At 38.7% G+C, this 144,179-nt stretch overlaps 1 protein-coding gene across 4 annotated transcripts; it reads right to left on the bottom strand.

Annotated features, from left to right (window-relative positions):
- Positions 1 to 12,275: 12,275 nt before the first annotated feature.
- Positions 12,276 to 110,837, bottom strand: APC (APC regulator of WNT signaling pathway). 4 transcript variants are annotated; one of them, XM_066181819.1, is made up of 16 exons: positions 110,508 to 110,837; positions 73,462 to 73,614; positions 57,561 to 57,645; positions 56,427 to 56,628; positions 50,622 to 50,730; positions 48,977 to 49,090; positions 43,104 to 43,187; positions 35,665 to 35,769; positions 31,878 to 32,000; positions 29,023 to 29,401; positions 27,808 to 27,903; positions 27,108 to 27,247; positions 25,985 to 26,062; positions 22,227 to 22,343; positions 21,375 to 21,589; positions 12,276 to 20,964 (listed from the first exon to the last, which is right to left on the bottom strand). In XM_066181819.1, the coding sequence occupies exons 2-16, from the start codon at positions 73,594 to 73,596 to the stop codon at positions 14,406 to 14,408; spliced, it is 8,541 nt and encodes a 2,846-aa protein (XP_066037916.1). In that variant the 5' UTR covers positions 73,597 to 73,614; positions 110,508 to 110,837; the 3' UTR covers positions 12,276 to 14,405. The 4 variants fall into 4 exon arrangements, with proteins under 4 accessions (XP_066037916.1, XP_066037917.1, XP_066037915.1 ...); XM_066181820.1 differs by lacking the exon at positions 110,508 to 110,837 and adding an exon at positions 83,952 to 83,994 and having other exon boundaries at positions 31,902 to 32,000; XM_066181818.1 differs by lacking the exon at positions 110,508 to 110,837 and adding an exon at positions 83,952 to 83,994.
- Positions 110,838 to 144,179: the final 33,342 nt, after the last annotated feature.

The raw sequence follows: 144,179 nt of genomic DNA on the forward strand, positions 1-144,179 counted from the left end.
TCACTGTGCACTAACACCTCTCTCCTCTCCAACAGCCCACATCTGTCTTGCTAAAAGCGAGTGACAGCAGTTGACAGAAGAAGCTTCTGCCCATGTTGGCCAACACACAGATTTAAGCAGTGAAAACCTGAACAGGACAACTCCCAAGGTAATGGTAGTGGTCTTTTGACACTTTCTAAGTGTTAGGGATGTCAATAAAAAGTCAAGTAGAAAGACAAGTGTGTGCAGTAATGGAGATTTAAAACAAAAACACAGTGCAAATAAAGAAAAAACACAGAAATTCCATTATCCAGCTACTGCTAAGAAGAACATTTTGTTGCTAACCAACAAAATATCTACATAATTATTTGTAGTGGACTACCGACGCACACTTTAATTCACCTGTGTCCCAGCTAGCTCCAGGTGGCACACCAGTGCTGCGCCAGGAGTGGGGAACTGCCTCAGAGTTAGTTCTACTGAAGGTAGACCGTAAAGAGCCACCAGCTCGAGGACACAGTGTTAGGCGCCATTGTGGACCCGGTAAAGGAGGAGAAGGAGGCCCTCACTCTGAGGTTCCAGCAGGATAGGTTTATCGCTGAAAGGTTCAGCAGCCAGAGAGACCCTGAACACAGGGGGAACATGAATTTTAAGTGGGGGTGGAACAAGGGGTGGATGTAACAGTATAGCCAATCAGAACTCAACAGGGGAGGAGCGTAAGGAGGGTTTTACAAAACCTTGACCAATGGAGGAGCACAAGGGGAGGATACAACTTGAGAGGACTGCGTGTCGAAGAACATGGAATTTGCTAGAACAGAGGGAAGGAGTAAGCATTGACTGATAATCAAATAGGTGGGGTAACAGGGGAGGGGCTGGGGCAACCAGGGATTTACTTAGAGGGATCTAGAAGAAGGGGCAGGGTTAACTTGATAGATGGAGAAGGGGAGGGAACAACTAAAGAGCTAAACTAATTGCATGGGAAATGTGGGAACTCAGGTTTTAACTATGGGGGGAAACATTCATTGCAACGGATTACCTCTTAGAAAGCTGCATTTGCCTCTATCAGTCAGTTTCGTGGTAATCTGAGAAAACCCTCAAAAAAACCTGTCTTTAGCACTGGACAAGTGTGGCATCAAAAACGTCCTTCATAACTGGCACACCTCATTTACATAACCTTGTTTTTCAGCTGAGGAGCTTGTTGAGTCATGTTTGTGAGGACCTGCCAAGTCTCTGAGCTGGTCCCAGACAGCTGCAGTCACACTTCCAAAAGCTGTTTTCTCCTGCTGATGACACACAGTTATGCTGTTCATGTTTTCTGCAGTACTTTGTGCAGTGCATTCATTCTAACAAAATGAAAGCAAAAACAGAAGACAACAAAACTGCTTGTCATTCAAAAGTCTGAATAGACAATAACCTTTTAATCTGTGCCACCCTGATTCTTTCTGAAGCTTCTCCATAACTCTTAACTCTTCCAAGTTTCATGAACAGTACTTGCAGTTGCCCCTGGGGAAACCACTATGTGCACTGAGTCTCAGCATCCCCTCTTTGGTATTTCATTGCCAGCTGGATGTGTTGGTGGAGCAGAAAAATAAAACACCACCAGCACAGATAAATATTGAATAAATACCTTCAGTTCTTTGTCCTGGTACATTGCTGGTGTATGAAGAGTGTAACAGTGCACAAAATATGACCTGTGAAATTCACAGGGTGACTGAATGGTTGTGGCTGGCAGGGACTTCTGGATGTCATCTGGTCCAACCACTGCTTCAGCAGGGCCACCAAGAGCTGGTAGTCCAAGATCACTCTCATACAGCTTTTCAGTATCTCCAAGGATGGAGACACCACCACCTCTCTGGGCAACCTGTGGCAGTGCTTAGTCATCCTCAAAGGGAAAATGAGTTTCCTGATGTTCAGAGGGAACCTCCTGTGTTTCAGTGTGTGCCCATCGCCTCTGGTGCTGTCACTGGGCACCCCTGGAAAGAGCCTGGATCCATCCTCCTTGCACCCTCCCTACAGGTGTTTATGTACGTTGGTGAGATCCTCCGAACCGTCTCTTCTCCTGGATGAACTGCTCCAGTCCCTCTATGGCATTGGTGACCATTCACTGGACTCTCTTCATTGTGTCCATGTCTGCCTTGTCCTGGGGAGCCCAGTGCTGGGCCTTGCAGTCCTGGTGGGGCCTCCCCAGTGCTGAGGGGCAGGATCACCTCCCCTGCCCTGATGGCAACACTTCTCATGGCGCGGCCCAGACACCACTGGCCTTGTCACAGAGACACATCCCTGGTTCATGTTCAGTTCGGGGTCCAGCAGGAGCCCCAGGGCCTTTCCTGACAAACTGCTTCCCAGCTGGGCATTCCCAGCCCATTCTGGTGCCTGGGGTTGTTCCTCCCCAGCTACAGGACTTGTTTTTTCCTATGCTGAACTGCTTGAGGTTCCTGTCAGCCCCTCTCTCCAGCTTGTCTGGGTCCCTCTGGACGGCACCATGACCCTTTGGTCTATCAGTGGTGGTTTCAGGTTTGCCAGTTTCTGTTTCCCAAAATTAATGGAGTGGTTTGAGTGCCTATTAGAATTACTTACTCTTTTTCTGCTGTGGGATAGGATTAGGAGAAGAGCAAAGCAGGCTCAAAACTTAAAAGGGTATGAAGACAGGTTTATTAACAAAACTACAAGAGAGAAAAAAAATTAAGAATCAGAATGAAACTGTCAAAACACTTCCCTCCTCCCACAAATTCCTTTTTTTCTGACAACATCTAGAGACAATACTTGGACAAAATCTGGTCAGTTTACCACTTATAAAATAGTCTTTCATCTTTCTTTTAGAGAGAGAAGTCTCTTTTGATATGTTATGGTAACTTCCCCACAAGAAAGAACAGTCCTCTTGTGGCTTTTAATTCTCAAAAAAACAGCCACCCAGGAATCTGCATTTGTGACGTCCCTTGTAGGATCATCCGTGGATGGCAGGGAGAAGGAATTCTGCTGACCTGAGATATTCTAGAATACGTGGTTTTATTGCAGGGGTCATGGGTAAAAAGGGCCTTGCCTTCAGCCACCAGCCTCGGCTGAAGGAAAGTCCCAGAGAGAGCCAGAGGAAGAGCAAGGGGGTACGAGTTAAGAGAGAAGGGAGTGAGGGAGCCAGATGGCAGGGGTCAGAGAGCAGGTGAAAGAAGTAAGAGCCAAGAGAGGTAGAAGTAAGAGCTAAGAGAGGTAGAAGAGCCAGGAATAGAGCGAGGTCCTTGTTACAATGCATTATATCTCCTTTTGTGATGAATATTCTAATTTACAGTGACCAACCAATACAAGACACAAAATCCTATACAATCTACATATAGCCTATAAGAACTACTACATTACCGTACTATGTTATATTTTAAACTCTAAAAACTACTCTTTAGACTTTTCTGTTTTGCTACATTGACCTTTGGTTCCTTAGCTAGCAGAAGGGTATCATTCTATCAAAAGGGATTCTTCTTCAACTAGCTAGGCTATTGGTTTCAGGTTATATAGTAACTAAGACTCAGTAGCCTACAACTCAAAGTAAACTTCTATTTCTATTTCAATTATAGGTTTCATATTTTCAGAATCTTTTGCTAAACAATCATTTTTATAAGGTTTCCCTGATTCATCTTCCCCAACAGTCCCTCCCATATTACACAGCCTCCCACAGCTGCATTATGGGCCATGAAACTCATGGAGGTATCATTTTAAAGATGGATGTTTCCAAAAGCAACGGTTTTTGTTCATCTCTAGGAATAGAGATCTTTTCTCTTTCAAGGGGCAGATCTTCATCTCATCTCTTTCTCCCTCTGTGTTCAAACTTCTCATAAGATCACAGCTACTTCAGTATTTACTTAGTCCACCACAAATGCCTTTGCTTATATCTGCAATCTGAATACTCTCATCTCCCCAATGCATATATCCACGATTTAAAGGGATATTCAGGTATATGACAGTCCACTATCTTGGCTTACAAAAGAATTTCAGCCCAAAACTAAGGCATCTTCTCGTTCTCTTTGCTTTAAGATTCAACTCTTCCTTTGCTGACTTTAATGGCTTCATATTGTCTCTTTACGTGTCTTCACTCTCTTTTTTCTGTCACGCAGGATTTAATATTTTGCAAGTTTCATCTGTACAAGGAAAGAGTTCAGAGCCTGCAGAGGGCATGATAGTTCTTCCATGGGCAGTGACCAAAGGTGGTGCATTCAGGCCATGCCGGGGCTGCGCCAGGATCCCAGGTGCCTCAGCTGCACCGGAACTCCAGCTGCAGGTCCACTCTGCAGACTGGGCCCCCTCTCCCAGTCAGATGACTTAGCAGTGGTAGCCAGAGCTGTCTGCAGTGAAGGATTTTTCAGAAAGTCACTCCGGGGTGGCAGAGAGGGGCCTGGCTCCTGGCAAGGGTCACCTGGCCCGGCTAGGCCTCCCGGATGCTGTGATGGAGGGGCGGCTTAGCAGCACAATGTCAGCCCAATGCTTGGGCCCGAACCGACTGGGATGAAGAATACTCTCCTCTCCTCCCCTCCCCCTGCCCAACCCTCACCAGGCCCCACCCTGACCCAGGGACCAGCAGGCTCCCTGGGAAGGGGCCTAGCCCTGGGCAGGGCCCAGCCAGCCTGGCCCCCGCAGCAAGGAGGGAGCTGGGCTCCCTTGTTACCTGTTCCCAGGCCAGAAGGAAAAGAGTTTCTCAGGAATTTCTCCCATTTTTAACCTGTGTTTTCACAGAGGCATGTCGTCTTTCTAGTGACTTTACCAGATGTCAAAATTCAAACCTCGTCATGAACTGGTTTTGCTATAACTTTCTTGAAAAAGTCACTTCTGTGCAAAACCAGCACAAGCACTCAACACCTGACAACCTTTTAACAATTTAAAGCAATATGAAGATACAATTGGTGGTGAGAATAGGACTTGTACACATCTGCAGCAAAACATCAAGATTGCAGATAATACCTTTGGAGAGTAGTAGCAGGGATACTGGTCGTGGAAAGCTGTGTATAACTTGCTGAAGTTATTGAATTTTTGGCCGCTGCAGTAGAAGGGAAGGGGCAGGCCATGAGAATTACGCTACAAAACCCTAAAGCAGAGAATTCTGTCTCTGTATACACTGTCACTACCAAGTCAGGTGTCCTGACTGCAACTCTATTTTTACAGTTAATGGTGTTTGGAGAATTAAAAAAAAAAAATAAATCAAAAAATCAAAAACCAAACAAAAAACCCACCTCAAACCTCAAAGAAAACCCATTCTCAAACCAAACAACCCAGCAACAAGAGCCCGGTACAAATATGAAACAGCAATTCAAAGTGGTTGTGATAGATTCCTGCAATTCACCTGGGGTAAATGCAAATCTCCTAATTGGAAGTGGGAGCCCAAGAAATAGAGATGATTTAAGGTGACACAGTTTGTGACATAGTGTTTTACTGGAAGTGTCACATACACCTGCTTGAGACCTTGCATCCATGTTCAGTTTCGTCTCACCTGAGGCTATACTCCATAGTCCAAACATGCTAAAAATACCTTTATAATAATAGGACTAGTGAAGGTATTCAGGAGAGGGCAGATTTTCAGCTGGATTGGTGGAACAGTTCTGTAGTGGACTGCAGATAAAATGCAGGGATGTGGAGGGAAATCTTGATTTGTTCAGTCATCACTGAAGGGAAGGGGGCAACATGGGAAGGATTTTGTTCAGAATTTTTGTAAATGAGAATTCCAGAAGAATATTTTTAGGTAAAATATAAAGGCTGGGAAAAAAACCCCACAAACTTTCACTATGAAAAATGCTTCATTAATTATGACTCAAGTTGGAAGTAACAGGCAGGTCTGTCCATCAGCATAGAGAGAAAATTATGCTTTCATTTAGTTTCATTTTGCTGGTATTTACTTACCATGAAACTTCAACATGCAGAATTAACCACACTAATTGCCATGGGGAGGGACACCACTGGCTTTGGGAAAATGGCACATACAGTCTTGTAAAAGTGGCAGAGTTTCAACCCAGAACTGGATGACTTCTAAGGTCCCTTTCCTACTCAAGCCATTCTGTGATTCTTTGATTTTAAATCCATAAACCACCTTTTGGTTTTAACGATCCAGAATCTTGTCTGCTACATAAGTGTTTTCAGAAGGGGCACTACCTCATGCCCATACAGAGAACACCGACACAGCATGCTTTATGAATCAGCAGAAGCACCACTTCTGTTCATCTCAACAGCAGAGAACGTCAACATATAAATGTCAACAGCTTATTTAAGGAGCACGGGACGTTCTAAAGCTACTTGAGGCTTAAATGTTTCAATCTGTGTCAGTGCTGCACCACCAAGAGCAGCTGACAAGTGGCCTTGGAACAACCAGCCTGACATGTACAGAATTTGGAGCCAAAAGTCTTTTGGATTATGTCACCCAGACCCAAGCCTTGACTTGCATGAGTTAATGTAGGAAGTACAGCAAACAACGGAGGAGAATGCTGGGCACCACATTGCCGAGATTCTATCCAAATCCCTATCAGCTGGCCACAATGGAACTGGCAAAGTGGAAAACCATGTATTTCTACCCATCTCTCATTCCTTCTGATCGCAAAGACTGTATCTCTTACGTACAGAGCTCAGTTTTACACCCATTCTCTGTCCTTCAGTTTTAGCCTCGTACAGCTGACATCTGCGTAAATTCACAGAAGTGTACAGCCAGCTTCCAAGATCAAAAGAAACCATCAGTCATCCGTGTGTGACAGTAATACAGTAGTTGCACTGAATTCACAGCTTAACTTCAGCTAGACTTTCACTTCTGACAAGTCCAAATAGTTTATGTTCTGGTTTTGGCTGGGATAGCTAATTTTCTTTCTATTAATAGTATAGTACTGTTTTGAATTTAGTATGAAAATGTTGAAAATGCACTGATGTTTTTGTTGCTGAAGTAAGTTTCTCATGCCCTGCCAGGAAGAGAGCTGAGGGGCACAAGTAGTTGAGGGGGAACACATGAACCGGCCAAATGGATATTCCAGACCTTGTGGCATCATGCTGAGGATATAACTGTGGAGAAAGTTGGCTGGAGGCTCATGCCTAAGAATCAGTCAGCAAGTGGTGAGCAACTGTATTGTGAGTCACTTGTTTTGTGTATTCTCTTACTATTATTATAATCGCTATTTTCTTCCTTTTCTGTTTACTCAACTGTCTTTATCTGAACCTACAAGTTTTCTCATTTTTTAAAAAATCACAAAATACTACCATTACTTAAAAAAAAAAAGAAAAAAAAAAGAAAAAAAGAAAAAAAAAGGGAGCTTTCTTGTAACTCATATTATGGCTTAGTTTTTACATCTATTTTTGTATTCTTCCAGTTACTTCCAATGTGAATGTGTGCTATCCCAGACCTTAGCAACGGTCAGATAAGATGCACAAGCCTTCCCCTGCTACCGATGTGTTTTTCTGCATAGAGGATTGTTAGAGAAAAAAGGGCCGAATTAGGCTTAGCCTACCTTCATTTGTATTTAGTATAATCATCACTCAAAGTCTCCTTGTTTCCATGATCCCTACTGACTTTAAATTGCAGATGATAGTTATAATGCTTTTAAAAATTATTATTCTTTATAAAACATTTATATTTCTAGCAAGGCAATTTCTTTTTCTACATATAGACCAAGACTTAAGTGAATCTTTTTCTAGAACGACCTGAAAATCAGATACCAGCTATTCAGTCCTCAAATTAGAGCTCAATATGAAAAAGTGATACAACTATTAGAAAACAAGGGATTTTAGTAATCGGCAACAATGCCCTTTTTAAAGTAAATATGTTTGTCAAAGTCTAAAGTGAATAGGGGAGTATAAAATATGTATGCAAATATAAGGATATATGTGTATGTGTGTTCATCAACTTAGGTCCCTTAGTAGTCTAATCAGGGACTAAAGAATTCATTCATTACAGGAAAGAAAGACTTTGTAATTAATTGTCTCTGCTGTGCTTATAAGTCTTTATGAAATAAGCCTTTGAAATTTCTTTAGGTAATAGAGCGATTATGGAATTACATTGTGTCATAATTAGATTCTGTTTTGTGCAGTTCCTTCTAAGGTGAAACATGGAAGAGAACAGAGAACTCTACTAGTGAACCAGATTTTCAAGCTTCTTTTTTCCACTTATTTATCTGAAATGAAAGTATAACTAAAATGAATATGCATGGGTTTTTTTAGAGCATTTTTTCTAATATACTGAATTACTGAAGTGTCTTAACAACAAACTCCTTTTAAAATGAAATCATATTTCTAATACAGTGGACAGACACCTAACTTTCAGTAGTAGCCAAGAAAACAATTCCACTCTGACAAGGTGCAATCAGGAGGAAATTTTATATAACACTGCAAGTAATAAATAAATTATGCATAGCAAGACTAAATTCAGAATAAGTATACTGTGAAACAAAATACATAAGAATAATTGAAGAAAGAATTAATTACAGAGTTAGAATATAAACAGTAATGCATCTCAGGCAGAAGCAAACAACAGAATTGAAGGAAAGATAATTGTGGGCCGAGTTTGTTCAAGAGAAACAACATTTACAGGTGGGCAAATTAATCTGATCTCAAAGGATGACAGTTGCAGAGAACCAGCACAAGCTTTATTCATGTTAGATCCCACCAGAAAGGATGGCATTAGTTATACTGTTTTTATGTATGGCTTAAGCTCTGGACAGAAGTGCATTTTACTGAGTGAACCAGCACCCCCTAAATCTTCCTGATATCCTAATTGCAATTCTACAGCCACTCAAGCAAACAGTGTTTTCACAAACAGCAAAATTCAAATAATTTAAATCTTGAAGTGGCAGAAATTCACTAATACATAAGCCTGTAACTGTGTGGGAATTTTAAGAAAGGTAATTTGCAAAACTATGCTAGGGAGGTGCTCTGCAATCCTACATTAAGTAAACAGCACATCTGGTAGACTGAAACTTGACAGCAGAAAATTCATCTTGGCATCACAATTTGACACCTGCATTAATTATGTTGTGAACTCTTAAAGCTCTTCTGCACCACATCAAATTCCCTTCCACTTCCAATACGTAACCAAACACAACACATAAGCAGTTAACCTACCATTCTGACTAAAATCTCAACCTTAGCTACGTAACATTCTCCATAAACACATTTACAGATACAAACTGTTATTCTGCATACAGGAAATTATGATGCAGGAATCTTATTTCTACATGTGATCTGAAATGAAATTAAAAGTGGGCATCTCTTCTGGTTAAATGTCAAAGTGCAAAGGGAGATGGCTGTGGAACCAGAGAGTGAATACACTTGGGTAATTTGGTATCAAGAAGGTCCTTGGAGTTTAAATGTGTGGAGAAAGTCATGCTTTACATTAACTGACACTTCGCTTCTGATTCATAGCTTCATCCAAATCACACATCTCATCAAGAACAAAGCTGACGCACAGGTGGATCCAACATTGCAAGGCATTACAGTAGATGTAGGAAGTTATGTTTAGGTCAAGTCTACATGTCATTTTTAGTGATGCTCATATGGCTCTTCATACTATTTCATGAAAGCTACATGGGAAAGACATTTGGGAGGCATCTAGTAACTTTAGAAGTGCTTGTAAGAAGAGTCCACCTAAACATTTTCCAGGTCATCCCTACAATACTAACCTCATTAAGAAAGGGAGATGTTACCTCCCTCTTCAAGCCTCTTCTGGGAAAGAAATAGTTGCAATAAGTCTTTTTACTGGAAGGATTTACTGCATTGAATTTAATATTGGAAATCTAAAAACTGTCACCCAAAAGTTTGCATTTGGTAGACTTTTTTTAGGGGGGTATATTTGATGAAGAAATATATATTTTCCACATCCATATACTGATGTAATACTTCTGGAGTTAGTTGTCAGAATTTCCAGGATTAAGGACTTACCTGAACATAAAAGTATTTAAATGCAAAGCACTAGACGCCGTTAGGCAAAAATTCAGTTTAAAAAAAAAAAAATTCCAACCTTAATTTGCTTTTGCTGTGTCAAAACAGGTGAAGGTCAGAAACTTGGCATATAGGCATAAAATTGCCTGTATTGGCTTGATCCAATGGCCTCCTGTAAAGGAAACTATCCCAACCAGCCCTAGCTGTTTTCTTTTTTGCTGGCTCAGGTGGCACTTGTCCAACTATGCACTGAGGAAATTCAGCATATCCATGCAGCACTAATCCTACTCCCCCATCAGGGGTGCAGGTAAGAGGTGAGCAAGTGCACTGAAAGGTTACATAAGAGCCAGGATTAATAGCCAGTAACATGGAATGGAGAAGAAAACTTCTTTGAACAGCATATGCCATTTCTTCAGTTCTAGAGATAACATGGATCATTATCCTTAAGAAGAAAGAGGAGCCTAACAGAGTTAGCTTTCTTGGTAATATCAACTTCTGTTAAGGGGATCAAGGGGATGGACTGCTATGAAGTACTCCAAAGCAGACATCAAATATTTCAATTTTCAGATTATCAGGCAAAGGTTCTGCAGTTTTGTAGTCTACTGGTATACTTCAAAATAATGCCTCATTAATTTGTGCACAAGCTGTTCTCTCTGTGGTGCAGCATATGTAATTTACTGAGGAAAAAAGTAAAGTACATCCCTAGGACAACATGACTCTCTCTGAAACTGTCTCTTTTCTATTTCTCCTCCTCCTTTACCAAAGACAGTGCAGCTCACTTCCCAAAGCCATCAAAGGTACTATGTTGAAGAATACTGCAGGTTACTGACATTTATAGCATAAACTATACTTGTATTCTGAAGCCCAATCCTGCTTGAAACAATATTCCAGTCTCATCTGGACACTGTGGCAAGGCTTTCAATTTTCAAGCAGTCATACCTGACAGAGCTGTGAGCATTATCAGGGGAAAATACTCTTAATAGAGAACTGCACATGAAAAATAGAAATAGATTAGTTCCCCTTTAAAGATTGCAATATTTAGTCAGAAGAGCTTACACAGAAACTGAGCAGTAAACTCAACTGTGGCACACTGCAAGCAACTAAAATGGAAGGACATTTTAAAAAGTGAACTAACTAAATTTTGGGGAGATCAGATCTCCGCTTTTCACATTGAGAGGACAAAGCTAGAAAACAGTCTGTAATGAGCTTTATGAGTTACTTTTCAGTATAAACTGATTTTTAAGTATACGTTTGGTATGCACTAGATATGATAAGCTAATTCAAGGACAAATAAAGGTCCGAGTACAAGTCACAAAAAATTCTACCAAAACTGGTAGAAAGAAAGGCAGTGCATCCCAGAAGAACAGTAAATTGAGTCTTGGTTTCCTTAGCTCCTTGCTATTCTTTGTTTTCCCTTGACATGAATAATGTCCTCTTACCTGCTTTGGCAACTTCATACAAATGAAACCAAGAACAAGAGGTTATCTTTAGCAGCATAAATCAAATTTGACTATCGTGACTCTGACATCATTAACAAAATCCAAGACCAAATATACTTATTGTAACCATTTTTCATGTAATTGATTTTATATTTCTGGGACCTGTTTTTTAGTTAAGCTTATAGAATATAACTTCATATCCCCATCATAAATCAAACATCATGGATGTCTTTAAATATTCTGAAAGGCTCTTAGTGGATACTAAGTATTTTAGATAAAGAATCAGAGAAATGTAGATCTGGAAGAGATTTCAAAAGATCATCCATCTCTGCACAGGCAATACGAAATATACTACAGTCCATCCCTATGAGATGTTTCATAAACCTCTTCTTAAAACTTCTATAATGGAAATTTAAAAACTCCCATGGGAAGCATATTTTAGTGTATCACTACCCTTATACTTGGAAAGTTTCTCTAGCCTGTCTTTGCTACAAATATAGGTTTACTTAAGTGGATACTAAGAGAAATTTTCCAATTATAATGATCATGAAGTATCCCCAAGTCTATGTCAAGAAGCCACTGTAATTTTCAAAGACATTCTGGTGTTTGATATGCATACAATTATTTATAGTTTCATGTTATCTTCTGATTAAAAAACTGATTTCAGTAATTTTTCAGTAACTGAAACCAGAATTTCTTTTCTGAGACTGAGTTTACCTTTAATTCTTAAATCGACAGAACAAATATGTAATGCTGTTGTTAAAAAACTATTCTGGATTATGTTGTATATTTTTGTATTAGTTGTTAAAAGCCCAGCACAAAATAATGATTAAAAAAAACCCTCAAAACATTTACAACAAAAGTGGTCTTTCATTTAAAACTCAAGGATGGGGTTCTGTATTCTACTCCAGCAGGAAGTCCTGACTTTAAACACATGACATCATCTGTTTCTATCTCATCTTTAAGAGGACACTCATATTCATTCATATTAGAAGTTTAATGAAGATACTGTATGCAAAATATTTCAAATGCTAACACGAGGAGTGCTGCTTCTTAACAGGTTCATGAGGTGATACAGGAAAATGTCTGTAAATCTGACAGGAAGCAAAGAACAAAAGAGCAAGTAAGATACCACTTCTGTCAAACACGTATTTTTGGTACTGGCTTTTATATAAATTTACTTCTCTCTGCTGATAGTGTCTTGATTGTGTTCCTAAATCAATGCATGACTTAAAATGAATTCAATTGATTCATTTCAGTATCAGAAGTACAAAAGCCACAGAAGTGATATACTCTGCAACTGTGTTAAAGCTACCATAAAGGTATATTGCTCTATTTCAGGGCTTCCTGAAATCAGGGCATTCTAACATACCAGTTACTTAGAAAGCTACCTTTAGAACAGTCCAGCTGAGATACAATGAAACTGTTACACCATTTCTTTTCATGGTTTGTTCAAACACGCACAGAATAGTCCATGTTCTGTACTCTCATGTTTCTACTTTGAAGTAATTCTTATCTAAATTCAGACTATATTTATATTTTTAAAGCACAAATCTGTTTTTCTTCAGCATTGTTCTAGCACAATCCATATTTGCATCAAAAAGGCTCAAGGCAGAAAATGTCATGTTTTGCATAAAATCCTTTTTCTACTATGGTAATAAATTTCTTGGTGCCATGGGATTCTTGCAATATTTTCCCTTCATAATTTTTAAAAAATAAATTAAAAAAAATACAGAGAGCACAAATAGAAGCAGAATTTCATCTTATAGTCACTATCTCACATTTTACATTATATCCCCAATCAGAAAATTATTTGTTTTACAAATATTATTTGTATAGATACAATATTGTTTTAGGCTTGCAGTCATGAGAACAATTATACTGCATGGCTACTGGAAATACCCTGCCTTTAGCCTTGTTATGCACCTGAGATGTGTGAAACTGTCTCATTACAAATATATTACAGAAGACCTAGGGCCTGATTCTGCAAATGTTAAAAACATCCTACAACAGCCATTTGCCAGTGATAAGGAAGAACAGATATTGGAGGTGTAGGATTATCCCAATTCAGGCCTTAAGTGTTAAGTGCATATAACCACATTATATGGTGACATCTCAAAGTAAAAATCCTGTATTTTTATGTAATGCAGAAGTAACACACACAACTTACATACAGTAATAATTTATTCTGAAATGATCATTTTAGTCTCTGTTGAGACATCACCCACGTCTCATTAATAAAAGAGCAGCCATCTCACCTCAAATACCAGAATATACAACAAGTTACAGCATAGCAAAAAAAATCTACCTACTTTAAGATAAAATCTAATTCAGGTAAAATAATTTTGTTCAAGGTTTGACAGTTACACAGGTTTTTTTGTTGTTTTTTTTTTTCTTTTTCAGAGCACAAAGAAAGTGTAAATTGTTACACTGTAACTATCTATGCACATTATGTGACCACAGAAATGTTAATTATTACTTCATAAAATGAACCATCAGTTCCATTCATGCAAAAAAGCAGGCTAGGAAAGCTTGTTCAGCGGAAACCATATTACTGTGAATTTCACAGTCACATGATTAATTATTGGGTTAGATGAACTCACAAATACTAAAAATTAGTGTATTTTTTGCATAAATAATACCAATTCTTCCCTGATGTAGTTTAGTTCGTCTGTAGTCTAGAAATTATTGGTAAAGCAATACAACTGTATCATTTCTATCTCTGCTACTCCATGACAAGCAATATTCAAAGGATAATGGGATGGGATGCATGTCAAACATACTGTACAAATGCACTTGCGTTAGCAATTTTATTCCTAACTGTCAATCAGGTATTCCTGCAAAATATCACCAGTGGAGACAAAGTATACTATCAAATATGGCTTCCAGAACAAGGACCATCTAACAAGAATCAAAGCTATTTACAACAAATAAAAATGACCAAAACAAACAAACAAACAAAAAAAAACACAAACAAAAAAACCCACCAAAACAACAACAAAAAAAATCCCCATTTTTTTTTGTTTCATTTGAAACAAAGTTTCTAAGTAGCTGCTGTATATAATGTATCAGGTGTTTTTTTCTGGTTTTTTTTTTTTTTTGTTGCACTTAAACAGAAGTTACCAGGTAAGAGCCAGAGTGACGTTTAGGGCTTTGTGTTCCAGTGGAGTCAGTGTTTTCAGACTTGGTGTCACGCTTCTTGGTACTGTTATTCACCGGGGTTGGTATCTGTGAGGGCCGAGCAGAACTATTGTCCACGCTGCTCTTCCTGCGGCTTGGGTTGTAGTTGAAAGGAGTCACCCTTGCTGCCACAGCACTGATGGGGGAGCTGTGCTTGCTTGAGCTACTGGAACTGAATGGAGTACGCTCGCTTACAGTACTTTCGTTAATTTCTGGTGCAGGAGTGGGATTATTCTGCAGAGGCTTTGTTTCAGTGCCTTTCTTGTCTGGACTGTCTATCTGAAAGAAAGAGTTCAGACGGTTTTCTAAGCCAACGGTACGAACAGGAACACTTCCATTCCCTGGGGTATGCTTTTCTTGAATCTCTTTAGGATCTTTAGCATTCACACCCCCTTTCTCTGAAACACTGTCAATAACAGGGGGAGTATTTCCAGTTGGGGACCTTCCAGATCGAGGGTTGTTTATTGGGCAGTCCTCTATCCTCACCCACACGTCCTCTGTCTTAGAGACAGCTGGAGCCATCTGATAGATGAGGGTTTTGGAATCAGAGCCATTTATGGCACCTGAAGAAGAATGCTGAGGATCATTCAATATCTGAGGAATTTCATTTTCTTTTATTTTTCTCCAAGTACCTTTTGCTGGTGCTTGGCTTTCTTTACTTTGCTTGTGTCCAGGAAGAGAACCTCCATGCTGCTTTTCATCTTCACTTTTTGCCTTTTCACTGGATTCTGAAGAAGCTGACAGGATTGAGGAGGAACTTCCAGTTCTTCGCCAAGTGCTTACACGAGGAAGTGATGAGGAATGCTTACTGTGCTCACGCTTCCACGTTCCTGATCTGTTGATAAGCAGCCTAGATGGACTCTCAGAATGGGAACGAGCTATGTCATGACGCTTTGCTGGTCTCCCATCATATTCTATAGTAGGGCTCTGATTAGGGGCTAATTTTCGCCAACCACTACTCTGGGCAGGTGAATGAGTGGATAAAGACATATCAGGAAGAGAAGGACTTAAAACTGGGGTCTGCAGTTGGGACCTCGTGGGAGAATCTGGCCTGGAAGGTGACAGAGATTCAAATGAAGCTGACTCTTCTAATTTCCGTCTCAGAGTCGGGCTTGGAGCCTCTTTAATAAAAGTTGACTGACGAACAAGAACAGGTCTCTCAGATCTGTCAGATTCACTTCCACTAGACTTTGCAGATGACATTCTGGACAGGTCAGTCTTTTTGTTTGATCCACCAGTGCTGAGAGTTTGGTTTAACCCCTTTGAAGCAGATTCACTTCGTGGAATGCTACTGGTACTCTTCGGTAAGGCAGTTTGCTTTGAAAGGTTTTGTTGGCTCATCTGCCTGCCCGGCGGTGTGTATGACATTCTACCTGAACTTGAGGATTTAGTTGAAGCTGTGCTAGGAGATGATGTTCTTGGCAACTGTGACAGTTTGTTGGGAGGACTGATACCATTTCTTCCTGGGGAAATGGAGTTTCTTCCAGGAGATTGCAGAGGCCTACTTAATGGCTGCTGTTGAGGTCTAGAAGGAGTGGAGTCTCTAGATCCTGATCTAGAAGGTCCTTTACTTGATCCACTGTGGTTCAATGCTGAAGGCTGCCTAGTCAAAGGAGCTGGCTCAGGTTTCACTGATTTGGCTCCTCTTGGAGAACTAGTCAAACTTTGGCCTTCACTGGGACTCTTGGAGTTCATGTTTTTGATTGGGGGTCCTTTTTTAGAAACAGGACTAGTACTTGAAGAACTATTTCGAACTCCTGGAATATGGATCATTGTTCTACCACGTGAAATTGAAGGCACAGTTGTCTGTTGTGGTTGCTTCAAACTTGAAACTTCTGAATTGGAGCGGGCTTTTCCTGTAATTATACTTTTATACACTTTCTTCCCTCCTTTGATTCCCCTACTTTCTGATTCTACTTTTTTAGACTCCAGTGTACTCTTCTCTCCTGGCTTAATAATTCTTGGACCTTTATTACTAGTGAAAGGTTTTTCTTCTTGGTCTGGAGTAAGATGAAACGGTGACCCTAGAGAAATACCAGATTTTAATGAAAGGATAGAGTCAGAGTCTGATGAGGCTTGTCTAGACAGTGATGCAGCAGCTGCAGCTTGATGCAAGCTACTAACTATAGAATTTGCACCTTCTTGTATAGCTTTCCAGTCAAAGTTCTCCGAATCAGGTGAAAAACCATGTTCTGAATCTGGCCTCTGTATCTCTCTCAAATCCAGTGTTAAATCTTCTGCTAGTATATCCCCTGTGTTTCTGGAACTATTTTTTTCACTGTCACTCTTCATTCTTGAGGGCTTTTTCTTTTTAGGCATAGCAGAACTAATGCACTCCTGCAGAAGATCATCTTCTGAGTCAATGCTAAGAGAACTCAGAGAGCTGTTTCTAGAGAAGCACACGGGGGTATCTTCAACATGAAATGATTTAGGTGCATAACCAGAAGTCTGTGGTCTGTTGGATTCCACCTGTGGCTCGGGAGCCTTGGGACATTTTGCAGGTTCCCCTTCTTTGTTGTTATTGTTTTCTTGATCGATATCACTGAGGGAGCTAAGAGACGAATTGCGAGAAAAACAAACAGGTGTGTTTTCAATAGCATAATTCTGCATTTTCTCATCTGTAGCTGCTCCTCTGTCTGGAATATTTTTAGCTGACTGAGAGATAATTTTTGTCTGGCTTCTGCCCACTGGATGTTTTTGACAAACTTGTGTCCTGTTACTTGGTTGCGGATTTGAAGACTGTTCTGCATTAGAGCAATCTTTACTTTCAGTTTCCTCTCCTTCTTTTCCTTTTCTTAATTCTGCCTTCTCCCTTGAAAGGTCAACATCATCATCATCAAAATCTAAAGAACTCAGGGAATCATTCCGTGAAAAACAATAAGGAGTTCCCTCAATAGGTGTGTAATGATGAGGGGAATCAAATGCAAAGCTTGCTCTTACTCGCTCTTCATTATTTGGCAATTTGTCATGAAAATCTCTTGAATTATTTTTAAGGTACTGTTTCTTTGCATCTCTGTTCTCCGGATAGCCTCTTTCATTACTAGCATTGCTTTTAGGCTCTGTGCTTTTTCGGACACGTGCTCTGTATTCATTGTTTTGGGTAACAGGCTTTACTGGTGATGTTGGTTTCTTTTTCTCACCTTCTGGTTGGTTTTTATTACTTGGGGATGAAGATGCTTGTTGAATTTGATCCATTATCTTCTTCACTCTGAAAGGTTTGTGACTTTTTCCTTTTGGCATAGCTGAGTTAATGCACTCAGCCAAAATATCACCCTCTTCTGTTTTGTCGTCATCCAGGCCAAGGGGACTCACAGCTGAGCTTTTTGGTCTCTGAGAATCGTCAGTACTTCTGCCTTCTGTAGGAATGGTGTCCCGCTTTTCAAACTCGCCTGACGCTGCTCCCACACCCACATTGTCTGCATTAGCCAACTCACTTGGGGGGGATTCTATTGTCAGGTCACTCAGAGATGTGGCTGTTGAAAAATTTATTGGTGTACCCTCGACACAATATACCCGTGGCATATCATCTCCTGGTGTAAAAGTCACATGCCTTTGTGATTGCAATCTACTTTGTGAAGGCAAAAGTTTGTAAACTGGCAACTGGCTGGGCTTTCTGGCTACAGGAGGAGGTATTTTTGGAGCAGATGCTTGAGAGGGCTTTTTGGCTTTACGTGAAGACTTTGTTGGCATTGCAGAAATAATACACGCTTCCAGTATTTCAATATCATCATCAGAATCATCCAGAATGTCTTTTTCTGCTTCAGCTGGCTTCTCTGCTTTCTTCTCCTGGTTATCCTTTGTATCATCTGACTGTTCAGGTTCTGCTTCGTTTCCATGCTCGTTTTCATGAACTGGAGGCATAATTCTTAACTCCGCATCTTTCTGTATAAATGGCTCATCAAGGCTTAGAGCACTCAAGCTAGAAGAGCAAGAAAACCCATCTGGTGTGCTTTCTGTGGCAAAATGTAATAGTGTATCAGCATCTGGCAGTACCTGAACTCTTTGAACAGCTGCATTTACAGCTGCCTGTCTAGGACCAGGCTCTCTCTTCTCTGTAGTGGCTGCTTTTCCTTTAGGTATCTCTCTTTTTACTTGAACTCCCTGAGCAGGTGGTGGTGTTTTACTTCTGCTTGGAGGCATTGTTTGTCCAGGGCTGTCTGGAAGGTCACTGGGACTTATAATACCACTTACTATTCCACTGCAAGGCTCACTTTGAACTGAACTAGCAATTGAACGGCTTTCAAAACTATCCAGGGAACTTACAGAAGTACATCTGCTGAACATGAGTGGTGTTTCCTGTACATAATGTTCTGGTGGACTTTTAGGAGTTTGGGCACCACTCTTTGAGGGCGATTTGGCACCTGAAGAAAATTCAACAGCTTTATGTCTGGAGGAATCAGAAGGAGACAAACTAGAAGTCTGAAGTCTGGTGGATTTTGTTCTGATGTGTTGAGCTGTTGATGTGATTTCACTGGTTGCACCTTCCGTAGGTAGAGCTCCACTGTTCTCCTTCAGTTCTGCAATCTGTAGTGTGGTATTGGCATCTGTGCCACGTGTGGATTGATCACGTCCTATTTCATCTTCAGCTGATGACAAGGATGACAAAGAGCTACACCTTGAAAAACATATTGGCGTATCTTCCACGCAGTAAGTTTGTATAGTTTCCTGATTAATAGAGGGAGTCTTACAGGAGGCACTCTTCTGTGCATGACCACTTCTGCTCTGTGCAGGGCCTGGGTGAAGCTGGTTTTGCCTCTTTGGACCAGCTGAGGGGGCTGATGTGCTCCCACTGCTTGGGGGAATATGGTCAGTTTTACTGAGTTGCACTGAAGAAGTCTTTGAAAAAGTAAAAGATGGCTTCTGAGAAGATGCTGGAACTTCTGTTGAATATTTTAAACTATAATCAATAGGCTGATCAACATTATGTTCCTCTTCGTTGTACTTTATGCTGTAATTAGTCGGTCTGTCTTCCTCTTCATGTTGTTCCTCCTCAGAATAACGTTCACTATAGTTGGTTGGCTTATCATCATCATAATCATCAACCTGGCACAAGGACTGGTTTACTTTCTGATTCATTCCAAGAGTTGGGCCTACTCTGTTCTGATCTGAGCCACTGGATCCTCTTGATCTAAAGGAAGAAACACACTCCTGCTGTCCAAAAGGTGTCTGGTATTTCATGTGTTTATCATCTCCACTTTCAGTGTACACAGAGTATGCTGCATTTTGGTTCCTTGACTGTCTTTGCTCATTTTGTTTCATTTCCTCATTTATTAAATGCTTAGGCCTTGTCCATCTTTCATTCTGGGATGGACTTTGCCTTCCAGAATTCAACTGCTCATCTGAGTATTTAAGGCTATAATTAATAGGAGTGTCTAGTTCTCCATCATTGTCATCCATGTGATTTGCACTATGAATCTTGTGTGCCAAGTCAGCTGGATACTGGCCATAACTGCAGAATTTACTTTCATCATCTTCGGAGTAAGACTCAATGGAAGGTTTCATTTGGCCTCTTTTACCATAGCCATCACTGCTGCTGACACTATTTAAACTATCATTTGAAGCTCTTTTGTATTCCATTTTTGTATAAGGCACAGGACATGTCCTGTTTGAGTTCTCAGACTTCGCAAAGTACGTATTTGAGTGAGTATGGGCAGAGGCTGATCTCCTCTGGGCATTTCGGTCTTCTGTCAAACAGTGTATTTCAGAAGAGGAACCAGAACTTCTGTCTTCCTGTGGAATGTGCATGCTTGTTACTTCTTCCATAACTTTGGCAATCTGAGCTGCAGCAGTAGAAATCTGCATTCCTATTCTCTTAGAGGAATTCCCAGTATTCTCTGCAGCTTGATGATAGGTATTTAAACCTACTGTTCGATCCCTTTCAACACTCCTATCTTTCTCAGATCGAGAATTTTCTGTGTTTCCTCTACTAGAAGAGGAGGAGCCAGGCAATACTGTAGTATTTACATATGGTGAGAGCACAGTCATATTGCCAGCATTAAAGTTCTCTGACCTGCACACCCCGTCATCATGGCGGCTGGCATCCAGGACATACTCACTGTATATATTTTGCTTATGTCTCTGCTTATTGCGGTGAGATGCTTTTGGGCTTAAATTATCAATGTTGTCAAAAGTCTCTGATAAATGCTGAGCATCTAATTCTGCTTCCAGTGCCTTTTGCTTTCTGACATGAAGGGATGGGAGGCTTGATCCTGGAGACATAATGTTGGCATCCTTGTACTTTGCTGGCCTGTTTGCCATGAGGTTCCGTAGAGCTGCAGCACTACCCATGGCTATCATTTTGTGTTTTGAGTGAATCAGGTTTTTCAGCATGCTCACGGCTCCCATGTCCCACAGTGCCTCCTGATCCTTTGCATTTCGAGCAGAGAGATTCCACAGGGTCCCACATGCGTTACTAACTATTGTCAAACTGTGTGACTTCAAGTGTTGTAACAAGGTTTGTAAGCAGCTGTTCTCTCGCAAGATTTGCCTGGTGTTGAGTAATTGAAAAGAAATATCTGTAAGTGGCATTTCAAAAGAGTAAGAGACGAAGCAAAACAGAACCCTATTACTCTAGGAACAAGTTTTGCCCTTATAAAGGATAATTAAGAATTCTCCAGTGCAAATAACTTGTATTTCCATTAGTTTTTGCCTGAATGCTAACCAAATCCTATTACAAATATGCATAGTTAGCTTTTAGTACAGTTCATCATTACCAAGCAGCAGCTCTTAATCTATTTGCATATTCCAGTGATGTAAGTGAAATCACCACTTTATCAAATGTACAACAAATTAGCTGGCTTTAGTTACTACAATTAATACATATATTAAGGCTTGGTCATAGAAACTGTCTATTAAATACACATGTGGAACCGCTAAAAATTGTCAGAATGTACCTACCTATGATCCTCATTAGTAGCAATTAGGCTAGAAACATTTCTTAGTATTCCTCCTCCACTTTCTATGATGGCTAAAGTGTTTGTTTGGCTCCGGTATGTCAGTGTGCCGACCAGAAATGCAAGAGCACCATCAACAGCACATATGTCAGCTTTGTTTCCAGTGCAGTGCGCTGACAAATTCCATAAGGCACTCAGAACGCTTTTCAGGGTGGATTCCTAGGAAGACAGCAACATGACAGGAGAAGTTTTCAGCTATTGAACTGAAGCTCTCAGAAACACATTAAGTTAGCTTCAAGGAGCGGTGTACATTCCAATTCTGCGCTGTGGGCGGGGTAAGCTAGGTGCGGACAGCAGTGCACATGTATTTTCTTCACTTTGCTCCTTTCTTCAGACATGGATTTGGTACTGCCTGCCCCAGAGATGGCAGAAATATGAGCCTCAATACTTGTTTGTTGCCACAATGATAGAAGGAGCTTGAAGACAATCTGGCAGGAGGCTCCGGGATGGAATATACTCCTATCTACACACCAAAGAAGTGGTATATACCTAGTAACTAACTGAAAAGAGCTTTTATTAAATGACAGAATTATAAAAAAGACTATTTTAACAGCACAGCTCATGCAATTGAAAAGCAGAAGAGGTCAACCCTCAAAAATAAAATCATATCAACACTAGTTTTGAGGTGCCATTGCTCCACTGTGGTCTGCTGCTATGTTAAATCAAACTTTTCTTCAAAGCAAATTACCTGAACCACATCAACTGCTGTTATCAAAAATGGTCAAACAATATTAGTGTTTCGTGTAAAATAAATTCAGTCTCTCAAAAATTCAATTTAATCACTTATAGAAGATACCTTCTTAACTTCTAAAGCACATTCCATCAATGCTTTCACACTTCCAACTTCTCTTAGAGTCTTTTTACTGTTTACATCTGCTCGCCAGGACAAGTTTCTCAACACACTTGCAATGACCTGCAAAATGTGAAAGAAAAATAACGTATTTCAAGATACATACTTTTTTAGCAAGTTAAAAGACTTTCCTCCTGGACTTTTCAAATGCTATGATTAATTAACGGTGGTCATTTTCAGTTACTGAACTAAAATTTGCTGATATCTGTTTTTTGTTGTATTGTCTGCTAGACTGGTCTAACATTTCAGCATCAACTTTGATCAAAGTTACTGGCTTTTGTGTGCTGCTACTCAAAACAGAGATTTGAAATCAGGTTTCCTGCTTCCCACACCAATAGAACATTTGTAGATAGATTTTTTTCTCTACTCTTATGTCTGTTCTAGAGTTATGTCATCTCAGGGGAGACATTTATATAATATTTTTCTCAGCTTTTCCACTTGGAAAATAGAACAATATCACTTGCCTGTCTCTCGGATGATTATTCTGGTGTTTATAAAGCCCTTAAAGTCCTTTGAAAATACACTATGCTTTTACCAAGCAAAATAGTTGCCTCCAGAAGATGTCCTTGTACTTGGCAGCAGTTTAATTGAGACAGGTTGTCACTGTAGCGGGCAGTCATTACACATTAAACTCCATCCATTCATGAACAGCTGTAAGTATGCATATCCCTCATGAAATGAATTTGATAGAAAATTTTTGCTTATGGATCTTCCCATTGTTACAGAAGTGCATAAACTTTACATCTTATGGTATGCTCCCTTGCTCACCCCCCCAGTGGAGTGTAGGGAGCCAGTGGCTCATGAAGGACCTGGGAACACCCTGCCCTGGCTGCCCCCAAGGAGCCACCAGCCCATTAGAGCCCACCTCAACACAGCCAGAGGAACACAGGAGCCCAAACCCAGGTGGGAACTGTGCCCTGTCCAGGCTCTTCCCAGGACTCTCCCAGGGGACCCACTTATCCCATGGCCCAGCTGTGATGCTCAGAGGAGTCTAAGGGAGCAGCTCTCTGTCCCTTTTGGACTGGGGATGTGGTACACTTTGTGGGATCCAGGGGAAGAGCATTCTGGAACTGTAGAACACTTATTGCGGGATGGCAGGAAACCCAAAGGTTTCAAAGGCAGGAAAACAGATGGATTGAAGTGATCTTTCAGCACAGGAAACCACAGGGGAAAAAAAGGCACAGTGACATCTGAACAGCTGACTGGCTGATACAGCTGTGGGGACATGTCTTTTATGTACACTCAGTCCCATATTCTTCCTAAATCCCATTTATAACTTTTCCTGAGTGGAGGGCTTCCTGCTCTGTTTGTGTATGTGTGTGGTGTCTAGGTGCCAGTGACTGGAGACATCCTGGAGGTCACAGGGCCCATGCAACTGTGACTCTCATTTCAAAAACAGTCAATACCTGTCCTAATACCACATGACAGAGTTTATCCAATAACCTCTATTGTAATTCTAATATTGTCCTCAATTGTAACTAGTAAGCTCCTCCTGTTAGGAAGAGAGTATTTCATTAACAACATGTCCTGGTTTAGAGCAAATTTGGGAGGAAACCTGTTAAGTATAATTGTAGCAAAATATCTAGGGGTGGAATAGTTTATTGTTTAAGTAGATAAGAGTTGTACGTTGTATGTTGAATGTAATTTTGATAATGATTTTGAGCCTGTGGTCTCCAGAGTTGAGGGGTGGAAAGAAGTGGTGGTTTAGCATAAATGTGAGGGGTTTTTTTTCCTAAAGAAGTTATAGCATGGACTGACAGCTTGGCTGCCAAATAAGAGTGTTGTCCATGCCTCTGGAGAGCACAGACTTAAATTAAAGATCCCAGGTGGCTCAGCCCTTTTGTCATTTCCGGCTGGAGAAGGTAACAGAGCTCTAAGGAGCAGCCCAAGCTGGTCAGGGCCTGCTGCTCTCCCGCTGTAAGGGGGAGCTGGTCCTGAGGCTGGCCATGTCTCTGGGCCCCCCATCGGCTGCTGGGGGTGGGGATGGAGGCTGCAGCTGAGATCCCTGACTGCCTGAGCTGCTACAATCAGTGTAAAATTCTTTCCCGCCACCTTACCCCAACGGCCCAGCTGGCATGGTCTTGAAGTCAGCCGCTGCCCAGAGAATAGAAGACTTGGGCAAATTTAATTCTTTCTTGCCACAGATGAAATTTCTAAAGCCCTAACTCTCAGTGAGAGAGACAGCCAAATTAAAAATATGTAAAAGGACAATATAAAGATATCTAAGTCAGTAAACAAAGAGTGACTTCTTAAGTGAGAGAAGATGACAAGTTGCCTGAGTCCTAGGCTGAAATCTCCTGGGAGTTTTGGTGACAGACTGTAATATGAATATGATGGAATAATCCTTTAAATCGTAGACAATATGAATTAGAAAGACAATTTGTAGATTCTTTGAGCAAGAATATCAGTGATTTACTAAATGAATATTGAATTAGAAGTTGGGATTTAGTAGTCCCATGAGAGATTAAAACAGAGAGGGATAAGAAGCCCCCTGTGCCAGTGGAAGAAATAAGAAGAAGACATCTCTGTTCCCTGAGTTGAAGAATCCTTGGCCTTTGAAGTAGTTTATCTTTAAAAGTACCACCCCAATACATATAGGAGTCTACGGCCCATATGTAGTCATGGGAAAGGCTACGTGGTGTGAGAAGTTCCACAACTGCAGAAGTTTCCTGGGCAGGCTGCATTTGTGTGAGTTGGAAGCCACAAGCAGACTGTTTCTCCTGTAGAAAGTTACCAAACAATAAGAGAGACTTCTCTCTCTCAAAGACTGAATAAAAGACTGTTTTATAAGTGGTACTGACCTGGAATTCTGAGTTTTGCCTCTTTATATTATTTGTAAAAACCAGTTTGTAGTAAAAGAAAGAGTTGGTTTAGAAATTCATTTGTAGGTTTTTTTGCTTTTCCTTTGCTTCTCTTAGTATGTATTAATAAAACCTATCTGTTTATCTTAAGTTGAGGCCTGTTTTGCCTTTTCCTCCCAAAATCCTATCTCCCAGTTGGCAAAGAAAATTCAGCAAATGTAAACCCAGCACATAAAGGGTGCCATAACTCTGATAGTGAACCAAAACCACAACAAAGCATTTTAAGAGATAAGGTCAATTTTATTTAAAATTGTTATTTTATCTGGTATTCACTCAAGACCACAAGGAAAACGGGTTTTCTTTTAAAGAGCTGTTCCACTTTGTATGCAATAAGCATTAATTAAAGTTGACTATAATTTAATAGTAACTGATTTTACACAAGTTCCAACTGTTCTGCTCTCTCAACTCTGAAGATTACCCTAAGCACTTCCTAAAGGCTTTATTTTCAGGCTGTTTTCCTTACACAGCAGAACCCATTAGAACAGACACTAACAGATCAGCGTCATAAAAATAAGATTTACAGCCCATGCATTGTGATTATTAAAAAAACAAACACCAAAACCCCCCCTCAAAACCCCCCAACCCCCCCATAACAACAACAAAACCCAAACAAACAAACCAAAAATCCCAACTCCCCCCCAAAAAAAACCCAACAAACCCAAACCAACCAAATCCAAACCAAAAAAACACCACCAAAAATCCTAGAACATGAGCCCACGGACAACAATGTTTTACAAGAAGAATGCACTTCCTAATTAATGAAATGAGTATGAGAGAAGTTTCACATCAAAGTTAAGGCAGACAAAACAACAAAAGAAATATTTTACCTCAAAAGAGCATTACCTGCTGTAAGTCTTCACTTTCAGATTTTAGCTGGGCTACAAGAGCTCTCATGCAGCCCTTCATGGAACATAATGTAGCCTGGAAGGAATCAGGAGAAAAAAGAAAGTGAGCAGTATTAAACAGCAGTTAAGATGGCTGCTTCTGCACAATGTTTTGATACTTCAAGCAAATCATAAATAAGTTAACAGAAACTTAGTAAATATGTTGTCAACAATAAATTCTTGGTTTACAACTACTAAAAATTTCAGCATAGCTATCAGTTTCAATACATAAGTGGTAAAATTGTACTAAAATGTTTCTCTTTTTTATAGCAGTTCTAGGACATGATCCGGACCTTTACTACCTTAGAAGCCTTCTTCCCTGTGCACCAGATAAAACCAGATAGAAAACCCTGTGAGGCAGTAGCAACGTGTTGTTACCTACTGCTTAGTGAGAGAACAAATCCTGTGTTCTCTGAAGCCTGTTATTTCCATTTACTGCTGAAATATTTTCCCTCTAGAGCAGAAAGGTACGTCTCCATACTCCAAAGTATGGAATTATTTTAAGATTCACTGGCAAACTTTGGGGCAAAAATCTATTGGAAGTTTCTAGTCTTTGAAAGAAATATCCTTGTCAGAAATTAGGGGAACCAATTTTCTCTTATAATGATTGAACTAATGCCCAGTTTGATCCAGATAAGCTCCAGATATTTAAATGCAAGCTCTAGCCTGAAGACGCTTGAAAAATTCCATTAGACAGTAAGAGTATTGTTTAATAACTAAAAACTTCAGAAAACTTGACCCCATTACAAATTATAGTTCAACATTCTCAGAAACAATCAGCTACTATAAAATCACTGTGTGCCATACTAACCTAGTTCTCATTAACAAATCAGGCCAATAGATAAAATCCTTGCTTTCAGGGACAAAAGTGATATGAGGGTCAATACCATTCATGTATCATGCAACACCCAGTTTGTAGTGCTCTCTGTCAGCAGCAGGATGGAATGAGAGAGGTATTTGGAACTCCTGCCTTGAGTTTAAACTCAGTATTCTATCCTGAAGATTTCAATCACCTGTCTTGAGAGCTGTAATTCAAACAGCTATGAACTGAAGTTACTACAAGTTTACAGTTCTGCTCTCACCTTGTTTGCCACATCTCCAAAAGTCAGGTTTGTCAGAGCCATACCAGCATACCTCCTTAGGGTAACACTATAGTGATCATTTGTGAGTCCATACATTTCACAATCCACTTGCAACAGTTCAGCAATGGCCTGCAAACCTCCTTTAAAAAGATTCAGGTAGGAAAAAAAAAAAATCTGTACTCTAATATTTTAAGTATAGGACATATATTGCAAGGAACAAATTGCATTTCTATGTACAGAACAAACCTCAAGCATCTGAAAACCACAATGCTTAGAAAGACATACAAATTGCTAAAATTGCATGCATGGAATTTACTGGGAACTAAAAAAATTCAGGCTGTCAAAGAAGAACAAATGCAGAATGACAATCCCCACTAAAACACCAACTAAAAAACGACCCATCCCAGGAAGCAGTCTCCATTTAAGTCCAATACTTGCAAAACTGCAAGGGTTTCCACAATATTACTACTCTTGCAAAATTCACAATTTATGCCAGAAAAGACAGTAACTGACATCATAATTTATCCACTAGGAAATGGTGTGGTTAATTTCAACTGCTTTCCGCACTTAGGGGGCAACAACTGACACAAGTAAATTGTTGTTAATAGCTTAAACTGTTAGTAAAAAAAAAAAAAAAGCCATATATGCAGTGACATGCACAATGTCATGTTTCTAGCAAGCTTCTCAAGTGTGATCTTACCAAGCTCATTCATTGCATGTCTGTGTTCTTCATCAAATGAAAGTTTCATCAAAACACACACTGCAGGACAAATCTGATGATCCACTGGAGCAGGCACTGATCCAGAAACAGGTAACAATTAGTAGCTCCCAGGTGATTTTGTCTAAATCATAAATTTTCCAGAGCAAATCTAATCTTAAAAATAAATCAGCTGCAATTTGGTCAGGTGTGTATCTTCCCAGTAATCCATGAACAGACAATTAGTTAAGATTACTACTAAAGAAAATGTGTAGTGTAAATATATTTGATGCTTGAAAACAAATTAGGGAGAATCCTGAACGTATGTGCTGAGTCAGAAACGTGACTTGCAGTGCAAAAATATTACCTTATTATTCTCAGAAATTAAAAACCTTTGTAAAACAAATCAATATGGTCAAATATTCTGGTGGCATTAAATAATATTCTGTTTCTTTGGGTGCTATATCCTTACGAATGGTTAATTAAATCCTTTGCTTCATAAACTAGAAGTTTCTACGTTCATACTTTTGTGAGCTAGGTTCTGGATAATGCAGAAGTGGTACTGATACAGCTTGTGCAGAGCCCACTCCTGCTAGACTCCACCAGGCACAAGGCAGTCCTGATTTCAGTCACACACCTGCCACGGACACCTACGGGGTGCACCCATGGGATGCCCTCAATTCAGAGAAGCAACTACGTTAACTCTAAGGTTAAATCTATTTTTCTAACCGTTCCCTGAGAAAAATCCTATTAATTTACATTTCTCACATACAACATTATAAACAGTGGTTCATTTTGATAGATGGAGATTATTTAATTTGTGCTCTCTGCCCGTCTCCCAAATGGAATGTGCTATCTCCTAAACATCTGCATGAAAAGCAATTGGAGATTGTTCGTCCATAAGAATGTAAAACAGAATGAGTATTTATTCAATATTATTTTACAAATTACAAATATACACCACCAGAATTACTATCTGGAAAGCACACCAAAGTCTAAGATTTAAATAAGAAGCCTGTAAGTAGGGTATCGTATCTGTGACACATACTATTTCCCAACAGTAGCTGAACTTGAATAAAGAAGGAACCATGCACACACATATGTATATAAGAAAACTTGTACGCATTCAACAAGAAGTCAGATTAAAACTGTACTTTCTGTAAATTCATTCTTTTCAATATATCCTCGAAATGTTTTTATATGGCTTGCAGAACCTACTTGGGTTTTTGTCTTGGTCCATGCCTTGTTCATGTGCCTCCTGCCATTCCCAACATGTTTCACAGTAGGCACGGATCTGCTCCAAGAGATGGAGCACACGGATTTCCCGTCTGCCTCGCTTATCATCAGGCTGGGAGTGAATGATGTTGTGCAGTGCTGCGCTGGCTCTGGCACGGGCCTCTTTACTACCACGGGAGTTTCCTAACAACACAGAGTCCTTATCGTTGCCATGTAAAAGCTGGATGAGGAGAGGAAGACATCCAGACTGACGCATGGCTATGCAGCTGTCCTGGGAGCTGGACATTGCTAGCAATGTTCTTGACATGTCATCTTTATCATGAGTACCAAGCATTGATAACAATGAATACACCATTTCCACCTGCAGGTCAAATGATTTTAAAAATACAGTTACGTTTTAAAAACACACATCAAACTGAAACAAAATCTGAATGGTACATATGAGCAAAAACCCCCTTATTTCATGGTGACAAAAACTGTGCTATTTAGAAGTAATGAAATACTATTACTACTTCAGCATGCATACTCTTAATAAATTCCACTTAGTGGTTAAATGGCTGGAAGTGGGGGATAGCTGTGTGTAACTGTATTAATCTACAAAACTGACAGGAAAGACTTTCAGATTTCAATTGTACAAAAAGTTTAAAGAAACATATAAAGTGTGTCATTTTGGGAAACCAAAATACCTTCAAAATGAAATGTCTTTAAAAAGCTATGTTCTGTGTGAATTAATGACATTTTATAGTCTACATCATGCTGAAAAAACACTGACATCCATGTATTTTAAAGTTTTCCCTTAAAATACCTCAAATTATTCAATAATTTTTCTGTTATGATGACTGACTTTTATATGGACAAGATTATTTAGAGCAAATGCAAAACTAAGGAGTTAAATTAATACTTTTTCGAGTTTACAGGGATAAAAACAGTAAAGCAAACAAATGTTTATTTAGTATGTATAAAATACTGAGCATTTGTCAAATTAACTCACACCATGAAAACCCAGCACTACACATTTAACTTGGAGTAACCCATTTTTTTATTATTACAATAGTGATTTTTGAGTGATTCCCTTGGCTTTTGTGTAGCATTGTGGTCAAGGCACTATTTGGTTTGTACTCCCTCTCTTCAGTAACAGCTTTCAATCAAGAAATGCATTTGATTTTCCTAGTCAACTTTTAGCAGAGTAACAGGATGTAGAGAATGATCTTAGATACTATCTAAAAACTCCAAACTCCTAAAGCCAAGATAAACAGGAACATCCAAAGTCAAAGCACAACATAAATAAACTATCAAAGGGAATTAGAAAGTAGCAGCATGTGTGTTTCTCTAGAATATAGTATTTAAGGAAGAAATGAGACTTTGGACCATTAGACAAATTTTCCTACTAATAATTAGATATTTGCACTGGTTACCCTATCAATGAATGATTTTATTTGGCGTCTTCAATGACAATTCCAATATGCCAGAAGATTAAAACATATACTGAGTTTTTTAAAAAATTAACAAGAGCAGGCAGACTAAACAGCGAGTCTGGTAACACAGACTTCTCTAAACACTACAGGATTGCTGAGGCAATACAAATTTTAGAGTCTGTGAGACTGTATGGTCACATGGCAAAACTCACTGAAAAAGGAGCCACTTCTGTGACAGTCAAGCATCCCAGTTTGGAGATCCTGTTTTCCTGGTCTGGAAAACCCCAAATGTAGCACTTAAACAAACCCTTTGATTCTTAAAGGAGAGTGAATTTAATTTGCTTTATGCATATCTCCTTGCAGATGTTTCAACTGACAGCTATAACCCAGTGTAACTTGGATTTGGAAGGTAAAGTTTTTGCCAGGAAATAAAGCTGAAGAAGCCACCAAATCAGGCCTCCCAGTTGCAGTTCATGTATTATAGGAAAAACAAACAAAAAAATCTATTTTTTCTCTTTTTTTTACACACACTGCCCACAGACTTCTTTCTTTTTGCACCTGTAAATGCATTCTTCCATTTAGAATCTTTACCATTTCCCCTTTTTGGGCATTATTATTGATAATTTCCTACCCCAGAGCACACTCAGTTTAACCTGTGTCTTTGCCTGTATCATTCCACACTCACTCCTGTTCCTGCCTTCAAGGCTTTCCCACTGTTTGTAACTTTGTGGAATTCTACAGTTTGCAGTGAAAGCTAGCAGACAGACAGCTGATGTTACCTCCATTTAGGATGTGCATACAGCGTGGGACTGAAATTACAACATTTTAACACTGTTTTAAGGCCCAAAATAACACAATGCAAAATTAATAGGTCCAGCTTCCCAGAGGACTGTGTTCAACACAGCACCCAGTATCCATACTGCTGCTGATTCCAGTGGCAGTATAAGATCCAGTGGCTAATCAATTTGCCCTTTTTACCCCCTCTTTTTTCATGCTGCAAATGTATTTTTGAGTGCCGTCTTCTATTTGCAGATGCTGTGAAGGGCTTACATAATTTTTTTTGTCTGTTTAATTTCTTAGCAACTGTGTCTGTTTTGTGGATTTGTATTCTGCAAAAGTATTCAAATAAGCGCTCCTAAAAGGGTTAATTTTCATCCTTGATTATAAAGCAACAGCACAAAGTTTTTAGATATTCCAGTAACTTTTAGGAATTGCTTGTTCCTTACTGTAGCAACTCTTAACTCATCATCAACAAGTTAAAACAGAAAGATTTTTGTGGATATATTTTCAAAGTTGAAAAAATATACTAAAATTTTAACTTAATAAAAAATACTACGTATGGACAAGACTGTTCAGATAATATTAGTATTACTGGCAGAAACAATGAGGTTATTGTATTAGTAAAAATGTAGCATTAGCGACCTGTGGTTTGTAATCTTCGGTTACCTTGGTACCCAGATGACTTGTCAGTCTGCGAGGAACAGAATAGTTACTACTACAGCTCATAACACTGGCTGTCTCATGGTCCACTCGAGCAGCAGAACCCTACAGATTTAAACAACAACTCATATAAAACAAAGTCTGAGGGAAAGAACAACATTGGCTAATTCAGTTCCAGCACTGGATGATGCAGTTGTGCCGACAGCAATGAACTGTCAACCTATTTCTGTTAGGTCCTCTCTGCCCTGACACAACTTATAGGTCACTTTTAAACCTGTTTTTATTAACTGCTTTTCCTGAGATTCAGTCCCAATAGAACTGTATTTTCAATTGAATAGATTTATAGTTACTATTTTCACCAAGAAGAAGTGGATTTTGGAACAAACTGAATAATAATTTCGACAGAGTGAAAGAAAAAGGCTCCACTTTAATGTCAGATTTTGTAGTGCACTGGAATAGGTATCCAAGAGCCCACCAGTAACAGGAGACTGATCTGGGCAATGAATAACTCTACTTGAATTTGTCGGTTTCAAAGGCAAATTATAAGTGATTGTGTAGATTTTTTAGTGGAAACTATAAAATAATGTTGACACTACTTGATGTAATTTTCCTAGAATCTAGGTATGGTCCTGCCTGTATTAGCAAGACTCAGTTATTAGCATCCTTGTCCGCTCTTAATTAATTTCATATATTTATATTTTTCCTTCTCCTGCCACTTTTTATCTCCTCACATTCTTTACTTTTTTTTATTTGCTGTTGGTTTCTTTCATGAAGTCTCCCTTACTATCACTCTATCACTCCCTTCCCATTTGCTTTGGGAAATTAAAAAATATATTTGTTGAGAACACTTAGTATCAACAACTGTTTTCCTGAGGTAGTCACCAGTTTTTCTTTGATCCTCTAAAAAGATAAAATCTATAAATGGATTTATTAGCCTAATTTGCAAAATGTTTTCAAACTATCTACAGATCTCAAACTATCTCTGGATTTCAAACAAACTATGGATCAACGAATTTTTTCAGTAAAAGTAGGTAACACATTGAAGAAAACTCCATGGAAGACACTTTGAAATAATGTCTGTTTCTTCTCTGTGCTCCATCACGAAAGAGGAATTTTTCAGTTCATACAGCTCAACATCTTAAATGTGAAGTTGAAAGAGACTGTAAGTACAAGGTAGGAGTAACTTAATGAAGTGTTTGTACAGACAGAAAATAATCTAGTTATACTGGAATATTTAAACACATTAACCTTATACTCATTTCACTCTTGCATTTGAATCCAGAAGGTTTATACATGTTCCAGCAGAAGTACTCTATGTTACAAGAGTGTAACTGGAGTTATTGATATTAGCACCATTTGTTCCAATCTATATTTCCTATGTAAACAAACCCTTGTTTTCTCTATTGATTACAGGGAAAAAAACCCTAAAAGTTTAGGAAGAAAATCACACTACACTGTCTCCATTATTCACTTAAATAATGTTCACTGCTAGGAACATGGGAATGAATTCCCAGATTTTTATACCATGCAATTCCTTCATATTTCTTCAAACTACATTCAGAGGATTACAGATTCAACATAATGTATGTACCAGAATTATTCATTATGAAGCTCAGTGTCATTGTTTCATCCAAGAAGGTAAAAATTACCTAGGTCTGGGGCACTATCTACAAAAATTCACCACAGTGTAGATGGAAATAGCAAAATTTTCCTATTGTTTCCCCCAAACACTATCAACCTCAGTTCAGGCAACCAATTCCTTCAGAGCCATCCCATGGTTCTGCTACCTGGGGGACATCAGGCTGCTCAGCTGAAGTGTAACTACATTTCTCATGGGCTTGTAAAGATGGAACTAACGTCCGGTGAGCAACCATTCATCCAAGAAAATGGGAAATGACAAGGAAATGTTACGTGGACTCTTCCTGGCTAGGACCTCCTCCTTCAAAATCTTTTCCTGTCTACTTCATCTTGGTTCTACCTTTTATGCTTTTATACTGTCTGTCACTGTTTTACCCTGCTGTTTACCATGCCAGTTGAGTCATTTTTCCTGTTTTGTGACATATTTTCTTTACAAGAAATGTTGACATATTGTCCATCTCAACAAATTCCTTTATAGAACTTGCAAAACAAAGTTATAAAGAAAATTTTACTTCAGTGGGAGAATAGTGAGTGCAATGGAAAAGACAGATGAAAGATGGTGCTGGAAAGAACACACATAAATAGTGAAAAATTATGGATTCAATTAACACTGACTACAAAACCAAGTAGAACCAAATAATTTGGTGCAAACTTTTTCATTTTTTTCACTCCAGTGAATGGTGATTACTCTAAGTATACTGAGCTGGTTTTTCAGAAATAAACATTGCGCCCAATCCATTAAACCTTTTCTGTCTGGACTTGCACTGAAAGCAAATAATGCCCAGATGATTGTTTTAACACAGATACAGTGCCCTGGCTCTATCCCCCACCAGGAGGAAGGAATATTCATTTTTTATACATTTTTACAAAGCAAAGGTCAAATTTGCACAAATCCTCAATGTTAAGGCCTCAACTGAATTATGAGTGGATCTTCCATTGCGTAGGTCTGCCAAGACATGACAATCCCTTCTTCCTTCCTTCCCCGTAAAATACATTGTGTAGGAAAAACTCCTAATTCATTCTGTGAACATGGATGATAGAGCAACAATGCATCAATTATTTAAATACATTAAGCTTTAAGCCCCAAAGCAGCAGTGAACTATTTTCTTTCCCAACAATAAAGTTGTCATAAGAATTAAGAGTCAGAATCTCAGTAAGATATGATGATAGAATTTAATTCCAAATGGTGATCAAATGTATTTCAAGAGCAAAATGATGGGCTATGCTTAATATGTAATCAAGTAAAATATTCTAGCCAAACCACAATTCTTTCTGATAAATCTTCTACAAGACACTTTCAGAAATATTTAAAAAATTCTACTTCCCTGGAGTAGCAAAAGTATCCTGCAGATGAATTCAGCTATTAAACCAGTAGTGTGAAGTTTTAAAAACCCAATTACTAGTGGGAATGTCTAAGCTACAGTTGGAAATCATGAAGGAAATAAACATGGTAAATAAATAAAAGTACTTTTAGCCAAAGAGAGAAGTAATAAATACTGATAAATGTTGGTTTTAAAAGACAAGTGGATTGAAGACAAAGAATTGAATGTATACCTCAAAATATTCCACTAACATATTTCAGTAATAAAAGGAGGAACAGCCATGAAAGATTATTTAGAAGCATTTAAATAACGCTTCAGCCAGTTTTCAGGAGATTACCTCACTGATACTTCAGTTTCAAACCTTTAGATAATACAGTATTAAAGAAACATTAGTGATAATCCTGTCATTTACTTTTTTTTTAAAAAAATCACCAATATCTTATTGATTGGTTGATTTCTAAAATGAAAATTTGAACAATTTTCCATAATTTACTAACACTTCTTATATTACAATTCACCTACAATGAAATACATTTTCTGTAGTCACTCTTGCTATCTTTCACACCATTAGGCTCATTAATCATTTAAGCAAAAGAAAAATGCACCCTGAATTACTGAATATTTATACTTCCCTTTTCTGAAATGCTTCCTTCCAGTAAATAAATTTCTCAGATATAGATAGGAAGATGAAAAACGTACATTTTTTAAAACAAATGGGCATGCAAACACAGTAAGTTAAATACAAACATGGAAGCATCATATGCCTCAAATATTTAATTATATTAAAACAAGCAAAATACTCCATTTACCTGACCAGTGCTGCTGGCTGCCATGCTGATTTCTGTTGCTCCCTGACCTTCATTCTGCCTCTCTGTATCATGGGAATCTGCCTCATGCTTGCTTTGAGGTGCTCTCTGTTAATACAAAAGTTTATGAAATTACAAACAGAAATGAGGTACAATTTACCATTCAAAGCTTTCTTGGCTGTGAGCGCATCAATACTGCATCCTCAGGAAGCCACTGAGCAGCACTTTGTATTTCATAACCCTGAGCCTCAAAAATTAACAGCCATGACCGAGTGCCTTCAAAAAACTGCAAGATGAAAGAGAAGCATTTCCTCTGAGGATTACAGCTGTGCAAGACAAAGGATCTGCTGTGACACACAGCAGCATAATTTTCCACCAGCTGTGCTCATATCCCTATCAGAAATGTAACAGAATTGGAGCAAACAACTGTCTGCTCTGCTCGGCCACGTGATCCCTGCTTTTACTGGGGACCATGGCCAGCTCTGTTCAGTTAAGCTTTGCATTCAAAGATGAATAATTTCTGCTTGAACAGAAGGATATCTGTACTATAAGAATCCTTCTAAATGTCAAGGCCAAATAGTGCAGGAATTACCATTTTAACAGAAAAAAATTTATATAGCCTGACACTGATCCATCTAAAATTTTGTCAAAATAAATTTAACCGATGTGGCAAGCTGGTACAGACAGGTTTCAGTTCCTTTAAGAAAATAGATTTTTATACATCTACATAAAAAATTAAACTGGTCTCCCTGCTGCTTACAGGCATTTAAATGAGCAGCTATGAAATATGTGAAATATCAAATGTCATCTATTAATGTGTTTAAAATGTTTCAGATTCTCAGAAAGACATGAATAACCCATGGAAATGGCTGAAGTCCAGAGTTCAAAGTAAGATTATTTTTAAAGTATTGTTTTTGTTGCCAAGCTTCATTTCACAGACTGAGAGGCTACTACCTAACAATCTAAATTAATTTGCTTAGCCACATATGGTGTATGTCATGCAGTTTCTATGTGGCTCTGCAATGTTCTTGAGATGCAGACCTAGGATAGCAGAGTCTGCCTCATCTTGATTTAAGGATATTTATCTCTGACTTTTTCAATACCCCTCTTCAATGTACACACCCTGAAACATATTTGGATACTCTCAGTGTTTAAATTCACACAGTATCACTGGCATAAATAACTCTGGTCTGTTCATCTAAGACATAAGAATCTCACTTAACATTGAGCAGAATTTCAGAAACCATTAATCAGCATGTGAAGTGATAATTTAGGGATAAATTAAAGTGTAAATATAATTTAACTAAAGGAATAAGGTATGTCAAAAATGCAGGATATTACACAAACTAGTAATATGAGAAAATTGGAAACAACTATTGGAAACAAATTCCTTGACACTGTATCTTCATCTATGGAAAATGAGTAAGCCACAAAGCAAATCTCAAAGTATTTTAGGACACACAGTGTTACTACTTCTTAAAATCTGATCTCAAATTTTCATCCTGTCACTGTGTATGAAACTGCTATTGATACTCATACAGTAACTGAAGAAACTCCGGTTCCCAGTATAAAAGTGGGGCACCCATTCAAGATCAGGCCTTGCTGTACATGAGGTGAATTCAGTATAATGCTGAATTCCTGCTTCACAACACATTCAATCTTGAACAAACTGTAATTATGAGTTTGACAAAATCTACATCCAGGCCTCCAGTGTAATTCAAGATAGAATTTTCCAGCCACTAAATGACTTTTTGAATCCCATGAAGAAAGCAGTACTGAACATGCCTAGAGGTAAAAATCTGAATGGTCCATTAGCAGGGGTCTGACCCAGTGGTTCACCTGAGGGGGAACAGTCCTCCTCTTCCAAGAATACTCCTGGGGTTGGGGCAAGATGGTGAAAATGGGGTGTACCTATTAAATAGTTCTGCTGCATCCAGAGCACAGAAACAAAGATATTTCATTCCCTAACAAGAAGAGTTTCTCCTTTAACACTCTCTGCTCTTATTAACATGTATTTGTTTGCTACATGCTATTTATGAGATGAGATACCTTCCCATTCCTCCTAAGCACTCTCAAGAATATGCCAATACAAAAAGTAGTCAACACACAAATTAATTTGCAAGGCAGTTTTTAACAGTTACTAGCAGGGTTTATCTAACTTGAAATGCAGAATGTGCTCTCAGTGTGCAAACCCATTACTGTCACATGAGTTATCAGCTGGACTTGAACATGAAATCTGCGAGTTCTCAGTGAAGACTCCCTGCCACTTCAATCACTGAAGAAATTTGAAGTGAGCTGTCCTCTTCATACAGACTGGCAAAAAGGAGTTAATGACAACACAGGCAGCAGAAAGCAGGTTATTAGTTGAAAACTCTGTATTTATATAAATATGTATTATATATATACATGATTAAACATATTTATTATATATGAAAATAGCACATATCCATGCACATGGATAATGCATTTTTTTAAAGAGATACAGTACTACTGTAAATAAATATTCATCTGACAGACTGCAGATTAATGGTTAAAAAGGCAATGTAACCACTGAAAGGATGTCCCCTCTTCATGGTGCCTTTCAACACTGAGCACAGCACCTGTGAAAGAAAATACAGACGCTACCAACCACAACAGCAAAGAACCAGAACATGTGAACAGCAGCAGGCTCTGTAAGCCCTACATGAGGCACAGCTGCCAGAAAACGGCACTCATGTCCCCTGGGTTAAACTGCACCACCTGTTTTGAGGCACTACTTTTGAAGAGGTCTAAGATGGGTTTGTAATCTCTGTCATTGCTGAATTTTGGCATCAGACCATGAAAGTCAGTTTGACAGAGTTCACTTGTTTGCTCTTGCAGCAAAATTATGGGAGACTGCATGTGCCAATTACAGGGATGTGGACCTGCTCCTTCCATGGCATTTGCCACCATTTTTAAGAGCTTCTGAAGTCAGCAAGAACTATCATTATCAATTATTAATTTCCATGTATTCATCAGCAGAAAATAATAAACTCTAGCTAGCATAGAAGACCTTAACTATTTCTGCTAAGAAAGCCGATTACAAATAATTTTACCTTATATATTGTCAATACCTGAGTTCCAAAGCAGACACTCACATATTCATTAGGAATTGCCACTACTCCATATTAAATGCAATACACATATATGTATATGTAAGACATATATAAGAAAATTAAAAATGCAACAAATGAAACTAAGAAACTGTAAGAAATAATTTTGCTACAGTTGGTTCGAAGACAAAAGAAAATCTCATGAGTAAAATCCTTGAGAACGCTCCTCTCCATTACAGTTTAAAACCTGCTAAGCATAACCTCAGGAAGAAAAAAATCCTTCCCATTTTATCTACAGCAACACTGCCTAATGGAAATATTTCACATATTTCAAGTTACAGATATTATGAAAGAAAGGCCTGTACCACTACTGCAAAAATTTTCCTTTTTCCTTTAAAATAATTTCGTATTGTACACCACAACTGAAAATTCTTTTTGGAGATGTCTAACCCTACTGTGGATGAAGATATCACCATTTGCAGGTAAATGACTTCAATTTTTTCCAGAATCATTCATGAGACTTAGCAATTTGCCAAACCTTAAAAATGCGAAAAAATGTGTGTGAGAATTTTCTCTGCTCACTGATTTCCAAAAGCTGATTTTAAGTTGCAGCATTTTATTTGGTCTTACTCTTCAAGATATATTGCACTAGGATTCCACGGTGACTGGCATCACCACAGGGCCAACTGTATCAGCAGACAAGCTGTGATATTTATTATTTTTACCAGATCTTTATAACATAAGGAGCACATTCAATTTGGTTACTGGCACCAAAAACCAGAAAATAAACTTTCCAACCAATTTACCAGATTAGAAAGCCAATTTTTTTTTATTACCAATGCTGAATGCATGGGGAATTCTCCTCAAAGCAAGATCAGGAACATGTTAACAGACCAGGCTATATTCCTGAAAGGAATACATATTTATCACATTTCCTGAACACATGAATATATGCTAATTATTTCCATGGACTTATCTGGATATGGTTCAGATCTTCTGATGAATCTTTTCTCCTTGAGAGTATCTCAAATATGTGATCAGGCCATTCTCTTATCATTCTTTGTTGTCACGCACAGTCCTTGTTCTCAAAACTAAGATATCAGCTAGTACATATTAATTACTGACATAAGTAAATAAGGAAGCCTTAGTTGAACACAGCTTATTAGTCACAAATGTAGGGATTTAACACAAGGCCAGGCTAAGCTCTGACATTTGTACTAAACACTGTATGGTACAAAACTAAGCATTAACCACAAATATAGGGATCAAACGCTATTGTGCTAAGGTTAAAAGAATTTCCCAGCATTTTCCCACTGCTGCAGAGACTTCTTCTTAAAGAAATACACTTGTTCAGTAACAGTTATCAGGCACAGGATAAAAACATAAAAAATGTGTCATGTTTGTATTTTTCAGTTATTTGGACTTTGCAATGTGACTGCACCACCAGACAATTTCAGAATTAGATCTAGCTGTTCCCTGCAGGAGATGGTCATCACTTGGAAATTATTAAAACACACTATAAAATATAGTGAATTACTGAAACACACATCAGAAGCAGCTGTGGGAAAAGCACCAGAAGCATAAACGTTTTAGTAGAGTTGGAAAGCTACAAATTTAAGCTATAAATCTGATTTGATTTTGTAAAGCAAATTATTAGAAAACACATAAAAGCTTCACTATAGACGCAAATAGATAATTTATCCTATCCTTTGCTCCTGGTTCAAGAAATTTTTAAATGTTAGAAAGATAATAAAAAAAAATTCTGGGAATATCCATGCATTGGTGACATGACGCATGACTGACAAAATATGTCTCTCATTGTCATTAAGAATTATTTGAATTTTATAGAATTATAGAATAGTCTGGGTTGGAAGGCACCTTGGAAGGTCATCTATTCCAAACTCCCTGCCAAGGGCAGGAACATCTTCAAGTAAACCAGGTTGCTGAAAGCCCTGTGTGATCTTGAATGTTTCCAGGGATGGGGCCCCTGCTGCCTCTTAGCAACCTCTTCCATTGTTTTACCTCTCCCAAGGCAGAACATTTCTATCTTGTACCTATTCTGAATCCACTCTCCATGAATTTAAAGCCATTACCTCTTCTCCTATGACTATTCCCTGCTAAAAAGTTTCTTACCAGTCCCCTTTAAGCACTCAAAAGATGCAGGTCTCCCCAGAAACTGAGTTTCTTTCTGTGTAACTAGCAATGTATCCAATGAAGGGCATCAATAAAGTCTGAGTATCTTTATATATGCTTTAACACAAGAAAAAATTTTGTGCAGATGAATTAGGGTGTGTGTAGTGACTGCCTCCTTTACCACTATTAGCACCCTGGTAACTCTGTCCTAAAACATGTAACTATGCAACCAGATATCCAAACATATTCCAGATAAGACACATCACATGAAAATTTCAATATATCAGACCTTCAGTGTATGAGACAGCTAAAAAATTTGGTAAAAGGAGTGAAAAACTACCACAAAACTTCTTTTTCTGTAGTTGCAACTCAATACTGCTTGAGTCCCTGAGCTCCAGTAAGTTCAAAATACTGGTTTTTGGGGATTTTTCTACCAGAGTAAAAGATAAACACTCTGGGGACAGGATCTATCTGACTATCTGGGGCAAAAGTATTTGTTGAGAGGCTGGTCAACCAGGCTTTACACCAGAAATGACAAGGGACAGAGTGTAGGGCTCACAAGGCAGGAGCCCTAGCTGGCGGGAACACAAGGGCAATGCACACAACTGAGATAAGAGGAATGTCCTTGGGCATAGGCACACAAGGAAGAACAAGGTGCAGCAGAGCTGCCTTGCTGGGAAAGCTCCGAAGCCTGTGCTGGGCAATGGCCACAGCTGGGTGCCGTTCTTTTGTACATCCCTGCACCGCTGCTTGGGGAGCAAGCAGGAGCTGAGGATACAGGGATGTGGACTGAAAACTGCTGGAATAGTTGGGAATCAGGGGTTGCAATCAGTAGCACAAAGTACAGCTAGAGGCAAGCCAGAGTTAATACTGAGACCAATACTGTCCAACAGCTGCATGCTGGGACACAGTGCACCCTCCCCAAGTTGGAAAAGCTGATACAGCACAGGGTTCAGCTGCCTTCCAGAGGGACCTGGATGGGTGGGAAGAATGGACTGAGGGGAACCTAAAGCTATCCAAGGAAGGGAGTGCAAAGTCCTGGACCTGTGACAGAACAACCTCAGGCTGGAACTGTCCAGCTGGGAAGCACCTGGAGGTCCTAGTGGGCCATCCTTTCAAAGGCCTTGTGGCAGAAAGTCCAATAGCGTCCTGTGCTGCAGTGAGGGGCATTTTGCCAGCAGGGCCAGGGAGGTGGCCCTTCCTCTCCACTCAGCATCCAAAGTCCCGTTCAAGCCTGCCCAGCACAGTAAAGTTGGATTTAGAATGGATTCACTGAAATAACACCTGCGCAGGCTACAGCAGTCCTTAAGGGTCCTGAGCCTCTCTCCCACACAGAGAGGCTGAGAGAACAGAGACTGTTCAGGTGGAGAAAGAGAATGTTCAGGGAGATCTTGTCAATATCTGTAACAACTGGACTGACTCATGTCAACAGACCAAGCAACTTTAATTTCACTCACTACAGTCTGCATCACTTGCGAGAATTGATTTTCCCCCAAATCCTGGAACTATGAAACCAATATTTCACAAAATGGAAAAATATACATCCTTTAGTGATCCAAATGATGTTTGGAGCTTTTTCTGTAGTCGTTTTGGGTGAAGACAAGTCATAAAATATTAATGTCAAACACACAATTTAATTTACCAGTACAAGAAATGGAGTTGACATTCTAAGTGAATTTCCATGAGAGCAGTTTTTTCCTAATGGCAGGTACTGCTATGGACTTTGTAATTTACAGGAAACATCCTGCATTTCTTAATATAGAACCCTGTACTTAAACACTAAAAATATAACAGGCTTCTATAATGAAGTCTGACAGAAGCTCTATTCATCCTTTTTTTACATCTTATCTCTTTCAAAAGACAAGCAAATCATGAAGATGCTTATCAGAGATTCATAATTAGAAAGGCTTGTACAACTGATCATTTAAATTATTTCTAAAACCAGGACTCAGCCTTCATAAGCACATTGACATTTTTACTGAAATTTCAAGCTAAACTTTCAACTTATATATGATTACTGATTGAAGCTCCACAGAAGTATGAGGACTAATCCAAGTATTCCATCCTCAGTTCATTAGAAACAGGGCAAGTAACAGTGGAAGAATATTGACTATCTGATTAATTGTGACATCAATAGCTGATAGAAGTAATCCTGTCTACCACTTTATTCAAATATTTTGGGTTTTTTAGAGAAAATATACATACCATTGAAAAAAAGGCAAGTTATTGCTCACTAACCTCTGCTTCAGCTGCTTGTGATTGCAGGAGCTGTCGTATACGAAGAAGGTCCTTCTCTATTTGTTGAATTCTGGCCACTCTTGCCTGAAATGAATGGATTTTCATGTTTGATTTTGTTCAAAAACTCCTTTTACTTACTGTACAGAATGACAGCAAGAAGAGTTCTTCGCAAATACTGCTGACTACAAAACCTACTTCAGTAGGTACATGCAGCAGGTACTATATGCATTAGTAAGTAATTCAAGTGTTCTTCATAACGAAAGGAATGATTGCAAGCATTCAAAACATAAGTGAATGGTTGGGGTTTTAATAACATTGAATACTGGATGTATTAAGTTGTCACACAGCACAGATTTGGGTACTAAAAAATGCTCTCCTTTACTTGCACCATACTCCTGTTTCTGAAACTGATTTTCTATGCAGATCTTTAGCAAATTATTTGACTTTTATCTCAAATATAAAAATTTTACTTGCATTACAGAGATCTGAGAGATATTTTTATTTGTAGAGTCTTTGAAGGTATGAGACCCTGACAGATTTCTATTACATTCAGTTGCTATATTGATTTGGGAATTTTGCTTATGTCCAACCTCTGAGATTACTGCTCCTATAAATCTCAAAGCATTTAACAAGCTAAGTATAAAAAGAAAATCTACATATTGCTTCTTTGGTTTATCTGGGATTTTACAGACATCTCTGAATCAGCCTTTTACAGGCATATTGCTACTCATTTCCCACTGCAACCATTCTGTGGTTAGAACAGGGAATGTTAAGAGACTCCAAATGTAACAGAATACACGTACTCCACACAAATTGTACAGTGAAGCACAGGATGCAGTATCAGTATTTGAAACAGTAAGTGCAGGAGCTTGGCAATTTAATAAATTCACATTATTATCCCTTTTAAATGTGGGCAGAAGACCAATCTGATTAAACAATATCTTTTTTTTTTTTTTTTTGGCCATGGAGAGATTAAAAAACATTAACATATTGTTGAAAAAAGTTCTGATGCCTTTATTTGATTAACATTTACAGTGCTATACTAGAAAAGCAATCTAGTGGACACTGTAAAGATCAGAATTACAACCAACCTTACTTGACACATTTATAATCTGAAAATGGAAATAAGATGAACTTTCAAAATGTGCTAATGCCAAAAGATGCACATGAAATAGAAACACATTATCTAGAAAATTTAGAAATACAAAAAACCCCCATAACCACAAAATATGAACTACTGAAACACACATCAGAAGCAGCTGTGGGAAAAGCACCAGAAGCATAAACGTTTTAGTAGAGTTGGAAAGCTACAAATTTAAGCTATAAATCTGATTTGATTTTGTAAAGCAAATTATTAGAAAACACATAAAAGCTTCACTATAGACGCAAATAGATAATTTATCCTATCCTTTGCTCCTGGTTCAAGAAATTTTTAAATGTTAGAAAGATAATAAAAAAAAATTCTGGGAATATCCATGCATTGGTGACATGACGCATGACTGACAAAATATGTCTCTCATTGTCATTAAGAATTATTTGAATTTTATAGAATTATAGAATAGTCTGGGTTGGAAGGCACCTTGGAAGGTCATCTATTCCAAACTCCCTGCCAAGGGCAGGAACATCTTCAAGTAAACCAGGTTGCTGAAAGCCCTGTGTGATCTTGAATGTTTCCAGGGATGGGGCCCCTGCTGCCTCTTGGCAACCTCTTCCATTGTTTTACCACTCCCAAGGCAGAACATTTCTATCTTGTACCTATTCTGAATCCACTCTCCATGAATTTAAAGCCATTACCTCTTCTCCTATGACTATTCCCTGCTAAAAAGTTTCTTACCAGTCCCCTTTAAGCACTCAAAAGATGCAGGTCTCCCCGGAAACTGAGTTTCTTTCTGTATAACTAGCAATGTATCCAATGAAGGGCATCAATAAAGTCTGAGTATCTTTATGCCTAAATGTAAGAAAAATTTTTGTGCAATGAAAAGAATTAAATACTGCATGATATGTCAAGTATTACTGCCTGAGTCCTCTGAAGGGACAGGAATTCTACCTGCCTTTTCCAATTCTAGTCCAGAGATCTAAACATCAGATCATTCTTCTAAATAATTTTTTTTATTACATGGAAACTGGGGAGTTCCTTTAACCAGGAGTGTATTTTATGCCAAACACTGTAGAAGCAGAACAAAGGAATGCATTTCTTGCCACAAAGGGTTAGAGCCTAATGGCAAATGGGCAAAAGTCTGAGTTACACAATGGAACAAGCAATGAGAAATATCATGTTTGATTTCTATTTGTTCATACTACATTCCCATTTATTGTTCTATTTACTTGTAACTTTTATTAACATAAAATAGTTGTATAAAGTAACTTTACATTTGAAGTTACATATTATTTGGCTCTCACTGCCCCAGTAAGGTGTCTAACAGAGCAAATTGTCACTTCACAATCACAGTGACAGAAAAATAACCACTATATAGAAAGTAAAAACAAGGCATAACATGTTGTTTTAAAAATGTTGTCTGCGGTTTTTGTTTGGTTGGGTTTTTTTCCTAAATAAAAATATATAACAGACAAAGTGCATTAATGGCTTGATAAACATACAAGACCACTGTATAAATATAACAGTGCTGAAATGTTTATCTGCATGAAACTACAAGATCTAAATTTTCTTTTATCTTTAGTGGTCTACTGTTTTAGCAAACTTTTAGAGGTCTTGGGATAAATTCTTGTAAGAATGGTAATTCCATGTAAGATTTTAAAGAACTCTTAACCTCCAAAATATTATTTTTGTTCCTACTTGAAGGAAAAATAAATTCTACGTGAACATGAATTCAATCTTAGAACTGAAGTATTTTTCAATGTAAATTACAGAAACTAAGTTTGCCTCTACTTATCACTAAATTTATTGGCTACAACCTTTGAACAGTAAAAAATAAAACATACCTAAGAATGCTTCTTTCCTTTTTTTACAAGTAAGCTCCATGTGAAATTACCAGGTTCAGAGAATAGTTACAAGTTTACAAGTTAGCATAAATCATTAAGATAGCTGAAACAAATTGCCAACAGGCTTCTTATCTGTCTGAACAACTGCTGGGCACGTGCTTGTGAACAGTCTTCACAGAAGACATCAACAGTGAGTTTCTGTGAGTTAAGTTGCTTCAGAAGGAAACAAAGCCTAATAATGCCACACAAAAAATGGGAGAAAGTCATTGTTTCAAGGCCCACGAGAAAGGGTAGCTACAGAAAAGGGCAACAACTACTTAGCCAGCTGCAGGTTACCAGCTCTCTCACAGAATAATTTCCAGGACTCTTAATTCAGAAATGTCTGCAATGCCAGCCTTTAGTAGCTGAAACGTTCCCTCCCTTCAGCCTACATTTTGCCTAGTATTGTGTATCCCAATCAGTTTGGGTGGAAAGAAAATACTGAGCAGAAAGAAAATGGTAAAACTACCAAGTTCAATATCCTTGCCAAATAGAAATGTTTAATTTTGCACATTTAAACATCACAGTGAAATAATGCAGAAATTTGTCTTATGTATTTGTAAATCAATGAGATTCTACACATTTTTTGGCACTGGTCCTTGGCAGAATGAAACCAAGGGGAATTGCCAGTTAAATTCACAAGAAGCACATGCATTAGTAATTACTTTGTATTCAATAATCTTTATATCATCACAATAGGAACTGTAATTTCTGAAAATATGTAAGTGTTACAGAGATACAGAGAGAGAATGAAACAGCTTTGACAAACCCCATGTCAAACATTAAGTCAGGAACCCATAAGATGTTTCAATATCATCTTGGCAGCCTTCTACCTCCCACCCAAATTTAAAATACCCCAAACAATCAGGGAAGGAGCAAATTCAGGGTCAGCTTCATTACTTCCATACAGTGATATAACTACAGCCAAGTTGTATGTCTGAATAATTTCTTTTGATGCCTGAGTGCATTTAATATCTGCCACCAGCTTAGCTGGCCTATTTAGCTGAATTCACCTGTCTTAAGTTGCAATGCAAGATGTGACCAAAAGTATTCTACTACCATCTGTCAAAACCAGGTGGGGCAGTGTTCTTTATCTCTTCCAAACCCATCCTCTGCCCAGGGAGATATCTTCTGTTAATGGGCCACTGAGTCTCACTGCATGACTGATAGAATTACATCATCCCATTGTGAGATGCTCAACCCAGGGGGAAGAGCCAAGCGTTCCTGCCTGGATAAAATCTGAAAGTCAGGACACCAAGGCAGCTGGTTTTCCACAGGATTCCCAGAGGAAAACTGGACCCATCTCACCACCACTGGACCTTCAGAAGAAAACTACACCCTTCTACAGGATCACTGCTTCAACAGAACCACATCTGTCACTACAGGAGGACTTATATTGCTACCAACACCCTTACCAACAGGGTGTCAGGTTGTATTCTGACTCTGTCAGTGGTTTTTTTGTTTGTTTGCTTTTTTTGTACTTCTACATTTTTATTTTAATTTTCCTCATAAAGAACTGTTATTCCTATTCCCATATCTTTGCCTGAGAGCCCCTTAATTTCAAAATTATGATAATTCAGAGGGAGGGGAGTTACATTCTCCATTTCAAGGGAGACTCCTACCTTCCTTAGCAGACACCTGTCTTTCCAAACAGGACATCACATTCCTCTAACTTAAGCCTGTAACAGCAGCAGAACTTTCCCAGGAGTTTTTGGTGTTAAGGACCTTCTCTTGGGACAGGCTGACACAAACTGCACAGCTTAATCTCTGGAGGGCATCACCCCTGCTGATAAACCTCAATAACAGCCTCACAACTCCCAGATCAGGACCAGTGACTCTCCAAGCAGACTGGACTTGGGTCTGTCTGAGAACAACAGCACAGACAAATCCCTGCACAGCCCTGCACATATAACCTGACAGCTGCAGGGTATCACTTTGGCCAGGTACTTTTAATGGAAGAAGTTCTGGATTTTCTGAAAAATCCTACTAGATTACTCACTTTGAAGTTTAAAGCAGCTATTCTGATTACCTCTTGTAAACAGAACAGCTGTTTTAACTTAAATGTAAAACCAAATTAGAAATGTTTCTCATATAGCAAAATTTTGTGTTAAGTCAACCTAGCAAGAGAGACAGAGCCTAAAAAGACTATGTGTTGAAAATACTGATTATTGTCACATTCACCATAAACCCCCCAAATCTTACTAAGCTGGTTATTTAATACAGAAGTAAATGGTAACAAATAATTCAAATTGTTGCTTTTTTACTATGGGGGATTATTTCTTATAACCAGCAACCAAATGATTATTGAATTTATGCTTTGCACATGATTACATTCTGATTTATACTTCCAAATGGGTATGCCACGTTAGATATGTACATATCCTCATCAAGAATGCAAAACAACTGTTGGTGAGAGCAAACAACCTCCAGATATGCATGTGAATTACATTTTACTTAAATACCTTGTTTGAGAAGATTATACCCTGATACATCTTTTCTAGCTAAGGAAACTTAAGAACAGTAGCTGGATTTTATTCTAAATTTACAAGCATGAAGAAACCCAGAAAAAATATGCAAAATTAAGTAGTTGCAAATACACTGGCTTTTCTGAAGCTAAAATTGTAGAAAACTGTAAGGAAATTATCATTAAAAAGTATTTTCTCTTGCATAAATTATATACATCTGCTGAAACAGAAGGCTTATTTACAAGAGGCAGATGAGGGTACTTTCTGCTGAGCAATTGTTTCCTATGTCCTGATTCCTATTTTTTTATTCAAAAGGCTAACTAAGTGCTGTGTTTGCAGTGTAAAGATACAGTTACCAATAATTTAATAAATAGGCAGGAAAAGGAAAACCTTTTTCCCTTGCTTCTAACGGTGAGAGACAAACTCTACCTGTGCTCGCTTCTCCATGTCCTGACAAGTACCCAGTTGTTCTTCCATTGCAGCTCTGATTTGCCTGGCCTCATACTCCAGCTGCCTTCTGGTCATATCTGTTTGCAAGGAGAACTGAAACCAGAGTACAGGGAAGGCATTTTAGCAAATAACATTTATGTAAACCATGTATTTCTCAGAACAAAAAGCAGAACAATTACTTTTATACAACAAACTTCATAAACAATCAAACATAGTAATACATTCTTAAAACATGACTGTGTTATGAAGAACAAGAACACAATGATGTTCAACCAGCACACTACACCTGAGTTTTGTAAAAGGATTAAATATAATAAATAAGCACTGAGAAAGTATCATTCCTTACAGGAACATCTGGCTGCTACCAACAAAATTGTGATGTGTGCCATCTGAATTGGCATTTTCAAAAATACTCAGAAGTATCAAGCTACTCCACACAGTGATGGTATTCATACTGCTGGTATTTATCTTATTTCTAACTACCCTGTGAAAATAGCACAAATGTTAAACTCAGGAACAGCAATACAGCCTAAGGGAAATCTTTTGAACTAAATGAAATTTCAAGGCAGGAGCAAAGCTCTTCACTGGTTTTGGACAATTTCTCAGACTGTAAATAAGCAAGTCTCCAAGAGCAGTCCTTCCAGAAGACTTCACCAAGGTCAATTCAGAAAGTCAAAACAGGACAATCATCTGCAAGCACCAAATGGGACCTGTCATTTTGCTGTGTCTGGACTAAGTAGTAATGGATCTAAATTGCCACAAAAGGCCTTTAGTGTAGACGTTAAGTAATGCATCCTAATCCTAAGAGCAGCTAAGTGAATCTTTATCTGTGAAACAGGGGAGACAACCTTAAAACCTGTAAGTGACACAGGTACAGCTGACAGTGCTTTGAGAAAGGATTGCACTTCCTCCAAATCTTTTTCAGGCCTTGGTTCTGGTGCTCTGCTGAGCCCAGCTGTGACTCAGTATTACTTCTGCCCACTGAAGAAGTGTTTCTGTTGTCTGTTTCCATTTCCAGAAGGCTGACTGATCCTTCATCAGGTGTAACTCACTCAACCACAGCATCCCAACTCTTATGTGTGCAGGAATGTACTGCAAATTCATCTATGTTACTGACATCTAACAGGAAACCCTATATTATGTGGGATATCAGACATCTTCACTATCCCAGATAACAGTGACTTGACTATAGTTTGGAGGTGCCAAGGTAAAAGCTTACAGCAACACTTCCATAGGCTATAGAATCACTTTACTGATTGTTACAGCAGCTCTTGTGTATATTGTCATATGCTAGTATTACTCTCAAAACTAGAAAATCCACTGAACAAAAAAACTGAGGGGAACAGAGTTAACGAAGTGTACTGACATGCAATTAATTTGCCATAATGGCTTCTCAATGCTCCTCTGATTTCACTGACACTTAAACTAATATTTATGAATTTTTCTGTGTAAAATTCTATGTGAAAAATGCATTACTTAGGCTAAGTTATCATTACATACTGAATTAAAAAAATTTTGAACAAAAGTGATAGTAGAGAATACCACCACATTAATAAAATACACCCAGTATCTAAACAGAGACTGTAGCACCAGAGACCTCACCAAGCACTCAGAAGGTACTTACATTTTCAGTAAGGGGGAGACTATCAATCCTTTTAGTCAGGTTCTGAAGCTGGGCATAATACCAGTCCTTTTCTTTCTCTTCCTTCTCAAGCTCCGCAAGCATCAGAGATCTATCAAAAGCAGAAGGAGGAAGTTAACATTAACACCTCATTTCCATCTGGAGGTTTGAAGAAGGCACTAAAGAGACATTTGAGTTCAATTCCCTGGCCCTGGCTTATCAGCCTATCCACTCCTCTGTGCTAAGCATTTCAGGTCCTCATCTATGAGAAAGAAAAATATACATATTTCTCTAAAAAACCCACTTCAAAATCCAAAGCTAAGAGATATTTTGTGAAAACAAAACCAATTGTTAGTCATGTGTTAACTTGTACCCTGCTTCTTTCAAAAATATACTTTGTATAGTGCAAACAGCATTTAAGAAAAAGTCTGTCACAGAAGCAAGCACAACCCTCAATCCTGTTACCGAATTGAGAATCTTCACCTTTGCACTGTCCTTTTACTCATTTTGTCACCCATAGCAAAACTATGGGTAAAGCACACAAAATAAGCCATTTCTGTGAGCATCTAAATACTTCAAATTGATATTTTCCACCAAATGTTATAGACAAGATACGTTTGCAGCTGTTAAAAACATTTTAAATGGGTATCAGATGCATACTGCATACCTCAGTAATAACTGAGAAAGAAAAAATGAATAATATATGCAGAGTATCAAGGGGAAAAAACTCTCTTTTCACATACTATTTTATCAATCCTGCATGAACTGAATTTTATATAATTCTAAATCTTATGAATATAGTGAAATAATGCTCATGGCTACCATATTCCTAAAAATATATACTAAAATTTTCCAGCAAAATCTGGCTAGTAGGAATAAACAGAAAAGTCTTTCTTTTTTTTTTTAAGTTTATTATTTTATTTCTAATTTTATTCAGCTTTCTGTGAGTACTGTTCTTCCTTCTGATGTTTTAATATTTCTCATTAACAGAAAAAATGACAAAGTCAACACTTAGCCAGAAGACAGAAAGCTGCATACAAGTCGGCCCAGTATTATTTCCCATCCCCTAACTTTTGCATCCCTCTTTGGCTGTGGCCTTTCTGAGCAAGAGCATATGAACCTTTATAAAGCACATGAACACATTATGGATAATTACTGTAAGTCATTAAGAAACAATTACACAGCATACAACAGAAGTACAAGTTTCCCCAGACTATTTTGATTTTGCATCACAGACATGATTTGAGAGGGTAATCCACCTTTCACACAAAACAAAGAAGAAATAATTTTAACCTTTGTATTTTAAAGAATGTTTCACTTATTTCCTGGTTTAAAAATGTTTCAGGCTAATCTTGATGATTTAACATTTATTCCATATCCAATATAAGTGGGTTGGCTTGCGTGCAAATGGAAAATTAAAAGAGAGAATCCTGCCCTTCAACATGAGACTGGACAACTACACATCTAAGAGTGCTAAATGTTTGTAAACATTAACAAAATGACATAATTTCCAGATTAGATCCAACAGTCGTGTTGAAACAGTTGTGTTGAGATTTGTTTTAATGATGCCAAGGTTTACAATAAAAATGATTGAAAAGAAGTAACAACAAGCAATTACCATAATTTGACAGGTAACTGGAACAGTATCACAGGACAGCAGTAATTCTTCAGTCACATGGATGTGGCTAGCAGAAATTCCTAATGTCCTTTGGACAGACTGAAGCTAAAACTAATAGATGGTGTTTGGGAAAAGCTTTTTGATTAAGTTTATTTTTTCCCTCCCACCTGCCCATTCTCTTGCCATACAGCCCTGGTGCCTAATACCTGGACAGAGTGGAATTCTGCACAGCTTCCCTTTTTACCACCTTGAGTGCCCAGGCACTAGTTGTGTCTAGGATGTAAAACAAAATTTGCAAAAGCACAATAATGCAATCCTTATAAAAAGTATTTTTACTTTTGAGGACTTGCAAATGTGAAAGGACTAACTAATTCTGCCTCTGGATGTCAAAGAACTGGTAGAAGAAACTGGAGGGATTACTTTCAACTAAGTAAATATGTGATTAAGTTCCTCTTATGAAATGTAGGGTATTCAGTATGTGAGACAGTGTGACATTCTGTCTGTCATTCAAACCATTCTGAAATGCACAATGGATACTAGAAGCAAGAAAATAACTTAGGAACCAGTAATGCTGCATAAACAATGTAATGTATGACCTGAGGGTGACTTGTTTAATTTAATATTATCATTTGGTCTTCTGAAGTGATGCTTCATTTGGGATTACTAGTTTGGTATCACTGCTCTGTGAGAATTCAGGTTTTAATAGTCTTTAAGTTCTCTCAGCACAAAACAGGAAGGGTGACTACAACTACAGCAGGCTGCACTTCAGTTTCCTTGAAAATAAGTAGCAATAAGTAGTTTTCTGTAGATGAGTCTGGTAAGCTGCTCCCCACATTAAGCATTACTCTCTGATACTATTCCAACAAGAAGTACAGCTGCTTCTCAGTTTCCTGGAGCTTCTTGGGGTTAGAAGACGATTTAAAGTGGAAGAGCTGCTACTGGTCACGAAAAACAAGATGGAAAAAAACAGTGAAGTTATTCCATCTTTTTAATACCCGCAAGATGTTTACATTAGGACTTTCACAGCAACAGACGAAATTCTGTTCTCTGTCATGCCCTGTCAAGTTCACTGAGAATTCAGCAAAGCAAGTGGAGAAAGCTTTTGGAACTTTATACTATTTTTATGAATTAACATAAAATTTTCAATTTGAACTGTTCTTCTGAAGGGTGGGTTTTTCAAAGACTTCTCATGTGGTACTTTAGAAGCTCCCAACAACAGAGGAAGCTGAATGAATGCAGAAAACTCTTCACTTCTTTTGGAGTATTTTCTGCATAATTATGTCAGTATTATTCCTGGCTAAAAGGGAGAAGGGAAACAAATCATATGCTACTCTACTTGCATTATGTAAATTACAACTATAATTAATACTTTCACTTCAATTGGTGGGAGATAAAATCTTGAAAAGCAGTGCTGATGCTGTAAAGTCTGAGGTAAATTTTACCAGCCAGCCAAAAGGAGATAAGCATAATAGAAGAAAGAAGCCATGAGAGAGGGAATGCTCCAATTCAACATTAAAGAAATAAAAAAGGAATGGCATAAAAAAGAAGGAATAAAGAAGGCCTACAAACATTTTAATATATAAAATTTCTCAGAAGACTGTCATCTTTAGTGGCAAATTATAGAATTTAAAAAGGTGAGATTATTAAATTTGCTAAATTGCCAAGCGCAAACAAACACAAAAATTAACCTGCAGTGTACTCTGAAAGATTTTGTTGATATAATGCTCTTACCAAGTATACTTGGAAATAGCCAGAGAAAGCAAGAGATACGTAATGATTAGAGAATTCTAAACTGCCAATTTAAAAGCATAGCGCTGTCACTGTCCATTTTTCTCTTTTTTTCTTTCATTTGTTTTTTTAAACTTCGGAATTAGAGGAGAGCCAAGCAAATGAGGTATGCACCAATAATTTCATCTTTATTCTGGCGGGCGAAATCAATTCAAAAATTTTCTTCCCCTCACAAGTTCACTTTCAGTCAAGTGTGGTGGGTTGACCCTGACTGGATGCCAGGTGCCCAACAAATTGCTCTAAATATTTAAAGACATCATTTAGTCCTCACACAAACACTGTTGCCCATAAGCAGCATATATTGTGCTAGTGTGTTAAAATACTGAGGGAAATAGTCTCCTGCTGCATATTTCTGAAAAGTGTTACTTTATTCTAAATTATTTTAGGCTTATCAAGTTCCACAAGTTCTTGAAAGTCTGTTTGAAGTACAAAAATCCAAAATCGATTAGCAAATGTATACATTTAGATACACAGAAATTTAGCAAATATACCAAACAAGTTTAGACACAAAACACAGGAAAACAAGTGGTTAATTTTCTTTTAGAAATGGTAGTGATTTTAGATGCACAGTCCTATACCACCCTCCCCCGCCATGTTTTGATTCATATGGCTACCAAGGGTTCTCACCAATGCCCTACATGCTTCCACATGTAGCCTGAAACAGCTTAAAGAACAAAGCAGTTTTGGATTATGTGTCATTTCACTAACAATGAAGCCAGATGTGATCTGCCCATTCATCCATATATCCATCCTCTCCACAGCACAAATATTTACCCCATCAGCTATGACAGGTACAGTGCCTAAGCTACTCTGAAATTAAAACATCCTCATCCCTCTTCTCCAGCGTTATTTGGAACACAGACTGGTTCACTGCCTAAGCTGTCTTCGCTGCTGTCCAAAGAACTATCACCTCAGAATCCACAAGGGTGGGAAAGGATGACAGATCATAAATCAGAGCTGCTAACCATATTACAGAACTCTGACTGCTATAAATGCTGCTTATTCTAAATGAGCAGGAGTTCACTGGCACCACACTGAAAGTTCCAACTGTGTTTGAAGATTTTGGTATCATCTGTAGTAAAACACAGCACTGGAAGAATACAAACAAATGCACAGTTTGTTAAGACAGTAAATAACACATATATCAGACTCTCGAAGACTGAGCTGAGCAAGTAGATCGGTTCCCAAATTCCTAAATATTCTTATACAGCTCCTCAGGAGTCTACATTTTATGCAACAGAACAAATATCATTAGTGGTCCTGGCTAGGAGAAAGAAAAAATAGAGTGGCTGCTAGAACAGGCTCAGTATGGACCCATGGGAAGTTACTTGCATTCTGCTGACAGGACCAAAAAAAGGGGACCTAGACATAGTATCTTGGAAGAAAAGCATACCTCTTTCAGGTCTTGGGCTGCAAAAATTTTTCTGAACTCCAGAGTAAATCCTTTAGAGGGCTGTCCACAACCCACTCATTACCTACAAAGCTTTTCTATTACAACTTCAAAATGAATTTTGCTTGTTAATGTCTACTAGGCATAAAAACTGTGTTGCAGTTTATTTAGTTTTGCAGCCCACAGCTTGATATCCCATCCATTAAGCAGGACTAAATCTTTAGGAAACTGTGTCTTGCAGATGGGCGTCTGAAAACCTCTAGTATTTCAGTTGGGTTCATTTTAAGAAATAAAGATGGCTTCAGTGAAAACAGCTGCATGTCTCTTACTTTGCATTTCCTTTGTAAGTGACTGATAAAGTGCAACGATTCTGTATTATGACCTGAAAGTATGTTCTTCCTATAAATGGATACCACTGCTTATCAAGAAAAGAAATTCCAGGATATTGTCAATAAAAAACATCTGATGAGAACAACATCTTGAAGATAAGAACATGCATTTTGTTTAGCTGATACATTTGCTGAGAGAGTAGAGTCACTAGGTAAATGTCTGCTAATAGTAAATAATTGATAAACTAGTTATGGTACTTAATAACCACCTGCAAAAGAGAGAAAGCAATTTCACCATCACATTGTTACAGCTTCAGCATTTACCAACAGTAGTGAGGAGATATGAAGGTGGTTAGGATGCTCCACCCTTGCTGTTTAAATGCATTTCAGACAGTGACCTGCTTGCCAAAATAAAAAAACCCTTCAGCCAACAGAGTAAAAATGAAATGCATATATGAAGAAGCAGTAGAAACTGAATGATACTTCATTTTAATACATATATTTTTCTGCATGTTCATCTAAATAAAATGTAGATTCCTGGTTTCCTACCTGTCAAGGTAAATGACAGGTAAATACACCACTTTTCAAAACTATATTCATGATATGAATACTAGGTGTGTCATAAACTTCCACATTAAAATTAGAAGTCAATCCATACTGGAGGAATAAACAAACAAATTTACCTCTCTTTTTCTAGCTCTTCTAAGTAACCAGTGCTTTCTCTGCTTCCATTCATAAAGCCTCTTCTTGGAAATGACCCCATGGGGACTGGACTGCACTCCCCTGAGCGGCTCGACACGGACCCTTCCCGGCTCCCATACGAGCGCACGGACACCTTTGGCCTTAACTTCACCCCAGTGAAGCTGGTGCTTTCCAAATTCAGTTCTGGATAATAAACAGCAAACATTTTTCAGAGCTAAACATTCCACATCACAAAGTTAAAAGATCATTTCTATTTTAATTTCTTACTCCCTGAATAAATCTATGGGGTTTTTTAATGAAAATATTTTGCACAGAAATGCAGAAAAAAATACTCTGAACAAAAACAATGGATATGGTGGGCTTGGATAACAGCAGTTACCTGAGCAGATGGCCAAATTGCAATCCTGGCAATCAGAACAGTATCCCCACAAAAGCCTACCTGCCTCCTTCCCAGAGGACTTAAGAAATGGGCAGAGTTTTGCATAAACATCATGGGAATTATTTTGTGGCCCTCTTCCTAACGATTTCTTTTCCAGAGATCCTGCAAATGCTTCACTATCATGTAAGAGATGACTCTGTTCATCACAGGGCTCTTAAATGTAGACATCCCTATGAAATTTCTGGGTCAGTGGAGGGGATAATGGATGTATACAGGGAGTTAGTGGTCTGGGCTTGCTGGCACTTCCCAAATAATGGGATGATACAGATTCCAGCACGTACTATAGGGAAGGGGCCATCAATTTTCAGCATGACAGAAACAATTCCAGTAATATGACATGGAGAGGGCAGGACATGCAAACAAGTTTAGAAAATTGGTGGAGCTACACCAATATTAACTTGCACCGATTATTTTTCTGAAGAAAGAAATATGAGTTATATCAAAAGCAGTTCATATGAAATCCTAGAGTAACAGCAGCAAAAGTATAAATGGAGAAGATTTCTTTTTCTTTATTTTTTTGGAGAACATGTCTTAAAATGTTTAGCGAAAATGTTTTGGCACAGAGACTATGCCTAATCATTAAGGTCAACACTGGAAAAAAGACAGAAACAACTTCAAAAATTTGATCCTAAATCAAAAAGAAATTAATCTATTTAAAACATAACTCTAGATTTACCTTTAAGTCGTTCCAGTAAGTCAATTTGTCCAGCAGATGCTATTGCTTCATCTTCAATACTTCCTTGTAGCTGTTTCAGTACCTCCTATAAGAAATCAATCCTAATTAAGAAATCATTACAATAATACCCACAACGTAAATACATCCTATGTTATCCTAAAGTACACACTCATGGAACAGCTGCTGAGATACTGTTGTAAATTGTATTTCATATGAGCAGAGATCAAGTGTCATAATTTTAACTGCCATCAGATACATTCTACAATGTTTCCTCCAGCAGTGTCATGATGTAAAGTGTATCCTGCATAAACCTATCTGGCCGTTCAATCCACTGGATTATCTGGAAGTTCTCAAAGTGAATACAAGTTATTTTGAATTAAGAGATGGAGAAATGTAAGCACAGAGAAATCAGTCAGTCTTGTAAAAATAAATTTTGGTTATGTAACTAACAGAAAACTATCTTGACTAGAAGTAATCCCTGGGATTTGTTTTCTTTGAGGCCTTAGCACGACTGTAGACTAGCAAGAAGAACCATGTTATTCTTACTACAAATGCTACCATTACCATGCCTGTGAGCAGAAGATTTAGGTTTCCTTCACGGCATCTATTATTTGTATTATTACTACTTCTATTCAACCACCACCAGGCCCACCAGAAAGAGATGCAGTCTCCTTTATGCACCAGAAGCTTCAAACCCAAGAATACTGCCCTGTGCTATTGAAACTATGAATGATAAAATTATACAGCTGAAGGAAGATAGTGCTGATGCACAAAAAAAAATCATAGCAAACAATGATTATTACATTAAAGAGGCCTATAAGCCCCCAGGTCCCAAATGCTCATTGGCCTAAATGCAGGCAGAAAACTAAACGCAAGTTAGCGGAAGTCTTTTAAATATCATCATGACAGATGCATCAATAGAAAGAACAAATAAAAAAGACTAGCTACAAGGCAAAAGGCATTTACGGGAATTTAAAGTATCATGTTTCATACTGTGCCACAGAAAATATTTTTAGAAACAGCAACAGTCAGGAGCTGAAAGCAATTCTGAATAATGGAAGATATTCTGTAATTTTCCTACATAGACTCTGCACACAGGGTTGCACTTCTGTTCAGATCTGAAAGCTAATGAATTGTAATTTAAAAAGATGTCCATACCAAAGCTTTGCTCATTTATCAGTCTGGCATACCTTACTGTCAATATTCATGAGTTTTGCAACTTACACAAGAAGGTCCGAAGGTACCTTTTAAATACATTTTTCGCTTTTCAAGAGAAAAAAACCCTGACATCTATGAAAAGTCAAGATTTTCTTTAACAAGTGCAGTAATGAGCTTTTCTGTATTCAAAGTGGTGTTACTTGTAACAGAAAAACAAACAAACAAAAAACCCCCCCACAAACAAAACCAAACAACAACAACAACAGTAAAAGGATGAGTACAGAAATGTGCAGAGTTCTGGGGAAATAATCTCAAGCCCTAGACTCAGACCAAATGGTCAGCCCAGTTGCTGCAGCCTCTGCCGTGCTGCTCTGGGAAGAATAATTCTGAGGTACAGACACCCAAATTTCCACTTTACTGATGGAGTTAGAGTGTTTGTCCACACTCATCTCTTTGTTGGGGCCAGTTTGATGCCAGACTTCCCACCCCCCACACCAGCTATACCTGGATTCCCACCGCAGGTATCTCAGAGCATGAACCAAATTCCTTCTGGATCAAGCCAAGCCAGCAGTTATACCCTGGACTCATAATGGGCATTCACTCCACGGGACCAGGCTGAAGCTAGTCCAAAGACAAAATGCCCTGAATTATACATTGTATGTGTGCTGGATCCTCAACACAATTCACCTACAGACCTGCTCTTACTGTATTGCCTGTTAATGTCAGCTTTGCGTTTACGATCAAGCCTGAGGTGATAAAATCCGTACTCTTGCAGAGACGTCTTCTCTGTGCTGGTACTTTTAGGTATGTTCAAGGGCACTCTCATCAGCCACATGGCCCAGCCATCTCTACATATAACATCTGCCCTGTCACCAAAGGCAGACATACAATTGATGTGGTGTTTTTCAAAGAAGGGCTCTTTGCACTTATGCAAGGGCAGATCTGCAGACAGCAGCTTTAGCTTAAAGTCTAAAAGGGCAGTGTGGATATGTGCAGTGGTCTTGAGAGTTTTGCAGTCTTAATGGAAACATGTCAACTCAGATAAATACAGAAGTAACTAATGAATCATTTTTCTCTGAAAACAGCACTGTTTAACAAGGAAAAAAAACCAAAATCCCACCTTTCCTTCTACTCCCTCTTTAGAAGCCTCTCGCTCACATGTATGGCACATCTGCTGTTTCAGCATGTTCAGGATACTTCCCTATGTGGTGAGTCTTCCTGCTCTAAGAGCCAATGTGAGAAACTAAATGGAACTACCATCAGCTTTTCCTGCCCTACCAAATTCCATGATTGAGGTGTCCAGGCAGCAAGGGCCTGCTCTTTCTAAATACTGGCAACATTTAAACATTAGCACACTGGACCACCTTGCTCAGATTTTCTGTTTCAATTAATTACTTCAAGTTATAACTTTTAGTTTTTGTATCATCCCCTTTTTCCTCTAACAGCGCATGCATTTTTCTTGTTAGCTTTTCTATATTTTTCTACATTTCTTTTCTACAGTGCCTTTGCATTCAACAATGCCATTACAAGGCTATGACATCAACTTCAAACTCCACCACAGTACACTTCAAAATCTAAGCTGACAATTCAATAGGCAGTTAAACAAAGGAGACAAAGGTCAGAGAAGGAGATGCAGCCCCTGAGCCAGGCACTAGTGGAAAATGAGGACGTGTGCCAGAATGCTAAGTTAGGGAATTTGCAATTTTTTTTGAATGAGGAACAGAGACATTTTCTGCAATAACCCTTCTGAAGGAAACATGGCAAGTTATCTGTTACTGTGCTAATGAAAATTTTTATTTACTCTCTATTTGTAATCTAGGACTTGACACCAATGCTGTTTACATGCACACAATGCTTTAAATTAGTACTTTTCCATGATAATTTTATATTAAATTTGGTATCGTTTGCTAAAGCATAAAATAGTCTCCAAGGGTTAGTATTTGTTTAGTTATACAAATTTCAGTAAGTATTTTAGTTGTGGTTTACAGCATTATTCTAAGTAAATTCTTTACTGACTTAGGAGTGACTTACTGAAAAAATACCCAAATATAAGTCTGTAAGAAAAGGCTGCAAGATTTTTTCTGTTCTTTTAAAGGATGCAAATCAAATTATTTTAATGGTCACTTAAGTATAACCTAGTTTATTTTATCCTGTGCAAAAGTACAAAAGAATCTTTTTAGAAATGGAGCAGGCCTTATGACTCATCATCATTTAAAAGGGTTTCTGTCTTCACAGTATCTGGACTGTGAAGTACTGAAACATTGTCTATTTTTTGTCTGGTTGGTTGGGCTTTTTTGTTTGGACTCAGTGAATACAATCCTGACATAAAACCTACTTTATGAATAGCTAAAAATAAGAGATCAGAGCTGTCAACATGTAACTGCACAATTATGGTAAATAAAAGCAACTTAAGTAACAGTAGATGCACCCGGCTAAGTGGTTAAGGCTTCTTATAAATAAAATGGTTTAAGGGTTGTGAATTTACTCAAGCCCTTATTTACTTAATAAGGAAAGGAATCACAGAGCAATAATGCTTACAACAGCAGATTTAAAATACCAAGGGGTTAAGACTTAAAGTGTATTCAATTTTTGGGAACTGTATGTATAAATATTAATGCTTAGGAACATTTCAAAATATGGTATACGTAAAAAGACATTTTGACGACAATTCAGGCATGTTTGGTCTTCTGTAAACATTATTCTTCCCCCCCCCCCCCATTTTAAACATTAAGCTTTATCACTTGTATTCGATTGTGTCATAGTTATGTGTATTCAGTGAAGGCCAAAATATATGAAAATCATAATGAAAATTAAATGTATGAAATTCCTGGACACAGCACACCAGATATACTCACAGAGCAGTTATGTTGGTCACCACTGTATTTACAACATTTGAGTAAAAAATCAGGTTTAATTGCACAAATACAGAAAGAGTTCACAATTTCAGAGAGCAATCCAACATCTATTAGAAGCATACAGGATGGGAATATGCATATTGAATGAATAAGAAATCATTATTAACCAAATCAGAATTATTTTAAAATTAGAGTATTTCTGTCAGCATTGGTAGTCATGTTTTTAACCTGGTATGCTGAAAATGTAACATAAAATTTCTAAATGTAATTTTTGACCTCCAATGAACCTGAATGTTGTTTCAACTACTGTTTAGAAACACAGAAAAAAAGGTAACATACACTAAAAGAACTTAATTCAAATTCCATAAAACCATTAAATGTCAGAACTCTGGGGGGAGGGGGGGGGGAGACATCAGAATAGTATTTGTTTTAGAGATGCTAGAAACTTAAGTTCAAGGTTTTACATGGCCTGTCATAACTAGATGAACTTGACAGTGCATTAATTCTGTCATACATGGTACAACACTTACAGGGGCTGAGGTGCTGAGATACCTTGAGAGCTTACCTAGAACAGAGGTTAGACAGTATTAGAGGAATAAAGTAGGTATTTATTAAAAGGCCTTCCAAGGGCTGCACAAAAGCCTGGCCATGGCTCCACCCAAGATGGACGATGGGTCACGAGTTTTCACACTTTTATAAGTTTTGGTCCATTTGCATAGTGGGGTTAATTGTCCCATTACAGCTTCAGGTTATAAAGTCCCATCCTCCTGGTTTGCTCTCTTCAATTCGCCGTTTTTTATGCTTTTTGGGCCTGAGGCTGTCACAGCTGTCCTTGGCTCTCCTGGAAAAGGATTGTTTTGTCTAACTAAGCTGTGAAGAGAACTTCCTAACACTTTATATGAAGTTATATACTAATGCAGTAAATCTGGAAAATATGAAAACTAAAACTTAAGGCATTACTTGGAAGGAGCTCTTTGCTCCTACACATTTTGTTGAATTATGCTGCTGCTTAATCGAGCCTGGTGGGAACCCTCCTAATTGCCCCAAGTGCCAAGCACTGTTCTGGCTGCTCAACCCTGTAACCAGGTCAAAATGATAACACTATCAAGGACAGCACTGTTGACTGAGGTGGAACACTGGGGCAAGTCAACTTTCAACCTTGCAGAAAGAGAACAGCATCTCTTATGTGAAATGATGTTGTTCAGTTTAATTTCCAACAATGTCATCTTCTAAAAGGAAAATATTCACCCAGTGCCACCATACTCAGGAGCTGTCACTTGCTGTAACCACTTACAGAAGATAGCACCAAGTTTTTAGCGCAAGCACACTGTCAGGTCAACTAAAGTTACTAGATTTTATTGCCAGAAAGAGGGTTGTCTAAAGTAATGGCATTAACTATATATATCATCACCTCATTTTCACCTAAATTCTAAAACGAAAAGCAAACAATTTTTTTTTTTCAATTTTCCAGCCAATTTAGATCCTGGTAGAAACTTTAGAATTGCAAAGATCTAAAAATATTACTTATTGTAAAATCATAAAAATACACAGATCCCCACCAATATAATGCCACTGCTGCTTCTTTGCAGATTAAATAAATTCACTGATATTTTAAATATCTGTGTTTTGTAGGTTGTTAAATGACTTTTATAACCACATTCTTAGTTCATGTGAGCTCAAAAAGATGCCTGACTGCATTAGTTCATAGTCACTGAATTCCCAGAAGTTCCCAGAATTCATCACTTGATACAATTTGTAAGAATCAGTTCAGCTTATGACAGTTTCTTCCATTAACACATTAGAATTTATCAAATGATCAATATACATCATTATTTTCAAAATTACTTGTATTTTGGAGTATCTAATCATTGTGCTATCTCCTGCAATATCTACCATGCTATCAGTGTTTTAATTCCCTGTGTCAGTATCCTGATGTGACAGTCTACTTCATGTGCCTTCAGAACAACATTACGTCTGCCCTCCTGAAAGGCTGGAGTGCATGGGGCACAAAAAAGCCACTAAAAGCATTCTGCAGGTGCAAAATCCAACTATGAGCAATTGAAATAATTTGAGAATGAAGATGCAGGTCACATTAGGGGGAAAAACCAAAAGAACATATGTTTCCTGTGATTACTGTTTTCTCTTGCAAGACTTCAAAAGTTCATGTGTTTACATGCTGGGTAAGGATGTGCTGAAATTAAATAAAAACCAGGCAGATATTAAAAGGAAAATACTGGGTCAATTCACACAGCACAAGTTACAAAAGCTGTGAATTTAGCACCTATTTCACAAATATTAACACAGGCAAGGAATGCTACTGCTGAATCAATCCCTTTTCTCCCTATTTGTTCATTGCAAACAATGTTATCATGTACAGTAAGGCAGCTCATACAGGCAGTTGCATAGAGCTAATGAAGAAATCAGAAAGCCAGCATGGCTATGTAAAGAACAAAACTAGGTTATACCATATTCTGTCCACTTTTATTACACTTGCTGTGCAGAATGGGATGAATCCAAAGCTAAAAGAAGCACCTGCTGAGAGCAGGGGCATACGTGCACCTGCTGTGCAAGTGCCTGTGTAGCCAACCCTTTGGAAGGGACCTGACTTTCAGTGCCAGATACTCTGCTACTCTTATGTTTCCAGTGCTCTCCCTTAATAAGCAGGTAAAATGTTAAATTTCTATATCTAGCTGATTCACAGCTAACATATTATTTTTTAAAATCTGTCTTATTTCAGAATACAAAACATGATTTGGTTACCCTGAAAGCAAAATATTTTGTTAGCTTGTACAGAATGCAATTGGATTTTCAGCACTGTCTGTTCAGCGCTGTCTGAGGTGTGTATCTCACAATTCTCACTTAATTTTCCCCTACTAGCTTGGCAGTCCAAAGACAGTGTTTCTGATGGGGACTGTAGTGGTGCAATTTCCAGAAGGTATGTGACCCACTCATAATGAGACTAGAGTCATTCAAAGAGACAGTTTAGGTAAGAAATCCAGCAGACAGAAGAAGATAGTTTATTTTTAATAATGTGAAAAAAATAGTATTTTGTAGTAAAAAATGTTCAATTCATCCTGAAGACTCGATTTTTATAAAGGAGTAACTTTCAAAAGAAATATTTCACTCATTACACAACACTATATGCCTGAAAATACGGATTTAAAAACCTCCTTTGCAGAAGTAAATTTTAAAAAACCACTATGTTATACAAGTATATATTTTCATCCATCCTGGGAGCATTGAGCATGGTGACTTCGGAAAGTTTTTTTGCAGAATAAGTAAAATTGTATTATAGGATGAAGGACCAACTGGCAAATCAGGATGGCATTATCTGCCTAAAACCTGTCATTTCCTTAATATTTCCATCTGCAAACCTAAATAAAATGCCTTTGTTTGTTTTTTGGGGGGTTCTTGTTTGTTCTGGTTTTTTGAAGTCTGAAAATGAGAAAGAGTAAAAATACACTCAGTTGTGCAAATTATGAAACTACAATTTTTTGTTGCTTACCTCAAACAAGAAGTTTGTTATTGTTACAAGCAAATAACAGATCTGGTGGTCAAATTCACTGCAACTGATACAAACATGAATTGCACAAAAATTTTATTAATTTATGCTTTTAATTTATTGATTCCCTCACAGAGCTTCCTTCTCAAAAGCAGGAAACTTACTACACAAACTCCTCACTTGTTACTGCATCTTTAGCTTCTCTTCAAAACACTTCCAAATCCTTCTACATTTCCCTTTATTGATGGCTGGAATTTATGTTTCTTCTTAATGCTCTTCAAAAGCGAACAACAAAATCCATTTTGAAATATCTGTGTGCCAGACAGTGCAGACAGTGTATGGATCAAAACATGCTTTAAAAGAACTGTAAGTTCAGAGAAGAAAAACAAGCTCTGTTAAGACAGCAGAGCCTGCAGTACCACATAAACAACTCCTAAGAGCCAGGAGTACAATAGTGTTAAAAAAACCCAAACCCCTTAACTTCAGCCACATCAGCCAGAATGCTGAAAAATCAGTCAGACAAAATGAAGTTGACTCATTAGAATTGGCTGGAAGCTGCAAGGAAACAATGCCAGGATAGGGGCAGATTCAACACAGGCACCACTTTCTGAGGTATGCTCCTTGCATAGCAATGAGAAAATGAAGAGCATTCTAGAAGGTTCTCATCATTTGGTGACACAAAGTCTAATTAAGGAGGGAAAATATATGTCCAACTGCTTTGAGTAGGAAGCAAGAAAAAGTTTCTTTCACTACAGTCTGTATCCAGGTAAATAGGATTCTTCTCTGAAGAGCTGTAAGCCAGGCATGCACAGACAAACTTATGATGATAGGAAACAAATGCCACAACTGAAGGATGCAGTAGAAGCAGCAATGTGTCTTCAACCTCACAGCAGCGTAGTACTGACATTACAGGATGACCACAGAATCACTGAATCACTTAGGCTGGGAAAAATCTTCAAGATCAGCCATTAAACCCACCACTGGGTTATTCCTACACGAAACCATGTCCTCAGTGCCACACCTACGTGTCCTTTAAATACATCCAGAGATGGTGACTCCACCACTGCCTTCGGCAGCCTGCTCCTGGGCTTGACAACTCCTTCAGTGAAGAAATTTTCCATAAAATCCAATCTAAACATGCCTGGTACAACTTGAGGCCCTTTCCTCGTAGCCTGTTGCTTTTTACCTGGGAGAAGGGACCTACCCCCTGACCTACTATCAGAAAGTTGTATGGAGTGAGAAGGTCCCCCATGAGCCTCATTTTCTCCAGGATGAGCCTCCCCAGTTTCCTCAGCTGCTCCTCATATGACCTGTCCTCTGGACAAGAATCAAGAACAGAATCAAGAGCAAACATCATCCTTGACACTGAGATAGACCAAACATCTTTCCAAACTAACCTCCTTCCTCTCCAACAGCAGGAACCTAGTGAGGATACATGAACAAAACCTACTGTTAATTTCTCTTGTATGTCCTCTCCCCAGATTCCCTCTGGCCTTGACTTGCAGATTTCCTGAAACCACATCTCCAGTGGTTCTACCTCTCATGGCAATACAAAACAAACTTTGTTTTGTTTGTTTTCTACTTACTATCTCACAATGTTATTTGATGCCCTTAGATCCAGTATTCAGGAAAACTACCAATCCCTGAATAACTCTCCTCACGACACAATCTTTTATTAGAGCTCAACAATCTTCTTCCTATCCTGCCCCCCTCCTTTTCCTGTGTCTTCACCTGAAAAGTCACATTTTATTCAATCATGTCACTTAAGGAAGATTTTCAGATCACCTGATTTTTTGGGCACCTAATACATTGAGTTCTACTAGGTCCTTTCTGAGGAGGTGCATCAGAACAGAACACAACACTCATCTTCTGGGTCAGCATGTATTCATCCTGACACAACTATAACAGTTCTGTTTCCCTATTAATGCCCAGAATCAGACCAACTCTGTGGATCCAAACAAAGCACTAACCTGACACTACATGGAAAAAAGCCCTTTTATTTTTCAGGTACTTAGAGTATCTCTAATACCTCTTTCTAGGCTGTTGCAGTATTAATTCAGTCCTCATGGTATACATAAAGTTAAGACCCTTTTCTAGAAGCCATGATTCTTCTACGCTTTTGACCATGGAATTGTATTTGCCAAATATTCAATTCACTCACTTAATACCATATCCTTTTGCTACTGTTCACACTCATGTTCATTCTTACCACCATGAAAATCGTCAAACTCTTCTATCTCACTCTTTTTTCTAGATGACTTGAGACTATGTTGAAAAGAAATACAGGTAATGGCAGAAATCCCACTGAGATACAACTGGTTTTCTACAGTTAAAAAAAAAAAAAAAAGACTATTTATTCTGCAGTTCATTTTCTACCTTTAAATTGAATAATCATTAAAGAATGAGGAATCTTAAAATTCCAGGCAGGGCCACTAAGATATTCTCAAGCACAGTAGGGAAGTATCTTCAAGTTCTCTCTGACCAGTTGCTGTGGAGATACCACAGTACTGGTTTTGGTCCACAAAGCAACCATAACCCACTGTGTTATGTCTGACTTGACCTCTTAGCAGAAATAACAACATACCAGATAAGTCAGATCAGTCAGAAATCAGATTCTGGAATCAAGATCTGGAAATAATGCTAATATTCTAACGTGCAACAGAATACACTAAGAAATGTGTATTGCATTACATTCAGGATTCAAATAAAACATCTCAGGTTATACTGCAGTTTAGTTACTACAAGTAGCCTACTAACTAACAGCAGTTCCAGATCAAATACACATATTTTAACATTCTCTTCTGACTGGTTTGCTTTCATAGTTTAATGTAATTTTTCAGTTGTGTTTTTCTATATGTGCCTTAGCAAAACATTTCACTGTATGCAATGTCAACCAAATTCTTTTCTCTGAAGCTTAAACAAAAAAAGGAAAAGACAGGATGCAGCTAAAAACACTCTCCCTTTGCACGTAGATGAAAAAGAGATTTTATTGGACACAGTAAGTATCCCCAGCAAAATGTGTAATTTCTGGTACCTTAGAAGAAAAACTGTAGTTAGATTTCTGAATATACTATTGCAAACCTGGGTATCTGTCAAACATATTCATCTACCACCTACCTGAGGAAAAACACACACAGACAGACACGACATGGACACAGCATGTGCATATAGCACATATGAATAAGCAGTGTGTATCAGACATCTCTGTAAGTATGTTGTGATTCAAATTCTAATTTGCAAGCACATGGCTTACCACAACACATTGAACCGAAATTGCTCTGCCAATTAGAATAATATTTCCAACACCACCTATGCTTTACAAGGAGGATCAATAAACACTGATGATCAGAGACAGCTGATCAGAACAAAACAGGTTTTTAAGGCTATATATCTAGAAGTGGTGGCTAAGCAGACTGTAAAGCCATAAAGTGTGGTATGTAAATTTAAAAGAAAATGGAATCACCTGCTTAAGTAATCAGTGAGACATCTGATAAGAGCAGTTACTCATCCCTAAAGAGAGAACTGCCCAGCAGACATTTAAAGGGAAACCTTAAATTTAGTCAAGGGGCATAATGGGTACAAATAGTATCTGAAATCTTACTCCTAAAAAGGGTGTGATTAAGCCATGAGTATACCTGATGTAAAGGATCAGCACTTCTGAATTTTTTTTTAACCCTTATAACTTACAGATCACAAAGTGCATCTTCCATGTAGAAACAGTGCAAGACAGCTAAGTTAGTTTCTGAAATATTCTCAACATCCATCTTCTCTTTTTTATCGACACACATAGGCTAACAAGGTTCAATCTGCAATAAGCACATTTTCCAGAGTCCCTCTTCTTAAAATGAGACAAACAAGCTACTGTAGCTGCTAAATTGCTAACTTGCTAGTCAGTCTGGTATTTCTGATAAGGATTTGTATAGTCATTCTTTCCAATAGTCATAAAAGATATATGTTGAATTTGAAACTGAAATTGCAAATAAAATAAAATGCAACTAGATCATACTTAGACATAACAGTACACTGTAGTTCTAATATGATTTAAGCTTTCTCACAATTTTTTCAAAACCATCATGACAGAAGATAAAAACTAGACACCACAGCATCTTCTTTAGCATTGTTTTAACCTTTAATTCTGCTAATTTGAGTATTAATTCATCAACATCCCAAAGTTTGCACAAGACTGAAATTAATCTGGGATATTATATGCTAGAGACTTAATGTTCCTTTTGCTACCACATTTAATCACCATAGCTTAATATTTTATAAATGTATTCAAAATAAAAATCCTCAAAATAAAGCATCTTCTTATTTTTTAAATTTAGTGAAATCCTATTTTAATCCAACATAACAGCATCACAAGTTTTATTGCCTGGCTGTCTAATTAGCAGAAGAAACTCATAAACACCATCAATGTCAAAAATAAATCCCTCTCTGGATCTGCAATGGACATGATCGTAATGAGTTCTCTAGGACTTTGTCCTTTAAACATTAATTGCTTCAAACACACAAACTAAATAAAAACAAACTCCACAGAAAATTATTAAAACTAAAATGTTAATATGAAGAAAATGATCTGCCTAAACACCATGCTCCACAACACATGAATGAACAGCTCATGATTTTCTAAAAAGAGTTTAACCACTACTATGTTTCTTTATATTCTATATCTGGTTAGAACACTTCTCAAAAAAATCAACAAATTTGAATCACTTCTAGCAACAGTCTTCCTATTTTATTTTTGAAACATATGGACACAGTATAGAAGACACTGAACAAACTGAAAAGCCATATGTAGAATAAAATTTTAATTGTGCTCTATAAATTAGACAATGTCTTGCTCACAGAGCATGACACACACTAAAAATGGCTTTTTTACACATGATATCATGAATTACTGATTTACTGTAAAATTAAAACATTCAAACAGTGAGTGTGGAAATCAAGCATGATGTCACTCTTAAGCTACTTCTAGAGTTCTGGAGATTAAGGTACATACACCATTCTTCCCCCAGATGTTATATGGGGAGAAATGCTGATATTAATTAGCTAGGACATTAGAAACAAACAAACAAAAGCTGTCTTTAAAGAGAAAATGCTTATCTTCTACAAGAACCAGGCAGGAAAGTCTCACAAAAAGTCTTCTACAAATGTGGGAGACACGCAGGTATATGCAAGAAGTAGTATAGGTGACATTGGATTACTTCTTGCCTCTCCATGAATTTTACAGGTTTTGAATTCAGATAAAACTGTTCATATTTTTCTAAATTTGTCCACAGTCTGTGTTTTATGCAGTGACTTTTACATCTAGACACTGACACAATTTTTCTTTATTTATAGGCCAACATTGTTATTTCATTCACCATCAAACAGTGTATTTATTGATTTAGAGTGACCATTTTATCATAGCAAATGGCTGTATTTCATCTGACACTAAGCCAATAAAAACAACTGAATTTCCCAAGTTAGTCATAATACTCTGAGGGATTTCTTTTGTTTGAACAGCTAGTCCCTAGGACAACACAAATTAAAAAACAAAGTGGAGATTGTTTTACTGATCATTTTGGCACCTCCAACATTATCACATTTCTCTTTGTTTACCCATCATGTTGTTTTCTGGTCAGCAAATGGAGTTTGCACTTTTAAATAAGACATTTAGTTTTAAACAGGAAGCATTCAGACATAGTTCTTATTTAGGCCAGTAGTAGTTTATAATATATACATGTGCAAAATGAGGTCATGTTAAGCCTTTAATTCCCGTATGATTACCTTACAATTCTGAAATGAAGGGATTATAAAGACGGGGCACACTTACACAACGTTTTAATACTCTTACTTCCAAAATCAAATTATTTAAAATGACCCTCCTAACTACCGCCCTTCACAGCTGATTTAAAGAATATAAGAAAATGAGGAGACAAACAGAGCATCAGTCCCAAGAATCACTGTGAGATATCCCTGCACTGGGCCACAGACCAAAATTCACACTGCAAGAAAAGGGATGTTTGCCATGGAACCACAGCTTGTTTTCTCCACTGCTGCTCCCCTTCTTCCGCTAGTATCTGGGATTTCATTTGGCGGGACGGGTTACAAGGGGCTCTGTGACACTTCTGTGCTCCCAAAGGGTCATGTCATGTTTTCCAAGACATTTGGGAAATTTTTTGACGGCATATATGGTAGCCAAAGGGTTTTCAAGCCTGACTGCTCTGGTTCTGCTAATGACTTTGCTTGTAATTATCCCTAATTATAGCACTGGAACCATGCAAACCATGCAGTTTTTTAGTGCAAAAAAACCCCAACACATACTTTCTCCAAAAGCCTGCAAAACTAAAATTATCTTCCAATTCTAGAGAATCCTGCAATGATCTCCATTAAACTTCACCCACAGACTACAGGCTGACCCTAAGATCATTCCGACATCATCCTTCAGGTTGGAGTCAAATTAAAACTATGTTGTGAACCTTTCCAAAGAAAAGGGTCTGAAATAAACAAGGGAAAGACAGGACTTCTTGGTTCAGGTGCAGGAGCAAATACATCTTAGGAATGAACCCATGATTTCCTAATAGAACATGATGAAAAAAAAACCAAAAAACAAAAAACAAACAAACAAACACACAAAAACAAAAAACACAAAAAAACCCCCAAAAACACCCCACCAAAAAATAATTCTGAACAATATCTTTTCCACCCATCTCCCAAAGTGAAAATAAACATACTGTGTTTGATATTTGAGTTGGAGGGGTTTTAGTGTTACATTCCTTAGATCTAGAATGGAATTTTGGGACAGAAAAAAAATGAGACCTCTACTCTGGGTATGTTCATAAGCACAGAGAAGTGCAATAGAGCCACTTTCAGTTTGGTGGTCTGCCAGATATAAAGTAAGATCATAAAGCCATTCCACATTCCAAATTAATGCCCTAGAGAACAGCTTGTACAGCTGGACTGTCTTTAGGTCACTGGAAATTTAATTATCTGCACAAAAGCCAGAAAAACATTAAACAACCAAAACCCAAAACACCGGTATGTGGATGAAGAAGCGAGAAAAAACCCATTTTTACTCTTCTTTTGTAAAACTAGCAGGAAAATCATCTGTCCTGTTCTTCCCTTCCTTATTTTAGACTGCAATGGCAGGGAGTAGAAGGGAGTTACTGACAAATTTGTTGTAATAGTATCTTAAGAAAAATAATATAAATGACAGATCTAGTTTTTAAATATGTAACTCAGCAACAACCATTTTTTTCTTCAGCTGCTAATGAAATCCATTTCAAGTAGCTGGTGTAAAAGACTGTAATTTCCTTTTAATTTAGGTAGCAAAACCATTTTTATTTTACACTGCAGTGCAAGGATTAAGTGTATCTGAAATATCTCTGCTTTTTTCGAGTGTCGGAACCAGTGTTTCAGAAAGCAGAATTTTTCTTCTTACAGTGAATATACAGTCTACATGCTGGAGGAGAAAAAAATTGAGTTCAAATATTTTTAATTGCTATATTAATCAAATTACCATATTTTAAAAATTAAAGATTGATTATAAAGGAACAGTAAGTCTGTCATAAGAAGACTAGGAAGCAAGGAAATAGAGAAAAAAATGTTGTTTAATATTTAGAATATGCCTACTCTATATAGGAGTATACACAGAAATACCAACAATTTTTGAGCCCTTCTAACTGAGCTACCAAAAGCAGACTGGTTTTGCTGGCTGCTAGCAAAAAGCAGCAGGATTTGTCAGCTTAGAAAAAGCACTGCATTAATGCTGCTCTAAGGCTTGCAAAATTCTGCCTTGTTCAGTATCATGGATCGCACAGATGCAGCTGATGGTGTATCTTCCTACTGATTAAAATATGTCTAAATTCCACTTGAGCCTAGTGTTTGCTCTTGGATGGGTAGCCCTGAAGGCCTACACTTAGCCAACAAACACCAGCAGGAATAGATTTGAGTGAATTTTTTAAAAATTAATTTAGGCTTTGGGAGAGATTGGAGAATTTGTGGTTTTATGTTAAAAGGAACTTCTCCTGTTGAGACCTTAAATATTGTTATTATAGTAAACCCCCAAATTTTTAGCATTACCTGAAAACCTCCAGTGTTTTCTGGATTTTCAAGAGCTGAACAATACTTGCTTTGTCAACCATGGTCAGCACTCTGGACTTCCTCTTGGGAAGCACAGCTGTGCTGAAAGGGTAGTGCTTATCAAAGCATGCTGGAAGCTGTTTCTAAAGAACAGTTTTGAAATTTAATAATGATGAAATGTAGCTTTGATAGTTTTTCCTTTACACAGCCTGGGAAAGGACTTCAAAAGGAATCTAAAAGCACACAAAACTCTGAGCGATTCCCAGTCCATGACACAAAGGGCAGTGACAGAAACCCCACATAGGCAAAGAGCTTGCAATACCTTCATAGTGGATGCCTCGGTTTCCAGTTTTGTGAGGTGATTTGAGTTATCCTCTAGCTCTTGACGAAGGTTGGAGTTCTCCATCTTTAAAGCCTCAACTTGCTTTAACAATTGATCATATGAAGCTGCGGCCATCCTGGGCTACCGCCAGCCCTTAAAAATGTCAAAGAAAATATTAAATTTAAGCATTTTAGAAAAAAAACCCTTCACTACCTCAATGTATCTAATCACAAAATCATCTCTCCCTCCCATTTACCACATGACTTTCCAAACATTTAATTTAAATCCATTACACCAAACTGTTAATGACCAGAACTAGTGCCAGATCAAGACGTGTGTCCCCCCCCCCCCCCGTGGGCTTCCATTTCGTATGCATGATTAAGCAAATGAAAAAAGTTAATTGTCAACTGCATCAGATATTAGGGGAAGCTAGAATACATGAAAGAAAATCACTGCATCACACAAAAGCATCTTTACTACTGGCACTTCAGTTTCAACATGGAGAAATTGCAGATAATAGACCATATATAGTAATTTTTGGATGGATAACAAGCATCTTCACACAGATCTAAAAGATGCTGACTGCCTACTTATTTTAGGAAACGAATGGTAGTCACAGATGTTCAGCATTCCTAGGAATAGCACACATTCTGAGGGAGATGTTATATGAAAGGAAAACAGTAAATACTGGGGAATTTTAACTGAAAAAAACCTCCACACCAGCAAGTGTAGTATATATGTAGGTATTTTGTAAAAATATCCTTCAAGGCACAAGACTAAAACAAGTTTCTTTCACATCATAGTGCACTGTTTAATTTAAAGATGAAAGGCTACTCTTGATATCACGGCACACCATACTGTTTTCATTAAAAATGTAACACAGTCCCAGAACACCAGCACAACCATTCACCCATTATAAAGGAGAAAGAAACAAATACTTCAATTTCAATTAGAAATTAGAAAATGTTCTCCACTTTCCAAACCAAAAGCTGCTAGAGTTGTTAATCTAACAATGTAAGTTAACTAAGATGTCGTTAATGAATGTTTCCAGCTCTTTAGAATTAATGCTATCAGTTTCTTATTCATCAGTCATTCCAGAGGAAAAAAGGAAGACTTCACAAAACACAAGTTACCCATCCAATGTCACTGCAGACATTTCCTAAGTATGGCCTGTAACTCAGGGGAAAAAATATAAAAAAAACTCACAGGGCAACATTCCCTTTTATCATTACTGCAGTACTTTGGAAAGGATGAAACAATTAAAAGCTGTTGTTATTTATTATTTAACATAGTTACTTATTTATATTATTATCTTGTTATTTATTTATTATTTAGCACTTTCATTGTAACCTCTGACCAAACTTCGACTTTACTGCTTGTAAGTCAAAAAACTTATAAAGCCAAGTTTCCTCTTCCCAGTGAAACTCAATTGAATTATCTAGTCTACTAAAAATTAGGTAAAATTATTCAAAAACGTTTTAGTTCCTCAGTACAAATTTTGAAAATTGTGTTTAACTTTTCTTAATTTAAACTGAACAAAATGTAAAGAAGACTCCGCACCACTGAAAACAGGAACAAAAACAAAAGCTGTAGTGCATTTGATATGACTGGTTTATTTCCTTTCCAAGCACCTGCCACTATCAAAGACAGGAGAAGTAAGACACCTGACACTTATGAAATTGTGAATTCCATAAATGAAAAGAATCTGTAACATTTATTTTTCAAAATTTGGTCATGCTTTACTGAAGACCTCGTTTTTTGAGAAATAAAGGCAAACTGAAATAACTACTCTACAATGCAAATTCTGGGATTTTACCATCAGGCTGTTTCACCTAAAAGGTTGAGTCATGTCAAGGAGAGTTGTAGTAAAAACAAAACAAACACACAGACACCAAAAAATCAGTAAGGGCAGACTACTTCTGTTACACTTCATGTATGCTTTTATCTATTAAATAACAGTTTCCATTATTATTAAGAAAATTAATAGCTATATTTCACGTTTCATAACACAGCATGAACAAGCCCAAGGAAAGGGAGACAGAAGTGAAGAATGGAAACTTTTTCCCATTATTTGTCATGAATTAGCACTATATTGCAATACTGATAGAAAGTTTTTACTGAAGTATATTAGTAAAATACATCACATTTATTCATCTACATGAATTTACAGAAGCTGCTCTGTGCCACACAGGACATGCATTTTGTTTCTAGATAGAGTATCTTTTACTTCCATTTCTATAATTCATTACTAATATGAAAGTCATGTAATAAAATATCCAGTTTTTCCATTTCCTGTCTGTTTTTAGGAATTCTAACTTACAGATTTGAAATTTAGAACCATCAGCCCCATTAACAAGATGTACACACAACAAATGGAGAAAAATGGATGAGGGGAGGAGCATGGCAGAAATACATAAATTGCATAGCTCTGGTATTTTATACACATAACAAACTCAGGTATATTTTTGCGAAATGAGTAAGGATCCTGAAGGGGAGATTTGGTTTGGCTTTCCACCCTGCTGATATAAGTTCTTAAGATTCTTTTATTCTCATAACATGAAAGTAGGACACCACCAACAAGAAACAGCATCCTACCTCATACTAGGAGTCACTTCCTGATTTATTCAAATGTCAAGCTTTGTGGGTTTTCAGATAAAAAAAAGAAATGAGTTAGCTAATTACCACAACCTGGATAACCCAAAACACTTTTTTTTTTTTCTGCTAAACAGATACCCAAAGGAAGCAACACTGTTACCACAACTGCAACAGAGATGAACAGAAAAACCATACATAGGTAAGAAGCAGTTCTAAGACATCTAGACAACACAGGGCAGTGCTGAAAGCTAAATTACTGGGCTGGAGGCAGGCTGTCAGCAAAGCTCCCCCAAAACTAGACTGTGATAGGCATTTTTAAATGTTTTGTTATTGAGTTTGGCACAAGAAGTAGCATCAAGACTTGCTTCCATAAATTCAAGAGGCTACACAAGGTCAGAGGACTCCACATGATACAAAATGAATTTGATGAACTGAGAAATAAAGCAGTAGAAACAGGGTGGAATTGCAGAGCATAACAACACAGGGTCACTGACAAAGGAATCTGAACCCGAAGCAGTGAAGCTTCTCAGCAGCCAGCCTGCAGGGCACTGTGTGCTGCCAATGAGAATGGCAGAAGGAGAGCAAACACGATCCCCAGAGTTATCAAATCATTTTACAAAGAGGTGGATAAGAAAAGTGAATTTAAGTGAGTGCAGAGGAAGACATGATCAGGGGATGAGAGAGTATCTCAGAAGAGATAACCAAGCAAACCTTGGCTGCCTCAGCACACCAAAGGCTGAAATGACACAGGCATACTTTGTTATTATGGAGTGGAAAACACTGAAGAGGGAGAACAATATTTGTGTTAAAGCACAATACCGACATAGAACAAACGGGTGTAAACTGGTCATTTATCAACCTAGACTGGCAACATCAATTAGAACTTGTAGTTCAGTGGGATCCTTGCCAAGCATACTACACAAGAAGGAGCCAGAACTCATGACTCAAGAAATCCAATCTTGTATTCCTAAGCTTTACAATACAGGCAAATGCTGTACTTATTTATAATATTTCCAGGACATTTGCTTCTCCTTCTTCTGAAATAATGCAGTGCCAAAGTATTACACAAAAGACACCATTATTTAATCTTAAAACAGAGGAAACTGACAAAGGTAATAAATGACAACAAAGCAGCTTAGGCCTTCTGATCCTAAACACTGTCATCTCCCAGGCATGTGATTTGTAGAGTGAAATCACAGGGCTCCATTACACATAAGCTGTTCCATGTATGAGATAAACCCCTCAAAATTAAAATCAGCCTCTCTTCGGAAAACACGTTTTTACCAACTGCATCAAACTTGACACATCAGATAAGAATTCAGGTCCCAAAACAATTCTTGGACTTATACTCTGAGTTTAAAAAAAAAAAAATTACTCATAAATTAGAATAATTCATAAATTATATATTACAGCTTTTTTCAACACAGGACTGTCAGCATAAATGAAACTGCCTGTACCACTTCATCCCCTTCTTGAAGTTTCTCAGTGGGTAAACGACTTGCCCTGAGGAAAGAGTTAAACTCCATACCCTCTTGGCCCGGCAGACTTCCCAGCCACATCCCACCTCATTCAGAGCAGAATTAACCAGCCCAAGGGAAACAAGGAATACCTTAGACATGGCCCACTAGTCTGAAGCTCTACCACTACATATGCAAACATGTTCAACACCACTAGCGTCAGAATCAGCTGGATCAAGAATAAACAGCTCTTCTTTCCCCCTGTAGGAAATCACTACAGTGAGGGAGAATGGAAGGGAAGAACTCAGACCTCCAGAATCCATTTCATATTTCATCCAGCCCAAGGAAAAACATATGCAACACAACTCACATTTATGAAATTTACTATTACGGTTCAAGTCAAGATCCCTTTTACACTCTTAACTGCATTGTTTCTTCATTAAGTGGTCATCAAAGGCAAGAACCTGAGTTCTCTAGATTTACTCCAAAAAATAACCATCTTGGAATACAGAAACTTTGAAATTCAATACCCTCATGTAAAAGACACCCAAAATCTAGCTGTGCTACTTCCCTGAGCCATATTTCTCATCATTAAGAAGCTTCTTCTCCATCTCCTATCAAAGTAAGGTGAAATTGTGACAAGAAATTTCATGCTTTATTGAATCAGCACTTTGCATGAATATACACATCAAAGAGGAACTTCAAGCTGCATAGAACTCCTCTATGCACTAAAATCAAAATTAATGAGAAACCTAAATTTATGCAAACATAATGTTAAGGTTTAGATTTGCATTTTCCTATATTAAGAATTTTCTATATTGAGAAAACTGTCACCAGTAGCCACTGCCCAGACATGAATTTACATGCACCCATTCTGATCTCAGTTCCCATGAGATCGGAAAAAATGTAATGTTGCCTGAAAACTTAGAATTTCTTAATTGATCAGAGGTGCCTTTTTTGAAACCAGCAGTATATCCTCAATATGCCCCGAGGAGGTTCTACTTAAGAATCCCAACAATTTGTCATATATTAAATCTCCTTATGAAAATACTTCAGACTCCCATTATTGCTTTTATCCATAAAATCCATCAACACTACCATCACACTGTACTACCACCAGTAAAGAGATTTATTCCTATGCTCCGCAACTCAGATTTTTCACAATGTGGTTTATCTTGGTAATGTAACAAATTTAACTATACATATAGATACAATGTATTTACATTCTTATAAATGTTGATATCTTCAATATTTGTATCCAAATTTTGAACTTTTTTTGTATCTACATTTAAATATTGATTCTGTTCAAAGTTCATGAATATCTAAAATACAATTTAGTAAGGCTGGAAAAGACCATCAACTCTGATTTCTTTCTACATCCACAAATTCTACACAACTCTTCAGTCCGGAGCCCAGAATCTCATCCTTGTTATTCTTCACCATTCTGTGCCAATTTCTGTCATTCATTTATGGGAATGTGTCTAATGGGGAATTCTTTCTTCAAGAGCACACTATGCTGAATTCACGGAGGAAATGCTGACACTGTCATGACATTTTTCCAATTCGTTTCTCTACACTACCTTTAAAAACAGGTTATTTTTAAGCACTAGACCGAGGGGTCCTCACTTGCAGTGGTTGTGGCTAGTGGTCAGGTGGCCGGGAGGGCTGTGCTGGTGCCTCCCCAGCTGTCTGCCTCACCCACCTCCGCAGGGTTCCCACTCAGGGAAGAGGGGAAGGGTTCAGCTGCTCAAGTGGCAACTGCTAAACCACTGCAGATTACTGCCCGACTGCCAAGGTAATCTGAAATAGGTGTAAATTTAAGCTCACTGTGCTGGGTCATTAGTCAGGATGCTTCAGCAGCTGTTGCACAGCTATCTCCAAAAGAGGGGCAAGGCTGACAGGCAGGGCCAAAAAATCCAGCACAGCTGTTCCAGGTTAAGTGAGCTCCTTAAGTGGACCATTTTCATGCAGCTTCCTCATCTATACACTCATAAGAAAGAAGTGTGGGGGGATTTTGCTGGGGATATGTTCAAAATAAGTTTGAACATATCAAACCACATCAAATTGCATTCAGTTTCTCTGTAGACTGAATCTTGTACTGAATTTCCCAGTATTTTATCTAAAGCTTGCCTTCAGGTTTTCAGCTCTGGTAAAACACCAGCACTACAAGTGCTGTGTTCAAGAACTCATAAAAAATGAGTATCACTGGGTCAGGGATTGTCTTATCCGTTTCAGTTTGGGCAAGCTTTCAAGGTTTGCCAATCTAAAAATGCTTATCCTTCACTGGCATTGTCTAATTCTCTCCTTCGCAACTCACTGAAAAACACTTCACTGGACTCAAATCATAAAAGCCCATTATCCAGATTCTCTCCAAACAGCAGAAATGATATTCCTGCTTTCTCCAACATCACACTGAAAAACTACATTATTTCCATCTGGTGATAAGTCCATCCTTTACTAAAATGGCCTTTGTTGCCAGCATATCCTCCTATCCCCCATCATATTTAAGAACAATCCCCAAAACTTTGAGCCAGGAGCAGCTGAAAGGGGAGCCATTTTGTTTGGGCTCTTTTCAACTGGGAAATGAAGGCACAAAAACATAATGAGATGTCTGGAAGCAGCTTTGAGTGTGGTTAGAGACAACTAAGAAAATACTCAGCTCAGAATGAGAATTGCCCATAAGTAGAGCAGCAGATCTGTTCATGTTCTCATTTGCTCTGCCTTAGCACACTTAGGTGATCTCACTCAGATGAAGGAAGGAGTATGAAAATCATCACAGAAAACTGTTGTTCATCCAGTTTCTTTTAGCAACAAGGGCTCTGATAACAGAAAACTAATTGCCAATTAGATAACACTACTCTTTTTAACATATTTGAAAAGGGTGACATTGGAAAAAACCTGATAACAAATCATACCAAATTTTAATCTTTAGATTATGTGTACTGTGGGTTCCTGGGGGTTTCAACCATGTAAAAAAAAAAGACAAAGGCCAGATGAAGAGCCACTACTGTTTTTAGTTATCCTAACACAATTTGTGAAAGCGTTAGCTCCTTTAAAAGAAGACTACACAATTTTCTCTAAACTTCAGTTGCATGAAGAAGATTTTCTTTTTAGTTTTTCTATGTACTTCTGCATATAGGCTATTTTTGTGGACAGCAGATAAAAAACACCCAAATGTTACTATGCTTAACCTTCCTAAATCCTGTTGAGTGGGGATTGGGTAAAGACTGGGTTTTTGTGCTTAATTCTTTCAGAAATTAATTCATAACTTGGCAAGAGTTTTCAATCCATCATTATATTTTGGGATACTCCTGTAAATTCAATACTTGGCCTAAACTCACCAACCATGAACAGAAGCAGTTCACCTTAACCAAAAGTGGTAAGCGATCCATGTATTCAGCATTCTGTAAAATACTGTGAGGAGAATAAATGACAACACCATGGTCTGAACACTTGTGTGCCCCATTATATGTCAAGTATGATACAGGTCAAGTGTGTGTTTGTGTACAAACCAGAAATAATTTATTGTCTGGAATTTCACTAAAGAATGTTAGCAACGAAAAAGCCATTCTTATTAATATGAAAAGAATACAATCACGAAGTCATGTTTCAGGCTATGAACCATCAAGTTCAGCTTCTTTACACTGTCAACAAAATTCCCTCTTCTTCCTTTATAATTCTGGGTTGGGAAGTTCCTTAGCTGGTTAGTCATGCTGTATTCAGAATATGACTGTGAAAACTCAAAACATGATTTGCATTTAAATACCGTATGGAACACAAACGACTCCAGACATCATTTGAATCATAACTTAAGTTGGATCAGGAATAATTCACAAGCCTGAACACTCATCCTTCAAGATGATCATCTTTGTTATTCATGACTAATTGTGTATGCCCTCACTACACATGACCTGCTCCTGTTTACTTTTACATTTCACGTAATCTTTAATGATTCAATTCTACAAAGTTTAAGCTATTTAAAAAGCTGAGACAGGTATTTCCTTTCCTATTTTACCTGAAAACATAAACTCAAAACAATTAATGTGAAATACATCACTTGCAATTAAAAACATTATACTTATTACAAAAATTTCTATTATATATTCTAAAAATAATTTACAATAAGTAAGTATTTCTCCATCTTGGGCGACTATCAGGGCCATCTTCAGCCCTTTTAAGGATCAGAAGACCATTTGTCTTGCAGGAAATGTATCAGCACCCGACCACACAGGTGCTGCATGAATTTTGTAAAACCACTAGCAGAAACTAGGTCTTTATGACAGGATTTACCATTGCAGCACATCATTAGTAGTACGGCCTATTTTAAACAGGATTTTGCCACACTGATAATAAATGAATTTCATTTATTATCAGTGTGGCAAATTAATGTCATTAATATAAATATTTTACCAACTAAATTAAGATGCATATTGAAATCCAACACAAGAATTTAGAGACCAAGACAACCAATTGGAGCCACATGCATTTCCAACTTGTGCTGCATTATTCCATGCTGATATAAAAATGGCATACTGTGACAAGATGTATCAGAACACTTATCATAACCAAGTATTTCGTAATTAAGGGATGATGTTTAGGAAAGCTTGCACCCATACGTAATTTAAAGTATTATATTTAAAAGTGATCTTTTATTCAAGTTACCATTTTAAGAGTGGGACTTACAGAACTACTACAGTGGTTACACTGAATTATACCATTGAAGAGTTAAAAACATACAGGAAGAAGTATCACCATAATAATCATCACAATCACTACTGTGCTTTTGTCATTCTCTTTCCCTTTAGAAAAAAAGGGGTGAAAACACCTCTGCATCTTCTGTTTAACAGTTAAGCAATTATAATGAAGACTCAAAATGCCAAAGCAGAAATATCTAGTATCACCAATTTACCTTTTGAAACCAGTTATTCCAAATAGTAAGATCTTAAGTGACGTTTTAAAATGTAGTATTTTCCAAAGCCTCTCTCACTGTTAAGACAGGAGACCCATAGTTCTAAAAATAATGGTATATATAGAAAATGTTTTGAGGGGATGTATAAGACAAGTATTTAAACTGAGACTTTTCTTCATGAACTCCTTTTTTTTGCATCACTGTTATTTAACAGAACTGAGAAGGAGAAGAGCATTTTAACAGTTACTTGAAGTTTCCTTAAAAATACAGAAGAGTATGGTTCCGGGAAATGGCTTTACAGTATACATGCTTATGTGTATTTTCAAAGAACCATAATATTGACAAAATACTCATTATTATCATCACTGTTATCTGCATTAGATAACAGAAAAAAATGAACCAAATAGTAAAAACACAGTACGAAAAAAACCATTTAAACGCATTTTCAGCAGAACAAACCAAAGGGTGGAAGAAGTACTTAAAAACGGAAATAGATCTATATTGTGCTATTCAGGTATGCACTGAAATTTACTGAAAAAACATCTATGCACACTATGACGCTGTGTGTTCCCTGCTACGTCTTTAAAAGGCATTTTTTTAGGGTATGACTCTCCAAATCAAGTCAAAACCGGGCCCTACTGGTCCTCTGAAGTAAATCCTATCAAACGAAAAATGCCCCTTACAGCCCACAGACATGGTCCTCCATGTGACTCAACAGGAAGAATTGTATCTTGACACGAAACCCGAACAGGATGAAATGGTCTGGCAGCATATGTGTCCTCCAAAAATCGCAACACATTTTTGCAGAAGCAAGGAACGCTCTGCTAGCAATGACCTAATTACTAGCATAAAAGCTGCGTATTTGACAAAAGGGAAGAAAGAACCCACTGCTTCATACATAATTTATTAAGATTTCCCACAGCATTCAGGTTAAGTCGCGGACCCAAGCACCTCTTTGTGATGTTAAATAAATCTGTGAGAAGTCAACGGATCCCAGGGCGCGCCGAGGGCGCAGCGCTGCCCCCCGAGCGCTCCCGCCGGCCGCCCACCCGCGCGCCCCCCGCGCTGCGGCAGCGGAGGCGCCGCCGCCGCCCGTCCCTAACAAAGCCGGGCCGGTGCCACCCGCGGGAAGCGCCTCGCCGCCCCGCGAGGGGCGGCTCTGCCCGCACCGAGACCCCTACCCTCTGCTCCCCCTTCTCCTCCCGCCCCCGGAACCCACGCAGGGGCTCCGTAGGGCTTTGTGCCTTCGGCCGGCGCGGCGGGCTGCACTCGATCCCACCCGTGGCAGCTCCCCGCCGTACCCGCCCGCCCGCCCGTCCCCGCCGCGCGACAGCCCTTTCCCACACCCCAGGTTTTCGGTTTTTCTTTCTGGTTTTCCGGGAGCGGGGGGGGGGGGGGGGGGGGAGAGCTTGTTTGTTTTGTTTTTTCCCTTAACCCGCGCTACCGCTTCCTCTCCCCTGCCTCTGCCTGTCCCTGGCGCGGCGAGCCTGGTCCGCGCAGGAAGCCGCCGCCGCCGTCGCTGCACTCACCCCATGGCCGCGGCCGCCGCGCCTCCATCCCCTCGCCAGCTCCCGGCCCCGCCCGCGCCGCCGGCTGTGCCAGCGCCGCACGCACGGCGCAACCCCACGGGTCACGTGCGGCGCAGCCAATGGCGCACGCGGCCGCCCCGCCCCGCCCCCGGGCGGAGCTCCGCGCGCGCCCCCAGCGCTGCCCGAGCGCCCGGACACCGAAGGTGCCCTGCACAATGCCGCCGGGGCCCCACCCGGCCGGTTCCTGGCCGCCGTCCCCGCCGCTCTTCACCCGTCTGCCCAAAACGGAACATTTTACATTTTTCATGTAAAAATGAACGAGGTTCTGCATGGACTACCATTAAAGCTGCCACAGCTCACCTAGAAATAATTTGGTACATTGCTTATTAAAAACGCAGCAGGAAGCGTGTCATTCAAGGGTATCTCAGATTTCTCTGCGGTTCACTAAGACACTGTTTTCATGTACTTTTCAGATATGAAGTTACTACGGCTACTTGGTAGCTTAATAACAAATCTAATATACGTACATTTAAGCTATGTTAGATCAGAACAACAAATACTAGTTGGGAAAATTCTAAAAGACAAATGAATTTATGAAAGAAATCAATTTATGAAACTGTTTATAATCTCCTACCAGAAATTATCTCTCTCCAAAGGTAAGGATGTAACTGCGTGTTCATGAGGATGACTTAAAACCTCACAGGAGCACACTACTGAAATCCAAGAGAAATTAAGCCGTATTTCGGGTCTTTGTGGTTTTCACTTCAAAAAACAATTATCTATATAAGAGGTTCTGTAGGAATCTCTAAAAAAACTTTGATATGGAAGTCAGCTTTGCAGAAACAGCACAATATTAAACCTATTTAAACCCCTAGAATGGTTCAAGAATACATCTATGGGCAGTGCAACCCATCTCAACAAAATAGGGCATGATAGAAGACATCTGAAAAGGTGCAACGGTTCCTCACATAGAGCAGAACAATGCCCTTCCCTGTGGTATGTTACATAAATTATGGAGTTATATGATTATACAAGGGGACATAAGGATAGGTAACTCATTAAAAACATGTATCTTGATATGCCTTTTTATAATCCTTCATTCAACCTCTAATAATATTTTCGATTTGCATGAGACAAGCAGACATGTAGGAACCTCGTGGTTGGGAAGAAATTAAAGGTACTGCAGGCCAGTGCATGCATGCAAGCAATTGCACCACATATTACTTAAATGCTACTAATTTCATTTCAGCTGTTTCCTCACACCTCCTTTTTCCAGTTAGAGTAGGCAACAATCCACACTCAGAAAAGATGCTCTTTACCTGATATCCTTTTATCAAACATCTTTACCATTAAGACAATGTGTGATATGTCATCTGCTACCTTCAGGATAGTTTTGCACAAAATTCTCTCTCACTTCACCACTCAGTGACAGAGGTACTGTCATTTCAGCTCTTATGGTAAAACACTTTAAGCCAAAGTTAAATGGGCCATTAGACAAGGGTGTTCCACGTTTTACGATTTTTTTGCTATAAAGCTCCTATTAATTACAGACATTGTTGACATCCTATGGTTTATGGTGGTTTATGATCCACTTGATTCCATTTCACAGCAACCAAGTTCATCCTCCCTCAGCTGTAACAAATTGTCACAGTACTGTTAACAGGTTTAAAATTTAGAACCTAGCTAGGCATTAGACCTAAAGCCATCTTACTTGATATCTTAGTCAGCACTGCTCCACCCCGCAGAAAAGCAAACCCAAATGCTCTCCCAGTTGTTATTGTAAAGCTCTCTTCATACTAAAATTCTTTATGTTAGCATAAGTGTGCATTCAAATAAATACACACCACTCAACACCTGCGTTATCAGTTGGCAAGTTGTTGCAATACGAGTTGTAGCTTTATACCAAATCAGGTTGTTGCACTAATAGTTTTAAAACCGAAGAGTGGCAAGTGTTCAGAAGTGGCACATACCACACAGCCTGGAATGACTGCATGTGCAAAGATGACACCAAAAAACCAAAGAAACTGAAATGCTATGTACTTTTAAGCTAAATTCCAGACTTAAACGTGAAAAACTAAGCTATCAGAAGTACAGGTAATTTTCTAGAACCCAAACTAGGTGTATTAAAGATGGAAGGCTACATAACATATTCATTTACATACCCCACAGTGCATCTTCTGCAGCTCTGAAAAACTAAATCTAGTTCCCACTAAATGAAAAAAATTTTGCTACTCCTGGTACTGGTTAACCCTTTTTGAGTCGGGGAGTCTCAATCTGAGCTAATTCACTGCTCTGTAGCCTGAAGCCCCACATTTATTTGCAGAACAAGCAGAAGCACAAATTCTTTAATGCTTTCTGCCAAGATGACAGCTGAGTGGGAGGGAAAAAGCCTTCCCTTCCTCCCTCATAGGAACACCCATTCTGTTATCATTTCATAAACATGGCAGCTTATGGTCTTTGTCAAATGGACTTGCCTCTGCAGCAAAATCCAGTATTGAGTGAAATTCAGTTTAATAAACAGCATGCTTTGACCCTTCTCATATTGCATCTTCCAGTGATGTCAAACCACTGCTATACAGGTGAATATATTCCCTCAAAACTGCTTTCTATGTGCAGTACTGGATTTTCCTAATAAAACTGATACCAACAAAACACTGTTCGAGAAGGAAAAAAAAAGTCAGGGTCTCACGAAAAAAGAAGAAATGTACAGGAAAAATCTTTAGATTAAATTTAGGTTTGGCTAGTTATTTTCTATCTGGCAGATGGAACAAGATGACTTTTTTGTACTTTGAAAGAAACCATTACCAAGACAGACTTAGCAACACCTGCAAGATATTACATAAACCCACCCTTAAAAATCTATTCGAAGACTCAAATCTCTGCATTAATCCATGTAAACTATCTAATCCAAAGGACAGAAAATTTTAGTATCTAAAGATACCTGTTCAGTTTCAAATTACTTCAAAGATTTTGGACAAGATCCCTGCAGTCTACTCAGCCCAGCATCCTCAAACAGTCAGATGGGAATTTAGGTCCAGAAATTGAATTGGCAATATTTTTAATGCAATTTTTGATTCAATCTATGTGGTGTTTTCCACTGCATTTATAAAAATTCATTTTGAGACCAAATAAAATTATCGTTAACTGTTACAACCCACTACGAAGTAGTGCTAATTAGAATTTCTGAGTAGATTCAGGTCTAAATTTTTAAAAACATAAAGTACATTCCCCAAAGTATTTATCTGCCTCCTAAGATCATGACTACTTCAACAGAAAATGTGTCGCTGATGTTGTAGAAAGGAATGTGACAAGAACACATCCAGATTGTGCAGCAACAGCCAAAGTTCATTGTTGGGACTTCCCTTTCATAAGGGCTTCAAATTTCCGGTGCCTACATACATGACTGGTTAAGGGTCTTAACTCCACCCAGCTCACTGGCCAATGATATGGGTGCGTTCATGGTTCAAAGGGATTGGCTGAGGTCCCCTGTTTGAACTTGAATCTGACCTACTATTATTATACACAGGGACTTGTTTACTTCTACTCTCTAACGAGCTAGGCTGGTCAAGTTGGTGTGTGTTATGGCCAAATTACCTGTGCAGCTTACAGACCAGCTGAAGCTGTCACAAAAATGCAAGAGGTTTTCTGGTTTTAGATAGCTGGCTCATAAACGGGACAATTCTCTCAACCTTTGTAACCTCACCCTCTGAAGCAATACTCTTCTCCCTACAAGCTTTTCATTATTTATTATATTTAAAGTGATTGATATTTCATTGTTGGTCATTGAACATGCACAGAACTATCTACCTCAGAAACCCTGGGCGGGGAGTGGTTGGGTAATGAACTAAATTCTCTCTCTGGTGCCAGGAACTATTTTGGCATTACTTGCAAAAGTGAAACAATAGTGCTGCTGAGGTTCTTGGTTTCAGAACTTTCTAGTGCAAGATTTAGGCATTGACTTGTGTGTTAGACTGCACTTTTTAGAAAGGTGCTACTTTACAGATTTCATTAATGAAATGAACTGAAGACATTTCACATGTGTTTTACATAGGTAAAAGTTTCATCTCAACACAGGACTTGAATTTTAGCAGCTTCTGTAATCAAAGGTTGTCTTGTGCCTTTCAATTCTTCATGGGGAAAAAATCAACAAAGCTGAACATTCTCTTTGTTTCTTATTTTCTTTAGTACTGTGAAGGTACATTCACATCTCTCACTACCACACAAAGACCAGGTTTCCTCTGAGGCCTGTTCTTACCATGTGACCAGGACCAGTGAAAGTTTGTATATACCCACTTGAGAAAACTCATAACTTGCTCCCATTGGCATTAATATCACTGTTTTGGCCATTAAGAGCTGTAGCCCTGCATTCTCCAACAAAATTTTCTCAGATATATTGCATATTATTTCCCCAACTGTAGGAACTTCCAACTAGAAAGGTCATCAGAAAAAGGCTTGCTGAGGATCAAGAACCTAAAGGAATGCCTTTCTCATTCAGATGAAGAAAGAATGAAGAAAAGAACTGTCATTGTTCCCAATGCATCATCATCCAGAACACATGCAGTCGTCCTACAAAAACAGACAGGAATTTTCTGTAGTGAGAACAGATTTTCTACTATACTAATGTACTAAATTCCGCTTTATTTTTTTCCCTAGGAAGTTGTGCTACCAGTTCCTGAACTTGAGAAGATTTTTCCACAAGCAGTGACAAGGTCTGTCTTTCACAAGGGTCAATTAACTACCTCACAGACATGTATCATAAGTGAAATGAGAAAAGCAGAAAAATGCAAGCTTGTTTAATTATTTCATAACTAAGTCAGAGGTACAGAAATACATCATTTGCTCTTTAAACCTTTTACTACTTAATGCTCTCTACTGTTTGCCAATTCCTTACTTTTGTCTAGAAGTAGTCTGCTCTCTGGGGCATCTCCCACTCATACTTTCTTCCCTCTCACTAAGTTTCTCCATCTGCATGAAGCTTTCTTGCTTGGAAAAAAAAAAGAATCAAGGAGAAATACTGCTTCCTTCCTTACATCTGTTAGCTCTAGTGAGGCGCCATGGGCCAGTCTGCAATATTAGTCACATTTTCCAAAATCAGTAAAGCAATAATAAAGAGAGTTTGTTTAGAAAACGTTAATCCAGTGTTTCACCATCCACTCTTCTATCTCAGTTATATAATAAATACCACCTTGACACAACTTTGTGTCACATTAGTTATGATTTCCTCATCCACTAATTAAGAACATCACACTGTCCTGGCATTGTATCACATCATTTCCTCTGCTGTAGCTCTTTCAGGCTTGTTCGGTAGTTTACTGTATCTGCATATTGTAATGTTCACTTCTTGCTTCATGGATGGTGCTTATTCAATCCACTAAATGGCACAACCTTTGACGAAACTGAAAGCTGATTTTAGAGATGTGAGCTGGGAATCTTGTCATTTGTCTGTAATGTCCAGAAAGTGAGCTCACAGTGATCAGATAAAGTGACTTTCAAAGTGTAGCATACCCCACTGACCAGACTGTTTAGGTACGTGCCAACCCACTCACTCCAACTGCTTATCCAGTGAACTTGAAAACTTGTAATGGCACCTTTTAGCCCATCTGTAATTCTGTTTCAGTAATCTGTTAATGGTATTGAAGGCTGAACATCTTCAGTATAAAAGCCCTTGGTTAGCATACCTCAGGATATTTTGGAAGCATTCTTACTCTTTTCAGCTTATTATTCACCATAAAAATGAGTCATTGGATGATTTGGGTCTCACTCCCTTAAGGAATTGCTATTATACAAGCCTCTAGGCAATGGTGGCATATTAATTTTCTCCCCTCCTCATCTGGCAGACAGTTTAGTCGGTTTATTGAAAATTAAGATGAAAGGTTATTCCTAGAGGACTTTTTTTTTCATTCATACCTTTTCTCTTTTCCCCATTGGGGCCACAGAGTAGAAAATATGCTTAAAGAAAGGTAAAAACCAGTATATTTTCTGATGTTTCTTAGGAGGTGTCAGACTCTGGATCCGTCTGATGGCAGATCTGCACTGAGTGCACACTTGGGGAACATTTGCAGTGGCCTTGGTTACAAGATAAAGCCCTATTTTGCTGCTTCTTCATACTCAGCATTAACCATAAGAAGTCACAGTACTCACATGACACATGGATGACTGCACGTGCAAGTGGATGGTCAGATTCAGTTTCCTGTTACACTGTGCTTGACAGAAGTCCCTGCTGAAAGATGGATGCTACATGGTTATATAAGCTTTATAGTGCCCAGGAGCATCCCAGAATTCTACACCACTCTGACAAATAGAAGCTCTATCAGTGGAATATTTACCTTTTTCTTCACAATCTTCTTTTCAGTCCTCCCTCTGTTTGGTTTGAACCAGATGTTCTTAATTCAAGAGCTGATGTCTTGTAAGCATTCTGACATTTAGTAGTAATAAATCAGTTAGCTGCAGGTCATCTATATAGCTAAGGGTCATCAACACATTTTTTGCCATTGGTATTGAAAAGGAGTGAAAGTTAATTTTTGTGGAGTCCTGTAAGCAATGGCCTTTTCCAAAAAACATACATTAACCATGACCATTCTCCAAGTCTGCTAAGATTTTAGAAGTTCCAGCTAGAGACAAGTTTCTTAAAACCCACTGCATTACTAAAGGCTGTGACAAGGTCTAGAAACACAAAGATCTTGCTAAGTCATGGCTGTGAGTTCTCACACCATAATTATAATCTTTTGAACACTTTAAATTAAGGCTCAAGCCTTAGAGGCTCTTAGCTACAACAGGATAACCGTACCAAATCAATCTAAAACCCCTATAATTTACAAGATAAAGTGTTGGCAAGGAATCTGAGGGCACATATCATACTCAAAAATATTTAAAAAAATCCACATTTCAGTACATAAAAATAATTACTAGAGTGTTTGAAGAAAGACCACAAATAAAAATGGCTTGTCAGGGAAGATTTATGCTGTATGGTTTAAGAAGTACAGCTTAGCTGGTTTAGAAAAAGATAGGCTGTTTTTTATCACTGTATACTGAAAATATTTTTAAGTGTCGTAAGTTTAAAGAGATCCATGACCACAGATCAGACAAACTGGAAATGAATTTCCAGCCATTGCTGTGGTTAATCAAACCACAAAAGTTCAGTAGAGTAAAAGTGCAGAAAAAACACATTTAAGTAGGAATTGAGCCCACAAGTTGAGACAAGATATTTGAAAAAATACTAACTTTTACTGTTCTACAGACTCTAATGTAAGGGTCACACTGAACAATGCTAGGATCTACTCCAGGACTGAAATGTATTAAAGTTTACAGTTCAGTTAATGAGGTGAGAATTTAATTCCTTGCAGTGGGCATATAGTCATAATGTCTTGGAACAATTATAATCAAGTCTCACACCATAACACTGATTCCTTGGTAAAGTTAAGAAAGAAAATCCCCCACTCCTTTCTCAGGACCAATGCAGAACTTCCCCATTAATTCATTTCTGTGCATGCAGAGATGAGCTGCTGCAGGAGGCAGCACTCCTGCAGAAGGAAGAAAATTAACTCTATCTCAGCTGAAAACCAGGACAAGAATGGACTTGTGCTTTCAGGTAGCACAACACTCCAAGACACCTGGCCAACAGGCAGTTTTTCTGCTCACTGCCAAATTAATCATTGCAAAAAATGATTCATGTCATATTTCAGGTTAGCTTTTGTTTTGGAAGCATTCTTTCTCTCTTCAGCTTATTATTCACCATAAAAATGAGTCATTGGATGATTTGCGTCTCACCCCCTTAGGGAATTGCTGTTACACAAGCCTCTAGGCAATGGTGGCATATTAATTGTTTCCCCTTCCTCATTTGGCATACAGTTTAGTCAGTTTATAGAAAATTAAAAATACACAGCCTCAATTCAAAATATGTGTTGCTGGTGTAGGTGCCGGGAGTTACATTTTTCTGTTGGGGTTTTGAATGAATAACATCTTTAAATATTTAAATCCCAAATTAAAAATAACATCTTAAATTAAATCTTTATTTCAGTAACACTAGTGAGGTGGAAAAAACATTCTTCCTTTCATTGGAGAGGGAAGTGTTTTTATAAAAGTCTGAGAAATCTGTAACATCTTATGATATATTCTCCTGATAATGAAGGTACAGCTTACTGAATAGCTAATAGGGGATAAAAATTCAAGCATAAGATGCTCTGCCTGGTATTCAAGCAGCATGAATGCTTTTTAAAAATTTATCTACCTGCAGAGTAGAAAAGGAATACAAATTCGAAATATTCATTGTATTTCTAGACAAGCTCCTTCTAGTACTAAGTTCTACACATGTAGCAACAGTGCTCCATGATCCACGTTTTTAGGAGTCACAAAAACCTGCCCTTCGGGCCATTCATCATCTTGGAAATCATCATGCATCTTCAAAGTAACAAATCCAGCATCTGAGACTGCTACAATTGAAAATTTACCACTATCCAAGTTACTTCAGTACAGTACTCGGAAAAAGCAGTTGAAGAAAAGGACTGATATCCATGCCTAGAACAAATAAAGCATCAGTAGAGTAAAAGTGCAGAAAAAACCCATTTAAGTCTGTCATAAACTGAAAAGGGAGAAATTCCTTGATCTAGATAGAATACATATTTCAGTGCCAACTTCTCTTCCCAGCTTGAATCCAAGGTCACCAGCTACTTAACCAAATACTTAAATTCCACTGATTAAATCTTAGAACCCATGCCAGAATTGCATGACTAAAGTATATAATGTTGCAACTCTATGGAAACAGTCAGGTTAAGAGGTAACAATTTAAAAAGCTAACATGACTGGTGTACTTCGCATGTTATATTCCAATAGCTATAGCCATGGGAAGGGAAAATTTTAATTAATCACAACAGTATTATAAAAGCACTCCATCACTAAGTGTACTAGAAGATTACTTCTACTCCTAATACATAACCCAAATACTTCAATCTTAAGTGAAAAGACTGTGTTTTAAAAAATCTCCAGTGCAAGTCAGCTAGAATATCAGCCCTTAGTCATACTTGACAGAAACAGTCCTTCTCAGCATGGATTTGCATTTCACTGATTCATGACTCTCTTATAAATGTATGTGTTTCTAATCAAGTACTGAATCCCTTGCTAAAAGTAATTTGTAGTATTTTAATATTAAAACTCAAACTATTCAAGTTTAAAGTTTGCCACACAAACCCAAGTAAACTGAGCAAATCCAAGAAAACCTTGGCAAACAATATATTCTTTCTACACAAAGAAAAATTCCAAATAGAGAAGTCTTGCAGGGAAACTTAATGCCTGAAAATCAAGGTAAGCTGAGAGCTCAAGAACTTTAAGAATTTCCCACAATACTGAAGGAGTTAATTTTGTAAGCTCATGACCCCAGGTGGCAAGAGAAAGGCAGAAATCTTCAAAGTAGGTAATACTTGTTCTAACAAGGAAGAAACAACAGGAGAGATCCCATGCCATTGACAAAATCCCTTTTGTCACTCAAACAGAAAACCAAAGTCCTTCTCCAGAAACACAATAGACAGTAATTGAAATTTTCTTACTCAAGACTACGAATAAGCTGTTCTCTAGTCTCACTTTATTCTTCTGCTTTACTTGATTTGTTTTTGCCCCATCTTGTGATCAGACACTTGGAAATTTTGTGTGACATTCACATCATGGCACTCATTCATCATGTTATCACACACAGGGGTGACTAAAGTCACCTGGATGAGCGACTCGACCAGAACTGCCCCTGCATGCCTGGATGTGCACCCACCACACAGAAGGGTGGGACAGCACCTTTGACAGCACATGGCCACTCCACTATGTCCAAGCACTTCCAGAAAAGGCTGGAGTCACAACATGACTTCACTGAGTGAGCTACAAGAGCAGGGGTTTTCTAGTGTACACCTGGCTGACACTTTTCCTGAGGCTCTTGTATTTACTGGTTTTTGCCCTTCCTTTCTTGAAGAGCAAATGCTGCCAAATGACAGGCTCATGACAGCCTTATTGCCCAAGACACTGGACTACCAGTCCAAGTGCCTGGTAGTGTTCTGCACTACAGGCTATGAGCAGCAGAATTGCTTTAGCACAAAAATTGTGTCTTTGTAAGGATTTGAGGTTTCCACAACATAAAGTAGTTCTGAAGCTTATGGGGCTTCTATAGAACTGGAGCAATAGAATTATATATTGAACTTAGAAAATTCAGAACAGAGGCAAGAATGATGAAAAGCACTATCCATCCATGTTCAGAAATGATACAGTAAACTTAAAGGAACACAGATTGAATAAAATAGAGAGTTCTTCTTCAAACAGTGAACCAGGTGGCAAACTGCCCACACAATTACTTGGCATTTTAAAGAACTCCATCACTTCTATGTCACTAGTCAGAAAATTTTCAAACAATAGACACTGTCTAACGAAGTAACAGATAAGTACTTTCCAAAGCCACCCACATTCAGAGCAGTTGACTCTTAAGTCACATTCAGAGCAGTTGACTCTTAAGTCAAGAATTAACATACTGGCAGACAGCAAAAATAAAACAGCCATGGCAGCAGTAGTACCTTGAAGGTAGACACATCTTCCAGTATTTTACGAACAAGTTAAAATATTCTAAACCACCTGAGACTTCTAAATTAGAAAACAGTGAATTACAACCAGGCTTTGTCACTACAACTAGTTTCAGGTCTTCCCTGCTGCATGCATACCAGACTGTCACATGGACTCTTCACTACCTTTACATCATTCTGGGCACTATTTCACTTGTGGGAAAAAAAAGAAGAAAAAAAAAAACCAACCTGCACATCTTGCTCACAAGTGAAATTGAGAGAGTGATTTGGAACAGTATAAAGACAGTCATGGATGGACAACTACTCTTTTATGGAAACAAAGCAATATACAAATCTACTTCTTTTAGAGGAAGACAAGTTCTCTTTCTTCATTCAATTTAATTCTTTTCAGCTTCCAACACTTGAAACATTTTTTTGGAAAAAGCTTTATGAATCAGATCTAGTTCTCAAGGTCTTAATGACATTTAGACATTTAATTAGCAAGCCATCACTTGGACTGCCACCTAAAGCTTTTGTCAGAGACGTAATTCCATGCCAATTCAAACATCGCATTAGTGTTCTATTAACTAAAACGAAGCCTTGTAATATTCTGCCTACTTGATTGGACTGGCATGCATTAACACAACAGTGGAATGAATCTAACGGAATGCAAGGATATAGATTTACAGTGTATACATGTCAAATTAACAGAGATGTTCTAGGACAAAATATAATAACCATGTATGTATATTAACCGGTACTCAGGCATACTCTGTGCTTCTTGGTACCCTGTATGAAATGTCAGTGACACTCAAGTGAAAAAAAAGGGAAAAAAAAGCAAGAAGATTGACTTAATTGAAACTGTTTAATTGATTCCAAGCTGTGCCCTGAGCTTAAATCTTTCTAGAGCTCATTCTGAACATATTTAGACACTTATACATGTGAATTAAGTATCATTATTCTATGCTGTCATTTCTCCCCCAAGACATGTTCAGTACATCAGATTTCTAAAAAGTCATTAACATATATGACAATACATATAAACAAATAAGCTATATTTGGAACGAAAGAAAAATCACAGTAGCAAGTAGCAAGCAAATACAGTCACTTGTATTTCTGATTTAGACTTGTAGTTTTCACTGAAATAACAAAATAAAATGTAGAAAAATGCTAGAGCAAATGCTAGAAATCATTTGCATACATTCTGTAAGGTTTTTTGCTTGCTTTTGTGGAAACAGAGTCACTGCTCCACTACAATGGGCTAGAATTAGAGTCCTATACAATGAAATGCTTCTAGTTGAACAATTTGAATACCATGCCTGCTGGTTTTGCATTAATTGACATTTGGTGACAAGAGAAGATGCCACCCATGGAAGTGATTCTTCTAAGAGAAGCTGCTAGCACTTTCTTCCATGCCTGATAAACCAACCAGTGGCTCGTTTGAATACTGACAACGTGTTAACAAATTAAAGAGCTGAATATGCCTCTGTGAGACTTGCATTTTAAGACAAACAAGCCTGGGAAAAGTCTCTTCTTCTGGCCTGGGGACAGGTAACAGGCTGGCCCACCTCCTCTGTGCGGCCAGGCCAGGTTGGGTGGGCCCTGCTGAGTGGCCGGACCCTTCCCCACCGGGCCCCATCCCGGCCAGACCGGCTCCAGTGGCTGTTAACATCTTGTCGCCGGGCTGCTTCCCGCCCACCAGCGCAGCCAGGCTGGGCTTCAGCGGGAATTAAACATAGTATGGGCCTGAGACCAGCCATGTGGCGGGAAACGGCTGTGGCTGTTCTGGCCAGGCCCCTGAGATCCTGGCATAGCACGGCTGGAATCTACCACAGTGACTGCTTTGGCCACTGCCCCGCAGAAACCATCAATGACCCTCTGCAGGCCCCGGGTGAGATATTAACTCTTTAATTGCACAGATGAAACTTGCAGAACATTGATCCTCTCTCGAGTGAGAGAAAAGGATAGAGTGAAGACATGTGGAGAGACAACATGAAGACACCAAGGTCAGTGAAGAAGGAGTCAAGTCCCAGATGAGGGGAGAATGAGAAGATGCCTTAGTGTTAGGCTGAAATTCTTTTGTAAGGCCATGGTGATGGAGTGTGATACACCAGAATATCCTTTTCATTCATGAAAACAGTATGAGGAGATGGAATGTTCAAATTGCAGACATGAGCAAAGACATTCATGTTGAAGCAAGTAGATGTTGAACTAGCTGTGATCTCATGAGAAGCCTGAACAGAGAGAGGAAGATAAGAGTGATGAAGAGCCTCTGCCCCCAGGGAAAAACGAAGGAGACTTCTGTGCCTAGAGGTGAAGATGATGTCAGAGATAGATGAAGAGAACCTTTACTTTTCAACTGCTCATCCTGAAAACAGTACCTCCTAAGTTTGACAAGGCCCATGAACACAGCTGTGTGAACACTGTATGAGATGGGAAGGATGTCCTGATTGCAGATTTCTGGGCAGCTGCTATTCATGAAAATTGAAGGCAGGAGATAACTGTTTCTTGTGGAGAAGTCTCCATAACATAGCAAAAGAGACTCCTCTCCCTAAGAGAAATGACGAAAGACTATTTAGAAGTGATAAATTGACTTAAGTCCCAGGTTTTGTCTCTGTACATTGTCAGCGGGAAAGAAAAGAAGGTTGTGGTGGGAGTAAAAGACTTCTGAAGGTTTTATTCTGATTCTTATTTTCTTTCTTTTCTTTCAGTTCAATGAAGTTTTTTTATATCCTTTAAAGTTTTGAGCCTGCTTTGCTCTTCTCCTAATCCTATCTCACAGCAGAAAAGACGTATATAATTCTAGTAGATGCATACTTGGTGCATTGGCTGAAAAATCTCAAAGAACCAAAACCACTACACCATGGAATAAAATCCTAATACAGTAATTCTGCTGAAATACAGAGGAGAAGGAAGACTAGTACCAAGAATGATTAAAGAAAAAGGTATATAAAGAAATTGGGAAGTATTGACTTCTCTTTAGGTATTGATAAAGTCTGTAAATAATTTTTTAGTATACTGTCTTATTTTTAAAAATCAGTTTAGCTTTATGTTAAAAAGCAACTGTGTGGAAGGATATATGACCATATTTTAGATTTGCTAACCTTGGAATCTCATGTATTTCAGCACTACCTGCTGACACTGTCTTCTGAGCAATGACAGGTGACAATTGTAGCATCAGGATTACTGGCACTGAAGCTTTTACTCCAAAACTGTTCACAAATATGCTTTTGATTCCAGAAGTAAGTAAACTGTAACATAATCAGCTTTTTCTTTTTTTAATTGGTCTAGATTCTGGTGTATAGCAGGTGCTATACAGCAATTATTTTTGTTGTACAGCACCTGCTGATAGCCAACAATTTCACCCAAACTTCATTACACATCCAGGTCTTTCATGACTAATATAGAGTAATCAAGGAGACTTTACTTGAGCCCTTGGATTGCAAATTCCGTGAGAAACAGCTTAGAAACAGTAGAGATCTTAAATGTAGATCTTTCTGAGCAGAAAGTACAGATGTTGTAAACAATCTCAGTGAGAGGAGGCAGGCATTTAACTCCAGAAATCCCACTATTCAAGGCATACACAGCATTTTCTTTGAAGAATGTCTAACTCAAATACCTGTATTTCTCCCTCCACAACACAGCTGAATTCTAAAAGACACAACAAAAAAAATCCCCAACCCCCCCCCCCAAAAAAAAAAAAAACCCAACAAACCCAAACAAACAAAAAAAGTAATAAGGCATTCAAGATTACTTTGGTCTGGTATCCCTTCTATTGTAGAAGCACATCTACTGAGCCCCTTTACGACCTATGCTTTGCACATCATAAATGGGAATTTGTCACTCAAAGAATGTCTAAACATGAGGATAAGAGACACTCTTTCCTTCAGGCAAGCATTAGGGGCACTGGAAGGGCACTGGTGCAGGCCTGAAAGACAGACTTTTCTTTCAGAATGAAAGCTGATTTCCCTTAGTCATGAAAATGAAGTGTCTACTTATGTTCTTAAAGCTTTTACACAACAGCAAAATGTTAAGATGGCCAGCATTTTCACTGAAAAAAGCAAGTTGCTACAGAACACCAAAATTTCAAACCAGGAATTACATCAGCTACAGGAAAAGTACTCTTCAAATAGGCAAGAGCAGTGCAAAGGTCAACCACTTGGACCCTCAAAAGACAGTAAGCAGACTTCTGACAATGTTTCAAAGCATTGGGTAATAGAACTCACTATTTAATTGCATGGAAAAGCTAACAAATGAAGGCATGCCAAATTTCTGGTCCTAAGAACAAGCTTACACTTTTTTGAATAGTAAAGACCAACATGACCAACCATCTATATCAACGTGATTACCAAAAGACTTCGCAACACACACAAAAAACTTCTAAACGTGTACTTTCAAAGCACGTCAAATATTAGGATGGTGTTTTGGAAACAAGTAAGCATGGATAAGATGTATGAAATCTGAGCAGCACTAACCAAGATGGACAGTAGCAGTATGACACTAAGATGTCATCAACTTGAGACAGAGTGGAAGTTCTTTGCAAGATTTGCATCTGAATTTAGAACTACAAAAATAGCACTACTATGGCCAGCATCCAAGAAAAACAGCTGAGGAACTCAGAATTTTTATTCAGACACTGTACGCACCAAAATACAACTTAATAAAACTAAGAGCTTGTTTGATCAAACTACTTCATTTCCAAAAGAAATGTCTTGTTGCACAGTTTGATGAAGCTTAACCTGTTCCAAAGGATGTTAGACTTACAAAAGCAATGAAGGTAACTGTTGATGACTGAAAAGACAATCAACACTGCTGCAGTAGAAAAATGTTGCACTACCCAACAACCTCTTCACAGATGGTTCAGCAGACAAGGAATGGATTGCAACACTAAACTGTATCAAAGAACTTAGGCAATTTTTACTTCACATTTTATTTTAAGAGGCATTTAAAATGTTTCAATTATCAGTGATAACTGAATGTTTCAATGTTTCCATTAAAATGAAAATAAAATCTGTTGCTACATAACACCAGTAGAAGAAACCTTGAACACCTGTGAGGATAACAAGCAGCATGACTGCTTCTTGTAGAACATGACCCTATCTGCTCACATTCTTATACCACAGCCTCACAAAACACTTTTCCTATAGCTAGTGAATTACATGACAGTCCTGTTACTATGTCTGTTTCCAAACAAAGTTATAATTTTTTTTAAAACAGTCTATGTAGCAGGGGGGGGGAATGTTGGAAAATTCTTAAAACCTTCAAACAATAGTGTTTGATCCCTAGCCGTGACTAATGCTTAGTTTGGTACCATATAGTGCTTGGTTAATGATATAACTTTCCCAATAACTTTTCTAATTAACTTTTCTATTGTTTTAATTAATCATAAGTAAATTTCTGCTCTGTCATCTGTCACTGTAGCCAGCATTTCACAAGGTTTGTTATAGCCTGCTGTTATGGGAACAGAGTTTGGGAAAATTACTGAAACTTTTCTAAACCAATTCCAATCAACCTGGATAAGCTTCAGTGATCTCAGACCTAGGAAGAGGTTAACAACGCCTAGGAGAGAGATCTATTGCTGAAATTGGACACAAGGAATGCAGAATTTATGGACCACAAGGATATTCTGCAGAACCCTGAAATAGGAAAGTAACAAAGAAAATTCAGCAATAGTCTTGAAACCTTCTCTGTCTGGGATATAGATATAAAAAGGAGTGAAAATGTGGGCTAATTAGGATGAGAAGCAAGAAATCAGTAACCAATAGAAGACAGAATACTAACTAATGAAGATAATTACCCAATTTATAGACAATAAACATTAATTTCTTTTTTTGCTACAATGTGTTGTGAAAGATTCTGACAGTGTGTGGATGTTGGGTGGAGCTACACCCATGCACTCAGCAAACTGAGTAATGTTGACTTCCAAATCTAACAAACTGGTTGGAAGAGTTTATTTCAATGACAAGTCTGAAACAAAAACACTTCTAAAAAAATTACAAACTCAACCAGTGTACTCTCCCAAGCTACTAAATTCCAATGTCGCAAAGTAGGTATCAACATGGTAGATTTCCTTCCCATTCCATCCTACATATGCTCCCAAACATAGTCAAAGAAAGAATAATATTAACTATGCAGCGGACTTTCCAAAATGTATGTTCAGAATATAAATCATTTGTACATTAAAAAATAGTACACACTATCTGTGAAAAAAAATGTTATCCTCTTGCATAACAAAGAGCCTGCATACCTGTGAAAAAAAGCCATTTTGATAGGCAGTCCTCTTGTAATAGCATATACTACTGCTTTTTAACAGACTGTGTAAGCTTGATCTTCAGGTCCGTGCTGCCAGCAATAACTAAACCTTCCCTTTCTCCTCCCTGCAAACAAAAACACTGAAATGGGGGTCTAGCTGTAAACTCACCTCAATTTTACCTTTCTCTGCAGCACTAATTTTTTTGTAATTGTATGTTGTAATTAAGAAAAACCAAGGAGTGGCATTAAAAGCAGTATTACTTACAACAAACTCCACTGCTTGGCAAATGAATAATTTCTGAGAACAGAGTTCAGTTTCAAGCAAGACTTTTCTATGCACACTGAGAAACAACTACCTATAGCAATTCAGGAAACCATCTTTATGATGACTTGTCTAATGAATTGTAGGGAAGGAGAGAGTCTACAACTCTATCCCAACTGAGAATGACACAAATTTATTACAAAACTACTTATAAAAAGCCTATTAATTATAAAATCCAAAGGCAAGAAACACTTGTCACAACAAAGATCTCTGCACACTACATACAGTGTTTCTTAGTTTCTAGTAACATACTGGAATTTCCATGAAATTATTCCATCTCAAAGCCACATGATGTAAAACAAACAGATTGGACAAATTCCTTATAATAACTCTGATGTAGTAACACTTTGTTCCTATCACTCTGAAGTTTATTCTGTTTCTCCAAGCACAACACAAGCAGCAACATGGAATACAGATCCATTATGTATATATCTGAATATGAAGTCTGTGACCAAAGACATTCACACAACTTTGCCCAGAAGTCTTGCAAGACACTGATGTGTAATATTCACTGAAGCTATTGGGATACATTTAATGTTACAGTACTTCTTATTTTCATCTCTAGGTTTGAGTCTCATTTCTTATTTCTATAATATGTATGTATTATATTTTTACTCACACTCTTACCTTTCCATATTCCCCAAAAGAGTTACAAAGTAATACAAACTAAAATCACAAACCCCAAAACCAAACAATTCACACATTAAAAGACAAACCAAAATAAGGAGCAGGAATCCACTTCAGCATATACAATGACAGCCGAAAGTTCTACCCTGACATGCTTATTCAGGCACTCATTTGCCAGTTTTTTTAGGATCAAAGAATCATTTAGGTTGGAAAAGACCCTGAACCCTGAACATCAACATCAACTCCAATAACACTGCCTAGCCATCACTAAACCATGTCCTTAAGTGCCACAACTACATGTCTTTAAGTACCTCCAGGGACTTAGAAATAATAACTTTTTTTACAACATTGTGATATTCCATCACTTCCCCTGGGAGCCTGCTCCAACGCCTGACAACCCTTTTGGTGAAAAAATTTTACTTTCTATGAAACCTAACCCTCCCCTTGTTTAAGTTGTGATTGTTTCCCCTTGTCCTATCATTTGTTACCAGGTAGAAAGAGTTCGGCACCTCACTAGAACTTCCCCTCAGGCAGTTGTAGGGAGCAATATAGTTCCCACTGAGCCTCTTTTTCTCCAGACTACATATTCCCAGCTCCCCCAACTGCTCCTCATTTGACTCATGCTCCAGCCTCTTCCTCAGCTCCCTTGTCCTTCTATGGACACACTCCAGCCCCCCAATGTCTTTCTATTTCAGACAGGCCCAGAACCAGACACAGAACTCGAGCTGTGGCCACAGCGGTGCCCAGCCCAGGCAGACAGTCACTGCCCTGCGCTTGTTGCCCCACTAGCTGATGCCCTTGGCCTTCTTCGCCACCTGGGCACAGCTAGCTCATGTTCAGCTGCTGTTGACCCGCTCCCCCAGGTCCTTTTCCCACTGGGCAGCTTTCTAGCCTGTAGAGCTGAAGGGGGGCTGTTGTGGCCCAAGGCAGGACTGTGCACTTGCTCTTTTTAAACCTCAGGCCATTGGCTTCATCCACTGATCCAACCTGTTCTGATCCCTCTGCAGATCTGTCCAGCTCTCTGGCAGATCAACACTCCTGCCCAACTTAGTGGTGTCTGCAGAATGATTGAGGGAACATTCCATTAAACAGGACTGGTCCCAACACTGGACCCTGGGGCATCCCACTGGTGCCCAGCCACCAGCTGGATGTAATTCCATTCACCACCACTCCCAGGATCCAGATATCCAGACAGTTTTTTACCCAGTGGCACCGCACCTGTCCAAGCCATGAGCAGCCAGTTTCTCCAAGAGAATGCCATGGGAGATGGTGCCAAAGGCTTTCCTAGAGTCCCGGCAGTCAACAACCACAGCCTTTCCCTCATCCACCAAGCAGGTCACATTGTCACAGAAGACGAGGCTGGTGAAGCCAGACCTGCCTTTCATAAATGCATGCCAGGATCCCAGGCAGGCTGGGCCTGATCCCACTAGTCATCCTGCACGTGTCCCAGGATGGCACTCAGCACAATCTGCTCCATGGCATGCCCTGGCACTGAGGTCAGGTTCACAGACCTGAATCAGAAGTCACCTCACAACCTACACAGAGTCCTCAACTCACAAACTCCAGTACAGCCTGTAACACAAAAGCCAGTGGGGGCTTGAGGGAAATGCATCTCATTCATCAGCTGAATTTCAACTTACACTATGCAAATAAATTTAAATCTTACTCTAAGAAATAGCAAAGCACAACCACGTACTATATTGAGTTGTATTATTTATTTCACTTAAAGTAAGTGAACAATGAGACGAAGTAGGTCTATTTGAGTAATACACCTAAATTTCTGTAAAAAATGTGTTAAATCGGAATTTTTAACACTATTCTGTAAGAAAATATATTGCTTAGTTCTTAAGAGATTCTTGGCTGAGATTTTTTAAATAGAAGAACAGCAGCAATGTGGACTCTCCATAGCAGGGGTTTCAGAGAAGAGAAAAAGCTCATGCAATCCTGAGAACCTTTTTCCATTAATAAAGGGAAAGCCAACTCACACAATTTATGCTTTCATGATTTCTTTACACTCTTGTCACACAACAATGAGAAGTCCTAGTTTCTTTCCAGTTCCCTCCACATGCCAGTTACTACAAAAAAAAGGCCAATCCACTAACAGCCAAACTCAGCTTTGTGAAATTCAGCACATTTCAATATCTATTTAAAGCAGCCAACACTCATACCATTACCAGCATAAATAAGAGCTGTTTATTGATATCTGATTTCCAGAAAAATAAGCAACTTTCATTCCAAGAATTTAACCCACGTGTGAAAAGCTAAGACTCATGTAATGTTGGACTATGTCACCAGAATTCTGTTATAGGGTAAGAATATACAACTCATAGCTTCAGAAAAATCACTACATTAAGAAAGGCATCATTATACTAGTTTGCACAGCCTAAATTCTTTTAATTTTGAAAATAAAGTCTAAATGAATAAGGTCTCTTCTTCCATTACAGATTAATATTCTACCAGCTTACAGTTATAATGCACCCATGAAGAATAATACTACACTTGTAAATGCTGTATCAAAATGCTATGGATAGTTAAACTTCAATGTTTTAGTTCAACATTTCCATACAGAAAACAAACAACTTGTACTCTAACACAACTTACTGTTGTATTTACTTGTTGCCATAGTTTAACGAAATCTGTTTTCAGCTGTGGGGGGGGGGAGGAAGTCCCAGGGCTGCAGGGGTGGTTACCCTGTGGGGATCTGGAGGAACCAATCAATTGACACCCACTTAAAACACTTAAAAGAGTTAAATACACTTTTGTGAAACACATTTTAAAAGCAGGCAAGCCCGGGTAAAAGTGTTTTGGCTTTCAGCCTCTGAACAGTTCAGGCCGGGCCAGACCCACATGGCACCCTGCAGCCAGGCCTCGGCCGGCCCAGCACGGCCCACACAGCCGGGTCCGGGCCAGGCTGTGCCAGGCTTTACTGCAATGCTGGCCCCTTCCCTGGAAGACCGCTGGGCCCCACCGGGAGTGGATGGGCCTCCTCCCAGCAGAGCCTGCTGGTCCATTCCAGCCAGGGGGACATACTGGCACCAGGAGCAGTAATGCAGCCAGGACCAGTGCCAAGAGCGGCCAGGGCCAAGAGTGGCCACTGCCAGCCCAGACTGGGAGCGGCCACATGACCAGGACTGTGCAGCCAGGATCGGCACAACCAGCATGGTCCTGCGTGACTGTGGCTGCCTGAGCATGACTAGCAATGGACTTTATTTGCTAAGCCGCTTTTAGCCCGCTATGCTACACACAGAAGGACAAAAATGCCAGCAGCAGCTTTTCTTGTTTTCAGCACTCCGCATGAAGGAAAGAACTGAGTACAGCCGGCGGCCAGCATGGCTTGCACAGTGTCAGCAGAGACCATGTGAGTAGTGAAATGAATAAAATCTAACGACTCCAAGTTACGTATATTGTAAGTTGTTATAAGGTTATCTAAAAGACTCTGAGTTATGCACTGTACATTGTATGTTGTATTGTTTGATACGTGGTTAAAAAGGTTATACTGTTACTTAACAGTTAGTTCAAACTGTTTGTGCCGAATTTGTACCCTCAAACCTCGGTCTCCTATCTTCCAAGCTGTATATTCCCTTCTCCCCCAAACCCCAAATCCCCTTACCTTCTGTCAGGCTAGGCCTCCACTGCTCCCTGCCTGCTCGTCAATGCTACTGGCACTGCCTAATAGGGAAATCAAGAGACTCCCATGATGCTCAGCTCCAAGCAGAAGTCCAATTAATGCCAAAAACTCCTTAGAATAGCGAGCAAACATGAAATCTACACTTATAAAGGACAGTACTGTGTGAGCGGGACATCCAGCTACCTGTGAATGGTTTCTGCTTTGCTGTCACTTTCTTGCCATGACCTGGAGAGCACTAAGAAAAGGTGAGGCCCCTAGACCACAACAGCAAAGCTAGTTTCTAAGGAACCCCCGTGAGGCAGGAATCCTGACTCTGCAGCGTGAGCAGCAGATCTGCCTTGTACCTCCTCCTTAGTGGTGACCACAGGGAGCAGCGGCAGCGCGTGCCACCCCTCGAGTTCCCCCGTAGGAGAGCTGATTTCAGCAAAGGCATTTAAAGGAGTTAATAATCATCTCCTGCCCTTGCTTATTCATAACACGCAGTAGTGAGAGACATGTTGCGCAGTGCCGTTTGGCGTTGCAGACTGTTTCGATTGATAAAGCTTGAGAAGAAATGGACTTGAGAATGCCAGTTCTCTCCTGAACTGGAAAAGGGACAGAGTGAGGACACATGGAGGGAACAACATGAGACACTGAGGTCAGTAAAGGAGTCAGATTCTAGATGGGGGGGATTGGGAAGATGCCTTATTCTTGGACTGAAATTCTTTTATGAGGCTATGGTGAAGATATATTTTTGATATATCAGACTTCTTTTTCCCCCCTGTAAATTCATGGAATGCACTGGAGAGGGATGTTGCATTCTACCTACAGTCATGAGCAAAAGGCACTAGTGTTGCAGTGAGCAGATGTTGAAGTAGCTGTAATTCAATGAGAAACTTGAACAGAAAAGAGAGAGATGAGAGAAATGAGAAACCTTGCCCTGGGAATTAAAGGGGAGGACCTCTGTTCCTAGAGATGGATGAAAAGAACTTTTGTTTTTATGCTAAAACAGCCCATCTTTAAAATCACACCCCAGTAAGCTGACATGGCCCATGAAAGCAGCTTTGGGAAAGGCATGGGAGGGACTTTTCACACTGCAAATACGTTTTCCTTTCCCAGGCAGCTGGTCCACTGAGACACTGAAGCCACGAGAGAACTCTTTCTTGTGGAGAAGACTCCATGGCATGGCAAGAGAGACTCCTCTGCCTAAGTGGACTGAAGAATTATTTTAGAGATGGTAAACTGACTGAAAGTTCCAGGTTGTCTCTTTACATAGTCAGTGGGAAAGAAAAGAGGGTGTGTGGGGAAGAAGTGTTCTGAAAGTTTTATTTTGATTTTCTTATCATGTTTCTTTAAATTCTGTTTAATGAAGTTTTCTTTATACTCTTTAAAGTTTTGAGCCTTCTTTGCTCCCTCCTAACCATTACCTCACAGCAAAAGATGAGTAAATAATTCTAGTGGGTGCCCTGGCATTTGGCCAGCACTAAACCCACTACATAATTGGGGCATTGGCCAGGGATAATAGGCAAACCAAAACTGCTACACTTTATCCAGATGATAGTCTTGTCTACTGAATTTTATTACTTATCTTCTGAAAATCCATGTGGAAGTAATGGCAAAATGAATTCTCTCTGATCTCAAAAAAAAAATGTTTCTAAAATTTCTTATTTCCACTAGGGATGATTTAATAATGAACAATTGCTTTAAGACACAAATGAACATACTCATGAACCCAATTAATCTTGACAGTCGGTTAGCATATACTATCTTTGTGACCATGACCAGCAATATCAGAGGTACTGTTACAGTAGCACATGAAGACACCAAATCCAAACAAGTATTTATCTTTTTAATCATTCTTCCAACCACAGACCTCTCCCCTATCCTTCACTATCCCTGTTAAATTGAGGTACCATATTGAACAAATGATCACTGCTCAGCTACGCCCAGCTACAACTGCTGCAACTCAATGCTAACTTTCAACTAAAACTCAACAGCAATCATGCAATGACTCACGTTCTACCACAGCACACAATGATTTGCTGTTGAAATAACCATCACAGTTATTTTTAACATTGTTTTAACCAAAGTTATATTTGTAGTCATAATTCAAGTTGATTAGAACCAAAATCCCAACTATGTGAGGTATTGAAACTTCTTAAATTGGGTATGTTAATTTGAAGGATGTCAAAGTTATGGCTATGAAGTAATAGGGTTTTGCTTTGCCAATACTGGTAAAAAAAGGATTATGAAAATAATATGAGCTTGAACAGCAAACAATTAGAAGATTCACTTAAAAATCAGTTACAACTATTTCCCAACAGAGCTCACATATAATCATTCATTATGTTTAGTACATACTTTTTTAAACTTATAATGAAAACTTCTGAATACACTTCAATGATCATAAAATAATCCTGATATACTTTTTTCTTTTAACACTCATAATATTGATACTTCCATTAAAACATGAAATGTTTAAAAGTGTGTATTTATTAACCAAGGTCATTACCTTCATCATTTCTGTTATTAAATGATTGTTTTCTCCATCAATAACCTGTAAGTTCTGAAACCATACTGTGAAAATATGGAAACTTGATATAAAAAGAGTACATATTGCTTTTTAATGTCCAAATTATATTGAGACTACTCAAAGAAGAATATGAGGCACAACCAAAAACCCGAAGGACTCTTACACTGAGTTTCAGGTAAGAGTGAGAGAAGATCACAGAATTAACAGATTTCTACTGTACAATGCTATGGAACAACTTCTGAGAAGCCGCAGAAGTAGAGACAAGATGCACACTACCCTAAATCAGTGGTGTGTTTTCACTTCCCACTCACAGGATGTGTAAAGGTAGAAGCGACACAGTGGCTCATCTGGTCCCATCTCTCTTCTCAAGCAGGGTCATCATAGAGCACATCGTTCAGGACTGTGTCCACGTTCTGGAATATCTCCAGCGAGGGAGACTCCAGAGCCTCTCTGCAAAATCTGTCCCAGTGTGTGATCATCTGCACAGTAAAGAAGTTCTTCCTCATATTCTGATGGAATTTCCTGTGCATCAGTTTCTGCCCATTCCTCTTTTTCTATTACTCAGCACCATGGAGAAGAGTCTGGCTCTCTTCTCTTGACAACCTCCCTTCACATACTTACAGACATTGATGTGATTATGGTCTTCTCCAGACTAAACAGGCCCTGCTCCCTCAGCCTTTCTTCATGGTATTTCATGCACTTCAGAACAGCTTGCTAATATTTCCAAAAGCATATATCTAACACCTGTGTGAGTAATTCTGTTTACTGTCACTGAGTTGCTTGAAACACACTACAAAAGCTAACTATTAAAAAACAATTTAACCTATTTTGCTTGTGCAGAAAGAAGGAATGTTCAGAGTTCAGCCAAGATAAAGCCAACCAAATCAAAATTTTCTTTCTCAATCATGACAGGATTAAAGAAGATTTATTGTTAACTAAGGTGTTTCATTTTAACTACTATGATAGAGAGATATAACTGCCTTACTGTAGAGGTAATCTAGATAGAAAAGATTCTAAAAATAAGCTGAAAGTATTTATGAAAAGCAAATCCTTACACTGAGTTTCAGACATAAAATATATGTGCATTAAGCATACCTGAGATACTGCAAATACAAAATGCAGGTGTTAGGGTCAACAGCCACTAGTTTAGCATTAATACAAACCAAAACAGTATCAGAAACTCATACACACAGTGGCATAGTGCACTGCTGAGAGTGTTTGTTTTATGTTCTAAAAGAACTGTATTTGTGATGTCAGTTATGTGGGGAATATTTTGTGCAACAGATGTCTGGGTACCAACAGTTCACATACCTGAGCATGAGTTTCATTGCATGGGGGATGTGCAAAAAGAAGGCCAGCTGTAATACATGCTTTATGGTCAGCAGAGTTTCTTACTGTATTTCTTAGAAATACAAAACAATTCAGTAACTACATCACCATATGGTTGTCCACAATTTTTTTTCTCCTTTATGCAATCAACTACATATACACCTTTAACCAAATATACTTTTTTGACACCTAAAGCATCTAAGGAGATCAAGTACTTGCAAGGCTTTTGTCAATGGGCACAACTATGCTATAAATAGTCTTCACTGTAACTAAAGGAAAAAAACATATCAAGGAAGTTGAAGCTGAAGCATAACAATGATCTCATGATGTTCACTTTAATATTTCTTGAGTGCTTAAGATTGGATGAACCCATCTGGCATACAAGTTTTTTCAAAGCCAGTTTAAAAATGTAATATTATAGCAGGTGGAGAGGAAAAAGTTCAGTTTCTCTGCATTTCAATTAATGATGTAATCTCACTTAACTCTTGATGTAGCCTTAACTTACCAAAATGTTAGCTGTACTCCTGAAGCAAAGTTTTCAAACCTGTGCTTCTCCACCTGTACATAGAACTATCTCCTCTTGTTCAACCAGCTGGTACAAGCAAGTACACGAGAACAGATTCTGCAGAACTAAGTTTTATTTTTACAGAAAGTTAGAAGTTTCTGTGACAGCCTTACCAAAAGGCTTGTCTTACAGCTCTACAGGTCAGCACGATTATATTGTTTATAGCTGGCGGGAGGGGGGAGGGGGGGGGGGGAACACACAAGGCAGCAGCAAACAAGTCATATAGTTCAGTACACCTGCATCTTCATTTCTCTGCACTTACTCAATGAAGTCTGATGTTTAGAGAAATCGGAATTATTTCGCTTTACATGCAGTCAATTTTGGAGCTGTGAACAGCCCCAAAAGCTAAAATTACTACAGAATCTGAGGCTGTGGTCACAGACACCTGTACAAATCCACTCTTTATCACCAAAGGTCAGAGGGCATATAACAAAAGAAACAAAGCCTCCTAACACAGAATTTTGAGATTAATGACTCGTTTAATAGTGGACTTTTTAACTAAGGTTTTTGCAGGTCAAGGCCTTTAAATATCTTTTCACAGGAGACAGCAGCTCAGCTCTCCTTAAGACGCAGCCTTCGTATTCCAGGGGTATTCTAGCTACGGAGTACCTGAATGCTTTCAGATTAATTCTGAAGGACCAAACCACTAAATGAAGTCAAATTACACTGCGCTACTGCAAAATAAACAAAAGAAAGAGGAAATTAAGGCGGCTGCACTCAAGGGGGCTTTGAGTGACAGGCACTGGACCGGGCGGGGGCAGCGCCCCGAGGGCTCAACCCAGTCCCAGCACTCACCTGTCCGCCTTCCTCTGCCCCCGCCAGCGCCGCCACGGCTCCTCCGACGTCTCCGCCGGCCCGCCGACCTGTGCCTCGACCCCGGGGCAGTGAGGGGCGTCAGGCAGCCGTGCATAAGGGACAGCCCCGTTCCTTCCTCACCGGCTCCCTGTCCCGGCTCCCCGGTTCCTCATGCCCGCCGCGGAGCTCCGGAGCACCCCCGGCCGCCTCCTCCCCGGTCCCTGTCGCTCTCCCTTCCCGACAGCCACCTCCCCTCAGCCGCGGCACCGGGGCCGAGTCCCCCTCGTCCCTCACTCGCCGCCCCCGGCCGGTGCCCCCTCAGCCGCCATCTTGTCCGAGAGGGGAGAGGGGCGCGCGCAGGCGCGGCCGCGGAGATCTCGGGACCTCAGCGGCGGCCGCGCGCACGCGCGGGAGCGCGTCCCGCCCCGCCCCGTGAGCGCGCACCTGCCGCGGTGCGTCCGGGGCGTGGAGGTTCGTCAGGCACCCGGGTGCGGTCACTCAGAATCGGTCACTCCGGGTCAGTCACCTGCTGCGGGTCGGTCACTCAGGGTCGGTCACTCAGGGTCAGTCGCCTGCCGAGGATCAGTAGCCTGCCGAGGATCGGTCATCCGGAGTCAGTAACCCCTAGAGGGTCAGTCACACGGAGTTCATCACCCTCCAGGGCCCGTCACCCCGAGGAGAGTCGCTCAGTCAGGATCAGTCACCCGGGGTCGGTCACCCTCGAAGGGTCGGTCTCCCGTGACGAGCCGGTCAGTCACCCGGGGCCGGTCACTCAGGGTCGGTCTCCAGAGGCTGCGGCTGCGCTGCCCGGGCAGAGGAGGTGGGCGGCATGCCATGGTCCGAGTGGCGGGCGGCTGAGTGCCCGAGGCTGCCGGGGTTGCATCAAACACAGGTCCCTGCTGAGGCGTGGGTGCGAACAGCTCTCAGTTGTGGGAGGGACGGGATGCCGGCGGAAAGCTCAGACTGCCCACGGGCACTGTGGAAGCTGGAGGAAAACATGGGATGGACCCTCGTTATGTGTTTTTTGAGACCCTCACGCAGACAGGCAATCGGCAATTTGCCTTTTAAAGATCACAGGATGACGGGATGGGCAAGGCTGGAAGGTATCACAGAAACTCATCTGGTCCAACCTCGCTGCTCAAGAACGGTCACCTGAGTGGCACAGCATTGTATGCAGACAGTTCTGGAGTATCTCTAGGGAGGGAGACTCCATAACCTCTCTGGGCAGTCTGCCACTGGTCACACGTGGATAAAATCTTCCCTGTCAGCCCCTGTTTGTCCATGTGCTCAGTGAGCTTTGCCACAAGTGGTTCAGCTTCACAATGGATGAGGCAGCCTCTCCAGTTTCTCTCTCTCAAGCTGGGGTCTGTCATGGCAGTGATACTTTGGTAGCCACCTCCCAACCATGAGGGTGGGTTCTATGTCACAACCAGTAGTTCCACAGTTTGGCAGCTGAAGTCTCTCATCACTTGTGCCTCAATGTCGCCTAGTTTGGATGACTTCTGTCACTTTCAGGTGAAATGTTTGCATAGCCTGTAATTTTCTCTCCTATTTAGGCTCATACTTCCTGTGAAGTTACTTCATGTTGATGTAGATCCCATCCTCCTCAGTGGGAGGCAGGTCTGGTGTCATGAATCCCCAGCATCTCCAAATCCAGCCTGTGGCAGACAAGTTTTTGAGCTTCCCCGCTAGCTTTGCCATCCTTGACCACTCCCTCCTACTCCCTTCCCCAGTAAAGACTTTTGTTTTTAACCCATCTCATGAATTTTGTAACTACCTTCTTTCTTTTGATGTTTGTAAAGACCTTTTTACTACCAGTCTGAGCATCCTTTGCAAGGTGTTCTTCAAGTTCTTTTCTAGTCCTCATTTCCTGCTTTATGTGACCTGCAGTGTTTAACAGCTTTCTGCTCTCTTTATTTTGGTTTAGACAAGTTCTGCCCCCTCATTATCAAAGAAATTACCTTGGACAGAGATCATACTAGAGTCTGTCACAAGAGGCTGCCAAAATACAAAAGTATGTGAGTGTTTAAACACATATTTAGGAAAACTGGTACATACTGATGAATAGCTGTGTCTGTGCATTTTAAGTTTTCATATTGTTTTCTCTGCTTGATTTAGCAGTGAAATTTTCCTGGCATCCGAATATAATTTTTAATTGCAATTTCTGTTATTGCTGTTGTCATGATTTTCTCTTTTTCAAGTGTCATAAAATTGTATCCTACAAACCATGATCATGAATAGCTGAATATAAGCTGATACAAATTTGACCAATATTATGAAAACTGGCACATTTCTGGATGAAATTCTTTACTATGAGGGTGTTGAGGTGCTGGCACATGTTGCTTAGAGAAGCTGTGGCTGCCACATCCCTGGAGGTGTTCAAAGCTGGGTCCAGACTGGATGGGACTTTGAGCCACCAGGTCTAATAAGAGGTTTCATGATAGGGGGTTTGGACCTGGATGATCTTTATAATGTCCCTCCCATTCAATGTTTCTGTGATTCAGCTGTTCCAAATGGTATCTTTTACAGAGTCATATGATGTATCACACTATTATGGTTTTTTGAAAGACAATTGCTCTTGGTAATATTTTTGTTAATTCAGTCACCTTTAGTTTAGCTAGCATATTGCCCAGAAGTTGAAGGATGAGAACCATAATAATTTTACATTCTAAGGAGTTTGGATTAAATCAAAGAATGTTCAGCTGTGTGACAGTCTAAATAAAGACTATTTTAAATGTCTCTGTGGTATGCACAATAAACTTCCACTTCATAAAAAGAGAGAAACCTTCAACTTTTCTTGAATCCAGTTTATGAGAATGTCTTGGGACAGATTTCCTCCTGACTAACATAGTAGCCCTCTATAGTAGAGTAACTGTATCAGTGGACAAGGAAGAGCTATGGATGTCATCTAACTGGGCTTCTGTAAAACTCTTGGTACAGTCCCCCACAACATTCTTATGTCTAAATTGGAGAGATTTGATCTTGATAGATGGGCTGCAGGACGTAGAAGGAAGTGCCTGTGTGGCCACATACAAAGGGTTACAGTGAATGGCTCAATGTCCAAGTGGAAACCAGTAATGAGGAGTGTCCGTCAAGGGACTAATCCTATTTAATGGCTTTATCAATGACAGAGACAGTGGGAGTGAGTACACTCTCAGCAAGTGGACAGATGACACCAAGCTGAGTGATGAAGCTGATGTCCTTGAGAGCAGGCATGTTACCTGGGAAGACCTTGACAGGCTTGAGGAGTGGTCCCATGTGAACCACATGAAGTTGAACAAGACCAATTGCAAGGTCCTGCACCTGTGTTGGGGAAATCCCCACTATTAACACAGGCAAGAGGATGAATGAACTGAGAGCAGAGAGAAAGGACTTCGGGGTACTGGTCAATGAAAAATTGGATATCAGCCAGCCATGGGCACTGGCAGCCCAGAAAGCCAAGTGTGCATCCAAGGCTGCATCCAAAGCCCCATGTGCAGCAGGGGAGAGAGAGGATTTGCCCCTCTGCCTCACTCTGGTGAGACCCCACTCTGGACTCCCAATACAGAAAGGACATGGAACTGTTGGAGCAAATCCAGAGAAGGGCCCCAGAGCTGGAGCACCTCTCCTGTGATGAAAGGCTGAGGAAGCTGAGGTTCAGCCTTCAGAGACCTTGTCTAAACAACTGTAGGAAAATGAAACTACAGCAGTATTCATTTACAACTTGTAGTCCCTTGGTTCCTTGAGGTATTAAAGGGAACATATGCATTTGAGTATGAGCTGCACCTTTGTGCTGAAGTGCAGCACAGGACTGTTGGCACGGGTAAAAAATAGGGGATGTATCTGTCCCAGCAGTGTGATCCAGCTCACTGGTATGCTGAGAGCACTTCCAGCAGCTGCTGCAGAGCTTTTGCAGCTATGGATCCTCCCTGGCCCCTGTGGCTGAACACCTGCAGCTAGTGGAGAAAGAAACTTTGGCTAATACACCATCTGTCTTCATGAAAAGGGAGAGTAAGGCACTCTCAAGCTAACCTGCCTCACAGGGGACAAAGACATATGAGACAGGTAGAAAAACAATAACTAGTTAGGATTCTCAAGGGACCTGGCTGTAACTGCTCTAAATTGTGGCATAAGGAAACATATGCGATTAGAAATCAGTAGGAATTTGCCCTAGCTATTTGCCCTAGGAAAAAATATATAGCCATGTTAAAACTTCACTTCTTCTGTGTATAGGAGTAACTTACTGCTACAACCTAGCTATGACTTTTCCTTTCCCTCCCATTGTGCCTTCTGCTGCTGAGTACCTATTCCAGAAGCAAACAGCGGATTTGCCTGTGTGCTGGATGGAGAACTCACTGCATGAAGATGAATGGTATACTGTAGTAGCAAAAAAGTTGTGAATGAGAATGTGTTTCTCAAAAGAGTCTTTGAAACAATCTGTTTTCAGCTTGCTGGCTAGTCACTCAGCTGGAGATTATTACCACTTATTTAGTTTTTGAGACAATGTTCAGGTGATGATCAGATTAATATACCATTCACTTAAATGTTTGCTACATGTACGTAATTTCTGCTCTCAATCAGTAAACATAAGAACATGAGCGAGAATAAGCCCAGAACCTACTGAACAATATAAAGTGACAGCAGCTCTAATTCAGTAATTTGACAGTTGAACAAGATGATTATACTGAAGATTCACTCTGGAAAGTTATAGTGTGTTCTAAGGGGAATTTGCCCACCATGACCAGTTCTCTAGCTATTGGTCCATATATTTTGATGTTTGTTGTAAGACACATATTTTCAGAAGTGCTTTCGTTGAGGCACTTCTATGTCTCACTGTGAAAAACTTTTCTGTAGCACTACATTTTAAATAAAGACATGAAAAATATCAATTGTGTTAACTGTAATACTAAAGTAGAATAATATTTTTCTCACTCCGGAGAATATAATTACTGGAGGAAAGCATTTCTCACAGCTGGCAGTTTGCTGTGTTGTGTATTTAAACAAGATTTTGTAGCAGCCATTTTGGCAACGTTTATGTTCCAGAACAAAGACCAGTCTGGAGAACCTTGAGTAAGTAGAAGTGTAGACAGAAAAGTTTAGATAGTAGTTTTACAGAAGTGTGCTAAAGAGGGACTAGCCTTCTAAATTTATGGATTGCCAATCACAAAGAAAATTCGCCCTTAAGAAGAATAACTTGTCTTTTTTGTGTCTGGTTTGAGTAATTAATATTTTAATATTAATAGGTCGCTCATTAATATACTTAGTTTTGTGCTACACAACAGTAAGTTGTTTACTGGAGATAATTTCAATCAAGAGAAAAAAATAGGAAAGCACGAACCCACAACACCTTATGTCTTGGGTTCCAACATATGTAAGAGAAAAAACTAAGAGATGATTTTCAGGATAAATAGTGTAAACTTGGACATTCTGTAATCCCAGAAACCTAAAGGTATAATTAGAACTGTAAATCTTGTTATTTTTTAATAATTTTATTTTTGGTGTAGTTAAGTATCAATGCTAATTAGACCAGAGAACTTCAAGCAATGAAGCATGTGATGGGTAGTCTGGTTCATGTTAAGGTTCATATTTCTAAGAGAAAACAAAGAGGAAAAGAAAACTACTAATGTCAGAAAAGAAATCCCAACTAGGGATCACAGGATCAAAAGCCACATTATTTTTAGTTTATCCTATCCTGTCAATATAAAGGAAAGGGATAGTTGAATATATCCAAGTTTCCTGTGCTGAAACTGAAACGGGAAAGAAAATGAGATATGAGGGTCTTGAATATTCATGAAAAACAGCTTTGAGTTTAGTCCAGAAAATTAGTCATTTTGAATTATGCTCAAGTGCTGACATCAGAAGCGGTCTGAACTTGTACCCTGAATTTTCAGCTTTCTAAACTAAGGGGTTTTTTTCCACGAAAGACAGATGTTTGCATCTTTAAACAACATTGTTGCTTCCCTTGGGAGATAGAAGGGATAGAGACATCCTAAAGGTGAAGTTCAGTTGACGTGCTTTGCTTACCCAAGTCTGTTAAGCCTAGAAGACTTTTAAATAGTCCTTTCTTTACAGCAAGAGGTGTAATTAGAGACAGAGTAAAAAGAGACAAGCAAAGAGACAGAGTAAAAAAATTCTCTTGGATTACTCAGAAGTACTGCAAAGGGTAGAGACGCTGGTATCTAACAGATGGGCAAGGGAAGTTTTTGGGGAAAGGTTGAGATAAACGTGTGCTATAGCTACCAAAGGTCAGGACACAAGTGACAGAATCTTTGGAGAAATTAGACTCCTGTCATTGCATCTAAAACATTGCCCCTGATAAACAGAAGAATTACATATGGTAAACCAAGCTACTCTGATAAGAGCAGACAGGCAGCCATTTGCATGATTAATATTCCAGTGCAGAGCAAACAGTAATGGTAAACACTTCACAGTGAAGACATTAAAACTGAAGTTATAAAATAAAATTGGAAGACTTTTGCTCATGTGGTCATTTCCAAAAGTGAAAAAAAATATAGATAGCTGTGTTAAAATCTGTTTCTCTTCTTCTGTGTATAGAAGAAACTTACTGCTACAAAGAGCAAGAATAATATGGACTTCGTATGAGCTCTAAACCCAACAGAATTAGCAGTGTTACTGAACAATTTTTTAATGTATTCTTCCAAAAGAAGCAAACCTCTGTTCTCTTCCTGAAATTTTTCTCGTGATTAGAAGTGACTTCTTTACCATGGAAGCAACTGTGCCAATGTGTGGGCTTGACAAACTTTTCCTCTCTATCGGTTTTTATGTAGAATTCATGAAATAAACTAAGACTGCTGATAGCTGTACTTGCAATTTTCTTGGAGAAAAAGTTAAAAATTTTATGTGGGGAATGGAGCAGTATATTTCAGTGTTCTCCAGATCATGACATTTTATTTGAAAGTTTTCGTACTTTCTTTCAGCATGCTTATGCTCCACTAAAGAAACATTTCCATATTAAGCCTTAATTTCTGTGAAATTTGAGTAAATATGGCAGATAATACAGAGTGCTGTTAGGACGTGGTTTTGTACACCCTATATAAGATTCATCTCAGCCGTCTGAAGCTGGGTTGAACATATCACATGGGGCAATTATTCTTACTTATTTTAGGCATTTAAGAAAAATGGCTGCTGGGGTTACCTGATTCTGTCTGCTGATTATAAGTAGAGTCTAGAGGGACTAATTTAGACTCATAGTTTAGCATTCATGTTCTTAAATGAAAACACAATAATCTTGTATTATATATCAGTACATTATAAGATATGATACAATCCAATGAATTAATGCAACTAATACACTTTTAGAAACTGTAAGAATCAACACGTGGAGATAATTCTCTCTAAAAGGCATCCATTTTGAAATTTGAAATGTTTGCATTTCTGACTGTGTCATTTGTCTTTTCTTAAGTAATATACCCTTTATCTGAGATATTACTACTGTTTCCCCGGGAAAAAACCCAAACCAACACATAGGCTTAAATTTATTAGATCTAGGTCAGATATAACTCAATTTAAACTAACACATCTTTTGTGGCTGGAGGGTATCAGTGAGATCAAATAGCTACACTCATAACCATCTTTACATTCTTTCTGAAAGTCTGCATCATAGTTCACTGATTGCAACAGTATTTGCATTCCTTACGTAAAGTTCAAGATAACCATAATTAATCTGTCCACACAGTATTCTGCCAAAATCTTGGAAGGCTGCCGAAATGAAACACTCATTGTTATATCTATATCACTGATGCAAGTGGCAGATTTCGAGAAAAAAAGAGTTAGAATCAAGTCGTTTCCTTGAAAGCTTTTTGAAGGCTTGATTTTGTGTAGTGTCCATGCTTCCTTCATTTACTCAATTCATTTACTGAAGTCCATATAAAATTTTTTATTATTTACAGGGACATATACTGTGGAGGAGCGTATTAGGAAGCAGAATCTATATAATTAGAATTGATTTGGTTGTTGAAAAATGGTAGGACTTTAGGAACAATTCAGGGAAAAAAAATTAGTTTTAGATTAGCCCATGCACCAAATATATTGCCAACACCTCTCTGACAAACCACATTTTAATAACAGTTTTTGAGCAATGGAAGCCAGCTGAGTTAATCAATTTTCTGAGAAAAAAAGACATGAAGACTTTAGGTATCAGTATTGCTGAATTCATCATTATGGGAAAGACCGCAAAAAAGGTCATATCTGAAACCACCTAAAATTCCTTGCACGTTGCTAAAACTATACATGATAATTGTATTTTAGAAGCAAATAGATATTTTTCTACTCCAGAACTAGTGTATTTCAGCTTAAGAAAGTGTAGTGGGTTTACGTTCATTTGTTTTTGTTTGCTAAATTTTGTGTAGTAGTTTGAGTGTTTACTTTTTTTTTCTCTGTGAGATAGGGTCAGAAGAAGTAAAGCAGGCCTAAACTTAAAGACAAACCAATAGATTTATTAATACACACAAAAAGAAGAAAAATAAGAATTAAAAAATGAAACTTCTAAAACACTTCTCTTCTTACTACAGAGTATTAACTTTTTTACAAACGATGTAAAGAGGTAAAACTCAGAACTTTAGGTTAGTACTACTTATAAAATAGTTTTTTATTTAGTCTTTTGGGAGACAGAAGTCTTTTCTGATTTGTTCTGGTAAGTTTTTACAAGAGAAACAGTTTGTTTGTGGCTTCTAAGTCTCACAAAAGCAGCCCGCCTGGGAACTTTTGCAGTTGTGGACCACTCAGATCATATAGTCTTTCTTGTGACTACATACAGGCTGTGGACTTACACATACTGGGGTGTTACTTTTTGAAGATGAACAGCTCTAAAGGCAAAGGATTCTTTATTTCAGGGAACAGAGACATCTTCTCACTTTACTGGTGCAGAGAGCTTTTTCTTACCTCTTTTTGTTCAAACATCTTACGTGATCACTAGATCACAGTTTTTAATTTAATAGTTACTTAGTAAATTACAGATACTCTAGCTTAAAATCTATAAATATAATTTATCATATCTTTAATTCATGTTGTCTATGATTTAAAGGAATATTTTAGTATATTAATATTACAGTTTGTTACTATAACTTATGGGAGATTTTCATCTTAGGATTAAGGCAACTTGTCATCTCTTTCTCATTTAGGATACAGCTTCTCTTTCACTGACTTTGGTATCTTCATACTTCTCTTTAAATATCTCTCACTCTGACTTTTTCTCAAGAAGGTTAGGGGTTTGGAAGTTTTCATCTGTACTAGGAAAGAGTTAAATCTGCCCAGGCCTTCGGTGGTTATGTGATCTGTGCTGGGCTTCGGATCTAGCTACATGGCTGTGGAAACTTAAAGCTGTGCCGCTGGGGGAGGCTGGTGGATGCCTTTTTCCCACCCCTTAGTCTCATGTCATGGGCTTGCTTGGAACTATTCTCTGGGGCCCGGGGTCAGGGGGAAAAACATCTTCCCCCCCAGCCCTGGCCGGTGGCAAGGGCAGCTGCCGGGGCGAGCTTAAAACTTGCTAGATGTTAGTAGCCAGGGCTTTTCCTCCTCTCCCTTGCTGCCAGCTGCCACTGGACCTGGCCATTGCCTGGCCCCACATGCCTGGTGGGGCAGTGGGGCCTGGGCCAGCCTGCCTGGCTGCTGCATGGCTGGTGTTACCTACTGCCAGGCTGGAAGGAAAAAGGCCGGCTCAGACACAATCAGGATTTATATGGGTATTACTAAAAGTCGCATTCAGTTTTCTTAGTGGTCAAACCATATGCCAGTAGCTAAGATTGGCTTTTGATAGCCACTTAATTGTCCTTTCTAAAACAATTCCAAGGTCCTGACAGGGCAATATTCCATGTACCTCTTTAACTAAAAATCAAACTGTGTTAACCCATAACAGTAAGATATCTACTGTCCTGCTCTCATATGTTTTATGTTTTTATGGTAGATAAACTGCAGGAGTTTAGTTGTGATTCAGAAACAAATATTTATAAACAGCTACTCAATAAGTTACTTGAAAAGGAAATCTCTTCTGACATGCCCATCGGTCTAGACCATGAAGTGCCGACAGTGTTGCCGCATTCACAGGTATAGACTTTTTGAGGCACTGGTTGGTCACAAATAGTGCTGGTCAACTTGTAAATTCCAGCACCAGGACAGCTGACAGAAGCTCTCATGCAGAATGAAAGTCACAATTAAAAATCAGTTCAGAAACTGATGAAAACTGCAGTGGGGTGCTGCAGTACTATTGGAGAGAGATGTTTACTTCTTCAGAAATGTATCTATCAGAACTCTGTCATTTACAATCATTTCAGGATCCATGTGTACAATTTCATGGAGTTGTAGAACTCTTAGGCAGAATGTACAGACAGCCTTATAAAAGATTATTTGCAAAGAAAAGCACTTAAATACTAAGAAATCTGAAGGTTGCCTGTGCAATATGAAATAATTTGATTTGTAGATTTGTTTCATTCCGTCATGCTATGAATCAGTGCTTGTTCAAAAAATCATGGTATCTTCTCTGTAGGGACCAAGAATCAGTCAGGAAACCACATCTACTAAAAATACAAGCATGGTGTTCTCTTAGTTTTCCTCTCTGTGAAGAATTGTCTGCGGCTGCAATGCAAGATGTAGCCAAATTGCCATCTGTTAAAACCAGGTGGGGCAGTGTTCTTTATCTCTTCCATGACCCATCCTCCCTCCAGGGGGATATCTTCTGTTAATGGGCCATTGCGTCTCACTGCATGACTGATAAAATTACATCATCCCGTTGTGAGATGCTCCATCCAGGAGGAGGAGCCAAGCATTCCCACCCGTATAAAAATCTGAGAGTCAGAACACCAAGACAGTCTATTTCCACTGGATTCCCAGAGCAAGACTGGATCCATCTACACCACCACTGGACCTTCAGAGGAAAACCCTTCTATGCGATCATTGCTTCAACAGAACCACATCTGTGGTTCCAGGAGGACTGCAGCCATGATTTAATTGGACTGCTACCAACACCTTGACCAACAGGTTGTCGGGTTGTATTCTGATTCTGTTAGTGTTTTCTTTTTCTTTGCCTGATTTCTTTTTGTACTACTACATTTTTATTTGAATTTTCCTAGTAAAGAAGTGTTATTCCTGTTCCCGTTATTCCTGTTCCCGTATCTTTACCTGAGAGGCTCTTAATTTCAAAATTATAATGACTTGTAGGGAGGGGGTTTACATCTTTAAGGGAGGCTCCTGACTTTCTTAGCAGACACCTGTCTTTGCAAACCAAGGCAATAATGTATTTTTGTCTTTGTTCTGAAGGGGTATACTTTTGTTTGAAGCCACTTAATTCATATATTCAGAGAGATAATAAAGCATTCTCTAATAATCCTTTCTGATATGAAATGCCCTGTTGGTTGTATTTTTCCCCAGGATGAACTGTCCTAGATGAGCTAGTCAGTCCCAATACAGAAGGTGTACCAAGTCCTTCACACTCATCTGAGTTCCTCTTTGAGTTTTGCTCTTTGCCTTTTGAGACAGAGGCACTGCCACTGTGCCTAATCTTACAAAAGCAGGGGTACATTATTTGAAAATTGAGGTAGACTGTATCAGCAGGACCTCTCTGATGCACATGATTTCTTACTCATTTGAAGAATGCCACTGCATTTGTGTGTAAAGTTATAAAACACCCATACAGATTCTTCCCCAGTCAAGATAATTAATTCACATTCCCATTAATTTTATTCTTTCAGATGGTTTCCACCAATTTGCCCTGTGAAGAATTCAGTTTTACTGCTCTGTAGTTCCTCTTCTGCAGCTCTTTTGGAAGACTTTTAAAATCGGTGTCATATTGACCATTTTGCAGTTGAACAAGAGGGAAAAAAAACCAGTAAAGTTCTTGAAATCTAAGGAAGTAATGGAGCCAAATCTTGCAGAACTTGATAGTCCAAGTAGAATTGCATGCTAGTGAATCTCTGTTAAGCAATTTTGTCAAAGTTACACTTCTGCATACTTATTTGGTCGTGCAATAGGATAGAATTAATAAGTACATACTTCAAGTCTCTTTGAAAAGCTAGAATGTGGTAATGTCAAACTGCTGAATTTAAATATTTGTAACTTTTGGAGTGCTCAAACTGCTTTGATAAATGTCATTTAATGTTTACATCACAGTTTAATTTTTCAAGTAATCATAATCTTAGATTTCTATTCTTGGTCAGTTTTAGTAATCTGAGTAATATTTTATCCAATGTATCTTTCTGAAGTTTTTGGTAAAGTTAAACAAAAACACTTGCCTATGATGAAGCATGTGTATTTGGAGGTGCAGAAGATGACATATATAAATTTTTAAACAAGTACAGAAAGAGGGAGAACTGAATAAACTGAGATCTAACTATAATACTGGGATTACTATTTACACATGAAAGAAAAACTCTATTTAGCCTCTATAATTATAACTTAAAAGTCCTATGAGAAGTAGCTCCACAACACTGATATATATGCCCTCACCTCTGTGTGTTCAGGGTTGCCCACAAACTTCAAACTACATGGCAAACAGTGTCCTTTAAGTGAAGATTCTGAATATTAAAAAACAGGTAGAAACCAAGAGACTGTTCAAAAAGAGGTAACCTCAGCAAGAGAATTAGCTTCTTCTACCTGAGTGGCTGATTATTATCATATGTGACATTTTCTAGTTTGTAGCAGCATTATAAAACCAGCACAGGAGCTAAAGTGAAAGTTGTCAGAAGCTTAACTGTATATGGGGACCCTGGCTGAGGCAAAACACAAGTTGGTTGACTTGATTTTTGTTATTGATGTGAATGCATAACAGGAAGATTCTGGTCTAAGTAAAAATTTATCAGGATAAATGTACATAATTAGCAGTTGAGAGAAAATCAAATATGGATGCAGCATCATGCAGTTTTTAATTTAATTTTAGAACCTGAGTTTTATTACCTCTGGCACTGTCACAGCTGCTACATAATTCTTAAATACTTAAACTGAGAATTTGCATTCTAATAGAGGCTGTCTTCTGTACAAATTCTGTCCACATTCTGATGTAATTTCAAAAAATAATCTAACTGGCTGGGCTATAAATACCCTATGAATAGAAAAGGGCATGGTTCACTTCTTACACAGTTCATTAGATGGAGATAATAAGGAAGGGCAGAATAGTGCAGGATGCCAATTTTACCCTCCTTCTTACTTGTAACTTACAAAAGTGTTATGGATTACTTAAATAAATAACCAGAATGGATTACCCACTACATATTTGAAGAGTGGGTAAGTAACTGTGCCCTCAACTCTGACATAAGCAAAACCTCATCTGGTAACTTCATTTAACAGATATTTAAAAATCAGCCTCTAGCAATTTGGGAACTCACACATAATGTTTTATACATTCAGAATACCTCAAATTTATATTATTTATTATTTAGATATTCAATCAAGCCTAATATGATTATGTTAGACAGTCTGCCAGTTTCTGAAATGAATCCATTATTATGTATTATCCAAAAAATCTCATAACCCAAAAATTAATCAAAACCAGCCTAAATTCCTGTGTGTTCTCATGAAAGAATAGGAAAATAAAGGAATTTTTTAAAAAAGAGAAATTAACAGATAATGATAAATAATTAGAAGTAGGCCTGAAAGAAGACCTTATTTTGAGACCTTGAAAACATGACTGCAAGCTTATTTTTTACAAATCAAGTTGATTCATGCATAACTGTTCAATATCTACAGTTTTATGTTTTTACGATATTAAAGAATAAATATTTACACCATTTGCTTTGGCTAGAAGTTGTGTGGTCTTAAAGTAGCTCTTGCATATAAAGACCCATATATTGTTACTATCTCCATTGTCTTCTATTCTCCTCTAAGTTATTCCCTGATGTCTTTCTGTTTTTCTCTGTTCACCTTGTTCACAGAAATCTGTTCTGCTCAGTTGCTATGACAGGTCAGGAAGGAGAGAGACAAGAGAACAGAAATGCTTTAGCTCAACCACCAGATATGAGGGATTGAAAGAAATTCAGGCCTCAGTCATGGAAACATTTCATCTTTTACTTAAATGTATGTCATAGGAGGAAACGTGCTGTGAATGATTATGGGGTTATGCAAGCATTTCCATGATTACAGCCTATGGATTATGGATTAGAAATTTGCATGACAGAATCAATAGATTTCATTTTGTTAATTCTTCTGAGGTTTGAACTTGAAACTATCGCTGAAGATGGAAGATATGTATAAACTTTCCGATGGAAACAAGAATTTTAAAAGGTCAAACACAGAGGATAAGATTTACAAGCATACCTGTCTCTTCATGTCATTTATCAGCCTGTTCTGTACTGGGTGTGGAAGATAAGAGTTGAAGTGAGGGAGAAATGGTGCGGGACTTTTTCTGGATCAGTAAAGAAGGCTTTGACAACAAATAACAAATTGTTTAATAAGATAGCTCTGTCAATTAGACAAAGTAAGAAGAGTAGTATAGGTAGGAAGGAAACCTAATGTTCCATGAGTGGCTGGTGCACACTGAGTTTGTGCACCATGAGATGTAACCTGGGTTCTCCCATGGCACACTGTGCAGAGCAGATCCTGTCTGTGGAGAGAAGCCCACCCTTTCAGTATTGAGATATTCCATTGTTTCATTACAAGAAAACAGCACTATTCCTAAAGGATTATGTAATGAGAACTCCTTGTTCCACTTGTAGGTAAAGGTGAGGCTAGGCAGGTGGTGAAATCAGTGGGAGCTGCCTGTGGGCTCCTCTGTTTCTCTGAACTTGCTGAGTTTATCCCGCAGCCAAGAACGTTGTGCCACGCAGAACAGTCCTGAAAGCCACCCTGTATATTCAGCAAAGCCCTCTCTGCCTACTCAGGTGAACTGTTGTGTGGATCACTAGCTCCTAAACATGGAATGCTGTCCTGGTCTAGATCAATACACTACTAGGAGGAGCAGTCATAGTTTCTTTGAGAGCTCACTATAAGCAAATCCTCATTCATTCATGTTTACTTTGATTGGTAAAATTCTGTTTTTAAGGCTGTAAAAGAACTTCTAATGAAGGGCTGTTGTGTCAAACAGTGTTGTCTGAGGAAAAGGAGGAAGACTAGATAGATGGTCTAAAATGAATACAATTCTCAAATTAAATCTTATCATCTAACACACTGTAAAGTAATTTTAGATCAACAAACTAACCATCTAGCAAGTAAACAAAAATAGTTTTCAGAGTATAACAGAGATGTTTTTGTGTGTGCACTGTAACAAGGATGTTTTCTGTTTCAGAAATGAACTGCTGGTTGAAAGAGGGTAATCCTTCTCCTATCTGCTAAGGGGTACAGTGGATATCCTGGTTTGGATAACATGGTATATTTCACTGCACATCCTGTTAGAAGGCCCTGGGCTATTATGTGACCTAGTATGGAACTTTCTTGTTGATTAATGTTTTTCTTTTTGGAAAAAGAAGAAGCAAAATATAATCTATCCTCAAGTTTTTTCCTTGAAAAATTAATGGGATACCACAGCAATGAGGCATCATTTGCCCCTGTTGACACTGGCTCAGGTATTTGTGAAGATTTCTAACTCTAAGCTTGCATATGTGATTATATATTTTTTTATTTGCCTTATGATAAATTTTCTATTTAAGATTAACTTTTTCTGTCTCCCTGTGATATCAACTCACTCTACTTTTTACAGATTAGTAATGCATATCTGTATATTAATGGTATTTTTACATCAGAGGCTAGGTTAACACACAGACTTCTTTCTCAAGGGCAGTCTTACTGTCATGTCAGCATGATTTCTGGTGGACCTAATAAAAAATGACCACTGTAAAACAGGTATCCCTTTTTCTAGGCATAAAAAATTACACTTTTGAAAGCAATCCCTTGGTTCCATCTCCACTGCTTACACACTAACATTGTACCCTAATTTCTAGAATTTAAGTTAATTTAGTAAGTATTTCAGCAATAAACATATTGTGACAGCACTACTCTCACAGAGTTCAAGCTGGAGATCATAAAGAAATGTGTATTTTGGACACAGACAGGGGTGCAGACAGTGCTAAGCTAAACCAAGAGGACCATGGAGACTGCAGTACTTGGAGATTTGTGCTTCCACTGTATTCGTGTTATGGTATCAAGTACTGTTTACTTCCCAGCTACCAGTGGGGTTTAGGCAACACAATATGCAAATAATGAAGGGCGGGTGAGGGGCTGGGTAAGTGACATTTCCTCTGAAAAACAGCTTGTTTTTTTTCCTAACAGAGGGGACTGGTGTTTTAATTTCCCATGATGGTCACGTAGGTTTCATCAATCTTGTTTTCCAGGGCATTCCATTGCCTCAGGCAACTAGATCGGTTTTAACAGGGTCACTGGCAGCAGAGTGACACTGTCTGGGGTCTTGTTGGTTGCCGTGCCCATACGCAATGGACACATGCGTTGCTCCTGATAGTTCTCCCTCATGTACACACCTCCTGCTTATTCTAGGTTGCCATCCAGTCCTTTTGTAATGGGTCCTCAGCTCTATACATTTTTACAAATAAAACATCCCCTTATGGATTGCCCTTTGCATTTTCCATTTTCTATGCACCTCCTAGTAAACATGAATACAAAATACTAGCATTCAAAATAATGTAACTAAGATCACAACAGCATTGAGAGTGATTGTACAGGAACATTTGCTGGTCAAACTAGGTATCAGTAAGCAGAGGATTGAACATGGAATTGTCTGTCATAAAATCTTTATCCTGGACACTTTGTAAATAACAATATGCAGCGTTACTGCAATCTAAGGAATTTATTTACCCCTTGTGGTGCTGAACAAGTACAGTGGAGCAGCTTTTGCTTAATAAGGAAATAGAAATGAAAAAAAAATCACAAAGTGAAGGTGGACTGAAGCCCTCTGGCTTAGTTAGTCCAGTCTGTTCTGTTTTTTACTACAGTCTCTCTCTTCCAAAGAAAAGGCACTGAGAAAGTGTTGTAGGGAATGTATTCAGACCTGTTTGCTTTACACACCTGCTTTGCAGCATTGGGTGCTCAGGATCACTCTCTTTACTAAAGGAGTGTGAAGAGATACGTAGCCAAGGTAGGGAGAACCAGTGTCTCAGTCCTGATGCTTCCTACTTGTCCATGTGTCTTTCAGTCTGCTTTTTTCTCTGCAGCTAGCCATCTCTGTGGACTGGTGTGGAGGGGGATGTGGAAGGAAAAAGGCCATAGCTCTGCCAAATTAATGCTTCCTCCTGCACGTACATGTTCACAGCAGAGCAGGCACAGGTGCTGAACCACTCTTAGAGCCACGTTTCTGATGCAGACAGCCTGAGTGCACTCACTTGGAGCAAGAGGCACTTCCCCCCACTATTTGTTCGTGTCAGAGTGTTAGTGAAAATCCATCCCTTGTGGCAAATCATGTCCCAAAGGAAGTATAGGGATTTTTTTTTTGTTGTTACAATATTGCCCTAGTGGAGTTAATGAGAAAAACCAGTAGCCAGAATGTTATTTTCAATGGGAAAACAATAGGAGGGAGGTTGGGTAAATGAAAAGGAGGAAGGATGGACTGAGGAAAGGGAAAAAACAATAAAAGGAAGAGGAGAAAAAAATGAAAGTAAGGAAACCTGTATCTTAAACAACTCCAAAACACCGAGGGAGCATTTAATTATCTTGTATTTATCAGTCTCTGCATATTGGCACAATCACAATCATGAAACCGTGTTTCACTTCTGTCATTGGTATTCTACAGCTTCCAAAAATATAAAAGTGAATGCAGCTATTCCATGTGAGAAAAGTGAAATCGGAAACAAACAGAGCTGCATTATGAGGGAAACCATTTTATTCAGTCTGCAAATGAAGAGAAAGAGTGAAAAGAGCTTTCCTGCTTTAATTTATGCTTTTTGAGCTATATCCATCTGAAACTTGCCTCAACAGAGAGCTTCAAGGTGGTGAAAAATGGGAATGTTACTGCCCTCCGTAGTCCAGAAATCATAGCTCTGTTTCCTTTGATGGGATATTGAGATACATTTTAGAAATATTGTTCAATATATTATTTTTTGTATATGCTTCAGAATTCTTAAAGTTAAGGTTTATATAGAGACCATTGTCATAATTTTATTCACTTGTTTAATTCAGCCTCAGGTGTTTCTGTAGTTTCAAATCTGACCTGAACTGTTAAGAAAAACTTTAGAAAAAAGCATTAAAGTTTTATTTACTTCTGGAGTCACTAGAGGAAAAAAAAGGTCTATGTTTTCAAGGTTAAAAAATGTAATGCCTAAGTTGCTTACAGTAGTATTTTACCCACAGTTTTTAGCTGGGTTGATTTGTCAGAGAGGCAACTGTAAAATGGAAAAATAGTAAGGTCAAGAATGAAGCTGTTTTATTTGTAGCATGAGGGCATTTAAAATTTCTGAAATTTGCTAAAACATGATTCTAACCAGAAATGGCATTTATTAATAGCCCAAAGGATTTTGGCCGGTATCATCTTGTGTTTCATAGACATCTGGAGTGGTCACAGCCAAGGAATAGGCGCAACTGAGGAACGCTGAGGTTGTTTACTTACAACACTGGCAGAGCATTGGTCAGGGAGTCAGATTTTTGTAAGAACATCCCTATTAGAGACATATTTCAGTATGTTGCTGTGGATGTATAACTCATAGCTGGAATGGTTAGAGCAGTCATTGTGATCATCTGTTCTGGACCCCTTTGGGGCTTATTTTTGTTTTATGCTGAGTATTTATCATAAAACACATTAACAGTCTTGGGAGGACCAGGTAAGGGTACAAATCACTGGGCTTTGGAGAATACATCTGCAGCACAAATACAAGCCCTTTACAGCTGTTTGACCAGCATCCTGCCACTATGAGTCCTGCAAAGCTACACTGATATGCAATTATCTTAAAAAAACCACCAAAACCCATTCTTTAAAAACAAATATTAACCTGTTTGTCTTGTTTTTTCATATCCTTATCTCCAAGGCTCTTATTTTTGGAGTTCTGTCTACTAATCACTCATTCTAACTATTAGTTGTGGGTTTTGCTTTGGATAAAATATTTTTTTCCCCCACAGGCTAATATTGATTGACAGCTTTCTCATCTTTAAGTACTCCAAGTGCTGTAACCCTTTTTGCTTTTTACAGTTTCATGCTGTGCTGTAAATATGTCATACACAAAATGTTAATTTATGTAACTGCTTTACCGGATATTTATTTTCTCTGCATAAGTAACTTAAGCAAAATTAATGATATTAAGTATTAAATCTATATTAATATTTTGGCAGTGCACTTTAAAATTTACTGCATTTTTAGAGATATCTCTCTTTAAAAAGTGAAAATTTTACCCCTGAATTAAAACACTCAGTGTTTCAAGACTGGCTGCAAAGGCATGAATTATGTATCATATCTTTCCTGTGCCAGATTAGAAAAGAATGTTTGTCATCTTTTTTGAGTGGTGTAACTGGAGAACTAAATGAGTGTAAAATTTAACTTTTAATTTAGTTTCAAAAACACAGCCATTAATTTTCAAGGCTGAAGGAAGTATACAGGGGTATTTCTCCCCATTTACTATTCCAAATTCAAATAGTTGGATTACAGGGTTTCCTTAGCCTTTTAACTATAGGCCAGATTTTTTCTTCCATGAATTTGTCCAGCTGATCTTTATGCATTTATGGTTTTGATGTTCAGAACATAATGTATTAAGAAATTCTACAGTTTAATATTTGCAGTATGCAAATTTACTTCCTATTTTTTTAAAATGCTTTGAGTAGTAATACAGCTTGATACTCCCTCAAATTAAAATATTAAACCAAGATTTTGGGATAAGAAAAACTGTCACAGAAATGTAAAAAGTCATGTATTTTATTTAGCTGCTACTAGTGGAGAATTGTCACTGAGACAGCTTTTGCCAAAGCAATGTCCAACTTTTAAATATTGTGTAGTTAGCTGCTTGGGTAATTAATTGAAGACTGCTTTGAGCATATTCTAGTGAGAGTATTTCCTGTATATATGACATGCCTCCTAATCATTCCTCAATCTCTGCTTTCCCTCCTCTTGAGAAAATTGAATAGAAAGTTTCTTTTTAAATGGTTTCACTGTATTGTGAAAGAATTGTGGTCAGATGTGGCTGTCAAAAATTACTGTCTTGGTTTGGGAAGATGGGTATCTGCCAGGGAAAGCTGGAGTTTCCCTTGGAATGGAGAATATAAATCACCCCCAAATGCCCCACCCCACTTTCCAATTATAAATTTGCAGTTAAAAGTTTCCAGGCAAAGATTTGGGGATAGGAATAGCAGTTCTTTATTAGTATGTATTATGAAGCAAACAAAAGCAACAACTACTGCATTAATAACAAAACAGAACCAAGAACCTTGAGAGTTTTGTTTCACAAAACCCAGGGCAGTTTGGTCTCAGTGCCCCTGCAGGACCCTCAGAGCACCAAGCTGGAATGGTGGAAAGTCCTGGGCTGGTAGCTGGGATGGCAGGATGTCCCTGGCAGGCAGGGGCAGGGTATCCTGGCAGGGCAGGGGGTGCACGGTCACACCGTAGCAGAAAGAGCAGCACCAAAGAAGCTGCGACAGTGGGACAGGACTGGCCCAGCTATAGCAGGGCAGGCAGAAGAGCTCAGAATTCCAGGGCATATGAGCAGATGGTGGTAGATTTCCCAGGGCAGGACTTTCTGGTGACAGTGAGCTCCTGCAGCAAGCAGTAGCCTGGCCATCCTCTCTCTCTCCGAATGCCAAAAGGAAGAAGAGGGAAGCTGCCTCCAGCTCTGTCCTCTACCTGTCCCAAAACTTGCTTATCTCCTCCTCTGAACTTTTGGCTACCTCCTTCTTTTGGTCAAGCACCCTTAAGCACCCAATACTTAGTCTCCTAGTAACTTATGGGGAAGAAAAATTCTTTAGAGTAAAAAAGGAACAAACCTAACTCCCAACAATTACATAGAGAACCATTACTTTAGGGTAATCTTCATCACGTCCTCTTGATTTCAACTCCTTACTCATTTAAAACATTTAAAAATACATTTAAATATCCTTTAGCCTTCATTTCCTATTCTGAAAGATGTGTTTTTAGTACCTTATTATCAGACTTTATTTATGAAAAATTACACCAGGATACTTTTTACTTTAAATGGAATAGTGAAAATAGCCATTAAATATTTCTATTTTGTACCTACATTATTCAATTATGATTTTGTAGTGTACTATACTGCAGCAATATGTCATTACCTACAGTGGATCTTTTTTTTTATTTTTAAAGCATTAAAAGGAGTCTGATGCAATAATTTTACTCTTGCGATATACTTCCCGCTTTTCTTGTGTATTGGAATAACTGTTACATTGAAACATAATTGTTTTTATGTCATCTCTTTTAGCTGCTAGTTTGATGCACTGTTTCTTCCATTTTAGATTTCATTCTCACAGGAACAAGTTTCTTGAACTGACATGTACTTTGGGAGGAGGAAAAGGAAATAATTTTTTGCTATCATTGTTTTAATGTTCATCAAAGTCAGTGGTATGTTTTTGAGGGGACTGGCTTTTTGGTTTTGAATTCTCACAGCTGACAGTGTCATGGTATACTGCTATCTAACAACACAAATTTCTTTAATGTAATACAATATTATAGTTTTTTTTTTCTTTTTCTTCTACTTAATACATTAATTCTGCTATCAGCTTATTGCAGTTTGAAACAGTCCACTAACTATATTGCCATAGATTTTTTTTTTAAAAAAAGGTTGCTGACACAGAAATAAAAATAACTTGGTTTATCTTTCTATAATTATATCACGTAATTTCCTAAAGTGGTAGCACTTCTTTTGCTAGGGCAGAAATCAAGAAAGGATTTTAAGTGCAAAAAATTACAGAGAGAATGTAGGTCACATGTCACAACAACTGCTTGTTTCCATGTCCTTGCTTACACCTAAATCTTCAAAGGAGGAAAAACATATTGTCCGCTCTGAAAGCACCAGTTTAAAAACTGAAATGAGAACAGAGAGAAGCCAATGTTTTTCAACTTTTCTGTAATTGTTGTAACTCATGGACGTCACACTAATAGGAACAACATTTGATGGTGGGCTTAATATTTGGAACAGTTGTGCATGGACCACTGGACATTTTGTGCCTGCCGTGTGTCTGTCTTTGAAAATTGTGGTCCATACATATTCTTTTAACTAAGAAATCAATAAAATTGTCCTGACTAGATTACTAGTTTTACAGAAAAAAAAAAATGGGGGGATGCCTTCAACCTGTAAATTGATATAAATTTCACAACCCACTTTCTGAGGCTCCCTTAATGTTCTGACAGATCCATCTCCTCCTAAATCTAATTAGTGCCAATTGACTGGTAGTCCTTATTTTGCAATGTGTTCCTATCTGGAAATCCCATACTAAGGATGTACTTTGGATTTATTGTGTTGTTGTGGATGACAGCCATGAGGTGAAACTCTTACCAAAATCTGTAAAAATAAAAACTCCGTAACACCAGTGTAGCATTACAAAGAAGGAATTCTTTATTTGGCTGGATACATGAGGGGGTATCTCCTCTGAAAGTTGTGCTTACTGATTATAGAAAAAGCTCCTGTTTATATACTATATTTACATATGTATCCATTGATTTTCCTGGAATAAACATTTCCTCCAAATTATTAATGTGTTTTCTCCCCCCTCCTCATGTTTTTCTGTCCTGGGCATCTCTCTGGTGGTCTCTGGTCATCACCAACCCCAAACTGGCACACGGTGAACTGGCAAAAGTTGGCACAATTGAGCTGGTTGCTTTCCTGTTCTTCTTACAGAATGATCATTCTGTGATTCCACAGGCCAGTGGTTTTTGAAAAATAAGCATTGTGTTAACCCAGCAGGTGCAAACAATTTTTCATCTGGCAACAAAAGTCTTAGAAGACTTAGAAGACTTAGGCATGTGATTAGCCCAGATGAGGCTGAAATGAATGAGGCTATATTCAATATAAACCAGTCACAGTTTTGCAAAATGAATGGCTGTTCAATAGTTAATGTAATGTAGTTTCTGTAATGTTGCCCACTTTTTAAACATAGTTCTGAGCATTAATGTTCTTCAGAGGACAAAAATATTTCTTGTTATTCACCTGACATTGTCATCAGTGTTTGACTTCTAAGCAGTTCTGAAGAAAGCAAGGAGGAACTAGGTAAGTAGCTTAACATTTTAAATCTCATTTACCTTATGATAATGATGACATTTCCAAAACAAAATTACTTAGCATACAGGGGCAAAGGGGATTACAGTTCTGCTGGGGTCTTAGCACTCAGCATAAATCCCAAAGTGTGGTGACTAAATGCATTTATATTTCTAGTTCCTGTCTATACAAATACTGCTGATATGATGACATAGACAGCATTAAAATAGCAAACCCTCTGGGCTAAGGGGCCAGGTTTAAATCTTGGATATTTATCCTTGAAAAAGTAATACCCAATTAAGTGTGTTCCACTCCAGGTAACGACAGTAAATTCTTAAGCATCAGTCAAGCAGTCAGTTGCTAAGACATCAAATATATCCAAAAAAAGTTTTAATTCCTGTGCAGCAGAGCTTCAGTACTATCTTTTACCTTAGAACATAATGATAGTATGAAGAGCTGGGTACAAGATATCATTCCCTTCCCATTAAACTTCGTATGACAGAGCTTATGGTTTTTTTGGAGCTTTTCAGTTCCCTCAAGGGAAAATATTTTTTCTTCACTGGGAATGCAAAGGAATCCTTATTGCTTTATTGAACTTATCTGCTCCAAAAACATTACATGCATAAAAAGTTAAGCTTGAAAGGAAACTATTTAACTATGGAAAGATATGGCATCTCTGAAAGAGTCCTCTGTACTTATGATCAGAAAACATACAGTGTTCAGATAAAACAGGTTTCATCTTAAAAGGTCTAGTCGAAGGGCATATTTTGAGTTCTGATGAGTTCAAAGCCTGCTGGGATAGCTTTCTGAATTATAGGGAGATTAAAAGTTTCATCACAGGCTGATGATTCTGTTTCTCTGCTTCCACAGAGTCCAGCAAATCAGCAGAACTGTGTATGAACTCCAGTCCAGCAGAGCCCCTGATCACTCAAAATGCAGTGTTCAGCTGCTCAGCAAGACTCTTCTCTGCAATGTTGCTACATTCCCAGATTTTGCAGGGTTGGAATGCTACAGAATTAGATACTTTCAGTGTGATTAGCTATTTCATCAGTCTCAGCAATGACACAGGACATTTTGCTTAAATATTTCTAGGTAAAGGAAGCATGGATATTTATGTTTTGGTTGGATTGTGACAAAAGTGTGGCTTATTTTTATTTCCTGCATAATACTCCAATCCTAGCTTTAAAGTATGATATGTAAATCTAAGCAATTATCTACATAAAAGAGACTGATTAATATAATCAGTATATTAAGTTTTTAAAATGTGTTTTGTGATTCAGGAATTAGAAATTATATTGCTGCTGCTAGGACCTATGAAAGCTTTATTTGTATCTACTTGGTTTTATTTATTGGAAAGACAAAGTATGTATTGAGAAAGATTTATACAGGGAAAGCTACTTCTTTTAATTAAATATGGAATTGAAGATACAGGGGAACTCAATGGCTCCAAACACTTTAAAAATCTTTTCATTGCTAACCATTGTTGTGAATCAAAGACTACAGGGTCAGACTGATGAGCAAGCCAAACTTGGGATGTCTGATGAGATGCTCCATTTCTCCCTGCTCTGCAGACAGCTCAGTTTCTCAACAGCCAGACCTTAAAACACCATTGCTCAAAGCACAAAATTGAAAAGGAGCCATAATCACCCCCACAGTTTAGAAGGTGCAGCTGTCAGGCATTTGTGCCACTGGTAAAGAATGGGCAGGTGACAGGAGGACGTTTTAAACACTCTAAACATGAGGGGGCCCTGGTTACGAGCCAGGATCCAGAGCAGCAGGTTTATACAATGGTTCTTCAGCACTATAAACAAATATAGTATATTTTCTTGTCAATTGCAACTGTGACACCTGATGTTGCTAATTGGAGCCCTACACCAATGGAAAGCGATAGGGAAAGAAGGCAGGTTTATAATGAGAGGAGCCTAAATGCATGCCACTTTTATGACTGGTCTGCCATGTATGGTCTCTTGGGAAAGCTAAAACACAAGCCAGGAGTTAATCAAATGTATGTATAATACTTCTCATACTGTAGTATTTGTAAAGTTTCTGGCAGACCTGAAGCTGTTAGTGAATTGTGGGAAGGTCCCTTAAGATGGAAAGATATGGTTCATTTGTTCATTATGTATGTAAGCTGGGAACTCTAGGTTTTTGTGGGTTCCGCTAGATGCTGTAAGTTATTAAGTCTTTGATGTCACAATTGTTTTCTTGGAAGGAAATGTAATTGTTCAGCAAAATTTTTGCTGTGAATAGAAAGTTATGAAAAATCGTAGCATTCAAATCTGCATCTCCTGAATGCTAGTAAGATAGTTTAAATTTGTAATGACTTTCAATTTGACATTTAATATAATGGCAAAAGTCATAATTAAAACTGATACCCTTTTCAAAGATGATCTGATAGGGCTGGCTAGGTAAATGACTACAGACAAAAGAGTGAAGGCATGCAAGTCTCCAAGTAGGCCCTGGCAACACAGCCAGAAACATACAATGTCAGCTGTTCACAGACTCATCGAATCATAGAAACGTTTGGGTTGGAAAGGACCCCAAAGCTCATCCAATCCCATGGACAAGGACATCTTCCACTGCCCCAGGTTGCTCAGAGCCCCATCCAACCTGGTCTTGAACACCTCCAGGAATGGGGCAGCCACAGCTTCTCTGGGCAACCTGTGAAAGTGTCTGACCATTTTCACAGTAAAGAACTACTTCCTAATATCCAAGGCCAACTTCATCTTATAGCAAACAGAATTTAAAGCACATTGAAATTATTTTGTTCATTGAAATGTAATGAACAAAAGGCTAAACTTTAAGGACAATTATTTAGAGATTTATGTTTTAATGCATGAAACTCTTGCTGTTTTTAATGCTTTGCTAAATTATGCCTAGGAAATTCATGACTGAAGAATTCACCAATAGCATTCTAGTTAAGCTTTCAGTTAGCCACTGTATTATAATGTTTAAGACCTATAAATTCATGTTTTTAGCTCTATTACAAAACTGGGTTATCAATCTGAGAAAGAAATATAACTTGTCTTTTTAATATATGTCTTACAAAAATTAAAAAGTACAGCACATGGGCAATCTAATCAAGTCATATTTTCAAAAATCTGTAGAACATATTAAGATCTTTCCAGAAACGGGTGGTTTGTGAGATATATCTAATCATATTTATGTGCTGAGGCTTAAAAATTTAGATATGATATATACTCAAGATTCTCAAATTCTTTGGTGCTTAAGGAAAATATATCACAAACCCCTCAAAATCAGGTTATACTTACCTATACTACTGTACTTTGATATATTTTTCAATATGTGAACTGGGCAGTTCAAGGGAAGTAAAAGTTCAAAGTTCATTTACATTTACCTACCTCATGGAGACTGATATTTAATGCCAGTTACTGCAGAAAGGAAGATGAAAACAAACATAACACTTGACTGATGTAGTTTGTGGGATACTATTTGTCACTGGTATTACCACATTTCACACTGCAATTACCTCTTTGGTTTATGCTCATATAAAATTTCACTAGGAGTGTATGGGAAATAAAACAGAGGACAATGGAACAGATAAAGGAGCCTGATACCTTAGGCCAAATCAAGCAGAAACTGTGGGACAGAAAAACATAGACAGATGCTCCCTGGGCAATATGTGACCAGGAAACATGTTGTAAAACTTTGTGATAAGATAATGTTACCAGGTGATGAGATGTCATGAAGAATGTGTAACCAATAGGAAATAATCCCTCCATGGAGAAGGAGGTGAACCAGGGGGAACATGGGACAAAGCGTGTCTAATGAAGAGAGAAGCATTTTTTGAGCTAATGCTTGCTTTGCTTGTGAAACATGGCAAATCCTTGCCAAAGCAGGACTTGAAACTCACCCTTAAATGGGTAGCTATTAAGCGTCCCAACGTAGCTGCCTCCTCTATTTTCACAACTGCTGTTTGAGATGATGTGGGGGTGAAGTTCTGTGATTTAGCTGCTGTGGGACACGAGCTGGCAATGCGTATGCTCCCATCTTGGAGGGTGATTTTTGAGACATTGAAAAAGCAAGAGCAGTCTCAGGCTGTATCCTGTGCAGATATCGCTGGCCCCCTACCCCACTCTGATTCTTCCTGCCTGCTTGAAACTGGTGCCCCTGATACTGAAAAGTAGCCACAGCCTTCAGCGCCCACTCTGCCCAGTCAAGAAGGGAGCAGGCATCCTGTCTCACAGTTGTTAGCGGCCTGTATTGCTGATGGCAGCTCTAGCAGTGAGGAGGGGAACCCCTTCGATCTGGGACCAATAGATACAGATGCTGAGCCTTATATGCAATTTATTCACTGCTTAGAACAAGCTCTTGAAAGACAGATTGGGAATGACATTGCCAGAGAGGTGTTGCTTTTAAAATTAGCTGTTGAAAATGCCAATGAGGACTGCAAAAAACTGCTCCTAAGGAGGAACCCACCTTGCTGGAAATAAAAGAGACATGTAATCATCTCGGCACACTTGAGCAGTTACTTATGAAGCTGGTGGGGGCTTGTATTGCTAATGCTTTTGCAGCTTTGAAGATTATGCCAGGGGACCCCCAAACGTACTTTGGGTGCAGGAAATCTGGGCATTTGAAAAAGGACTATTTTGTAAAGGGGGGAGCCCAATCCAAAGCTCCCAGTATTTGCCCTTGGTGCCTTGGTAAAAGAAGGCATTAAGCGAATCAATGTCATTCCAAATATGATTTTGAAGGGTGTCCGATATCTGGAAACTGGAGCCGGACCTCAGGGCAGTACCGCGCACAGGCACAGATGCCCCAGGCAATGCCTGAGAGTGGACTACAGCAAACCTTTTCCCAGCCACCACAAGCAGCCCTCACCCGTCCATCACTGATTAACAACCTGCCACACCAGGAATAGCTGAACTGCAGCTAGAAACTTCCATCACAGTAATGTTACTTGATTCATCTGTTCATTTGCTTCCCACAGAGTTCCGGAACCACCAGGGCAGAGTATGCATACATTGCTTTTAGGCCATTCATCCGCCTTTTGATGGGACTGTTTGATCTCCCTGGGGCAATTGACTCTGACAGTGAGGTTATGATCACATTCTAGACAACTCAACCACCTTGCACAGTACCCCTAGGAACTCGAATATCTCAATTGATTTTACTCCCTCAAACCACAAGCATACATTTTGTTCACAGACGTAACATCGAAAGGGGAATTTGGGCCTATTGGAACACCCCAAGTATGCTGGGTACAACCTACATTAGAACAATGCCCCACATGCTTATGTACCCTGACATTGAAAGGACAAAAGACATTTGTCAGTCTCATAGACAGAGGGGCTGATGTTACAGTTATCTCTCAAGCCAAATGGACCCCACAATGGCCCTTAGCTGAAGTGCCCCAGGCACTTTCAGGCATTGGAGGGAGCAGCCGCAGCTATCAAAGCTGACACTTGATACAGATCAAAGGCCCCAAGGGACACCTCACCTCAGTCAAACCGTTTGTATTACCAGTGCCAGTGGTGCTGTGGGGGAGGGATGTTCTCTCCCAGTGGGGCTTTGAGATGAGATCAGATTTTTAGTGGGGGCAGTTGACGTGTGTGACACTTTAAAACTAACCTGGAAAGCAGAAAATCCAGTTTGGGTGGATCAATGGCCCCTACATTGCAAAAAACTGCTCACAATTACGGAGTTGGTCCAACAACAACTCCAAAAAGGGCATGTTGGCCCTTGTACCTGTCCTTGGAATTCTCCTGTGTTTGTTATCAAAAGCAAACTGCAAGTAGATGATGGACTTCATTTGCTAGGTCAATTTCTGGGGAGTTGGAGACTTGGTGGATGGATAAGAAATTTAGTTAAAATAGGCTTATATGTATTAGGCATTATATTATGTATTGTTATAGTTATTCCTCATATTTTACAGTGTGTGCAAAAATTAATAGACAAGTCACTTTAGAGTGTGTTTTTGGTTGAATAGAAAGTGGGAGGTATGGGAAATAAAAGAGTACAATGGAACGGATAAAGGTGCCTGGTACCTTAGGCCAAATCAAGGAGAAACTGTGGGACAGAAAAACACAGACAGATGCTCCCTGGGCAACATGTGACCAGGAAACATGTTGTAAAACTTTGTGATAAGATAATGTTACCAGGTGATGTGATGTGATGTCATGAAGAATGTGTAACCAATGGGTAATTGTTACCAAAAATAGAACCCTATATAAGTGCCATGCAAGTAAAACCCTATATAAATGCCTTGTGTACTCAATAAAATTGACTTCTGATCCAAACTCGGATGTCCCCATCTCTCAATCACCAACTGGAGTGTATTTCCCTGTTGTTAATGGGAAGAAGACACACATTGTGTCTACAAAAACCACATTGATGAAAAGGATTGCTGCCCATCAGCCTCTCCTGTTTGCTTGGGATCCTTGTGTCAGTTGCTGAGGAACTGCTTGTGTGTTCATCACAGGAGTGTTTGGGAAGAGGTGACACAGGCCTGAGAGCAAGGTAGTATTTGAGTTCTGGGAAAACAGTCCCACTGCAGCCTCCAGGTTACAACCACTGGTGGGGATATCCTCTGCTTAGGTCTTATACACAGAAATGGGAAGGACTGAGTTCAGCTGAAACTGAATTCTTTCTGGAAAGATGATGTGCCTGAATTACGTTGTTACTAAAAAGCTACAACTAAGTGGCACATGAATTCAAAGGATTAACCTGAGCATGTAACTGTAAATTAAAAAAACCCAAACCCTAAGGCACAAAATGAGGCACAGTGTGTTGCAGAGGCTGAAAAAAATGTGTAAAGTAAACTCATCTGGGGGGCCTACAAAGAAATTTATAATTCAGCAATTTAACCTAGGGGAAAGGAAATAAAGGAGAAATAGAAAAAGCTAGAGCATTTGTCTGTCTCTTCTGTTTCTTTCTTTACAGAAAGGCAATTGGAGCTTATTTATGGTTGTTGCCTGAACAAAACATAGTTTTAGCCAGGAGTCAAAGAACTGGCAAGAAAATGGGAGAAAGAGCCTTGAAAGAATACCAAACAAGTTATATGTATTCCAGTCAGCACGCAGAACCCCAGCAATTATTTTCAGGATCTCTTCAAAGAAAGAGTGGAAGAAAGCCCACTGTATTATTTATCTCTAAAAATGGCATATGGTAGCGACAACGTGAGGAGCTGCAGAACAGTCCCACCCAAAACGGATTCCTGGGAAGATACGAGAAAAAATTATACGTGACTGTTTCAAAGTATTCAGATAATAAAGCAGTAAGACAGAGCCTGCATGGATTTATCTAGAACAAATCACGTCAATTCAATTGAATTTCATTCCTGACAGAGGGGCAGTCATAGTAGACAAAGTAAGAAACAGCTGTTATATCCATGGCCTTTTATGGAATCTTTACTGCTACTGCCTTTGACAATTTGTAAAGCAAACTAGTGAAACATGTTCTAAATTAAATTACTGGTACATTCATGTACCACTGGCTGAAAGGCGGTTCTCAGAAATTAGCAATTAATGAACTGCTCTAAGAAAGACAAAGAATTTCAGGCTGGGTTGACAGGTTACTGTCCTAAATCCTTTGTGTAACAGCATTTCTATTCATAGCTGAATATGCACGAGTGCAGTTTCCAGGTAACACCATGATAGGAGGGTTTGCAATCACTCTAAGGGGCAGTGTTAGAACTAAATTCTAACATGCTTTCGCAGACAAAAGTGAATGCCATTCTTTATTATTTAGTTCAAAGATCAGACCGCAAACCACCAAAACTCTCTCTGCCATTACAAATGAACAGATACCTCTGATTAAAATAAATTAACAACTATTACTGTCATTTGCATGAATGTCTATTTTATAAGCACAGACAGTAAATTGCTTCCTGACACTGGGATATATATAAGCTCATCCTTTCCTTTCAAAATATAAAATGATAGTAATACAGATGTAGATGAGATTTTACTCTGTTTCAGAGGAGGACCAAGTGATAATGGCATTAGAAGGCCGTAAGTTGCATGCAGCTGGTGTTTTCTTAGTATTTCCCACTGCTGTTATCACCAATAATGCTGTGAAAGCAAGACCAGAAAATCAGACAAAAAGGGTAAGTTTAAAAGCAGATCTAGAAGGCCTAGTTCATACTGAGACTCTTCTCTTAGTGCTGATGTTGACCTCCCTTTGCTTTTATCTCACCTCTCTGGTTTTTATTTTACCTCCAAACAAAACCAGCAAAATGAATCCAAATCTTCCCATGTAGCATCCAGCATTCATTTAAAAAACAGTATGAAAAAAATTCCATTATATTTTCCCCCAAAAATCTATTTTGTGGGGTATCAAAAGAACCCACAATGTAAAGCAGGAACTTTTTTAATACAGAAGTTAACACGTCAGGCACTTCTGTCTTCAGCACTTTACATGTGTGATGCATTTACTTTTAAACCAAAACTAAAAGATGAGTAAAATAGATTCGAATTTTTTACAAGAACAAACCCAGTCAAAATCTCAAAGGTTAGTAATACTCTTTCAAAATCACTCAGTTTCAATGTATGAACTCAATGGGATATGGAGAAAACTGTTGGATAATGGATCAAGCAACCTAAGAAACAAGTGATACAATTTCATTACTTTTCTACCCAGAGGTAATAGATGGAAAAGAAGGGCAGCACTGTGTAGAGGAAAATTACAGTCCTTAGAAGGTGGCTTCATAAGGAGCAGAATCAAGACCTCATAGTCTTGATTTGCTGCTGTTAAAATATCCAGGGATTTTGCACTGTTTGATTTGCTTTTCCCAATGAAAGTTTTATGGTCAGTCAATTTTTTTTTCTCCCCTAGGCTACTACAACTTTTGCAGAAACATGCATAGGATTTGTAGGTAGTCCAGAAATATGACAGAAGTATAAAAAATCTGATATTAAGTTCTATGGGGTTTTGGGGTTTTGTTTTGGTTTTTGCTTCTTGTTCTTTCCTTTTTAGGTTTCTTTTTCAGTTTTCTGCATTGTGCTTTTGGCATATTAGCATGTCTTTAAGCTCACATCTTGCCTACTCAGTGTACTGCTTTGATGGTGTATTTTGTTTTTCCTGTCTTCTCACCTTTTCCTTTGACCTATTTTTATTTTATTTAAATATAAAGTATTTTATAACACTTTATGACTGAGTCAAAACACAGGAGTCAAAAAAATCTAAAAAAATGAATAAACTATCCTATCTACACTAAACTGAAGGTCATGGGAACATGGGTCCCAAGTATTCTGAGAAAGGACACTTGGAATGTTTATTTGCTGCCTATAGTCCCAAGACTCACATTCCATGTGAGCAAGCCTGGGGAGGACTGAGTAGGATCACTGTGCAACCAGCAGAAAGGAAACTAAACCAAGATCTGCATGAAGATCCTTCTTTTCAGGGTGACTACCCTGGCATGTATTCCAAAGAGAAAGCATTCCTCTCCGGAGCCAGACATCACAGAACTTCCTCAGGTAACCAACATCAAAATAATCTCAGTTTATTTGTGTCTCTAAAGAGGTTGGTTTGTCTCGGTGGAAGAAGGAGCTACAGAGCTTCAGTCAGACACAAAGGCAAAGAGCTGCCAGGCACGGTCTCCGGTGGGCCCACAACCATACTGAGCAGAATCACGGTCCTGCAGAAACACAGGAATCTAGATCAGAGAAGGCCTCTCCAGTCAAACTTCTTTTCCAGCTCTTCCCTTCCTCACTCTCTGCCCCAAAAATGCCATTCAAAATAAAATAAAAGAGCTGTTGCCAGGCAACCTCTCACCATATCTTGAAATCAATTTTTTATGTGGATGCTAGATGCTGAAGTCTGAACGGATGTATTAGGCACAAGATAATTATTGAATTGCTAATGAGAAAAGAATAATCACACCTTTCTTAATTACATATGCACTAGATAGAGATCAGGCTTGTTAATTATTAACTACCTTCCCAATCAGGTTTTTTATTAATCTTCACAGAATGTGAGTTTAAAGTGTAATGAATCCCTCTAAATTTATGGGGCCTGATGGGATTAATCTGAGGCTACTCAAAGAGCTGGCTGATGTCATTGCAAGGTGCCTCTTGATTTTTGAATGGTCTTGGGAATCAGGAGAGGCCTCTGTTGCTTGGAAGCTGGAAAACGATGTCCCAATTTTCAACAAGGCAAGAAGGATGACCTTGGAGACTACAGGCCTGTCAGTCTCACTTCAGTGCCTGGTAAAATTATGGAGAATATTATTCTGAGCGGTAGCGAAAAACACCTAGAGGACAATGTAGCCATTGGTGACAGCCAGCACAGCTTTCTGAGGGGAAGGTCTTGCTTGTCAAACCTAATTCCTTTTGCAAGAAGATAAGCCACCTACAGGATCAAGGGACACCAACTGATGTAGTATTCTGAACTTCAGTAAAGTTAAGGAACCCGTCTCTCATAGGGTCCTTCTGGAAAAATGTCCAGTCCACAGCTGGATAAACACATCAGCTGATGGGTGAGCAACTGGCTCACAGCTCAGGCACAAAGGGTTACAGTGACTGGGGTGACATCAAACTGGTGACCTGTCACTAGCAGGGTTCCGCGGAGCTCCATCCTCAGTCCTGTGCTCTTCAACATCTTCATAAACCGCCTTCACAGAGGACTGGAAGGGAGACTCAGAAATACACGGATGATACCAGAC

The sequence above is a fragment of the Chamaea fasciata genome, unplaced genomic scaffold (assembly GCF_029207755.1).
Source record: "Chamaea fasciata isolate MVZ Bird 193981 ecotype frontalis unplaced genomic scaffold, bChaFas1.0.hap1 SCAF_4, whole genome shotgun sequence".
Classification (NCBI taxonomy): Eukaryota; Metazoa; Chordata; class Aves; order Passeriformes; family Sylviidae; genus Chamaea; species Chamaea fasciata.

Coding starts and splice junctions, on each gene's coding strand:
- APC (XM_066181819.1), bottom strand. CDS start 73,596: ATGGCCGCAGCTTCATATGATCAATTGTTAAAGCAAGTTGAGGCTTTA. Junction 22,344..25,984: donor AAAGTGAAGACTTACAGCAG/GTAATGCTCTTT, acceptor CACATTTTGCAG/GTCATTGCAAGTGTGTTGAG. Junction 21,590..22,226: donor GTGCTTTAGAAGTTAAGAAG/GTATCTTCTATA, acceptor CTGTCTTCCTAG/GAATCCACCCTGAAAAGCGT.